Genomic DNA, 144,179 nt, shown 5'->3' with positions numbered 1-144,179 from the left:
ATGTTGGCAATTCTGGTGGGATTGAAAGGTATCTCACTATTTGTTTGATTTGAAATTCCCTTATGAACAATAATGTCAAGCACATTTTCATATGGATTTTTGTGAAATATCTACTAATATATATATATATATATATTTTTTTTTACCACATGTCATTGGAACATTTACCTTCTTATTATTGAGTGATAATAAATTATATAGTCAAGAGTGGTTCTTTGTCATCTATATGCTTTGCAAATATTTTCCAGTTTGTAGCTCCTGATTCATTTTCTTAAAGGAATGATTTAATGGGCAGAAATTTTTGACTTTGATGTTAAAATTATTCTAATTTGTTATATTTTCTCTTATGTTTATTGTCTTCTATTTCCAGTAAAAACTAAAATAAAACAAAAAATCCTTGGTCTATCACCAAGCCACATAGATACGCTGGAATGACTATACTAATATTAGACAAATAAACTTTAAGACGCAATGATGCTAGACAAAATAAGGGCATTTATAATGGTAAAAGGGTGAACTACTAGGAAGATAAAACAATTATAAACATATGTGCAGCTAATGATAGAACCCAAATATATGAAGCAAAAACTGAGGATTCAAGGGAGAAATAAGCAATTTAACAATAATAATTGGAAACTATGATAGTTAGAGTCAGGTGTCAACTTGGCCAGATGAAGGTGCCTAGTTTTATTGCTGTGGACATGAGCTAATGGCATGTGAAGCTCATCTGTTGCTAAGTACATCTACATTTGGCTAGGAGACATGCCTGCTACAATGAATGAATGATGCTTGATTTAATTGGCTGGTGCTTAAGTGAGAGAGCTCAACGTAGCACAGCCCAAGCAGCTCAGCATACCTCATCTCAGCACTCGCAGCTCAGCCCAGGCCTTTGGAGATGCAGAAAGGAATCACCCCAGGGAAAGTTGTTGGAACCCAGAGGCCTGGAGAGAAGGCCAGCAGAGATCGCCTTGTGCCTTCCCACATAAGAAAGAACCTCAGTTGAAAGTTAACTGCCTCTCCTCTGAAGAACTTATATGTCAACTAAATAAATCCCCTTTTATTGAAAGCCAGTCTGTCTCTGGTGTGTTGGATTCTGGCAGCTAGCAAACTAGAACACCCTCTTTCAACCATAGGTATAACTATTAGAGACGCAGGTGAAAACACAGACAGCTTGAATACTACTATAAATCAGTATAAATCAACCATACCTAGCAGATTTCTATAATGTACTCCCCACCATCAGCACAAGAACATTATTCTTAGGAGCATTCTTCAGGATAGACTACATATAAGCCCATAAACCAAGCCTCATTACATTTAAATGATTGACACCATTCAAAGTTTGTTTTTGGGTTGTAATAGAATAAAATTAGATATGAATAATGAAGGAAATTGGAGAAATAAAAAAATGGAAATTAAATAACATACTCCTAAATAACAAAAGGGTCAAAGAAGAAATGAAAATGGAAATTAGAAAATAAATTGAGATAAATAAAAAGAAAAACACAACAATCTAAAACCTATGGCATGTAGCTAAAAAAGTGCTAAGAGGTATATTTACATCTATAAAGGGCTGTGTGCTGGCTTGAAAATATTATGTACCCCAGAAAAGCCATGTTTTAATCCTGATTCAATCTTGTGGGGGGTAGCCATTTCTTTTAATTCTGATTCAATATTGTAGGTTGGAATATTTTGATTAGATTATCCTCATGGAAATGTAGCATGCCCCGTTTAGGGTGTGAACTTTGATTAGATGGACATGTGACTCCGCCCATTCCAGGTGGCTCTTGATTAGTTTACTGGAATCCTTTGGAATAGGAAACATTTTGGAGAGAGCTATGCATGACAGAAGCCTCAGAACCAACAGAAACTTCACAGCAGAGCTGACACAGATGTAGATACTTGGAAAACAGAAACACGAATATTTTGAGATGTTTGAACCTCAGCAGACATTGCATGAGATGTTAAGCAAGCCAGAATCTGGAGAGAGCCAAGGGAAACCAAGAGATGAAAGTTAATCCTAGAGAAGCAAAATGAGGAATCCCCACAGGAACAGAGGTTGAAAGCAGTGGAGCCCAGGAACAAGGACCAGCAGATGCCAGCCACGTGACTACCCAGCTGACAGGTGTTCCTGATCCATCACCTTTCTTGAGTGAAAGTCACCTCTTATTGGTGATTTAATTTGGACACTTTCACTTCCTTAGAGCTGTAAATTTGCAATTTATTAAATTCTTCTTTTAAAAGCAGTTCCATTTCTGGCATATCTTGTTCTAGCAACTTACTAACCAAAACAGGCTGCTAAAAAAGAAGAAAGATCTCAAATGAATACTCTAGCTTTCCACCTTAAAAAATTAGTAAAAGTAGAGGAAAGTAAATCCAAAATTCTGTAGAAGGAAGGACATAATAAAGTTTGAACTGAGAATTACTTAAACAAAGAATAGACATACAGTAGAGAAAGTTAAAAAAAAATGAAAGCTTTATTTTTAAAAACATCAACATAATTGACAAAATTTTTAATTTGTTTTTGACAAAGAAAAGAGAGAATCTCAAAGTACTAAGCTCAGGAATGAAACAGGGGGGATCACTACTAAACATGTAAGAATGAAAAGTATAATAAGGGAATTCCATGACCAATTTTGTGCCAATATACTAGGCAGTCTATAAAAACTGAATAAATTCCCAAAAAGACACAAAACAACCAAAAAGAAAAAAAAGTTGAATATCTGAATGGAAGTAAAAAAAGAAAAAAAAAAGTTTGAATTTTTACGCAAAAAACTACCCACAAAGAAAGTCATGGGGCCAGATGTCTACATTGGTGAATTCTACAAAGTCTTTAAAGAAGAATTTATACCAATATTTTACAAACCTTCCACAAATAGAAGGCAAGGATACACTTCCCAGTTCATTCCATGAGGCCAGTATTACCTTAATACCAAAACCAGACAAAGATATCAAAAAACAAGAAAATTACTGTTTCAATTTCCTAGGCTGTTCAAGCAAATGCCATACAATACTTTGGCTTAAGCACTGAGGGTGTGTTTACTCACAGTTTGGAAGCTATACTTCAAACCACCACAACTGCATACCAATATCTGTTGTAAATATAAACACACACAAACACACACAAACCAAAAAAAACTAGAAAATTGAATTCAGCAACATATATAATGGATTGTACACTATGACTAAATAAAATTTATCCCTGAATGTTAGTTTTGTTTAATGTGTGGAAATCATTCCATGCAATATATCATTTAACAGAATAAAAGATAAAGTGTATGATCACCTCAATAGATTCAGAAAAATAATTTGACAAAATACAACACCCTTCCATAGTAAAATCCATCTCAAGCTAGGGTTGAAAAGTAATATCCACCAACTGAAGACCTACCAAAAAACAAAAACACACACAGAAAAGTTACGGTCAAATTAATGGTGAAAAACTGAGCACACACACTCAAAGAGCTGGAACAAAACAAAGATACTTGCTCTCACTACTTCCATTTAACCTTGTTTTGGAGGTGATAACCAGAGAAATTACAAAAGAAAAAGAAAGAAAATGTATACAAGTTGGAAGGAAAGTAAAACTGTCTCTATTGGCAGATGACATGGTATTGGATATAGACAATTATAAAGAATCTAATAATCTAACATTATTAAAACTAATAAAAGAATTCAGCAATGTTGCCAACTACATACCAATTCGAAAGTAACAAAATCAGTTGTATTTCCATACGATAGCAATGGACAATCCAAAAACGAATATTTAAAAATAGTTTCATTTACAATAGCACGAAAATTATTTAGACATAAACTTAACAAAAGACTGCAGTCGTTCTGCACTGAAAATGACAAAACATCATTGAAAGAAATTAAGGGCCAAAATAAATGGAAAGCTCATGAATTGAAAACATTATTATTAAGATGGCAATTCTCCCTAAAATGATCCATAGATTCAGTGTAAATTCTATCACAAACCCAGCTATTTTTTATTTCAGAACTGACAAGTTTATCCAAATATTCGTATGGAAACAGAGGAATCTAGAATAACCAAAACAACCTTGAAAAAGAGCAAAGTTGGAAGACTCACATTTCCTGTTTCCAAAAATACTCAGAAGTGACAGTTACTAGGACTGTGTGTTATCAGCTCAAAGATACTCATGTAGATCAAGAGAATGGAAATGAAAACCCAGAAATAAATGCTTTCATTACCTTTTGTATGGGTGCCAAGGTAATTCAATTGTGAAGGAACAGACTTTTCAGCAAATGATGCTAAAATGACTGGGTATTGACACGCAAAATAATGAAGTTAAACCCCTAACCAACACAACATAAAAAATTCACTTAAAAGAGACATTAACTTAATTGTAAGAATAACACCTGTAGGATTCTTAGAAAAGAAGAAGTGAGAGTAAATCTTAATGACCTTGAATTAGGTAATGGTTCCTCAGATACTGCAAAAAAGCACAAAAAATGAAAGAGAAAAATAGCTAAATAGGGTTTCATCAAAAATAACACTTTTGTGTTTGAAAGGAAGCCATCAAGAAAGTGAAAAGACAACCCAGGCAAAGGACAAAATATTTCCGAGTCATATATCTTATAAGGTATTTGCATACAGAATAGATTATGACCTCTTATAATTCGACAATGAAAAGATGGATAAACTAAATAAAAATTGGGCAAATATCTGAACAGACAGTTCTCTAAAGAAGATAAACAAATGGGCAAAATATTCAGGAAAAGGTGCTCAACATCATTATCATTAGGAAACTACAAATTAAAACCACAAAATGCACTACTTTGCACCCAAAAAGATGGCTCTAATAAAAAAGATAGATAGTAACAAGCGTTGGCCAGAACGTGCAATGATAGAAACCTCATACATTGCTGGTAGAAATTTAAAATAGTCCCTTTGTGCTTTGCAAGAAAGTTTGGAATGAACTCAAGATGCTAACTATATAGACACCACATCATCTAGAAATTCCTCCTTAGGGATTGATGACATATGAAGAGAATGAAAACATATGTCCATGCAAAAATCTGTATATCGGGTGGGCCATGGTGGCTCAGCAGGCAGGAATGCTTGCCTGCGATGCCAGAGGACCCGAGTTGGATTCCCCGTGCCTGCCCATGTTAAAAAAAAAAAAAAGTTTGTATATCAATGTTTGTAAGTGCATTATTCATATTAATCAAAAAGTGAAAGTAACAGAAATGTTCATTAACTGATAAAGAAATAAATAAATTGTGGTATATTCATAAAATAGAATATTGAGTCATAAAAACGAATGCTACTGCTACCAGGCTACAACGTAGATTCACTTTCCCTTATGCTAAGTGAAAGAGAGCCAGATACAAAGTACCACATATTCCACGATTCCATTTATGTGAAATATCTGCAACAGGACATCTATAGAAAAAGAGAAATTAGTGGTTTCTAGGGACTGATAGTAGGGGAAAGATGGGGAGGGCCTGCTGTTGGGTGTGGGATTTCTTTTTGTGGGGATGAAAATATTCTAAAATAGAGAAAGATGATAGTTGCGGGTTTTGGTGATATACTAAAGCCCACTGAATTGCACACTTTGAAAGGATGAATTTCATGGTGTGTGAATTACATCTCAATAAACTTGGTATTAAAAAGTTAAATACAGACTTCCGGAGAAGATGGCGGCTTAGTAAGACGTGCGGGTCTTAGTTCCTCCTCCAGAAAAGCAACTAAAGAAACAGAAACAATACGAAACAGCTCCCGGAGTCACGACAGAGACCAAAAAGACAGCATACCCCATTCTGGAACAGCTGAACGGGCAGGGAGAATCTGCTGCGGTGAGATACCCGAGGGGCGCGCGTTTTCCCGGCCGGGGCGGCTGGCGACTGGGGTCCCCTCCACGCACGTGGCTCCCCGGTCTGACTGGGAACGTTGGATAGCGGGGCCCTCCCGTCACGCTTGGCGTTTTGGGCCAGCTGGGCAATTAGGACTGGCACTCTCCCAAGCCGCGGCAGCCAGCGACCCCCGCCTCCACGCGGTTTCCCGGGCCGACTGCCGTGCAGACAGACGAGCGCCACGAGCGCCACCTACTGGGCAGGAAAAGAAAAACAGAGCCCAGAGATTTCACAGAAAAACCTTTCAACCAGCTTGGTCCCACACCCAGGGAAATCTGATCAAACGCCCAGACACCAGCAGAAAATAATGGATGACGCTGGGAAAATTGAAGATATGGCCCAGTCAAAGGAACAAACCAATAGTTCAAATGAGATACAGGAGCTGAGACAACTAATGCTGAATACACGAACAGAAATGGAAAAACTCTTCAAAAACCAAATCAATAAATTGAGGGAGGACATGAAGAAGACATGGGCTGAACAAAAAGAAGAAATAGAAAATCTGAAAAAACAAATCACAGAACTTATGGGAGTGAAGGACAAAGAAGAAAAAATGGAAAAAACAATGGATACCTACAATGGTAGATCTAAAGAGACAGAAGCTACAATTAGTGAACTGGAGGATGGAACATCTGAATTCCAAAAACAAACAGAAACTATAGGGAAAAGAATGGAAAAACTTGAGCAGGGGATCAGGGAACTGAATGACAATATGAAGCACACAAATATACGTGTTGTGGGTGTCCCAGAAGGAGAAGAGAAGGGAAAAGGAGGAGAAAAACTAATGGAAGAAATTATCACTGAAAATTTCCCAACTCTTATGAAAGACCTAAATTTGCAGATCCAAGAAGTGCAGCGCACCCCAAAGAGAATAGACCCAAATAGGCGTTCTCCAAGACACTTACTAGTTAGAATGTCAGAGGTCAAAGAGAAAGAGAGGATCTTGAAAGCAGCAAGAGAAAAACAATCTGTCACATACAAGGGAAACCCAATAAGACTATGTGTAGATTTCTCAGCAGAAACCATGGAAGCTAGAAGACAGTGGGATGATATATTTAAATTACTAAAAGAGAAAAACTGCCAACCAAGACTCCTATATCCAGCAAAATTGTCCTTCAAAAATGAAGGAGAAATTAAAACATTTATAGACAAAAAGTCACTGAGAGAATTTGTGACCAAGAGACCAGCTCTGCAAGAAATACTAAAGGGAGCACTAGAGTCAGATACGAAAAGACAGAAGAGAGAGGTATGGAGTAAAGTGTAGAAAGAAGGAAAATCAGATATGATATATATAATACAAAAGCCAAAATGGTAGAGGAAAATATTATCCAAACAGTAATAATACTAAAAGTTAATGGACTGAATTTCCCAATCAAAAGACATAGAATGGCAGAATGGATTACGACCCAGCAATACCACTGCTAGGTATCTACTCAAAGGACTTAAGGGCAAAGACACAGACGGACATTTGCACACCAGTGTTTATAGCAGCATTATCTACAATTGCAAAGAGATGGAAACAGCCAAAATGTTCATCAACAGACGAGTGGCTAAACAAACTGTGGCGTATACCTACGATGGAATATTATGCAGCTTTAAGACAGACTAAACTTATGAAGCATGTAGTAACATGGATGGACTTAGAGAACATTATGCTGAGTGAGTCTAGCCCAAAACTAAAGGACAAATACTGTAAGGTCCCACTGATGTGAACCGACATTCGAGAATCAGCTTGGAATATATCATTGGTAACAGAGACCAGCAGGAGTTAGAAACAGGGTAAGATAATGGGTAATTGGAGCTGAAGGGATACAGACTGTGCAACAGGACTAGATACAAAAACTCAAAAATGGACAGCACAATAATACCTAAGTGTAATGTAACTAGGTTGGAACACTGAATGAAGCTGCACCTGAAATATGTTTTTTTGTTTGTTTGTTTGTGTGTGTGTTTGTACCTTTTGTTTTTGTTTTTTTTCTTTTTCCTTTATATATATATATATTTTATTATTATTATTATTTTAATTCTCTTCTCTATATTAACATTCTATATCTTTTTCTGCTGTTTTGCTAGTTCTTTTCCTAAATCGATGCAAATGTACTAAGAAATGATGATCATACATCTATGTGATGATACTAAGAATTACTGAGTGCATTTGTAGAATGGAATGATTTCTAAATGTTGTGTTAATTTCTTTTCTTTTTTTTGATTAATAAAAAAATTAAAAAAAAAAAAAGTTAAATACAGACATAAAGACATAAATGTCAAAATGGCTGAAGTAAGTCCTGCCATTGATTTGAATGTCAGGTTAATGCTAATGGTTAAGTTCTCCAAACGTCAGTCACAGACTGGCTGAATAACCAAAAAATGTTCCAACTATATGATATCTATCGGAGGTTCATCTTAGACCCTGAGACACAAAGAAGTGGAAATTGGAAGGATAGAACTAATATTCCATACAACAGTAACTGTGAGAGAGATGGATAACTATACTAATATCAGAAAAAAGTAGTAAATCAATAACTTTTATAAAAAGCAATGAAGGAAAAATGATCTAATAGTGATGGATCCATCAAGAATACATGACAGTTAAAAATATATATGCACCTAATAAAAGAACCTCAAAATACATGGAGCAAACATTGACATAATGGAAAGAGGAAATAGACAGCTCTACAATAATAGATACTTTAATGCATTAGTTTCATTAATGGATAGAACAGCTAGACAGAAGATCAGCAAGGGAACAGAGAACTTGAATAATAGTAGATCTAATAGGCATATATAGAACACACACAACGTCACAGTACACATCCTTCCCAAGTGCACACGGATCATTCTCCAGGAGACGCCATATGTTAGGTCACGAAAAGAATCTCAATACATTTGAAAGGATTACAGTCATACAAAACACCTTCTCTGAGCACAATGGAATGAAGCTAGAAATCCATAACAAAGGGAAACTTGAATTATTCACAAATATGTGGAAATTAAACCACATATTCTTAAACAACAAATTGGTTAAAGAAGAATCCACAAGGGGAATGAGAAAATTCTAAGACACATGAAAATGAAGACAAAATATAGAAAAACTGATACGATGCAGCAAAGGCAGTCTTTGGAGGGAAATTTCTAGCTGCAAATGTCTACATTAAAAAAGAAGAAAGATCTCAAAAAAAAAAAAAAGACCTTAGTCATACATGGGGATGAGTAGGGTGTAAGTGCTGTTTTTACTAGAGATGGTTGATGGAATTAGCAACATAAAAGAATGAGGTCTTCAAGAGCTGGAGCCTTCTAGAAGCAGTAAGTTTGTGGATATTCTTTTGTCTCTCTAATACAGGATGGAAGAATAATATAACTTCTGATTCCGCAGAGCTATCCAGGTTTTGTGGAGTGATAGGTCCTTATAAAATTTGAAGATCACTCTTTAACAAAAAGAAATATTAAATTTTAATAAAATAACAGAATATATTTATTAAATTATCTCCAGACACACTTGTATAGTTTGTTCTCCTCCATTTTGGGGTGCATTTTACAATGTTTTCTTCATATAACAACAGTGTTGTAATATTATCTTCTGGACAGAAAATTGAGAAATAATTCATGCTTTTAAAAGAAATTTGGATAAACAGTTGTTTGTTTCATAGTTTGGAGAATTTTGTTTCAATTCACATGTTGTTCTTGATTATGTCATGTAAATTTTTAGGATTGCTGTTGAAACGGAAAAAAAATTCATCAGGTTTATTTTCTGTATGCCTACTCACAGATGTCCTCCAGGTCTACGTCCTAGAAATACAGGAATTCCGGTAAATTTGAATTTGTAGAAATTGCATTCGAAAAAGGGAAAATAATGTATACTGTACTTACAATAATTACACACTGTATCATCAACTATACAACTGACAAGAGAGAACATATATATTGACTCTGGATTAAAAAAAAGTCCTCTGTTTACAATTTATGTGTTTACTGATTGGAAGAAAATTTCATCGACTGGTTTTTGGCTTTGTAAGTTTCAAATCTCCTGCGTCTTCTCTGTCAGTATATTTTAGGTGCTCTAGGATCAATTTATATCAAGAAAGAACCTCTAAACTGTTCTTTGCATCTCAAAGCTTGGTATGTTGATACAGAAGTCTAGAAATACTCTTGGAAGGCATTTCTAAACCAGAACACCGATACATGGAGACACAGTGAATGCAAACTACATAAATGTATCACCCTAGACCCACACTAAGTGAATCTCTGACTCAACTTCCCCTTAGCCAGATCCTTAAAATGCCCAAAGGCACTCAAACTTTCAACAGCCATGAGAAAGTTTAATGTAGGGGAAGATATACTGGAGAGAATTGAATGCAGTTCAAAATCTTTTGCAAATTTTACAAAAACAGATGACCATGTGAATGTCTTCCTAAGACCTGTTTCCAAGCTTGGAAAACCATACTCAGGTGACCTGAAGAAAACGTTTATTTAACCCCATGGTAAATACATTTCTGCTTTTTAAAATTTATGTCTTTTTGTGCCAATGAATTTGTAATTTTCTTAGGGAAACCAAGAGGGTAGCCAGTATAAGCTCATTAAAGTCTCTTTAATGAATAATAAAGTTAATGAATGAACGAATGAAGCTTAGTTTTCCAATCATGTTAGAGTTGTAGAAATGTTATAATTTTTATTAACATTTCACAATGAATATGAGATTTATTTATTATGATTTTACATTCAGTAAAGGTTATATTTTTTCTAAGTACTCTCAAGGATGGGTTAAGAAAAAACGTTTTACCCATATTCTCTGAAAATAATCTTTTAAAGTTATTAGAATCACAAATGAATGTGCGAGTATCCAATCATAAGGTTCTCGATGTCAAAATGTTTCTGCTTTTTTACTAAGAACACTGAGAAAAGACAAGAAAGAGAGCTTAGTTTCATTTTCTCTGTCTTTATCTATCACTTATCTCACTCATCATTCTGTACTCATGTCTGTTTATAAGCTCTCCCCCAAATAGGGATGCAGCAAAGAAAAAGAATACTGATGGCACAGCAGATGTGATTTAATCTAAACCCTGACCACAGTTCTGCAATTCCGTGTGTACCCACATCACATCACGTGCAGAGCTTTGCCTGTTAGGTTGGAATCAGCTCTGTGTGGTTTACCTATTTCTTCAACTTAACTCCATGTTGAGTACATAAGCCTCCCTCCTTGGATGTTTGATCAAAGCTCCTATTTACGATGAAACTGAATGACTCCCACTGGGGTAGACTAGCCTCAGAAATTGCTGCTAAATTACCACCGTTTTCACCACATCAACTTCCAGACACCATCTTTCCAGTTTGCTCCCCACAGAAGATACTACGCAAGGAAGCAAAATGAGTCAATGTACCTCGCTGGGGGCCAGGTCACCAGGCCTGATACAATGAACTGAATCCATCTTCTGTCAAATCTGGAGACCTTCTTTCTGGAAGGCATTGCTTTGAACAGAGCCAATACTGTATATCCATGCTTCTTGAGTATAAAAATGTTTTCCCCTAGAGTGAATGTGAAGGGTTCTGTAAGATGTGACTACTTCTTAGAAATTTCTCAAATAGCACTTACACATTTTGATGCTTTTTTTAAAAAGTACAATGAATTATACTTTAAAAATTTTAAAAATTCATATTTCTAGTTAAAATTTATTTTGTAGAGTTATCTATACTCAATGTTTTTAGAACTGACTCTAAAGTCAATTCATAAATTTAAATGCTTATGAAAATATTCAGAATGTAAATGCCTATTTTATCACATATTGGAGGGCTAAGTGAAAATTAGGAGACAATCGCAAAACAAAATATTTAAAGTAAAATGAATTTTGGAGACCAGCATTGTAGCTCACACAAGAAAACTTGGTTTTAGCAATCCAGAGTACTAAAATACTTACAGATTACCTCCCTTGTTCTGTATTGGCAGATGAATGGCTATTTTCTTTGAATGCACAAATGCAATATGCTAAACATGTGTCCATCTGAATGTGTTATTCAGTATATAAGTATGTCATGTGTGGTAGTTAAAGGACTATAATACATAGGAATGTGACCCTCTGTGAACATTCCATTCTTTAAATTACTTTGAGGCTACAAAATTCTTGAAAGAGGAAATGGAAAGAGACAGATTCTGGCATTAGATTAGATCTGGCTTCCAATAAAGACAATCTCCTTTTGCACTATCTTATTTGAACCTTTCTGAACCTCAGATCTTTCATCTTTAAAATGAGATGGTAATAATATTTCCCTGAGTAGATTGTAGGAAAATTAGGTGGGAATGGATGCCGTGTGTTGTACAGGATTTGGCAATAATGACTGCTCAACAATGTTGGCTTCCTTCTCTATAGCTTTGCAAAATTTCTTAAGAAGGTCTGCTTTCATATTTTATTTACTCAATACCTTTAAAAATTATATGTACGTTTGTGACTTTAAAGCTTAAATGACAGGTTAGATCCTTTTTTGGAATGATGGAAATGTTTTGGTAAAGAATGTTGGTGATGGTAGAGCACTGTGAGTACAATTAAAAGCACTGGAATATCTATCTGAATGTGGTTAAAAGGGGAGGTGTTAGGCTGCTAAGGAAATGTTAGCGAAATATATGGTAATAGAATAAAAAATTTTAAAGCTCATAGAACTTTACAATAAAAACTGAACCGTGAGTTAAACCATGGACTGTAGTTAATAGTACAAATGTAAAAATGTGTAACAAATACACCACACCAAAGCAAAGAGTTAATAATAGAGCGATATATGGAAATCCTGTATTTTATGCACGATTTCTTCTATAAACCCACAACTTCTTTAAAAACAAAAAGAGAGAAGAGTTTCCCAATTTTCATCTAAAATCTGCACAAACACACACACGCACACACACACAGACGCACATATCCAAACATGCAAAACTCTTCCTTCTCCTATTATTGATAAACATTCTTTGGTTTATCATTGGCTTAATTCATTCTTACTCCACATATCTGCTTCAGTCATTTAAAACGTATGTCCTTTGGCCTCCTAAATTTTATTTGAAATGACAGAAAAATACGTCTCTGAATTATATAAGCTTGAAGTGAATAACAAAATTGGGACTCAAGAATTATATATGGTTTAACAAATAAGAAATCTCCAGTCCCCTTCTAGAATATTTTCTTTAGAAACCTTGGTTTTTTAGCAAGAAATATATTCACAGCTTTCCCAACAGGAAAATACTGCACTGAGGTGATAACGTTTAGTCACATTTGCATCTCTCAGATTTTAAGCTTCTCTAAATTGAAGCTAAGACAATTAGTGGCATGGAAAATGGATAGTATTAAGCACATTACACAATCCAGATGCCTGATTCTCCCACTCCCTAGATCTTTGACCTTCTGAAAGTTTAATCAACTTCTCTGTGCCTCAGTTTGCTCTTTCCCTAAAGGGCATAATAATAGTACCTATCCTTCAGAGTTATTTGAAAATGAATGAGATGGTCTTGCAGAGAACTCAGAAGAGAGCTTGGCACATGGGCTAAATTAAAGTTAGCTGTTCTTTAAGTATCACTATACAATACCATGTATTGCAGTAGGATTAAAACATATTAATCCTATGTCTTAGACAACAGTTTGCAAACAACAAATAAAACAGCTTCAATCATTTGAAGTCTAAAATTTTGACTCTCCATGACTTTGATTTGTTACTTAGAATAAAAAGGTTATTTTACACTAAAGTTGTGATAAAGAAACAGAGCAAAACAAGAGATAAATTAAAACTCTCAAAATTTTAGGCGGGTAAATCCAACTCTGATTCACTGAAAGATATTAAAGGGCAACACTAACTTAGATTATTAAATAAAAGTATAACTATAGATTTAATCAAACAATTATGTACATTAATTATAATTGATCATTATTAAATGTGTAATTAGTGAGATTGAATAACAGAGGAAAAAATAAAAATCTATCTTTAATCTTTTGTTCACTCTCAATATGTAGGATTCTAATAATCATTGGCATATAATAAAATTATGAAGTTATAAATATAAATTTGTAAGATGGATTTGAGATCTTTATGCATTTCATATAATTGCTGCAAATTTGATTATGGATAAACAGCTAAATTATAATATGATTTTGAGTATTAAGCTTTTCTGGCTAAAATCTTGAATGCTAATTTCAAGCTATTCAGATTTTTAATGCTTGTGAAGCTTAAAGCAAAAATTAGCGAGTAAGACAAAATATAAATAGTAGATCCTGGCTAAGTTTGAGTTGATATGCACATAAGTAAAAAAAAAAAACAGAAAGCTAAAATTGTGGAAAGGTTAAATTATTAAGTTAAATTATTCTTTATTCTTATGAAAGCTGCCTTATGAATTACTCCTTTTGATATCAGCAACATGCTCATTATAATTAAACTGATGATATATGCCATCTCAGGGATGCCTATAAATAAGATGGCTTGACCCAGGATGCAGCCCACACCAGAGTAAATGTAGAAACCTTTTCAATGTCTCCCCATCATCAAAGGTCTCCAAAACTATCTGTGTCTGTCCCCTTTGTTACTGAAGCCCTCCACTTCTTAGCTCCAAAAGAGAACTATTCATAACTAAACAGAGAAACTTCACATTAATTAGACTTATTTTTTATTTCAAATATTGGCTTTACTTTTCATGCAGAGGAAGGAATTTACAATGTATGTTGGGTGAAGGATGTAACTCAGTGGAAACTGAGCCGCTCTCAAAGCTACTCTGAGTGGATAAATCCATTTCAGCTTGGACGAGGGGCTTCATCCAGCTTCACCCAGCAATGCAATGACCTTCAACTCCTGGCTGTATCCTCACGTGGGAGAAACTGAGGAATGCCACCAGCCCCTGCCATGATTCCTTAACTGGAGATAGAAAAGTAGCTAGCACATTTGTCACTGTGTCATTGTGAGAAGTAAATTACTCATGTCATTTAAGGACCTAGCACCAGTTATGGCCATTTACAGGTACCCATTTGAAAATATTGATAGTTACTATTGTGATTCCCTTTTCTCCAGCAGTCACATCTTGAGAAGATGTTTATTAAGAGGGATGAGGTGGGAGGAAAAGAGAAATCTACTTTTCTTACTCTTGTTCTACCAGGATCGATAAACTCTGATATCATTGGAAGTGTTGGAGGTACAAGCCATCATTGTATTCTGCATTATAGGTAAGTTTCAGTATCTCCTCTTGCCATAAGTCTATGTTTGGCAGGAAGAGATGATCATTTTGCAAGTTACTGTAATAGCAAATATTTAGGAAACATATGAGCAACAAGACATTTTCTTCTAATCTTAATATGAGAGGTTTTACTTTAATAGAAAATAGATGAATTTTGACTGTTTTCTGAACTTTATGTAATGGAATTATATAGTAAGTATTATTTTTTTGTCTTGCTTATTTCACTCAATATTTATCCTATTTCTTATATGATATCTTAATGCGTACAATTTTATAATGAGTCTTGTTATCAGGGAGAACATCATATTTTTCTTCTTCATGACAATCATGTCTACTTTAGATCTTTTATATTTTCAATATAAATACTTGAATTAGTTTGTGCCATCATACACACACACAATCACACAACAGAGTTCTATCAGGGTTTAATTGAATCAGTAGAACAATTTGGTAAAAGTGAGCTAATTATAACAATGCGTCTTCCAATCTAGGAACATGTTATATTACACATTCAGGTCATTTTGCTTTTGATACTGTTTTGCAGTTTTCTTTGTGGACGTCTTGTACATTTGTTGTTAGAATCATTTCTAGCAATTTAATAATTTGACACTATTATAAATAACAGTGGAATATGAAATCACATTCTATGTTTGTATATTGAACTTGCTTATAGAAAACTTGCTTATTAATGCTAATAATAATCTATTGCTTTAAAATAATAATGTAAGTATCTACATCAGTCTAATAATACAGGTAATTTTGGATTATTTACATGCACATTATATTATCTGCCGATAGTAATTTTTTTTTCCTTTACTATACTTTTTTTCTCTTTTCCAGTACTCATCTTGGTACTGGGTAAGATCTCCAGTGTGATGTTGCATATATATGTAGATATATATGCAAGTATCCTCACTTTTTTTGATGATTCCAGAGAGAAGCTTTTAATATTTTACTGTCAAGTATATTTGCTATATTTTTTGCGGATATCATTTATCAGACTTAGAAAGTGCCTAGATTGTTCATGGTTTTGACAACGATGAATCCTAAACTTTATCAAATGCTTTTTCGACATATTTCTTGATTTGTATCTTTTATTATCTTATACAGATCATTTATATTGAACAGTTTTTAAATGTTCAACCAGCTTTGCATTCCTGGAATAAACTCTAACTTGCTCTTGTAGACTTGTCTCTGATATGTTGTTGAATCCAATTTGATAATATTTTGTTTTGCACTTGTAAATCTATTTTTATGATGGTTGATGTGCTGGTTTGAAACCATTATGTAGCAATGTTCTAGCAATTCATTCTTGGTGCAGACATGTCAAGGGCAGGACTTTTTTATTAGGTTGCTTCCATGGAGATGTGACCCACCCAATTTAAGGTGAGTCTTAATCCTTTCCTGGAGTCCTTTATGAGGGAAAGCAAACAGGCATTTAGAGAGAGAAAAGAAATGCCCAGACACATTTTGGAGAGAATCGATACAGAGCCCAGAGAGAGAAATGCACCGGAGATGCTAAGAGCGAAACTGCTGGACACAGAGAGCTCAGAGAGTTGTCCCTAGAGGAGCACGCAAGGACCCACAGATGTTCAAAGAGAAAGTCACTGGGAACAGAAGCTGGAAGCAATGCAACCTGGGAGCGAAGGACCAGCAGATGCCAGCCACGTGCTGTCCCAGGTGACAGAGGAACCCTGGATGCCAGCAGCATTTCTTCAGAGTGAAGGTATCTTTCTCTGAATGTTTTAATTGGGACATTTTCACGGCCTTAGAATTGTAACTTGTAACTTAATAAATCCCCATTGTTAAAACCTAACTCATTTCTAGTACATTGCATTTTGGTAGCTTTAGCAAACCAAAGCAGTTGATGAGGAATTTCTCCATTTTGAAATATCTGTTAGTTTTTGGAGTCAAGGTTTTGCTAACTTCATTAAAGAATGTGGAGACTTTTTCCTCATTTTTCTTCTCAGGAGGAGTATATAAGATTGATATTTTGTCTTCTTAAGATTATTTCAAAAGTGGAATTTTTGCATCAAAAGAGTGTGTACTTTAAATTGTGATAAATATTACCAACTGATATCTAACCTATTGTAGTAATTTACCTCTTAATGCAGTCATTAGAATAAATATTTCCAATGAGATCTTAACAGTTGAGAAATAATATGTTAGCATTTTAATTTTCACTTAAAACTTATTAGCAATATTGATTTATTTGAAATTAATTAACCATTTGTTTATCTCATTTCTTATATTGTCTATATATTTCGTATAATTTTTTTCCTGTGGGAGAGTTTACAATTTATTGATTTATAAATAAGGTATATTTATAAATTACAACAAATAGTTCTAATGATGTCATACATGGTGTAAATTTATTTTTTTTACTTTATTTTAAATTTCAATACTAATTGTATACAAATTTAAACAGAATAACCTAAATGAAAAAAAAATCGTTATTTATTGGCTAATCTATATTTTTTCCAGCAAATTTATTATGCATTAGATTCCCATATGTGATTGATTGATTTCAAGACTATTTTTTCTTATTGAACAAACTGTCTTCTCCTGAACGAATTCCAAAGAGTGATAATTTCCATGGGTTTTTAGTGTGCTTTAAAATGTTAATATTAGTTTACCATCTTTGCCATTTTTCAATATATTGTATCTAATTATTCAGTAGTTATTCAGCTAAAAGAACTTTGTATTTAATTTGTCAAGGTCTCCAAAATTTTCAATTAAGATTTCAATTCTAATGATATTGAAATGATAAGGTTTATAGAGTGTTGTCTTTTTAATGAACAAACTTTTGCAAACACTATTCCATTTCAGTGAGTGGTTATTAATTTTGCTTTTATTCCCATAATTGAAATCTTCCTGTTATCCTTATGCTTCTTTTGAAGACACTTTCTCAATTCTTAGATGGATACTTAATTCATGTAACATATTAATTAATTAATAATATATCCAATGTCATAAATTACATTTTTTATAGTTTTCATTCTAAATTGGTTTGCTTATTTGCTTTTAATGTGTTCAGATGATTTTTCTTTTGTAATTTTTGGCATTATTTATTGATTAAGAGTTTGGCTACTAGGATAGAGAGACTTTAGTTTGAATATCAATGTAGCACTTATTAGTCTTCTCACCAGGGGAAAATAACTGACCACTTCAGTCTTGTTTTGTTTTGTTTTTTCATCTCTCAGATAAATATCATAGAAATAAAACTTCTGGATGGTTATGACCATTACATTGGCTAATCCGTGTAAATGCTCAAAGAGTATGTACTCAGCAATACTAACCATTATTTTGATATGGTAGTAAGAAAAATATTTTGCATTTTCTCAATCATGTTATATTTCTGAGATTTTCAAAATGCCTATTTTTCAGATATCTAAAAAAGCGTTTCAACATTTCCCATATAATTGTCTTGTTTCTTACAATGGACTTGGATTTCATTTCTGTGTTATTTGACATGTGAAAATGTGAAAAACATTTATTGCTTCATATTGCCATTGCAGATAGTACCTTAAATAAACAGGAAATGTCATTTTATTTCCTATTTGATAGCTCCTGACATAAAAGTAATCTCTGTAGTAAATAATACTGCTCCACCCTTAAATTTCCTTGAATTTTCTTATAAAACCTTTGTTCATTTTTTCCATTTTTCTTTTTAATTTTGTTTTCTGTGGTTTCCTGAAAATATAATTTAATTGTGATTTATTTGCTGTTTGTCGTTGGATGGTTTATCTGGACTTCTTTGCTGCACTATTATTTATTTTGTCTTCTTTAATTATCGCTTTAAATTCTATGTTTTCACAACGTTCCTTCCCCCACTATTGCTTATGTTCCCTTAAACTTTTTCTGTGAAGTACGCCTTTAGATCATTTGCTGTTACTCAATTTTCTTACATTTAATGACATCTTTGAAAACATAATCTCTAATGTAAGAATTCAATGTTAAAAGAAATTTATCATTGGTATCAAGAATTAATTTTATTTATAGAAAATCAGTGCCTACAAATGGGCCTGGTTATTGTGAATTTCAGATTGAATTCAGAATTATGATTATCGTTTGGTTGACTGGAATATCTTCTTCAGATATATATATATATATATTTCGCATTGGCAGGCACCGGGAATCGAATTCAGGTCTCTGGCATGGCAGGCGAGAACTCTGCCGGCTGAGCCAATGTGGGCTGCCCCAGATACAATTTTTTTTTAAAATGTTCATGAGTTAATATTTTCTCAGAACTTACAGGAGATACCTGGTGTACTATACTACCCTGTATCACAACTGTTTCTCAATATAAATTTATAGGCATGTTTTCAGTGTCTCCTTTCATTCAGTGTTGCAATCATTTGTGAGGAATATTAATTTGTGTCAATTTGCATATCAAAGGATGTTTCTTTAATCATATAACAATATTTTTTCCTTGAAAAATAAAAATGTGGTTGTCTTTCCCTTGTTATTTGGTAAAAACATGGTAAGTCACTTATGTTGCAACTTTAATTTGGGTAAAAGGGGGGCCTCTGAAGAAGATTTTCAGCACAGTAAATTTTAGATTTTCCTTTTTCCTGATTTTTCATCTCTATACTCTTTTCTAATTTAATTTTTTATTAACGATGTATATTTACAGAACAATAATACATAAAATATAGGATTCTCATACACCACCCTACCACCAACACCTTGCACTGGTGTGGAACACTTGTTAAAATTGATGATGGCACTTATTTATGATTGTATTATTGATTAAACTCCACGGTTTAACTTAGAGTTCACTGCTTGTGTAGGGTAGTTCCATGGAGTTCTTTCATAATTTTTTATTCTGTTACCATATATACAATCTAACATTTTCCCTTATCCAGATATATACTTCAGTGCTATTAATTACATTCACAGTGTTATGCTTTACCAAAACATTTCCATATTCCAAAAAGGAACGCCGAACATCGAAGCCTTAACTTTCCATTCCCTATCCCCACCTGTCCCCTGGCAACCTGTATTCTAGATTCTGACTCTATATGAGTTTGCTTAACTTAATCGTTTCAAAGCAGTGAGATCAGACAATATTTGTCCTTTTTGTCTGGCTTATTTCACCAAACATGATAAATGATGTCATCATCATCAAATAATTTAAATTTTTGTTTCTGCATCCCTTTTCTGAGTGATGCCTAAAATTTATCAGTGGGTTGGACTTCTGGGGAAGATGGTGGAATAGGGAGCTCCAAGACTCAGTGCTTCCATCAAAACAACCAATAAGCAAACAACCAATACCCTGAAACAAGTATTTTGAAGCTCCAGAAGCCAGAAGAATACTGTACAGCATCTAGGAAAAAGCAGGAGGAAGAAGCTGATAAGTTAAGGTAAAGAACTATAAATTCCTCTTTCTATGTTCTCCCAGTGCCCATACCCCAGTCTCATAGCAGTCACCGCCATTTCCAGGAGCTGTCAGAAAGAAATATAAGAAAACTTCTTTCCCAAAAACAAAGATGTGCACGCCAATCACTGATTATGGCTTTTGATAAGAGAATTAGATCCCTGTGTCCCAGCTCTGGGGGCAGCAATTGTTTTAACCTGTCCTAGAAAAAATCAGTGGAAGCCATTGTTTCATCTTTCCCGGAACAGGGACCTGCAGTGAAGATGTAAAGTTGCAGCATTTCTACAAGGCAGTGGGGGAGAGTTAACTGAATGGCTACATTTGCTGGGCAGGCCAAGAAAGTTTAGCTTTGGAGAGCTGTCAGAGAAGTTGTTGCTACCTATCTTGATCCTCTCCACAGGGCATATTGGAGCCAGTCTGTACCCATTTTGTGGGTCTCTGGCCCTGCTGTGTCTGGGAAATATCAAATTGGGAACTCCTCCCCACAATGACCCTCTGCCAAGAATTTTACTTCCAGCAAAATATCTTGAGACATAGAAAGGAGTATAAAATACTATAAAAGCTGACAGTCTGGAACAAAGGTCTGCCAACTTGAGACACCTGGAAGTGAGAGGTTTGTCCCTGGGAAACAGAAGGAACAACCAAATTCCTTAACAAGGAGTTAATACAATTAATAAGTAAACAATTAATAAGTAAAAGCTCAGGACAAGACATAGGCCCAGTAAAATAGAGAAACCACTGTGCAGTGTATTCTCCTTGGACAGAACTCCTTTTAGGAGATAATCTCTGTCTTGCACCAGCTGGTTACAAAACCAAGAAACAGGCATTTCAGGGAGCAAATCCCAGAGTTGACACTTTAAAATATTAAAATGTACAGAGTGCAGCAAAATAGTACAAGACAAAGAAAGAGGAAATGATGGCTCATCTATAAGAAAGGGACAAAGATACAGAAAACACCAATGAAGAATATAAGAATATGGGCGAACCAAACAAAGGCTTTACAAAATGATATTAAAAGTGCTTAAGGAGATGAAGGAAAGCTTAGAGAATGAGCTATAGAAGATCAAGAACACAATAAATGAACAATATGAGAGTCTAAATAAAGAGACAGAAATTTTAAAAAGTAACTAAATAGAAGTAATGGAGCTAAAGAACAAAATAACTGCAATGAAAAATGATCAGGAGAGTTTCAAGAGCAGACTGGAGCTGGCAGAAGATAGAATCAGTGAACTTCAAGACAAGACACTTGAAACGAGTCAGGCTGAGGAGCAGAGAGAAAAAAAGAAATCTCAAAAGTGAAAATAGTCCAAGACAGCTATGAGACACCATCAAATGCATCAATATACATGCTATGGTAGTTCCAGAAGGAAAAAAAAGAAAGAAACAGAAGGAATAGTCAAGGAAACAATGGCAGAGAATGTTCTATGCTTAGCAAAAGACATAAATACGCATATCCATGAAGCTCAGAGAACACCAAACAGGTTAAACATGAAGAAAAATATACCTGGTCATAAATTGATTACACAAACAAATGAAAGGGACAAGGAGAGAATTCTGAAAGCTGAAAGAGAAAAGCACCATGTTATGTACAATGGAGTCCCAATTAGACTCTGTACTGAGTTCTCAACAGAAATCACGGAGGCTAGAAGGCAATGGGTCAAAATACTTAAAGTACTGAAAGAAAACAACTGACAGCCAAGAATTTTATATACAGCAAGACTTTTTTTTCAGAAAATGAAGGAGAGATTGACATTTGCAGATAAACAAAACCTGAGAGAGTGAATCACCCCAGGCTTGTCCTAAAAATGCTATTAAAGGGAATTCTTCAGACTGAAATGAAAAGACACTAAACAGTGGTTCCAAGCAGTATAAAGAAATGAAGACTTGCAGTAAAGGTAATCATTTGTGTAGTTATAAATCCGGTTTTAATGTATTGTATTGTTTGATATGTAACTCCACTTCTTACTTCCTATAATAGCTAAAGTGCAAATGCATAAAGAGTAATGAAAAATCTAGGTTTATAGACATACAATGTACAAGGTGGGGGTACACAGAGGTATAGGATAAGAATATGTCAATGTTATTTAAGTTAAGTTAATAGCAAACCAAAGATCATTGTTAAATATTTAGATGTCAACTTTTAACCTGATGGCTATTACAAAGAAATGGATGAAAAATGTATCCAGATAGAAAAGAAAAGGCACTCAATATGGTACAACAGAAGAAAGCAAAAATATAAAAGTTGGCTTTAACAGAGGGGAGGGAAAAAATTATGAAGTTTTCAAAGGCTAACTATCAAAATGGCAGAAGAAAAACATGTATTATCAGTGCTGACTTTAAATGCAAATTGATTAGAGCAGTCAAAAAACAGAGATTGGCATAATGAATCAAAAATCATAGCCCAAGTTTATACGGTCTACAATAGTCACCTTAAATTCAGAGATACAAGTAGGTTAATGTTGAAAGGATGGAAAATATTTATATATATACCATACAAGTATTAACCAAAACAGAGGTGGGTTGCTTATACTAATATATAAAATATGGTTTAAATCAAAAGCTGTTGCAAGGGACAAAGATTCCAATTACATACTGATAAAAGGGTCAATTAAATAGGAAGATGAAACATTATAAATATTTGTGCATCTCACAGCAGAGTCGCAAAATATATAAAACAAATATTGAAAGATTTAAAGGGAGGAATTGCTAGTTCTTCATTAATAGTAAGAAACTTAAGCACACCACTTTCAATAATGGATAGACCATCTGGTCAGAACAATAAGGAAGTACAGGAATTGAATCATATTCTAAACCAACCAGACCTAACAGACATACATATAACACTGCAACCAACAAAAACAGAATACACATTCTTCTCGAGTTCACATGGATCATTCTCCAGGATAGACCATATTTTGGGTCGGAAAACAGGTCTCAATAATTTCAAAAATATTGAAAGCATGCCATGTATATTTACTAATCACAAAAGAATGAAGCTACGAATCAATAACAGAGGGAGAAAGGGAAAATTCACAAGTATGTGGAAATTGAACATACTCTTAAACAACCGATGGATTAAAGAGGAAATCAGAAACAAAATTAGGAAATATCTTGACAGAAATGAAAATAAAACTGCAACACTTCAAAACATATGGGATGCAGTAAAGGCAGTGCCATGAGGGAAATGTACTGCTTTAAATGCTTATATTAAAGAAGAAGAAAGACTTCAAAACTGGAATAACTAGGGAAAGAAGAAAAAAATATGCCCAAATCAAGTAGAAGGAAGGTGTGCCAGTTTGAAGCTTTTGTGTACCTGAGAAAAGTCATGTCCTTTAATCCTCATTCAGTATTGCTGGGTGGGATCTTTTTTATTATTTCCATGGATATGTGACCCACCCAGTATGGGTGGTAACTTCTGATTAGATGGCTTCCATGGAGATGTGTCTCAACCCATTCAAGGTGAGGTTGTTTATTGGAGCTCTTTAAGAGGAAACCATTTTGGAAAGCGCTTCAGAACCACTAGAACCAACAGAGCCCACACAGCCAGACACCATTGGAGATGAAGAACGAAAACATGCCTGGGAAGCCATTGAAGAAGCCTGGAGAAAAAGCTAACAGATGCTGCCATGTGCCTTTCCAGATGAGGAAGAAACCTGAACATCATCGGCCTTCTAAAACCAACGTATTTTTCCCTGGATGCCATAATTTAGGCATTTTCATAGCCTTGTCTTAATTTGGACATTTTCATGGCCTTAGAACTGTAAACTCACAATGTAATCAATTCCCTTTTTAAAAGCCATTCGATTTTTGGTATATTGCATCCCAGCAGCTTACAAACTAAAACAGAAGGAAATAACAAAGATTAGAGTGGAGAGAAATAAACTAGGAAACAAATAAATCGAAACAACAAAACCAAATGCTGGTTCTTTGAAAAGATCAACAAACTCAACAAACCTTTGGCTTGATTGTCAAGAAGAAAACAATGCAAATAACAAAAATCAGAAATGAAAAGGGGAACTCTGCTGAAATAAAAAGGACTATAAGTAGATACTGTGAACAACTGTGTGCCGATAAATTAGATAACCTAGATGAAATGGACAAATTCTTAGAAACACCCAAACTAATTACAAAGCCTCAAGAAGTAGTAGAAGACTTCAACAAACCAATAACTAGTAAAAAGGCTGAATCAGTAATAAAAGAGCTTCCCACAAAGAAAAGCCCAGGATAACATGGCTTCACAGGGGAATTATACCAACCATTACAATAAAAATTTACTCTAATTCTGCTCAAACATTTCCAAAAAATTGAAAAGGAAGAAACACTTTGCAATGCATTCTATGATGTCAACATCACCTTCATATCAAAGTCAGATAAAGATACCACAAGTAAAGATAACTAAAGATAGTCATCTCATGTATATAGATGCAAAAGTCCTCAACAAAATACTAGCAGACCAAATTCAAGAGCATATGACAAGGATTATACACTATGATCAAGAAGGATTTATTCCTGGCGTGCAAGGTTGGTTTGACATAAATTCAATTAATGTAATGTATAACATTATGTTAATTAAGGACAAAAACTCCCATGATCATCTCAATGGATGCAGAAAAGGCTTTTGACAAAATATAGCACCTAATCTTTTTTTTTTAACTTTTGAACTTTTTTTAAACATAATAACATACAAACATGAACATTCTTACCATATGATCATTCCATTCTTGGCTTATAATCAAAATCTCACAATATTATCACCATGATAATTTCTTAGAATGTTTGCATCAATTCAGAAATATAAATGAAAAGAAAAAGGGAAAAAAATTCATACATACCAGACCCCTTACCCCTCCCTCTCATTGACTGCTAATATTTCCATCTACCCAATATACTTTAGCCTTTGTTTCCCTTATTTTTTTCTATACCCCTTACCACTCCCTTTCATTGATCACTAGCATTTCAATCTACTAAACTTATTTTAACATTTGTTCCCCCATTATTTATTTATTTTTAATCCATAGGTTTCACTCATCTGTCCATACTGTAGATAAAAGGAGCATCAGACACAAGATTTTCACAATCATACAGTCACATTGTGAAAGCTATATCATTATCCAATCATTTTCAAGAAACATGGTTACTGGAACACAGCTCTACATTTTCAGACACTTCTCTCTGGCTTCTCCAATATGCCTTAACTTAAAAGGACAGCACCTAATGTTGTTAAAAACACTTAGAATGCTAGGAATAGAAGAAATTCTTCAACATGATAAAGGACATATATTGAAAATCTCAGCATAACATCCTACTTAATGGTGAAAAACTGAAAGCTTTCCCTCTAAGATCAGGAAGAAGGCAAGGCTGCCCACTGTCACCACTGTTATTCAGCATTTTACTGGAAGTTCTTGCCAGAGCAATTAGGCAAGAAAAATAAACAAAAAGGCATGCAGATTGCAAATTGAAAAGGAAGAAGTAAAACTTTACTTATTTTTATATATAATACTATATACCAAAAATCCAGAAAAATACACAAATGAATTGTGTATGTTGCAAAATGAATTCTGCGAAGTGGTGAGATACAAGAGCAACATCGTCAAATCAGTACTGTTTGTATACACAAACAATGAATAATCAGGAGAAAAAATCAAGAAAAAATTCCATTAAAGACAGAGGCTAAAAGAATCAAATATCTAGGAATAAAGGATGTAATGGACTTGTACAGAGAAAACTACAAAGAATTGCTAAATTTAAAAAGACATATATAAATGGAAGGATATTCCATATTCATGGATTAGAAGACTAAATGTCATTAAGATGTCAATATTACCCAAAGCAAATGTATGGCTTTATTGCAACCCCAATCAAAATTATAATAACCTTTTTTTGTACAAATGGAAAAGCTAATCATCCAATTTATATGAAAAACTAAGGGGCCTCAAATAGCTAAAATCATCTTGAAAAAGATCAAAGAAGTTGGAGGACTCACACTTCCAAACTGAAAACTTACTAGAAAGCCATGGTAATAAAAGTAGCATGCTACTAGCAGAAGACTAGTGGAACGGAATTGCAAGCTTAGAAATCAACCCTCATATTTTTAGCCAACTGATTTCTGACAAGATGGCAAAGACCACTCAATTGGAAAGAATAGTCTCTTCAACATATGGTGATGGGAAAACTGTATCTCCTTTTACAAACTAAAAAAGGAGGACCCCCACCTCATACCTCACAAAAATCAACTCAATATAGATCAAAGACCTAAAAATAAAAGCTAGAACTGTCAAACTCCTGAAGAAAATGTAGGGAAGCATTTTTAGGACCTCGTGTTGGGCAATGGATTTTTAGACATTACATCTAAAGTAAAAGCAATGAAAATAAAAATAGATAAATGGTACATCACCAAATATAAAAATATTCTGTTCCTCAAAGGACTTCATCATGAAAGTAAAATAACAACATACACAATGAGAGAAAATATCTGGAAGCCACATATCTGATAAAGGATTAATATCCAGTATATATAAAGAAATCCTTCAACTTAATAACAAAAAGGCAAACAACTCAACTTAATAAATGGGCAAAAGACTTGCATAGACATCTTTCCAAAGAAGGTATACAAATGGTCAGAAAGAACATGAGAAGATGCTCATCATCATTAGCCATCAGCAAAATGCAAATTAAACCCAAACTATGATGCCATTTCACACCCATTAGAATGGCTAGTATTTAAAAAATGGAAAACCAGTGTTTGTGAGGATGAAGATAAATAGGAACCCTCATTTATGACTAGGGACAATGGAAAATGATACATCCACAGTGGAAGACAGTTTGAATGTTCCTCAGAAACTTAGTAAAGAATTACCGTATGACTTAGAAAACCCAATAGTAGATATATTCTTAAAAGTATTGAAATCTGGGACTCAAACAGATATTTGCACACTGATGTTTATAGTGGCATTATTCACAATTGTCAAAAGATGAAAGAAACCCAAGTGTCCATCCACTGATGAATGGATAAATAAAATGTGGCATACACATATGATGGACTATTATTAAGCTGTAAAAAGAAATGAAATCCTGATACATGTGACAACTTGGATGAACCTTGAAGACATTGTGTTATGTGGAATAAGTCAGGTCAAAAGGACAAATATTGTATAAGTTCACTGATTTGAAACAATCAGAATAATCAAATTCATAGAATCAGAATACAGAATATAATTTACCAGGGGGTGGAATGGGAATAGGGAATTGGAAGTTAAGGCTTAAAACGTACAGAGTTCCTGTCTGGAACGATGGTATTGTTTTGATAATGGATGGTGGTGGTGGTAGCACAGCATTGTGAATGTCATTAACAGCACTGAAATGCATATCTAAATATGATTGAAAGAAGAAATGTCAGACTGTGTATTTGGTAATAGAATACAAACTTTTAAATCTTCGTGAAACTTCAGAACACATACCGCAAACCCAAAGTTAAACCATGGACTTTAATTAATAGTACAAATATAAAAATGTGCTATCAGTTCTAACAAATGCTCTATACTAGTGCAGTGTTGGTGGGGGTGGAGTGTGGGAAGTCTGTATTTACTTTAAAATGGTTAATTTTATGTTCTATGAATTTTACCTCCATACATTTTTTTTATTAATTAACGGAAAAAAAGAAATTAACCCAACATTTAGAAATCATACCATTCTACATATGCAATCAGTAATTCTTAACATCATCACATAGATGCATGATCATCGTTTCTTAGTACATTTGCATCAGTTTAGAAGAACTAGCAACACAACCGAAAAAGATACAGAATGTTAATATAGAGAAAAGAAATAAAAGTAATAATAATAGTAAAAAAAAAACAAAAAAACAAAACAAAACAAAACCTATAGCTCGGATGCAGCTTCATTCAGTGTTTTAACATGATTACTTTACAATTAGGTATTATTGTGCTGTCCATTTTTGAGTTTTTGTATCTAGTCCTGTTGCACAGTCTGTATCCCTTCAGCTCCAATTACCCATTAGGAAGTCTGTATTTAATGCATAATTATTCTATAAACCCAAAACCTCTGATGAAGAAATTAAAAAAAAAAACCTTAGTGGGGATTGAATGACAAGGACTTCTTGTTCACTCTTTGCCTGACATGTCTGCTCTTCCTTACTAAGAAAAATATGGTTATGACAGCCACTTTATATTTTATTCTATTTTCCACTTTCCTAAACTTAGTCTTGGTTTCCTTAAGCTATGGTCATTCCTAAAATTTGCAGTCTCATAAAAACAAGTCATTTACTCAGAAGAAGATGGACAATACACCTGATATTAAAAAGAAAAAGGAAAAAAAAGAAAATTTACCCATCTTTTCTCACTCAAATAGCCTTTGATGGGCATCTTTCATTTTTCCTCAAAAAAACACTTAAGGGCGGGCCACGGTGGCTCTGTGGCAGAGTTCTCGCCTGCCATGCCAGAGACCCAGGTTCGATTCCCAGTGCCTGCCCATGCAAAAAAAAAAACTTAAAAGAAAATCAGAAGGATTGTTATTTATAATATTGAACTTGTGACACACTATCAGAGTATAATCCCATAGTTCAAACTCTGAGCTGTCTTGTTCTCCTTAATCCTGAGGAAATAGTATAGAGTGTTCAGTGAAGTGAATAGACATCCCATTCAGTACCTTGGTACTATTCGTTAGATAAGAAAACTCTATCTCTGTATGTAATTTACAATTTTACCACTTTTATCATTCCATTTCTTAATCTTTTTCTTATTTTTATCATTAATATAAGTATTGTATATCTGGGTTTTTTCCCATGCTTTTTTTTTAAACTACTCGACTCTATATTTAAGTTGGGTTTCTTATAAACAGTGGATAGTTAATTTTGCTTTTTAATGGTTTGACATTCTCTGCATCTCAGTTGGAGTATTTAGACAATTTATATTTAATGTATTTTTCTATTTACTTGAGTTTAAGTCTCCAATCTTGTTTTTTATTTGTCCTATTTGTTCTTTCTTGCTTTGCCTTTCTTTCTTTTAGATTGAGTATTATTTTTTATTCCATTTTATCTTCCCTACTGGTTTATTAGCTTTACCTCTTGGTTTTATTATTATTTTTTTTCATGTTTGTTCCAGGTCAGAAGCTAGTCACCTTTTTTGGTAGAGGAATAGAAAGTAAATATTTTACTCTTTGCAGGCCAGACAGTCTCTGCCACATACAGTCAGCTTTGCTATTGAAGTATGAGAGTATCCATAAACAATACATAAATGGATGAGGACAGTGGTGTTACTAAAAAAAAAATTACAAAAGTGAGTAGTGGGTTGATTTGGCCTGAAAAATCACAGTTTGGTGGCCCTAGTCCTGGGGTTTAAAATATGCACCTTGAATTTGTAATAGTTTTCTATCAAATAATATTGTACCCTTTTATTTATAACATAAGAATTTTATGAGTATATTTCTATTTTTCCAAATTTCGTCTTTTGTCCTGATACTGTCATTTATTTCCATTTTACATAGGAAATAAACTCACAATCCATAACTGTTATTTCTGTTTTAAGAGAATATCTCTTAAAGAAATTTGAATAAAGGAAAAGTACTGCATCCTAATATATACACCATAATACCAGTTTTTTATTCTTTGATATATGTGGTGGCTTGGAGCTATGTACCATAGAAAAACATGCTCTTAAATGTAGTCCATTCCTGTGGGTGTGAACCCATTTTCGGTAGGGCTTTTTGATGAGGTTCCTTCAGTTAAGATGTAGCCCAACGCAATCAGAATGTGTTTTAATCCTCTTACTGGAGTACTTTATAAGCAGAATGAAATTCACACAGTTGGAGAGAAAGCCACAGGAAGCAAGAAGCTGAAGGTCAACAGAACCCAGAAGAGAAGGGAGAAGCCAGGAGAGGCTGCCAAGTGTATTGGCCTGGGACAAAGGACCCCTGGACTAAGAATCACTGCAAGTTACTCTCAGAACCAGTCTCTGGAAAGAAAGCCTCGCCCAGATGACTCCTTGATTTGGACATTTTCCAAGCCTTAAAAACATGAACTCACGAATTCCCATTGTTTAAGCAACCCATCACCATGGTATTTGCTTGCACAGCTGAGGAAACTAAAACAGTATGGATCCAAATTCCAGCTGGTAGTTTTTTTCAGTCTAAAAACACTTCCTTTACATGACTTCAAGTGCAACTATGCTAGTGGCAAATTATCTTACATTTGCTTTGTCTAAAAATATATGTTATCTTTTCTTAATTATTGAAGGATATTTTTATTGCACATAAAATTTTACATTGATAGATTTTTCCCTTTCCATCATAATAAAGTTGGCTTTTGCAATTTCACTTTTTTTGAGAAAAGTCAGTGAATATACTTATCATTTGCTTCCATAAATAATGTCATTTTTCTCCAGCTGTTGTTTTCTCTTAATCATTTGTTTCCTGCAGTTTGACTATCATATGCTTCATTGTACTATATTTTTCTTATTATCGCAATTGTAGGTTTACAGAAAAATATTCCAGAAAATAGTTTCCATATACCCTCTCCTTACACGCATAGTTTCCCTAATATTGACATTTTACATTAGTGTGTAAAATGAAACCACTGATGAAACAATACTATTATAATTGTCTCATTAACTATAGTCTATAGTTTATATTAGCATTTGCTTTTTTTGTTGTTTAGTTTCATGGGTTATTTTATTTTTACTCATTATATATATATATACAATCTAAAATTTCCAATTTTAACCACTTTCAAGTATGCAATTTAGTGGGGTTAATTACATTAACAATGTTGCCCTACTATCAGCACCATCAATTACCAAATCTGTTTCATCCCTCCAAACGGAAGCTCGCCTCTAATTTAACATAAACTCCCTTTTCCCTATTCTCAGCTGCCTCCTTGTAAACTATATTTTAATTTATGCATCTATGAATTTGCATACTCTGTTTTATATGTGGGTTCATACAGCATTTGAGTTTTTGTTTCTGGCTTCTTTCCCACAACATAACATGTTCAAGATTCATCTATATTGTAGCACATACCAGAAATGCATTCCTTTTTCTGTATAGTAATATTCCATTGTATGAATATACCAAAATTTTTTATCCATTAATCTGATGATGGACACTTGGATTTCTTCCACCTTTTGGTAATTCTGAATATATCCACCGTGAATAATATGGTGCAAACATCAATTCAGGCCCCTGCTTTCAACTCTTTGGGTGTATATTTATATATACCTGTAAGTGGGATTGCTGAGTCTTATGGTGATTCTATAGTTACTATTCTGAGAAACCATGAAACTCTTTCACAGTGGCTGCACCATTTTACATACCCACCAAAAATTTATGAGTGTCCCAACTTCTTTGCATCCTCACCAACTCTGATTGTTCCTTTTTTTTTTAAATAGTAGCCTTAAAGTAAGTGAGAAATTATATCTCATTGTAGCCTGACTTGAATTTCCCTAATGGCTAATGATGTGAAACATCTTTTCATGTGTTTATTGGATATGTATATCTTCATGGGAGAAATCTGTATTCCAATAATTTGCCCATATTTTAATTGGGTTGGTTGTCTTTCTGTTGTGGGGCCTTAGTGTGATTTTAGTTGTGCTTATCACACAGCTTTTTGAGATTTCTGAGTGTGTGGGCTTAATGAATTTCATCAAATTAGAAAAATTTTCAGATTTGTGTCTTCAAACATTTTTCCGTCCTCTCCTCAATTAGGACTCCAATTGTATAATATTACTATATAATAACAATAATATAATTTCATCTTGTGTCTCAGATCATCAGTGGTATGTTCATTTGTTCCCAGTGCTTTTCTCCTCTGCTTCAGTTTTAGTCATTTATACTACTGTAACTTCCAGTTGAATAATAATTTCTTTTGCATTTCCACTATAACTGATGATTTGAAGTAGTTTCCTTCGACTGAAAATGGTTTGTCTTCAGTTTTTGCTGGCTATAGACTATGTGGTTGACAAAGAGGGACAGAGGTCTTTTCTCTCTTTCAGCTCTTTATAAATACATTGTTCTCCTATCTTCTGCCCTCCATTGCTTCAGCACTTATTTGAATGATTATTACCGTACAGACAAGGTATCATTTTTCTCTGGTTTGTTTCATGATTTCCTTTTTATGATTTGTTTTCAATGATTAAATTGAAATATGCCTTGGTGTGTTTTTCTTTATATTTACGCTTGGGTTGTGCTGCACTACTTCATACACTAAATTGAGGAAATTGTTTTTCCTCATCCACTATTTCTGCAAATAACATTTTGGCTCCATTTTCTCCTTTCTCCTTATGGAATTCAACTACAAATATGTTAGAACTTTCATGTTGGTTTATTACCACAGCCGGTTTTTAATTCCCGTCTTGTTCAGTCTCATTTTAGATTAATTTCTATCGATTTAATTTGAAGTCCACTTGGTTTTCTATGCTTTCTATTTTGCTGTTAAGCACATTCTGTGATATTCTTACTTCAGATAACATGACTTTTAGTTTGAAAATTACTATTAGGTTTGTTTTCTTAGTTTCTATTTCTTTCCTGATTTTTCATAGTTTTTATTCATTGTATGTATGTTTTAACTAACTCACTTAGCCTAATTACAAAAACTGCTATAAAATTCTTATTTGCTGGCAGAACTTCCAGGTATGCGCAAATGAAAAGGTCCTCCAATCCTGTCCCCCAAAATAAAATATAATGGTGGACAAATTGACAAAAACAACCATTTTAGTTCTATAGATTTCAGCCAAAAGCATGTACAACCTAAGAAGCATTTGTGCTTGAGAAAGTGCTGATCTTCAGGTAAAAATAGTGTGATCCTCTGAGTTTCTTGCCTGGAGCTTCACTGGCCCTTCTTGTTTAATGCATATATTCTGTCCTAGTGGGTCAAACCTAGGTCTGGCAGGTTTTCTGCCATGACTGAAATGGGTTTCATTGTCACTTGTCAGTGTCAACAATGATCAAAGGGGTGAGTGAGATTAAAGGGCAAATGGCTCCCATTTGACATCTGGTTGTGGCCGTGGCAACCATCTTCCTGACTGATGTTATATGCCTATCTAGAGGAGATGAGAGAGGGCCAAAACCATCCACACAGTTGGCCAATTCTGAGGTTATGCACATGGACGGAAAATAAGTGAAAGGCCCAGCAGAAAATACAAGTTGAGATGCATATGAAAATGGCTAAATTTTTAACATACTCTCTTAACTACATGTAGATTAGCTATGTAGATTAGCTATGTAGATTACATGTAGATTGGCAGTGGTTAACCATGAAGCTGTAGAACGCAGGGGGGCAATTCCTAGATAGGAAAAATACACTGAGGTGTACAAAAACCCTCCAAGTTATGCCCAGAAGGAAATAGCTCATGAGAGTTTGGGATACAAGAAAAATATTGGGACTGGAAAAGTCAACTATATACCATTTCCATTAATTATAGATTAAGCATTGGTAGCAGACAACCTAGAAGTTGAAGCCAGGAAAAGTAGATTAGGTCTATGAGGGATTTGTATAAGAGCTCAAGAATGAAACAATAGAGAATACCAGAATTTTTTATATTCCTGGAAATAGCTGCAAATGGTAAGGAGATTTGATAGGGGCCAACTATACAATGATAGCTTCTTATAATTCCAGCTTGAGTTGATGTGGTAGAAAAGATGATGATGAAAATTAGAGCTAGTATGAAAGTAGAATTAGTGTGATGTGGAAAGTAGAATTATTTGCATATAGTTGGTACTTGGAAAGAAGATGCTCCCTGGACTTGATCTAGTGTAACTGGGATGTTAAGACACTTGACTGTAGTGGAGGGTTTATCCGTTTGGTATGGTGTGGGCTATGGGCCCTCTTCTTCCTTCCTCCCAACACCAATTCAAACACGTCAGCGAGGTGATCCCCAGAGCCAAGCCAGAGTCAACCACCAAAAGTTACTTTGGGATATATGTGCAGTGTGGTATAGAATAAAGAGTACTGCTCACTTACTATAAGCTGAGAAGGCTATATACAACCAAATGAAGAAAAGTGGGACAGAGCACAGCCCAAGAAAGAACAAAAATACTAAATGGCTGAAAAAAGAAAGCATTCATTATGAAACAGACATGAACCCAGTGCTTTATACACACGAATACTTAATTCTTATATCGTTAGCGATTTGCAGAAAAGGAAAGGAACATAGTGGGTGAGTCCCACAGACCTGCACAAAAATTGGAGGACAACTAAGTCCACGATAGCAATTAGAAATTGGCAGGGGTACTATAAACTATTAACTGAAAAGTTAAACAGAAAGAAAGTTATAGACATTCAGACTGAGTACACGTGAGAAAACTACTTAGGCAGATTATAATCAATGGTGTTGGAATGGAGCTCAGTACAGAGCTGGCAGATATCCCTTCATTCAATAAATATGCACCAACTGCCAAGTGTGTGTCATATAATGTTCTAGGCACTGAATATACAAATATGAACAGTGCAGCCTCTAACTCTTGCCTTCATGAAGCTTGCATTCTGATGAATAAGATTGTCAATACATTGACAGTATCTGTCAGATGATGGTACTAGAAAAATAAAGACATAAAGTCATTTATACCCTTAATAGGTATAAGGTTAGACAAGGGGTGTCATGGAAAGGGTGGCCATTTTAAACAAGGTGATTTGGGTAACTTCTCATTAAACACAACTGAAAAAAATTGAATTTTCATTTAGAGATGTCAGATGACAAGGCTTCATCAGTTCAAATATGTTGAATTTAGTTTCATGGTGGAATGAAGAAGAATCTTTTCCATTTAATTATTAAGCACAGATTTCTCATTGTTTTAGCTATATTAACTCATTTTGTAGGCTATAGTCAATTTAATGTTTCCAGTAAATGATTATAATGTGTGTGAGCTCTTCTGAGAAAGCAGGCTAAGAATAAAAACTTTGGCAAAAGGAGAACCTGAGTTTTCTCTTTAGCTATGAGTTTTTGGGCAAGCGCTGAGCTCAGTCCAACTATCAGATTTTAAACCACATTTATTGAAGAATTTTCCCTCATTTGACTTTTGGTCTTTTTATCAGAAGATAGATTTGAGAAAGGAGAAAATAAGCTCAACTCTGCCCTAAATCCAGAGAGTGGACTTGTCATTTATACCCTTAATAGGCAAGTAGATGTACAAGTTGTTCATTGCACAGTTACAAGACGGTGCTAATTACATGGTGGTTTGATTTTCTCAGTTCAAGTTTATTAAAATTTTAACTTCTGTAGACAGGATGCATGAGAAGGAAAGGGCCAAGCCCTCCTTCCTTATAGATTATGAAAACTAAAGTCATACCTGTTTTTATTGTGCCTCACCTTATTGTGCTTCACACTTATTACAAATTGAAGGTTTGTGACAACCCTGCATCCAACAAGTCTATCGGCACCATTTTCCCAACAGCACGTGTTCACTTCATGTCTCTGTGTCACATTTTAATTAAGGTATGGACATTTTTTTAGGCGTAATGCTATTGCTCACTTAATAGGCTGCAGTATATTATGAATGTAACTCTCATATAGACTGGGAAACCAAAAACTTCGTGTAACTCCCTTTATTGTGATTTTTGCTTTATTGCAATGGCTGGAATTAAGCACACAATATCTCTCTGGTCTAGCTATATATTCAATCCTCTTAGAAAGTCCTTAGCTTTATCTTGCTGGTTAATAATTTAAACAGTATTGCTAAATACCTATTTTGTTCATGTAATTTTCAATGTTTTGGAGAAAATAATAATAATGGCTAAGGAAATAATAATAATGTTAAGTAATTTTGATGGCCACAAAAAGCATTCATTATGATCTGGACCCATGAGTACTTAAGCCTTACAGGTTGAGCATTTTACAGGAGGAAACTGAGAAAGAGAGAGGTGAACTGTGACACAGAATTTCAAACTCAAGACCAATGACTTTGGAGACGTCACCACACATTCTTGGGCAATAACTTAATCCCTCAGCTCAGGATGCCATCCCTGGAGGAGTAACATCTAAAAAACAAGAATAACAATTCAGTTGGGATAGGGTGTTGACAATGGCAGTGACATTGGGGGAGTTCAGAGCAAGGTTTCTAACAACCTGGAAGAGTCATTGCAGTAGTAATATTCAAGCTGAGTCTTGAAGGCTGCAAAGGAGTAAACCAAGTGTGGTTTAGGAGCTAGGCATTCTACAACGATTTAAAAAGGTTATAGAAAGTGGAGAGGGCAAGACATATTTGGAGAATGCACATTGATTGCAATCCTCAGCCTGGAAAGTAGAGTTAACATTTTTATAATGGGGTGAGGAAGAATATTTCATTAATTCAAAATTACTTGCTGACCATTTTTCATGTGTCAGATTCTGTACTGGGTTTTTCAGGGTGGTTAAATAAATACAACCCACGCCACCACCCCCCCCCCCCAGATAACCTTATCTAACAACTCTGCCTACCATTAACAGATGAAATGCTGCACCTGTTTATGCATAAAAATAATTAGCTAAGCTTTGTCGAGTGTTAAGTATGTACCATGATCTGGGTTCAGGATATTATATGGATTGACATATTTAATTCTGGTATTCCTGGATAAGCTGGGTATTGATATTACTGACATATTGCAAAGGAGGAAAATAAGGCCTGGAAAAGTAAGTTACTTGTCTATGGTCACTCAGTGGTAAATATTGGAGGAGGAGCTCACACATACCATTCTCTGTTGTCAGGACCCATTTCTTAGGCACCAGAGTGTGCCCAGGGACCAATTAGTAAGTGTCTGCATCTGTTTTACTGCAGATAGGGTATCAAAAGTGTCTGCAGGCAGTGCGATGGTGGCTTAGTAGCAGAATTCTCACCTGCCATGCCAGAGACCTTGGTTCGTTTCCTGGTGCCTGCCCATGAGAAAAGAAAAAGAAAAACAACGTCTGAGACTTCCAATAATAGCTCCTGATACCAACTACAAATACTGCAATAACTCAATCCAGTTCAATTCTGATGCTAAGTACCTGGAGTTAGGACAGGCTCCACAGGTTAAGGAAATCCTTTACAAGATTTCCCTTCAGACAGCAGTTGCAAATTCGGGAGCCCCGGCCATTCACATTTCTGGCCAACTAGCTGTAATTTTGAAGTTCTCACTACCCCCTAATACTGAACTCACTGAAAGCACTATGGTTAGCATTACTTTTTATTGTAGTCAAAGGATGCAAATAAGAAGCCAAAAGAAGAGATGCACAGGGTTGAGTCTAGGAGTCTCTCAAACATAAGCTTCCATGTCCTCCATGCACAGAATCAGAACACATCACCCTCCTGACACAGAGTAACATTTTCTCAATCATGGGAGTTGTCTTGAGTTTCATGAGTCCCAAGTTTAAATGGGGTCTCATTATGAAGGCATTATTGATAAAATCAATGTCCACATGGTTGAACCCAATCTTCACTTCCCTTCTTTTTTGGGTTTGCTAATGCTACCAGAAGACAATATACCAGAAATTGATTGGCTTTTTTTTTTTTTATGCATGGTCTGGGGATCGAATCCAGGTCTCCCACATGCAAGGTGAACATTCTATCACTGAACCACCTGTGCACCCTGATTGGCTTTTACACAGGATTTATTACAGTACAAATTACAATTCTAAGACCTTGAAATGTCCAAATTAAGGCATGAAAAAAGGGATAGCTTCTTAAAGGAAAGGCCGTATATGGGTTCCTATATCACATGGGAAGGCACATGGTGACATCTGTTGGCCCATGATGACATCTGCTGGTGCTTTGCTCCTGGGTTTCATTGCTTTCAGCTCCTGATTCCAGTGGCCTCCTCTATGAGCTTCTGCTTGTCTCCAAGCATCTGAAGTCTCCGCTCTCTGTGTCAGCTCTTTTAAGGACTCCAGTAAACTAAATAAGATTCACCTTGAATGGATGGAGTCACATCTCCACAGAAAAAAATTAATCAAAAGGCCACACCCACAATTGGGTGTATGACATCTCCACGGAAACAATTTAATCAAAAGGGCCCATCCTAAACAAAAGGTCTACCCACGAGATTGAATTAGGATTTTAAAAAAACATGGCTTTTCTGGGATACAGAACCATTTCAAACCAGCACATCCCTCCTCTCTCAGAGTTCAAGGAAGTGGACTGATATGACACAGTTCAAAGCTCCATTTCCCTAAACACATGGTTGGTCTTTCTGCTGGGGCACTTTTTCACAGAAAATTCCACAGATACAGAAGTTACCTCTCCAGGAATTAGAGACACAACCAGCAAGTTTTTCATGTGTTAGAGCTGCAATATTCAGTATAGTCACCACTAGCCACAAGTGACTATTGAGTATTGATATGTGACTAGACCAAATTGAAATGTACAGTCAGTGTAAAACACACAAAAATTTGAAGACCTAGAATACAAAATGGAACATAAAATATTTCAATAACAAGCTTTTTATATAGCTAGTTCACCGATTGAAATTATATTTTGGATACATGGGATTAAATAATATATTATTAAAGTTAATGTCACCTATTTTCTCTATTAATTTGTACTAGAAAATTAAAAATGGCATACACAGTTGCTTTTTACATTCTTGAAGAATATTGGAAATCATGTATCATATAGGGATAATATGCAGAATATATAAAGAATACCTACAACTCAACAGCAAAGACAAAAAACAAAACAAAACAACCCAAAAAATGGACAAAGGGCTTGAGTAAACATTTCTCCAATGAAGATATGCAAATGCCCAATGAGCTCATAAAAAGCTAATGAACATCATTAGTCATTAAGGAAATGCAAATAAAAACTACAAATAAAAACACCCATTAGAATGGTTTTTATTTAAAAATAAATGATTTTGCTGATATGAACATGGAAGCACAAGAAGAAGCAGCATTTTTCTCTCAGCTTGTGTGATTGGCCTCATCTCCATCAGAGCCCTTGAAACAAGGCCAAAACCAAGAAAGTTCTCTAGGAAGGGGCTAAAATTTCTCTAGGAAGGCCCTAACATTTCCATTCTGCCTCTTCCACTAACTAGCAGCTCACCAACATACACTATATGTGTGAGTATGAGTAAGATGGCAGAGCTGAGCTAAATCATCTATAAAATACTCTTCATGGAAGACCATCTGATGCCTTAAGCAAGGGTAACAATGTGTCACAGAAATTGGATGTGTCTGTCTTCACATGGTGTCCATCTATAGAGTGTCCATATAATTATCATTCAACCAGGACACTTTTGAAAGTGAAAAGGCATGCTATTAGTAATTATACTGAACAATAGACTTGGATCAAAACTGGCTCATGCAAACTAGGACATCTGGTCAACTTGCCCATCCAAGGCTATTACCAACCAAATGAAGTATGAGATCTGGGCTTGTTACACAACTACTAGAGAAGAAAAATAATAGCAATAACAATAATATCAGGAAAAATATCCTTAATGATAATAAAGAGGAGAGATATTTAGTAGAAGTTTGCTAAGATTTCCAGTTTTGATTGATGGGTTCATTTCCAAATTGGGTAATCATTTTCAAAGAACTTTTCCAATCATCTAGACGGAAACACACACATGATATGTAAGTATGTACACATTTGCATATATCTGTGTACAGGTGCTCAATCACTGTAGGTGTATGTGTTTCACGGATTCCACGAGGAATCTATTCTTTGCAGTACAGTACTGTATCCCAGGCCCACAGCTGCCTGCTTTCCCGTGGGTGGCCTACAGCCTCTTATCTGGGGAGTCTTTTTTGTCCAGCTGATCTTTTAAGCTTTGTCTTTCTGGAGATTAGTGCAAGAGCACACTTCGTTTCCTGAAATGGGATATGCCACTTGGCTCTTCATCCCCCATATAACTCTGAGGATTCACTGGATCAGCTTGTCAGGTAAAACATTATCTCTACACAGGCAGGCCTGTGACTTCTCCAAAGTACTTCAGTTTCTTCGTTTGAGAAACTATAATCTCCTGTATTATGTGGATGTCATGAGTTTTAGCTCACGCAAGCAATTATTAAAAAAAAAAAACAGAAAAAAATTTCTTGCAAATGTAAACTTTGAAAACCTATCTGTTCAAGGTTCCATGCAAGGGGCTAATCTTGAATCTGAGCAAGTGCAGGTCCAGCATCCTCCACAGGTGTGCTGGTAAGTTTGTGGATGCTTTTCTGACTTTAGAATTATTGAATCTAAATTCTGTGAAGATGTTTTTAAATGTCTTCCTTTAAGAATCATGTAAAAAACACACTTCCCAGCATGACAAAGATATGAATTTTGTAAAACTCATGGCCTGCAAGAGCTGGTCCCTCAATTCTTTTAGAGATGATTCTCCTAAACCTGGATATAAATAATAAGAAATAAATAACTAAATAATATTCATTTTATAAATCTGTTCGCATAAGAAGGAAGGGTGGGAGGGAAGAAGGAAGGGAGAGAGAGAAGGGAGGAAAGGATGGCGGGAGGGAGGAAAGAAACTAAGGAGAGATAGAGAGACCTTACCTGATAATCAATTACATTTTTTTTAAAGGAGAAAGCAATGTTTAAAAAGTGAAACTGAAAGAACCAGACTGAATCTTTTGCTATCTTTAAACTGTCCGCTGGATTGCCACAGAGGCCATTTGTAGGGAAATTTGCAAGGAGAACATTTGATACGGGGGACTCAGCAAATGCCTGATTTCTAGTTAGAAGTCAGCGACCAGGGCAGGATCACTCATAGACGTATCATTTTAAAAGAAAGGAAATGAGGGTGGGCCATGGGGGCTCAGCAGGCAGAGTTCTCGCCTGCCGTACTACAGACCTGGGTTTCATTCCCAGTGCCTGCCCGTGCAAAAAAAAATGAGATGGTCTCCCACAAACTGTCTCACCTCCAGGAATCCCCTCTCAGATTCATGTTTGAAAAGATTGTGCCTAACCAGCAGTATTTCTCAATTTTATCTGCTTGAAATGAAACGTTGTGCCCCTTCACACCAACAAAAAGTTCCTCCCAGCCTTTAGGAATGAGAAATAATGAAAGCAGTGTGTTCCAAAGGCAGCTGCGGATTAAATTCCTATCTTGTTGCAGAAAGATATTTTCCTAATCTGGAGACATCTAAAAAGGTCCTTGAAATATGTGTTTATGTATTATTTTGAAAGAAAATATGTATCTGTTTATGTGTATGTCTCATAATATAAGCTTCTGGAGAATAAAAATTGTCTGTTTAATTTGCATCCTAGGGTACATTATCTATTTTAGGCTGTTCTTAGAGAAAATCATAATTTTCTATAGGTTACCTTGCCCCAGAAAGATCAGTAATCCTTCATAGCCATATTGGTCTCTCACATCAGTAAAAGGCACAAATAGTTTAAAACATAGCCTACTTCTGCTTCAAGTCATCATTTAATTATTACCCTTTTATCAATTTAGCAGCCCACTGCTAGTTGACACCCTAAAACCTGGCCTGAAGTCTGGAAATGCTGCTACTATTATCTTTTTGAAAATAATTTCCCATAGATCGAGTCCAAGAAAAAACTGAGTTTTCTGGACGTGAGTCATTTTCACCAACACAAATTTCCCTGCATGGGAACCCAGTACTAATATAGCAGTCTGAAAGTCCACGTGATGAAAGCATGTGTCACCACGTGCAAACTGTGAAATGTAATTGAAAGTAAAATGTTTAATTAAAATGGACGTTTCTGAGCCTACTTCTGGCAGCAGCCATCTTGCTGAAAAATTGTATTTGTTACACTGGCAACCTGGGAGAACAGTTCAAGTAATGGTGAGTGCCAGATTCCATCCCAAAGTGAGTGGGGTGAAAATTGGAAAGGGCGCTTGGATCTGAGGCTTCAGTTGTCCCGCTTGCCTTCAACACATGTGTCCTGGCACCCATCAGTTTCCACACGGGGGTGTGCCACATGGAGCTGTTCTGAAGTCAATCTTAATTATAACAAAGAACCCTCCACCCCCCCCACCCCCACCTCCTGATAATTGTCCCTTTGACTCAGATTTACTTAACAATTGTGCTTTCAGATGCTATGCTCTTTTCATACAGTCTGAAATGTGAGGATACTCATCGTCTCCAAAGTTATTTCTCCTTTGAGTTCTTGGGGATCTTTCTCTCCCCTCATAAAAGCCACTGATCTCAGAAAATCCTCGGATTTGAGCAGGGATGAGCTTCACTGACTTTTTCAGTTCGAATGTGAGAACAGGATTTGAAAATGAAATTCTGTCTGGCAATCAAAGGACAGCTTCTCCTCCCCGAAGTGCTGATGTGAGCAGGGGTTATTCTGGTCTCCCACTGCTGTCCAGCACCGGGCCAAGCAGGGTAAATTTGTCACCCAGTCATGTCATGTCTCTGAAAGTTTCCTCCTTGGAGAAAAATACCTTTGGCATTTTAAAAAGGGCACTTGGAATAAAGTTCCTTTTCGGTGGCATCTCCACTCTATTCTCTAAAAATCTCACCCGCCAACAGTGGATCCAAAGTTACAGGAAAATGTGAATGTGTCTTCATAAAGACAAAAAGTCTAACACAGCCTTCTTTTTTCGCCCCCAATGTTTGTACTTTTTCTATGTCTACCTGCTCTGGAATCTGATTACCATCCCTAAAAGTGAAAGAACAACAAACAAATGAATAAACACAGAAATAAACGAGCTGCAAATGTAAAACTTATTTCAAAGGTCAGTAACAAACATTGGGGAAAAATTCAGAAGATGTAATCATCGATCTATAAGTTTGTGATTTGTGTGTTAAAACAACTCCTATTGCCTGGATCCGGCAAGCATGTGATTTGATCAGTTTTTCCTGCCTGACCTTGCTTAGTGAGCGCTTTCTCCATAATATGTTCTTTATTGCCCAAGGAATTTTCTTTGAATTTACTTTCTTTCTGGTATGATTATAAATCTTCATGACATCCCTAATGATTCATCTCTTTTAGTGCTGGGCAGAAGGATAACCATTTCTACGACGTCCACATTTCATTTAAGGTGAAACCAGGAGGAAATTTATCAATCACTCCAGAGTTCTCAGGCACAAGTTGAACTCTGTCGCTGTAGCCATTTCTCCTTCTCCCTAACACATTTAACGTTGTGCACTTCCTGCTCTAAATGTCCCTTAATCCTTTTAAATAAGTGCTTGTTTTTAATTTGTATACAATCTAAACCACTGCACTGTTCTTCCACTAAGGGATAGATATAAATTCTAACCGTCGTCATACTGCAGAAATATATTTAATTACTATCGAAACAGCCACTGGATGATTTCACGCATCTTAAAATAGACTACTCAAATTGAACTCAGATTAGTGACTGTTTTCCGGGTTTTGCTGCCTATCATTAAAAAAGGAACAAGATAAATAATCTTAGGGTCTAAAATGAGAGACATCTTCTTTATTAGGGGGTTCACCTCAATGAGATTCATGCCTCATTTTAATGGCTATTTACCATGCCTTTCAGATTTCGGTCCTAGATTTCAATGGCTTTTACCAAGGTGCTTCTCGGGAGTGGAAAAAAAAAAATCTCTGAATCCCATGGGGTAAATCTCTCCCCTGAAATGTGTCTGGGATTGGACTCTTTCCTCCCATGGTGTACGCTTTTGGTGCAACAACGGTGTTTGCTTCAATCGAATGTTCCAACTCCACAGGCTAGTAGAAGCAGAAACCTACCTGAACATACAACAAACCCATATAAGAGAAGCCAACAACAGGGGGGAAAAGGCTTCTGCAAAAATACTTTTGAACTTCAGAGGGGAGACTCAAGCTTTGTCCACAGACCTGGAGAAAATGGAAGATTTTTTTTTTAACAGCCATATGTAGAACATTTGTTTCCGTTTTATTTCTGCTGTCATATTATGATGGTTTTATTCAGTTTTTAAACATGCTTCAGCTGGAAACGCTACATCTTTAAATTAGGCAACCCTGGCGTCTGTGTGAATTCCCTCGCTGCGCTCCCTCACCTTACCCAGGTGCATGTTAAATCAGTATTAATGACAATATCATTCTTGTGCAGTCATCTCCTGCCTGCAATTTGGTTTTAATTACCCGCCACGTTGTCTTTCCCCCTCACTGACAGCCATTAAATAGGGAATGACACTGAAGCCATGGTTATGTGGGATATTCACTTCCCCGGATTGCATTCCTCCTCCATAAAGCAGGCTGCAGTGCCTCCTAGTGGCGGGCTTCAGAAAGGGTCATAATTGAACTTGGACTTCACGAACACTTTGCAGGCTAATTTGGAGACCCGGGCAGAATTGGGGCTGCATGGACTATTTTTAAAGAGGAAAGGAAAATTAAAAATGACTTACAGATTAAGGAACAATTATGATGGTAACGTGCCATTTCATTGAAATATAACAGTAACTGCATGCACTATTTAAGCCTTGCCTGGCTGTCTGAAATGGTGGTTCAGCAGTAGCAAACTTGTCACATCAAGTATAACCTTACCAAAGTTCTTCAGGCGAAGTGTTCAACAAAGGTGAGCTGCAAATGCCCATAGAATTGGAACTTCAGCTCCTTTGCCTTCGGTGTGCTATTTTCTTCTATGTCACAGTTAGGGTTTCCTTCTTCTCCCTCTCTCCCTCCTTTCTTCCCTTTTCATTTTCCTTCTCACCTGTTTCTTTCTTTCATTTCCCTTCTTTCCTGCTTTCTTTCCTTCTAACTTTCCTTCCTTCCCTCCCTCCTCCTCTCTTTTGCTTCTGCCTTTCATATTCCCTTCCCTTTTCCTTTAGGGAAATTGCTTTTATTTTTAATAAAAAGCACTATTTAACAAAAGTATCCTGGTGAGCTACACGTGCAGAGATGCATTAAGCAGTATCTTTTTGTGCAATTTTGCGGTTCTCCCTTAAACAGGAGTTTGAAGTTGAAGTTGTTTGCCCAAATGTTAAAGTTAGACACTGCACAGGTGCTTTGGATTGAAGACGTTCATATAATGGCTATCTTGCATTTAAAAAAAATGGTTACAATAAATCAGCAGGAATATGCATTTCACAGGAAGAACATTAGACCTCTTGTACTATAAATTACAAACATTGCTTATAAACAATAGATCGCTGTGCACTTGGAGAGCGAGCACTGGTGAGGAATTGGATTCAATTTCTACTTTCTGATTTCTCTCCCCGCAAACTTCTCCTTGGTTTAAAGGTTGCAGCTGCACAGATTGCTCTTTCATAGTTGTGAACGCTGTATTTCTTAGCTTCTTTTAACAAGCATAATTACTCATTTTCGTGCTGCTAAATGCGAGTCATAGCTAACTGCTTTAATTAGAATTTTAAGCATACACAGTAGATGCAATAATTTTACATGCCTTTATTGTGTGTTTCTGCTTGTGTGTTCATGTTTATAAAAACCCAAACATAAAATAGATACAGAAAATTGCAATGCACCTCAGTCATCCCCTGCTCCCTAATCCAGCAGTCACGTTGACCATAAATTCATTTATTGTTACTGCTGCTACCTTTTAATAGTAACTCCTTTTATGTGTTGAAATTAATATGAAGCTATAAAAGTATTTTGTTGAAAAAATGGAAGTCATGAATAGTAAGTAGAAGTAACTTTAAGAAAAAGCATATTTGTTAGAAGTGGATTTTCAACTGTAAAAAATATATGTATGATATTGGAATACGAACTTTTTCACTAAAGGAGAAACTTTAAATTGCCTCTTAAACATTCTTTAAGCTTCAGATAGCACTACTTGAAGAATGAAAAAAAAAATACTACTGCCTTTAAGACTGAGGCAATTAACATATTTTAGAAGGAAAATCTCCCCATTTGGTTTGTACTTTTCTTTCAAAGAGAACAGTATTTCAGCTTTGAAAATGTTGCCTGAGTTGATCTTGTTTATTATTTTAAGGAATATTTTGCATCATTAAATAACAGGTAGGAAAATTGTTATTCCTTCCAGACTGAAATGGGAAGCTTATAATAAAAAAAAAAAAATGAACACTTAATCTCTGATAGGACTTGCATCTACTGGTTTACAGTTCTATTGAGTCAAGTTAGACTGAATTTTTTTTTTTTTTCCTAATATGAAACTCGATGCTGGGAAATCTGATAAAATGAGTTTCATTTCCCTGGAAAATTATTGCTTTATATCCAAGTGCAAAGAAATAACACAAGTGAAAAACAATGAGGAATCTGTAATGAGGCATTAATGAGGATAACTCTAGTTTCACAAAGATTCTGCATTGGCCAAAACGAAACAAAAGCTGCATTTGAGTCATTAAAAGACAAGAGCTGTGCTTCCTATTAGGATCGGCCATACTTCCCTTTGCCTGGCTGCTCTAATATCAAATCAGCATTTTCTTCAGGCATTTTTAGATGAAGAAGAAGCAATATCATGAAAGACAAGAGGGCGTTTGTGTCCCATTTCTCGCGCTGCTTGGGCCGAGAAGCTCCTGAGGCCCCTGTGGACCGTGGCAGGTGCTCCTGGCCACCAACCTTGGCAGGCCACCCGCCCCCCTCCTGCCCGTCTCCACCTACAGCTCCTGCTTCAGGGCGTTCCTCAACCCTCATCCTTGCAACATGCTCTGCACATTTTTATCTCCACTCCACTGCATATGCCTATTGCTTGCTACATTACAGATGGGATAACAGAAGCTGAAGAACTTTTCAGAGAGCAGACAGTATCATTACATTAATTAAACCAGTGCCTACAGTTGTTCAGTGACTATGAAAGATCCTGTGATGGGCATTATGGAAGCAAGACAACATCAGTGATATTGATTGAGTGTCCTCTGCATGCCAGAGAAACTGCACGGGAAAAGGAGCTTACTATACATAGACAGTGGACGGTACGGAATGTTCTGGAGCATGCTGAGGCTGGTCCAAGGCTGGAAAACCTCATCCCATCTACTTGACCAGAAAGGCATTCCTTCTTTTTTAATTTCACTACCTGGTGATTGCTGATTTCAAGGAACTGAAATTCTCAACTCACATTATGCAAAAGATGATCAATGATGTGATACCAGATGCAAATGGCAGGAAATACATATAACCAAAGGCTGAAGCCCATCTCCGACAAGGAGAAATTCATTGTCTGCTAGACATGATGGCCAGAGAAAGGTGTGGGGAATGGCTTGGAGAGGAGATGGGACGGTTGCAATTTTGCTCTTTCAAACTGGGGGAGGAAGAGCACTCCTGGGAGAGAGGGTCAGCTTGAACGAGCACAGGTGCACAGGTGCACCCACCCACATGCATCAACACCCACTCGCGCACATACAAAATGGGGTGGGGGAGGGTAAAGTTATTATTCGGTCTCCTTGGATACATTTTTCTTTCATGACCCAGTCTCTCTGATTTTGCATCACTCTTCCTTCAAAAGTTTTTTGTTTAATTTGGAGGGGACGTTGGATAAGTTTGAGTTAAGTAAAATCAAGCAATTTTCTTTAATGCAGGAATTCTCAGAACCTTTACTATGTCAAAGTACAATATGAGTAACTTAGAGAAACTTAGAGTCTTTATTTCCCAAACTGATTTGTCCTCAGCATTTCTATCAAGTTTCACAGATCCTCTGCCAGGAAAAGGGTTATTGTTAACACAGTGTAGAAAATGCTGCTGCAAGGACGGAGGTAAATTAGAGCTAATGGATAGGAATCTTTGAATGTTAAATTAAGACATTCTCCTGTAGGCAATGCAAAGCCCCTAAAGCTCTTTGCAAGGGGAGATGATTTGTACTATTACGTTAATGATGGCTCCAATCTCCAAGGTTGAGACAGCAAGAGTAGCATATTCTCAAACACTGTGGGGCCAAACTTGTCAAAACAAATACTACACACTTCCTTTTTGGTTTACATCGTAAGCAAGCATGTGCTTCGCTGTGCTGATTTGCTGGAATTCATCCAAACGCAGTGGTTGGAAATAACCCACGCTTTACAGGTTTTAGGGAGTGCAGGGTTGATATTTTAATCTTGCTGAGTATGAAGGGTAGCAAAGAAAGGAAACTGGTGTAGATCTCTAAGCAAAGCCTTGGAAAGATTTTTGAACACGCCGGCGGCATCTCACAAGAAGAAGAGAGGAAGAAAGCTGGAAATGTGAGTTTGGGTGAAAACTGCTGCCTCGGGGAATGCTCATGTATTGTTGTCCTTGATGAGTAATTCCAGTTCTGGATTGTGAAGAATTCAGACTTCTTCCAAAGAGATAATTTTCTAAACATTGTTCTTTTCCATGCAGATTCCCAAGAGCCTCCAAGAGTATATAAATGCAGTGCAGGTTTTTATCCTGATGATGCTATCAGATGTTGCATCATAGTAAAGCCTCTTGATGTCCAGTGATTAATAAAGGCCAGTGTTTATAGACCGTGTCCGTGTTCTAAACACTGTTTCAAGTACTTTAAACATATTTACGCATCTAATTCTCAGTACAACCTCAGAGCAAACACTGTTATTACCCTTGTTCGACTAATTAGGAGAGTTAAGTCATAGAGAAGATACATAGTTTGCCAAGATCTTATAACCAGTTGAGTTACAGTTAGTTGTAGTTAGTGTCAGGGTTAGTTAGGGTTGGATCTGGGTGGTTAGTCTTGAATTTAGGCACTCTGATCTAAGCTCACTCTCTTTACTAGGTTGCTCGGCTATATCCTGGTTAAGAGGATGTTCTGAAAAAGACATCTCTCAGGTGGTGTGATGCGTGGTTCAGTGGCAGAGATCTTGCCTGCCGTGCCAGAGACCCGGGTTTGATTTCTATTGCTGCCGATGCAAAAAAAAAAGACATCTCTCTCCTTCCTGGTTCAGTAATATTACATCAATGACAACTAACAGATTCACCATGCACTAGGCTCTATATTAACTATTTACACCATTTAGTTAATTTAATTTTCACAACTCTGATATGAGACAGACGGACTTACTGTTCTCATTAGATATATGAGAAAATGGAGGCACAGAAGTGTTAAGTCATATATTCAAGCTCACACAGCGAGTAAGAGGTGATTCTGGAATATGAATCCGGGTTCCACTCCAGAGACAGTTGTTGTTAACCCTTGTTCTATCTAATCATATCCTCTGGAAATACATTATGGTAAGTCAGTTGCAGATAAAAAACTCAGATCAGATCTTGTATTGTATTTTTCTCCTGTCCAGTTGAAAAAAGATGTGGAAAATATTAATTACTCTGGGATCCCAGTGCTTTGGTGAGTTGTGTTTATCTTGCATAGGCTGGTGTATCTATTCTGCATCCACAAAGCTCGTTATAATCTTTTTAAATTGATCTTTTTCATTATCTTCTTTCAAAAAAAATTCTAAACAAATAAAAATCGTTCATGAGTGTTTTTCCTGAAAGTCAAACACTAATGAAACTCAACTACCCAACTTAACAACATTTTTTTTTTCTGCATCAATCAAGACAATTGGAAGAAAATGGTTGCTTAAGATTGACAGGTTTTATATGACAGTATACTAGCCACTCTTTTAAAAAACAGTTTTGGAAACACCACAATCAAAATTAAAGATTCTTATACCCAAATGATTTTCAACAGTTATATATTTTAAAGAAATCAATTGGATATTCCTTTATGTACTCTTGCCACAAAAAGAAATAGCTAATAAATAAATAGCCAAAAAAGTTAATAAAGAAAAGTGATAGTTAATAGATAAGTACCATGTGCAATTAAAAATTGAAACAATTTACAATGAGTTCTCTAATGCTCTTTATGTCATTGACAATGTTTTCCCTAAATATTGGAAATATTGGTAGAGGGCTCTCAGATTATGGGTTTTCTGCCTGCAATTTAGGGTACCTTCATAAATTAATGTTTCCCAATAATACACTATCAAAAACTGAACATGCATAGGTTTTCAACTCTGCAAACTTTTGTTTTCAAGTATGTTTGGAAAGAATTTTCTTTGCTTCAGAATTCCTCAGAGACCTTTGTTAGTGTGACTTGTCATACTATAAGGGAATGGGAGGATATAGTTGCTGCATTTTGAAATTTATCTCTGGATCATTTTTAATATGAAACATCTATTAACATTTTATAAAATACTTGTGTTTTAGAACAGCATTTTGGAAACGTCCATGCAGCAGATGGATTATCTACCATAATTGGTTGTAGATATTTGAAGGTAATAGAAATAAATATGATGAGTGCTCAAGGTTGGCTAGTACTACAAAGTGTGGTTTCAGGAAAGGAAAATATGCTCAACATATACAACTGACAATGGTTACAATCTGTTATCTACACCAAGGCTTCGTAGTAACTCAATGGGAATTTGCATTGTCCAAACTTGCAAATGATAGCACTCATTTGGTCATTAAAAAAGTATTAATATATTAAATTTCCATGTAGGAAATAGAAACTCTGAGTGTTTTGAGCAGAAAGGAATTTAAGACAGGGGGGTAGAGAACTCACAGCCCTCCCCACGACGTGGGACATGACTCCCAGGGCTGTAAATCTCCCTGGCAATGTGGGACAGAAGTCCTGGGATGAGCCAAGGCCTGGCATCATGGGATTGAGAAAGACTTCTTGACCAAAAGGGAGAAGGGATAAATGAGAAAAAATAAAGTTTCAGTGGCTGGGAGATTTCACACAAAGTCCAGAGGTTATCCTTGAGGTTATTCTTACACATTATATAGATATCCTATTTAAGTTAATAGTGCATTGGAGTGGCTGGAGGGCAGTACCTGAAACTGTTGAGTTTTGTTCCAGTAGCATTGATTCTTGAATATGAATTGTATAATGATATAACTTTTACAACGTGATTGTGTGATTGTGAAAACCTGTGTCAGATGCTTCTTTCAGCTAGGGGATAGACAGATGAGTAAAAAAAATAAGGGTAAAAATAAATAATTAATTGGTGGCAGGATAAGGGGTAAAACAAATTGAGTAGATGGAAATACTAGTGGTCAATGAGACCACTTTTTCTGGAGTGATACAAATGTTCTAAGAATGATTATGGTGATGAATACACAACTATGTGATGATATTGTGAGCCTTTGATTGTACACCCTGTATGGTCTGTATGTGTGTGAAGATTTGTCAATAAAAATATTAAGAAAAGATAAGGGTTAGGTGTTTTAAAAACTGTTGAAAGGGCTGAAGGAATAAGCTCTCAGCTGGGCATTTAGGAATGTGTCCCAGCACACTGGAAGATTTAATATGCCAAAGGGGCTCCAAATCTCTGCAAAAATTGGGAAAACAGGGATTCTGGAGGTTACCATTGGAATGACAGTGGCCGTGACTGCATAATAACGATCATTTAGGAATCAGGAAGCTGCCCCTATTGCCACAGTCACCATCACTGCTGCAGCTGCCATTTGTCACCTCGGAAGCTGCAATGTTATGGCAGGAATAATCACTTTTCTGTAATCTTGCCTCAGTGGAAAGAGCCAAAAGCATTGGGATTTGGCCTCCCCCTGACCAGTTTCTTAGATTTTTCCAAACATTCCTTTAATTGGTGGGATCAAATTTATATTCAGCAAAGTAAGATATGTGGCTTTTAGCTTTCCAGCCTTTATATTTCAGGAAGACACACTGGGAGTTGGGAAGGACGCTGAACATTCTACCACATGCAACTCATTTTGAAAATCAGCATGGTAGGTATGCAGAGTTGGGTAGTATTCATCAGCTCCAGAGCTCACCTGTCCCCACACGCTGCTTCCTGGGCTGGGAATGGAACCCAGAGCTTTCTACTTAAGTGGAGAAGAAAGCACTAAATGGATGGGTGGTAAAAGAGGATTTTAGGGCAGCAATAGGACAATGACCTTCCTTGTCTTAGCAGAATTCCACATTATTGGAGAACAGATATGGCAATATCTGGTAAAGTCCTTATGGTGCCCAGAAATTCAATGACATTATGTTGGTAATCAAAAAAAGAGCATTGACTGGGAAGGGAACGTTCAAAAGGAATATTGCTGCTGAAGAAGAAAATGCGATTTGAGATTTTCTTGGCAGCAGTGATGCCAGTTAGAGATGATATGAAGGAAGCCCACATCTGTGGTCAGGACTGGTAGATGTTTGGATAATGTGGTGAAGCATGAACCTGTACATATGCACCCCAAAATTCCTACTTTGACTTAAAACACATAAATGTTGTTTTCACTCATCTTTGGACGTATAATCATTTTCTTTTTAGTAGCATTATCTGATTTTGATTGCCTAATCTATTTCTTTCCTTCTTTCTTTCTTTCTTTCTTTTTCTTTCTTTCTTTCTTTCTTTCTTTCTTTCTTTCTTTCTTTCTTTCTTTCTTTCTTTCTTTCTTTCTTTCTTTCTTTCTTTCTTTCTCTCTCTCTCTCTCTCTCTCTCTCTCTCTCTCTCTCTCTCTCTCTCTCTCTCTCTCCCTCCCTCCCTCCCTCCCTCCCTCCCTCCCTCCCTTCCTTCCTTTCTTTCTTTCTCTCCCTCTCTCTCTCTCTCTCTCTCTTTCTTTCTTTCTTTCCTTCATTCCTTCCTTTCTTCTTCCTTTCTTTGCCTTTCTACATTTTCCCTATGTCTTCTAAGATATAAGGATAACTCTTAAATTATCCAGATTCTTTCTCTTTAGACACAAACACACACATACACACATACACTCACATTTATATGTATTATATTTTTTCTTTTTTCTTTAAGCTAAACTAGAAGATAGTTATTTACTTTATGTTACAATATATATATATTTTAAACTTACATTAGAAATAAAATTTGCTTTATAAATGGATTTAAAAATAGATTCCCTAAATAGAAACATGAGAAATATACATTTCCTTAGAGAAAGTCATTTTATATTCTGCTTTTGATATTGTGGCTTGAGCATAAAATGTGTTATTCTTTTAAATAGGAGTATGCTCATCTTAATATATAAAATTTAGTGAAAGCAACCAAAATTCCAGTATTTGAGGGGCACCACTTAAGTTCACACTAAATATTCTTTGACTACAAATCTAGTTTAATACTTCTATGATTATATTTAAATGACACCTCAAGAAATAGACACACAAGCAAATATAAATGAGTAAAAAATTATCCAGCTCATTATCTTTTGCACCCTCAATTTTGTCTTCTTTAAAATGGATGGAAAGTAAAAAGTGATTTTCAATGCCAAAATTTAAGCTTTACATGTAAATCTGATTTGAAAGAATGATAGGCAAGAGTAGTGGAAGTCTAGTGGCCTGAAAAATCTAGTGGCTTAGCATTGATGCGCCAGGAAAATGCCAAGAATATTACTACTGGAGAGGGTATTTGTGGAAGAGACATCACCCACATGAAAATAATTATAGGTTGCAACATGTAGATGAGAGTCAATTCCATGAAGATGCAAAGAATGAAAGCAAATTTCTTTATGATAGAATGGGGAGTTCAGTGTCACCAGAGTTGTACAATCTCAGTGGGCACTAGTTACACAGAATGTAATGGGACTGGTGCTCTTTGCATTCACACAGTGATGGTTCTTCAGGAGTTCCCTAAACATACTAGCTAGGATTTAGAAGAGGGATTGTAAGTGGGAGGCTAGCTGGGAATCCTGCATGGCTGAGATGAATAATGATAAGAACACAAGCCTGAAAGAGGTCTAACATCTTGAGTGGCAACATAAAGATCAAAGGTCATTTGAATTGGGAGCAGAGGGATAGAGGAAACTGAACAATATGGGGCTTTAATGCAAATTTGCTTTATTAACTGGAGCTTTGATTGCATCACAAATCTGGATCCAACTGTAGGTCCTGATAAGAAAATTCTGGGGATGTAGGTTGTTACCAAATGTGTGATGGTCTTTATCCTGTAGAAAATGGAAGTCAGCAATGATTTGGGGGCAGAGAACTGTTGTCCTCATACAATTATTTTATTTTATTTATTTATTTTGCATGGGCAGGCACCGGGAATCAAACCCTTGTTTCAGGCTTGGCAGGTGAGATCTCTGCCTGAAGAGCCACCATGGCCCACCCCATACAATTATTTTAGGAAAAAACTACTCTATAAAATTAGGATGGATTTTAATGGGGCAATCCTTTATCACAGTTTAGATGTTATTTAAGAAGTCAGGAAATGAGATACTTAGGACCTCATAGCAGTTGATGAAAAGAATGGAACTGAGCAACCGAAGATACTGAAATGAGAATCAGTAGAACTTGATGACTCTTGAAGTTCTTAAGGACAGCTCCTTTGCATGGGTAGTCAAGGTATGCGTAGTTGGGTACAAAAGAATGCCTTTAAGATTGATTTTACTTGTAAACACTTTGCGCTGCAAATTTTCATTTATCTAGTATCTCTGTAATCTGCAAAAGTGTTTTCAAGATCATCCTGAGCAAAATAATGCTGTAAGCATTTGTATTTACCTAAAGCCACAATAATGCTGTGTAACAAAGCACCCCCAAAACTTCGCAGTTTAGAACAAAAACCATTTATAATTCCTCATGAGTTTACAGGTTAGCTGGATGGTTCGATTAATCTGGGTTGAGTTCTATCACTCTCTGCTTGGCTTGCTCATGTACTCCCAGTCAGCTGGCAGGTCATCTGTTGACTGGCTAATCTATGTCCTCAGTATAGCCACTTACATCATCTCCACTTATCTCTCATAACCTTTCATCAGGAGAGCTTGGGCATGTCCTCATAGGAGCTGCAAAGGACCTAGAGAGGAGGTGTAAATGCAGAAGTGTTCTTCAAGTCTCTGTTCATGTGAAGTTTGCCACTATTCCACTGAACAAAGCAAGATGCCTGGCCATGCCCAGAGCAGGCATGGGAAGGCATTACAATAGAATGTGGATACAGGAAGGCATTGTGGAGAACACTATTAATACAGAGGGATCCCTGAGGACACTCAGTAGTGTTGTTAAAGAAGATAGGGCATCAGATGGCTGTCATTATTTCAGCATAGCCTGGAGGACCCTGGAGTCTGCTCCCTGACTTCTTTAGTCACTTGTCCAAGACTCATCCCTAAGATATGAAAAAAGTCCTAGTTCTCATATGTTTCTTTCACTGGTACCCACATGTCAATCCCAAGTCAAACTGAAATAGGTAGGAGGATAATTTCTTAGTAAGTGTTCTCCAGTCATTTTCACTAGCTCAAGTCATTTAAATGATCATCTGTACAGAGGAGAGTTCATGTTCCCATTAAATAATACCATTAGAAGTGTTGATTATGAGTATTTAAGATTTCTTTTATTTATTTCAAGTGATTATGTTACTTTTCCTCTGGAAATCTTTCTCCTTCTAGCACTTCATAGATAACGCATTATTTCAAAAGTGTTAACATTATCCTCATTTTCATTTTAATTATGAATTTCTTCAGTATGTCATTTTTCATACTGACCATTGGCTTAAAAAACACTTCCACAACTACTTTCAATTGTGAGGCACCAAATGACCAAGCTGTAAAAGCATGCTCTGTACTTCCGGTTCATGTCCTTTCAGGGCTTCCTCCTCGCTGCTCCATCAAGGTATAGGAGACACATTGATTTTCTAGGTTAGCAGTTTCTTCTCGAGAGTGCGTACTTTTATATTCACTCTCTACTCCTCCTCTTTTTGAGGTTAAGGGCTTGTATTGCTTTAAATTTTATGTTTTAAATACTAGGCTAAATGACTTATTTCCTGAATGACAATTTTTAAGCAGACCATCCATGTTCCTTGACTAGGCAGGTCTTTCTTATCTTCTTTTTATAATTTGTCATTTTTCTTTAGTTTTATTGTTTATCTTACCAGTATGTAAGCACCAGTGTTGATGACAAAATGAAATAGATGGATTTAATAAGAATAGTACTAATAATAGTTTTATTAATAATCATCAAAATATTTATCAAAATCCTGAAAGGTTGGTAGAAATGAGCTAATGGAGGAAAAAGGACCATTAACATCCCAACAGCCAATTCTATTTATTCCTTCTGTAACCATGTAGCTTGCATCTGTTGCTTGTAAATAATTCCACCAAAGTTCGGCTCACAGTAGGTCCAGCTTAGCTCTTTGGAAGGGCCTAAACCTCAATTGAGCGTTAGGGTGTAAGGTGTAAGTCTTGGATCTTATTATCTCTCCAAGCCTGGCCAGGTCCAGGAAATTAGAACCTGATCAGCTGTGTTCCTCAGGCTGTAGGTTGAAGACTGTCCTTGGTTCTCGCTCAGCCCAGCCTGTTGCCCTTTACTTGCAAGTACACACAGATGTATCAGCGAAACAGGTTTTTCCCCTCGAAATCAATCATGATTTGTCCATACCAAGAACCATCTACATTTTTATTTATGTAACATGTTGCATTTGTGGGTATGATATTGAACCATTTAAAAATTTCAGATATGTTTTAAATAAAATCAGTGTGTCTAGTGTAAATGGAAAATTACTAGCATTACCTTAACTGAAAAGTAGGTAGCTATGAAGAATACAGTGAAATCTGAGCAAAATCTCTAAATCTGAGCTCTGTATTTTGACCGTGGCTCTGAGACTGAAGTCTCCATTTCTTAAAAATGGAAACTAGCAAGTCTTTAAAAGACTAGCATCTAACTGAACCATCTCTTTTGAGATAATCAGAAAGATCTTTGATAATCAGAAATATGTTTGAAGGGAGAATTACTTTTTCCTGAGTGATCTGCCATGTATTTAATCTCTGTCTGGGTGCTAATTCTAATCACCTTCCAGAGCTCCAGTGTTTGCATACTATATTTTGGGAAACACTATGTTAATCCCTTTTCAACCAAGAAGGCAATATTGGCTTTGGCTGTTTGGCTGGTGGTTTAGCTATTCCTAGGCACCTGCGTTGATAGGGGACATTCTGAAATGAAAATTCTGTGCTTCCACAAACTTCCTCTCCACCCTAGGTTCCCAGTGGTGAATCTTCCTTCTCCTTTTCTTTCAGTGTTTTTTTTTTTTTTAATTTAGCCCCCCCCTCCATGACCTTGTTTCAAGTCAAATGATATTCCTTTCTTTATGCACTAGCTCAGGATATTGGTTCTTCATAAGTTCTCTAAGGTGAACCTATTACCAAGTACATCCAATTCCTCAGTGACTAATTTGACTCTCAGGGTTAGGAACTGGTGAGGCTGGAGCAATTGTACATGGTATCTGGCAATGAGTAAAGTGTAGATTAATTTGTGAGATGGAATGTTTCTAACTTTTTCATTCTTGCTTTAAGGTCTATTTAGAATTCATGAAGCTGTTTCTGTACTAAAATGCTTTGAACCATTAAAGAGAATTATTTAGCGAAAATTTCTAAAAATGCCGGCACAAATTGGTTTGTCTTGAAATTCTGGGGCTTTGTTATTTTGCCACCAAGAAAAAGGCTTAAGAAAAAGCTTGAGGGAAAATATGAATGTAATAAATATTTCATTTTTTTTTTGTAGCACATTGTGCATTGTTCTTCAGTTTCAGACCTTGCCAGCAGTCAACATAGTAGTAAATTTCAGCACCTGTGGACCTGTTTTCAGTAATTTATGTTTTCCATTAGATTTCCATTAGAGATGGGCTGAGAAGGTTCAGGCAAGTTCATACACCCCAACCATGAGCATGGTCGCCTGAGGGATTGTTTGCATGTGGGTACTTGGCAGCACGGGTGGACTTTGTTGCCCTTTTGCTAATTTCTGATATCATTTGGGAGCTGTTCAGAACACAGCCCCCAAACGTGAGAGCACAGCAAGGTGTTAGAGGCATCCGCTTGTTAGGATTCCTCTTCCACCACAAACTGTGCTTGTTGTCTTCATTCGTTTGACAAATATTTGGTGAGCACTTATTAAGCTCGTGGGTCTGTAGCACCGGACTTAAGCAGATGAAAAAACAATGGCCCCTGATTTCACGGAGTTTAGAATCTACTAAGGAGAGAGGAACTACTCAACCTTGCACGTAGCTAAGTATGCTATCGTAGTACTAAGCATCCATGAACAAGTAGAATAAATGGCTAGCCAAACAGACCCCCTGAAAAGAACTCTTAGAAGTAATACCCAGTGGATAGGAGGAGGGAAAGGAACTCTGGGCAGGAGGACTTGTTTAAGCAGAGACCCAAGGGTGAGAAGCCCTGCTTATCTGCAGAAGATGCATGGGGCATCTGGGACATGGAGGGGCTAGATAAGCCAGGATCCTAGGGAGCAGTGAACATTACAAGAGAGCAGTTGAGGGGAAGACTATAATATTTTCAAACCTTACAATGAGATTTCCTCTGTGCAATTTTCCTGTGCTTTGCCTTTTCCCTAATCAATACAAGCTATCTGTCAGCCTGGTAGTGCAAGAGAATTAGAGCTGTTACAGCAAGGCTGAGAAGAGAAAGAAAGAGTTCGTGTCTATTCTTTGATATTCAAAGTGAGATTTTTGTTTCAATAGCGAGTCCAGATGCTTGAAAGCTTGGCTTTGTCTGGGGGAAGAAAACATGTTCCATTTTTTCCACCTTTAACAAGGCTGTCCCAGTGGACTTGGTCATAGAGTTTTACTATGTGCTCAGAGTAGAAGAAAAGAGGCCATAGCAGAGGAAATGAAAGTCCTCAGCCCATTCCGTTTTGAACCAGAGTATTTTGGGTAACAGAAAGGAATATAATAGAAAATCAGGAAATTCAAAGATTGGTTCTTATTTCCTTCCCAAACTTAGAATGCAGGTGTCATTATAATTCAACATAAACGTATGGGACAAATTTTATGCCACTTCCTACCTGATGCAGAAGTAATGGCTGGAGGTGGGGAAAGAGAACAGGTTGACAGCTGAGCTTAGGAGCATGCTCCTGTTTCCCCAAGGTCCGCGCTTGGTACTCATGGCACCCAGAGGTGTCTTTACACTCTAATGAGGTCATGAAAAAATGGTTCCTCGCAGGTGGCCCAGCAGGAACCAGGCTCTGTGAAAGAGGCCACAAGCTATAGGGCCTTGAGACCAAAGCCAAATGACTGAGTCTGAGGATGTCAACATGGGGTGGAGGCATGCGGTGATAAAATGCCATGAGAGACAAATCTCCTCATGGTGCCCAGTGTAAGCAGAGGGCCAGACCAGCCATTTGGGAGCCCAGTGAGAATCACCGGAATAGCCTGACACTCAGATCCTCCTTGCCCCCAACTACCTGTCACTAGGAAGTAACGTAAACTGGGATTGCACTAAATGCAATTTTAGAGAGAGCAGAAGAAAAGGGAAAAAATCTAATAAAGGAACATTTTATCTAAACGATTAGGTAAAATGAGCATGTGCCTAACAGATTACTAATAAATTTTTACATAGTACTGCGTTTGCCAGATTGAACTAAAATTTCTTATTTTTCAATTCCATATTGGATTGAGACTCATTACGAATGGCAGTTCAATGATAAAACAGACAAACACACCACATTTTTCATGTACATCAACCTTGATATAAAACTTTTAATGGACATACATGCTCCAATTCACTAAAATGCTTAGCATAATCTGATTTAATCTCTTCTTCATCGATAGTCCTACAGACTCTAGGAATCTGGCAAAAAGATCAACGATCCAAAATGAAAACCACCTTGTGGCAATATGATGTTCATCAAAACTCAATGCATAATGGCAAAAAATGAAAACAATTCTATCTCTAAATTTAGAAAGTTAATGTAAACCAAAGGACAAACATAAAGCAGAACATTTTGTAGTTGTTACAAGGTTTATAAGGACTTTTCAAAACATTACAAAATGTGTATTTACATGATTGATTCAAAAGTAAAATACATAAGATGCATTTGGACACATTATCATTCATTTAAAGAAAATTGTAGAATGTTAGTAGGAAATACATAAAAATAGCAGCAGAATTTATTTCTGAGTATAGGTATATGTTTGATTGTTTTACTTCTTCAATTTTAAAGCCTCCTTTATATTATATAGTGCCCACATCCTATTTTTATAATTAGAAAATCTAAAAAGGTTTTACCCTTTATAAACAAAGTGAAGGGACAAAGAGGAAAAATGACTGTGAAAAATGACTTCACAGATTAGAGGAGTAGATCTTTTATACACATCCTTTGGCAGATGTTGGTAAACGTGAATTTAGGAGGTATAAATATTTATCCCTGATAATATTAGAAAGCTAGCTCTATAAGCTGTAAACTGAGAACTTTCACCAAATGAACGAATTGAGAAGAATTTAGTAAATGAAACCTTTAACTTCAAACTTGAGTTTGCCTTTCAGATTTCCTCTGTCTAGTCTTCTAAAAGTTTCATTTAGCATAAATCTGCACCACATGTCAAACATTTTCTAATATAGCTCTCCATTTCGTTCTGATAACAGATAACATTTCCCATCTATTCCTCTCAGTGAATTACTTTCAAACCTCCATGAGTAAATGGTAAAGGCACAAGGGTTGTTGATTTTAATAGGTATTGTGGACCCGAGGAGCTTTCAGGCACATTGGACATCAGTTCTCCAGGCTTTTCAAGGTGTGCTCTTGGCAGCTTAGTAAAAATTTCCTTGAAGAAATGATTCTGTGGTCAAGCAACTTTGGGAACTCTGGGTGAAACAAAATTACACAGGTTACTTTACAGATGGATTTCTCAGGGCTTGATTCATGCTGATATATACGTCTCTGAGAGGGAATTCAGTCCCTAGTATTGCCCTAATTCATTTTACCGGAAACCTTTCCTATTTTTCAGCAAAGCATTCTAAATTTTAAGCCACCTTTCTCTAGGACCTCCAAACATGGAAGAGATGGGTGCTTGCATAAGAAAACTCGTGTACCAGAAGCCATGGTCTATTCCCTCCAGTTTGGGTCTATTCCCAACAAGGTGAGGAGTGAACTGAAAAATAAAGAGAGAAGAGAGACGCCTGAGCAAGTAAGTAAGGCTCATACATGAAGCCAGGCTGGAGGATAGGGACTGTTTTAATCTGCCGAAGCTGCCAGAATGCAAGACACCAGAGATGGATTGGCTTTTAATAAAATGGGATTTATCGGGTTAAAAATGTGTAGTTATTCAGAGGAAAGGCAGCTAACTTTCAACTGAGGTTCTTTCTTACACAGGAAGGCACAGGGCGATCTCTGCTTGGCCTTCTCTCCAGACCTCTGGGTTAAACAATTTTCCCTGGGGTGATCTCTTTCTGGATCTCTAAAGGCCTGGGCTGAGCCGTGAATGCTGAGATGGGGTATGCTGAGCTGCTTGGGCTGTGCTACATCGAGTCTCTCATTTAAGCATCCAGCCAATTAAATCAAACAACATTCATTGTAGCAGGCATGCCTCCTAGTCCACTGCAGATGTAATCAGCAACAGACTAGCTTCACATGCCATTGGCTCATGTCCACAGCAACAGAACTAGGCATCTTCACCTGGCCGAGTTGACACCTGAACATAACTACCACAGAGACCAATGGGGAAGGCTGGAGGGCACCGTGCTCCATGGCTCACTGACCAAGAAAAAGGAGCAGATGTGGGTACATAATTTTCTACAATTCCAAGGTTTCCCCCACATCACCAGGTCTCCTTTCACTCTTCCGAGTGTTATCTGAGGAAGGGCAATGATGTTGTTTGGTAAAATTTAGTAATCTTGGGACTTCAGGGTTGTCAAGTGGCAGGAGACCAGTACTCCAAATACCAACAGCTTTTAGTCTCTTCACAGCTAACAGCCACTATATATTATACCCATTTTCCAGATTGCCTAAACTGAGTCAATGGCAAATTCTTCTCTGGCACAGATTTTATGACTGAGTCCCAATTCCAACAATGACTAGTTCTTTGGGAAAGTCACTTGCCACCTTTAAATGTAAATTTGCTCATCCTTAATTGTATCTGTATTCATCCCTATCTTTATCTTTATCTAATATTTCTGTGTAGATATATATGACTATCTCTATCTACCCCTATATATGTATAACTATAATCTATCTACATATCCTCATCCCTATCCCTATCCGCATCCATATTTATATATAATCTACATCTAATCCATCTACATCTTCTATAGAGTTATTGTGAGGATTAAATGAAATAATGTTTGCAAAGTGCTCAGAGAAGGGTCTATCACTTTACAAGTGCTTAATACATTAATTGCTGTCATTATAGTACTTAAAACACAATAGTTATTAGCATTGTGGTTGTTACTCATTTCATTTGTTTATAGTACATTAAACCTGGGAGGGTCACAAGAAATTGACTGAGAATAGATATGATCATTTAAATAGCACACCACAGAGTCTCCTCTATAGCTTTTGACATGAGTACTCATTTCATCTTATTTTCCTTTTGCCTATTAATTCATTAAAAATGTAATACAATTTTGCACCGTTATAGGCAGTAGAGTAAGGCGTTTAAGGGTAATTAAATTCCCATTGCCTACAGGATACCTAGATTACTTCAGTACCTCCGCTGGGTCCTTTATTTTTTGGACATTTACAATAGCCATTTATCATTTTCAGTTTCCACATACTCACATTTCAGAATATGGCAAACTCATTTCAATGACAACAACAACAAAAATGTTTTGTGTTTGTACAATTCACTCTCTGCTAGCTGTCAGGATGGAAACATACAAAAAAGTTGCACAACACTGGCAAAATACCTCCCTCATGAAGCTTTTATTTAACTGTGATATAATTTAAGCCTATATTTACGAAAGTGAAGAGAACAGGTTATCTGCCAATCCTACTCTGTTAAAGCTAAAGCATATTTGTTCATGACCAACTTCCCTGAATTTGGAGCAGATATACTAAAATGCTATTTTACCTATAATCTATCTATAGCTCCTCATCCCTATCCCTATCTGCATCCATATTTATAGATAATCTATATCTAATCCATCTATATCTGCCATAGAGGTATTGTGAGGATTAAATGAAATGTTTGCAAACTGCTCACCCATCCTGGAAGACAAGGCACTTCTTCACACTTTCCACCTCTAAATTCAAACTCTCCTGCCTATTTATTTATTTTTTGCATACTGTATACATTTCATTCTGCTTCCGCGTGAGTATCCCCTTATTGCAGCACCATTTATTGAATTTTTGTGTTTTTTGTTTGTTTGCTTGTTTGTTTTGGAAGTGCATTCCAATCAAATCTGTGTCTTCCGTAAGCCGGGCAAGAATTCTACCACTGAACTATCCTCACAGCCGCTCCTTCCTATTCTTTTTGACCATTGAAACACTATTCTACTATCCACTCCGGCTCTCTGCTTCTTTAAACTCTCTAATGCACTAGCAGAGTTTCTGTCCTCAGAAAAGGCTCTGACCGGGCCATTCTAAAACTTTTGAAATGTCAGAGTGTTTTTGGCAATAAATACCATCCCAGCTCCTTAACCCATGTTTGGGATTCCGAGCCCCATGCCCCCCGGCCCCCTCCATGGCCCCCTGCCCCCTCCATGGCCCCTGCTCCAGCCAAATTGAATTCCTCCTGTTTCCTGTAAATGTCCTGAGCGTTCCCTCTATGTTCATGCTCTTTCCGTCATCTCCACATGAGCAAAGCCCACCTGTCTTTCAAGGATCAGGTTAAAAGTCTTCCCTGACCCCTCCCCTACCAACATTGATTTACGTCCCCTCTGTCTCCCCTTAGCTAGTCAGAGGTAAATGACACTCACCACTCAGGGGCTACAGCCACGTGAACAAGCATATATTCAGCTGTGCTTTGAGGAATTTTAGTACCAAATCCATAGCTTTCTTATTATTGCATCCCACACAATACTTTGAATTCACACATGCATACGCATGCACAATATTTTAGTGTTTATTGTAATTAGTGAGTAGCGTATACATTCCTTATCCTCAATATAAGAAATCGATTGACATGATAGGATGTTTGTGTCTTCCCGTACTACAGAACAAGCACTCAAATAAGATCAACTATTTTTATTTAACTTATGTGACTCATTTGACTCTTGTTTTTCTATTTTGAATCAATTGTGGTTTTTCATCCATAAAAGTATTTACGATGCTTTTTCTTGCCCTGTACACTCTCAGTAGTTCTACTTTATAAATTTCTACTTTTGCATACAGGATGTGCTTAAGAAACAGAAATATGCTTGTTTCACTGTATCTTGTAGAAATGTTCAGCAATAATGAGCGATTTTCTTTGTTCCAAACACTTCCAACACTTTCTATGCATACAAACCTGAGTACTCTGGGAATAATGCAGCCCATTTTATCATGCTTGCAAGAACAAAATCTCCTAATATACTAGGCAGTGAGTTGGGGTATCTAAGTGCAAATGTTCTACTCACACTCAGTCCACGCGAAATTCTTTCCAGAATCTATCATTAGGCAGTGGTCACGCCAGGCCATGTGCCTTGCTTTCCTGATATCTTACTCCGAGTACATTGTGCAGTGATTTTCACAATGTGAAGAGTGACATTATCACTGTGGGATTTCTGATCTTTAACTTCCAGGGGAGAACATTATTTAAAGCAGTGTTTTAGCCACAGAGGCTTCAAATTCAGGGAACTACACAGTAAAAATCACCGTCTTCTGAAGATATTATACACATCAAATAAAAAGTTAGGTATTGTAGTATGTGTGTGTGTGTTGGGAGTGTGTGTTTGCACACCAGTGTGTATGTATAATTTCCAGTATGTTCTAAAGAATATGTTGATGTTTCTTTGACATGCTTCTTGCGATGAAAAATTGATAAATAAACCACATAATTGAGTTTGATTGCCAGTGCCTACCCATGCAAAAAAAAATTAAAAACCACATAATTGAGTAAATAAAAGAAAAAGGTGAAAAACAAATAAGTAGGTAGATAAGTAGAATAAGTAGGTAGATATACAGATTATTTATAGGTTAATTAATCATTAATAGATTGATGACAGATGATAGGAAGATGGATGATCACTGAACAGATGACAGAGAGGAGAGAGAGAAAGAAATTGAAACCAATTTTGGTGACTGTTTTAAATATATATAATTTACTATGAGATATTGTACTTGGTAATAGCAGCATATCCATGAAGTATGTATATGCATTAATGTATCCTTAGCCAGAGAAATATTAATCAGTTAATTCTACACACATTTACGTGTCCTAAATATTAATCAGTTAATTCTACACACATTTACGTGTCCTCTGTCATGAGCAAAACATTCCCAGTTCCATGCACAGTGAGTATAAAGTGACCACAGCTCATCTTTTAGGAACTTGGGTCTGAGGTTTGTTGTAAGTGTTTCCAACTCTCATTCTTTTGTCTTGGACAGAGTTTTAAACCAGGGCCAGAGCAAGCACCCTCACGTTCCAATTTACAACTCTGAGGCTGCTTATTTCCATTCCCAGCTTTCAGGTTGCTTCACCCCACCCCAGCCCCTGTCACTTTGTTGACTCTCTTATATTATTTAGATATTTGTTTACTTTCCTCCCCTGAAATGTAAACTCCTATGAAGGCTGGCAAACAAGCTCTTACCTTGTGGTATACTCTCCATCTCCCATCCAGGAGCAAGTCCCAGTACTTGACACTTATTTATTTAACCAAATACCAAATTTCCCAAGAGCATCCTTTCAGATTTAAATAGCTTTATATCAAGGACTTTTGAGGATCATAAAGAAGTTTGAAGTTTTTCTGCCTTCAAGTCATTTGAACGTCTTATAGGACAGAAGATTTGCAGAGAACAACATTGAAAGGACAAGACAGTTATCATGACTAATGTTTAACATAAGTTAATGCTTAATAGAAGCACTGCATTAAACAGGCCAATTTGTACTAAAGGAGGCTCAGAGGAATCTTAAACTTAATATGTTCAAAATTAAACCTCTGGTCATCTTTCCACCGATCTCTTTCTGGGGCTGATTCTCTTCTCCGTTCCCCATCTGGTTGCAGAAGCCATAAAACTTGGAGTCATCATCGATACCACTGCCTCCCTGCCTTCCCACTCCTGATTCATTGCCGAGACTGCACTCCAAACCCAACCTCTTTCCTCCCTTGTCCACAGAGGCTGTAGTCTATCTGCACTCGTCTAGTTCATACTAACACCTCCTCATTGTTCTACCTAAATGTGCTTTTGCCTCCTGCCTGTCCATTTTCCATGATGCAAACAGGGTGATATTTACAAGATACAAAATGATCTCTTAGAACTCTTAAAGAACTTTTCTTGGATAAAGATTACATTTCTTAACCTGACTTCCCCCATTGACACTGGCTTTGTTCAGTCCTTCTCGCTAAGCCTGCTCTCCCTTGCCCGGAGACCGTTGTACATGGTCGACTGTGTAGATCACTCAGTGCTCCTTCTTTTGGGTAGGAAGTTGCTTCCAAGGCCTCCGATCTCAGATTAAGCCCCACTTTCTCAAAGCAGCCTTTGTGGACCTCCCAGATTCATCGAAACTATTATTGGCTCTGATTGTGCCATCTTCCTCCCCTTCAGAGCTCTTAATACAGTTGCAATTTTATATTTATTTTTGCTTTATTTAATACCGTTCTTCCACACAAGTAGCTGCATGTTGTACAGATTATTACGCATCTTGCTTTTATTCACTTAATAACATGCCTGGAAATTATTCCTATACCTTAACAACTTATTTGAGTTGTTCTTTTTAACTAAATAGAATTATGTTTTATGATATTTCCTGATTCATGTTATGTGTTTCTGATTGAGGCACATGCAGGTTAACTGCAGTTGTTGATGTTTTGTTACTGGAAACACTGCCATGATATTATTGCAGAACAAGAGACATTGTGGATTAGCAGTTAAGAGGATGGCTCTGAAGCCAGACTGCCTGAATTTCAAACCTGCTCAACTACTTCCAAACCTAATAACCGTGGGAAAGTTACTTAAACTTTGCATACTTCAGCATCCTTAAAATTGGCAAAACAATAGTTCCTATCTCCTGAAGTTGTAAATTAAATGAGCTAATAGACTTAACACAATGACCACATAGAAAACCCTCATAAATGGTAACTATAACAGTGAGTATATTTTAAACTTTTTATTTCAGAATAATTTTAGATTCACATTGAAGTTCTAAAAGTAGTGTGGAGAATAACCATGTCACCTTCATCCAGCTTTCCTCAGTGACAACGTTTTACACAGCAATAGTACAATTGTCAAAACCATGAAATTGACTAAAACACTTATTTAGATTTCATCATTTTAATGCCCTGTCTTGGTGTATGCTCCTATGAAATGTTATCACATGTATAGATTGATATAACCATCGCTACGAACAAGATACAGAATTTTCACCTCAATCCCCCCAAAATTCTGACATGCTAATGCTATACAGTCCTCACCTCACACAACCCTAATCCCTGGCAACAAACAATTGATGTGTTTTATATCACTATAATTTTGCCATGTACAGAAGGTTAAAGAAATGGAATCAGGTTATATGTAAGCTCTTGAGCCTGGCTTCTTTCATTCACTAAAATGCTGGTGAGGTCTAACCAATTTGCTGCACTGGTCAATTCTTTCTTCCTTTTTCCTGCTGAGTAATATTCCTTTGAAAGGATGTACCACAGTTTGTTTATTCACTTACCTTGCATATTAGTTTCCTATGGCTGCTGTAACAAATTACCACAAACTTAGTGGCTTAAAACATTAGTAATTTACTACCTCACACCTCTGGAGACTAGAATTCCAAAATCTGTCTCATTAACTGAAATCAAGCTATTGACAGGGCTGTGTTCCTGATGAGAATTCATTCCTTGCCTCTCCCATTTCTGGTGGCTGCTGGCATTCCTTGGCTTGAGGTTGCCTCACTCTACTCTCTGCTTTTGTCTTCACATGGACTTCTCCTCTTCTGTCTGTGTCAAATCTGCCTCTGCCTCCCTCTTATAAGGAGACATATCACTGCTTTTAGGTCTCACTTGGATAATTCAAGATAGTCCCCCCATCTCAAGACCTTGAACTTAATAACCTCTACACAGACACTTTTCCAGTGAGGTAAAGTTTATAGGTTCCAGGGATTAGAGCCTACTATCTTCCAGGGTCATTATTCTGCCTATTACAGGCAGTGAAAGACCTTCGGGTTCTTTCCACCTTGGGGCTACTATAAATAAAGATGCTATGAGCATTCATGTGCAGACTTTCGCGTAAATACAAATTTTCATTTCTCCAAAGAAAATACCCAAAAGATGCCGGACTATATAGTAAATATATGTTTAACTTTATAAGAAATTACTGAGTGGTTTTCCAATATTTGTGGTTAAACTATTTTATCTTCCCATGTATGAAAGATCCATTTGCTCTGCATCCTTACCAATGCCTGGTAGTGTCCAATAGCATCTTTATTTATAATAGCTAAAAATTTATTTTAGCCTTCTAGTAAATCTGTATGGTATCTCATTCTGGTTTTAATTTACAATTTTTTGGATGATTAATGGCATTGGTAACTTTTTTCATAGTATAATATAACATATCTACAAAAGCAAAGAAAGAAAAAAGTAATAGTTTTCAAAGCACTCTTCAACAAATAGTTACAGGACAGATCCCAGAGTTTGCCATGGGCTACCGTACGATCCTCTCAGATTTCTCCTTCTAACTGCTCTAGAATATAGGAAGCTAGAAGGAATAAATATTTTTTTTATCATCACCATAGATTTCTTTTTCTTTTGTGTGAAAAGTAACATATATATATGTTTCTGTATATATATATATATATATATATATATATATATATATATATATATATATATATATATACAGAAAAAAAACACAATAAATTTCAAAGCATAGCACGTCAATTAGTTGTAGAACAGATTTAAGACTTTGGTATGGGTTTTAGGCTTGTACTCCTAGCTGCTCTAAGATACTGGAGACTAAAAGAAATATTAATTTAATGGTTCAGCAATCATATTCGTTTGTTAAAGCCTACCTTCTCTGTATAACTCCACCATCATCTATAATCTCTCTTTTCCACCCTTTAGGGGTATTTGGGCTATGGCCATTCTAACTTTTTCATGTTGGAAGGGGCTGTCAAGAATATGGGGTAAGGAGATGGAACTAGCTGATGTTCTGGAGAAGCTGGGCCCTCTAGGTTTCAGGATTTATTTGGTCAAGGGACCTATCTGGAGGTTGTAGGTTTCTGGAAAGTTACCCTAGTGTATGGAACCTTTGTAGAATCTTATATGTTGCCCTCAGTGTCTTTAGAATTGTCTGGAATGGTTTTGATTGGGATTTGTCAAGTTATAATAGGTAGCAATATATAGGTAGAAATGTCTAACTGAAGTTTGCATAAGAGTGACCTCCAGAGTAGCCTCTCAACTCTATTTGAACTGTGTTACCCACTGATACTTTATTGGTTACACTTCTTTTTCCCCTTTATTTCAGGATGGAATTGTTGATCCCGTGGTACCAGGGCTGGACTCATCCCTGGGAGTCCTTTCCCACGCTGCCAGGGAGACTTTCACCCCCTGAATGCCATGTCCCACATAGGGAGAAGGCAATCATTTCACTTACAGAGTTGGGCTTAGACAGAGTGAGGCCACATCTGAGCAACAAAAGAGATACTCCAGAAGTAACTTTTAGGCATATCTATAGGTAGGCAAAGTGTCTCTGCTACCTACATAAGCTTCACAAGAGTAAGCCTCAAGATCAAGGGCTTGGTCTATTGATTTAGGTGTCCCTAATGTTTGACACAGTATCAGGGGATTCCCTGATGGTAAAGTTTAATAGTTCCATATTTTTTCTCCCATCCCTCAAGGGACTTTGTCAATACTTTGTTATTTCTGCTTAATATATTCTAGGATGTATCCAGGTATCACATTAAGCTATACAGGATTAAAGGCCCTCATTCTTATTCTGGGCTCCCTGTGTTTCAATTGTTCATATGAGCTATCCAGACAGGTTGCGTTAGATTATGTGCTACAGAAAATTTAGGTTCCATACAAAATAAACCTTTCTTCCTTTGGTCTCAAAGATTATGTGCAGTTCTAAAATATAGACAATGTCTTCCTTACCCCTGAGTTAACTGAATCCTGGCCTGATCTGCTTCATTCTTATCACTAAATGCTAGATTATAGATATATAAAATATCCTCTCAAAATCCAGAAATAATAATTACCACTCCAGAATAAATGTGTCTGCTATAAGAGCTTACAATCTAAGTCCCTATTTTCTGATAAGCATTTTCTAAAGGAGACCACACAACTAATTGCTCTTTTGTTTCTGGCTTATTTTGCCTCACCAAATGTCCCACAGGTTCATTCACATCATTGCATGCCTCACAACTTCGTTCCTTTTTGTAGCAACACAATATTTGATCATATGTACACACCATCGTTCACCAATCTACTTCTCAGTTTATGCATCTGTCAGCCATCTGCATTCATTAACCATCATGCATAAAGTCCAAAGTCTACAATTCATCAACACTCTCAATTTTAGATAATTTCATTGCTCCCAAGAGAAAGATAACCAATAATCACACCCTCACCAAACAGGAAATTTCAACCTCCCCTAACTCTTGTCCCTCCCCCCATTATTTACCCCTGTTGTGGCTGTGCTACTACTGATGATTTTTTGTTAAACATAGCCCATAGCATGTAATACCAGTTTTCCCCCTGTACTCTGGACTTAAGCACTCTTTGTACATGAATCATACCTTTGAAGTAGTTCTTGCAAGAACTTGTTTATATTTCGAGTGTTAGTCAGTGGAACACAAAGGTCTATACAACCCCTTTCAATCATGTTCACCTTCAATATGGTAATATTACTTGTAGACCCACTAAAGAGCTTCCTTTACTTCTATCTATTTCCTTACGTTTGAGTTCAACCTCATTAGCTAACTGTTCATCCATTTCTAGCTTCTACATATCTCTATGACCTATGTATTCTGTATTATAAGCCTCTGATTTTACCCTTACCCTGATCATAAAAGTGGAATCATACAGTATCTATCCTTTTGTGTCTGGCTTATTTCACTCAGCATTATGTCCTCAAGGCTCATCCATATTGTCATATGCTTTAGGATGTCATTTCTTCTTACTGCTGCATAATATTCCATCATATGTATATGCCACATTTTGTTAATCCACTCATCTGTTGATGGGCATTTGGATTGCTTCCATCTTTTTGTGATTGTGAACAATTCTGTTATGAACATCGGTGTACAAATGTCTGTTTATTTCACTGCTCTTTCAGCTCTTTTGGGTATATACCAAGTAGTGCTATTGCTGGGTCATAGGGCAATTTGATATTTAGTTTCCTAAGGAACCACTAAACTGTGTCCCATACTGGCTGTACCATTATACTTTCCCACCAGCAGTGCATCAGTGTTCCATTTTCTCCACATCCTTTCCAACATTTGTAGTTTCCTGTTTGTTTAATAACAGCCATTCTTAGAGGTGGAGATGGTATCTCTTTGTAGTTTACATCTGCATTTCCCTTATCGCTAATGATAATAGCATCTCTTCATGTGCTTTCGAGCCATCTGTATTTGTTCTTCAAAAATGCCACTCATATCTTTATAATTGGGTTGTTTGTACTTTTGTTGTTGATTTGTATGATTTCTTTAGGTATACAAGACATCAATCCTTTGTCCAATGTGTGATTCCCAAATATTTTCTCCCGTTGAGTTGGCTGCCTCTTCAACTTTTTCACAAAGTCTTTTGACAAACAGAAGCATTTGAATTTGAAGAGTTCTCATTTATCTAGTTTTTTTTGTTGTTGCTTGTGCTTTGGGTGTGAAGTTTAGGAAGCTACCTCCTATTACCAGGTCTTGAAGATGTTTCCTTACATTTTCTTCTAGAAGTTTTATGGTGCTACTTCTTATATTTAGGTGTTTGATCCACTTCTAGTTAGTTTTTATATAGGGTGTAAGGTAAGGGTCCTCTTTCATTCTTTTGACTTTTGATATGCAGTTCTCCCATGCCCATTTATTGAAAAGATTGTTTTGTGCCTGTTCGGTGGGTTTGGGGACCTTGACAAAAATCAGTTGACCATAGATTTGGTGGTCTATTGCTGCACTCTTGATTTGATTCCATAGATCAATACTTCTATCTTCGTGTCATTACCATACTGTTTTGACCACTGTGGCCTTATAATAATTTCTAAAGTTAGGAAGTCATAACCCTCTCACTTCATTCTTCTTAAAGATGCTTTTAGCTATTCAGGGTCTCTTTCCCTTCCAAAGATGAATTTGGTAAATAGCTGTTCCAAGCCTTCAAAGTAGGTTGTTGAAATTTTGATTGGTACTGCATTCAATCTGTAGATCATTTGGGTAGAACTGACATCTTTTTTTTTTTTTTTTTTTTTTTTAAAGACAGAAGGAAGGAAGGATAGAAGGAAGGAAGGGAGGAAGAAAGGGAAACATCTTTTAAACATTTTCTTGTTTTATTGTATTTTGTTTGTTTGTTTGTTTTACATGGGCTGGGGCCGGGAATCGAACCGAGGTCCTCCGGCATGGCAGGCAAGCACTTTGCCCGCTGAGCCACCGCGGCCCGCCAGAACTGACATCTTAATTGTATTTATCCTTCCTATCCACGAGCAGGGAATATTTCCCCATGTATTTAGATTTTCTTTGATTTCTTTTATCAATGTTATGTATTTTTCTGTGTGACAAGTCATCTAAGTTACTAGTTAAGTTCATTCCTAAGTACTTGATTCTTTTAGTTGCTATTTTGAATGGATTTTTTTCCTTAACTGATTCTTCAGTTAGGTCATTGCTTGAGTAGAGAAACATTACTGATTTTTGCACATTAATTTTACATCCTGCCAATTTGCTCATTTTTTTTATTATCTCAAGTAACTTTGTTGTAGATTTCTTAGGATTTCCCAAGTATAACAACAGGCCATCTGCAAATAATGAAAGTTTTACTTCTTCCTTTCCAATTTGAATGCATTTTATTTCTTTGTCCTTCCTGATAGCTCTAGCTAGAATTTCTAGTCAATGTGGAATAATAGTGGTGACAGAGGGCATCCTTGTCTTGCTCCTGATCTTAGGGAAAAAGATTTTGTTCTCTCTCCATTGAGAACAATGCTGGCTATCAGTTTTTCCTACATGCTCTTTATCATACTTAGGAAGTTACCTTTGATTCCTATCTTTTGACATGTTTTCATCACAAGAGAATGTCAAACTTTGTCGAACGCTTTTTCAATATCAATCGACATGATCATGTAATTCTTCCCTTTCGGTTTATTAATGTGCTGTATTACGTTAATTGATTTTCTTATGTTGAATGATTCTTGCATTCTTGGTATAAAACCCCACTTGGTCATGTTGTATAATTCTTTTAGTGTGTTGTTGATATGATTTGCTAGTATTTTGTTAAGAATTTTTGCATCTATGTTCCTTAGGGAGATTGGCTTGTAGTTTTCTTTCTTATAGCGTCTTTAAGCAGTTTTGGTATTAGTATCATATTAGCTTCATAAAAGGAGTTAGGTAGTCTTCCTTTATCCTCAACTTTTTGGAAAAGGTTGAGCAGGATAGGTGTCAGTTCTTTTTGGAATGTTTGATAAAATTCCCCATCTGGCCCTGAGCTTTTCTTTGTTAGGAGGATTTTTGATGACTGATTGAATCTCTTTACTTGTGATTTGTTTGCTGAGATCTTCTATTTCTTTCTGAGTCATTGTAGCTTGTTTGTGTGTTTCCACCAATTTGTCCATTTCAACTAATTTGTCTAATTTGTTGGGATACAGTTGTTCATAATATTCTCTAATGATGTTTTTTTATTTCTTCAGGGTCTGTGGTAATGTACCTGTTCTCATTTCTGATTTTGTTTATTTGCATGCTCTCTTTTTTTTTTTGTCAGTCTTGCTAGTGGCCCATCGATTTTTTTGATTTTCTCAAAGAACCAACTTTTGGTTTTATTGATTCTTTCTATTATTCATTTGTTTTCCTATTCATTTAACTCTGCTTTGATCTTTTTTATTTCTCTTTTTCTATTTGCTTTGGATTTGTTTGCTGTTTTTCTCAAGTTCCTCCAGTTGAGCAGTTACGATCTTGATTTTTGCTCTTTCTTTTTTTTAAAAAAATGTAGGCATTTAGGGCAATGGATTTCCCTACCAGCACAGCCCTTGCCACATCCCATAAATTCTGATATGTTGTATTCTCATTTTTATTCGTCTACAGATGACTACTGATTTCTCTAGAAATTTCTTCCTTGACTTACCAGTTGTCGAAGAGTATGTTATTTAATTTCCATACATTGTGAAAGTACTTGTTCTTTGGTGGTGGCTATTGATACCCAGCTTCATTCCATTGCAATCAGAGTATGTGCTTTGAATAATTTCAAGGTTTCTAAATTTATAAAGATCTATTTTATGCCCCCCAGCATGTGATCTATCCTGGAGAATGTTCCATGAACACCAGAGAAGAATGTATATTCTGGTGTTTTGGGGTATAATGACCTATATATGTTTATTAGGTCTAATTCATTTATCAAGTTGCTTAACTTCTCAATTTCCTTGTTGAACCTCTGTCTGGTTATTTTATTGACAGAAGAGAGTGGTGTATTGAAGTTTCATACTATTATTGTTGTGACATCTTATCACTCCCTTCAGTTTTGTGAATGTCTGTCTTATGTACTTTGGAGCTCCTTGATTGGGAGCATAAATATTTATGATTGTTATTTCTTCTTGGTGAATTGTTCTTTTATTAATATATGGTGTTCTTCTTTGTCTCTTATGACGTCTTTGCATTAGGAGTCTATTTTGTCTGTATTAGTATAGCTACTTCCACTTTCTTTTGATTACAGCTTGCGTGGAACATCTTTTCCCATCCTTTCACTTTCAATCTATTTGTATCCCTGTATCTAAGATGAGTCTCTTATAAGCACATTTCTTAATTCATTCTGCCAATCTGTATCGTTTAATGGTAAATTTGGTCTGTCAACATTCAAAGTTATTATTCAAAAGGTGTTTCTTGAATCCACCATCACATCTTTTGGATTTTTTTTTTTTGTCATATCTATATGTTCTTTTCCCTCTTTCTCTTTTTATCCCCTAAGTTACCCTCAGTGGTACTCTTCAATTCTGTGACCTCCTCCAGACCTCCCTCTCCTGTCTTTCTTTTTAACTGGCAGATCTCCCTTTTGTAATTCTTGTAGGACCAGTCTGCTGTTGACAAATTCTTTCAGGATTTGCTTGTCTGTGAAAATTTTAATCTCTTCCACAGTTTTGAAGGACAAATTGTCTGGGTACAGAATTCTTGGCTGAAAGTCTTTGTCTTTCAGGATCTTAAATATATCATACCACTGCCTTCTCACCTCCATAGTGCCAGTTGAGTAGTCTGAACTCTGCCATATGTGGTTACCCTTGTATGTAGTAAATTATTTTTCTCTTGTTGCTTTCAGGATTTTCTGCTTCTGCTCAACATTTGACAGACTGATAAGTATGTGTCTTGGGGAAGGCCTATTTGGAATTCTTCTATTTGGAGTTCATTGAGCTTCTTTGACTTGCATATTTATGTCCTTTATAAGGATTGGGAAGTTTTCCCTCAGTATATCCTCAAGCAATCTTCCTAGCCCTTTATTCTTCTCTTCTCCTTCTGGGACACCAGTGTTTATTATAGTTGTGTGCTTTGTTTTGTCCATCATTTCCCTGAGATTCAATTCAAAATTTTCCATCTTTTTTTGCCATTTGCTGTTTTGAGTGTTTGAAATCAGTTGTCCTATCCTCTAGTTCACTTATTCTTTTTTCTGCTTCTTCAAATCTGCTGTTGTGTATCTCTAGTATGTTTTTTATTTGGTCTACAGTATCTTTAATCTCTGTGATATCTGCTATTTTTCTATTTTTTCTTTCAAATTCCTCTCTATGTTCTTCTAGTGTCTTCTTGATCTCCTCTATGTCATTAGCTATCCCATTAATTTTGTTTAGTAGAGTTATATGAACATCTTTCATTAGTTGTTCCAAAGTCGATATCGCCTGTGGTTTGTATTTGGTCATTATGCTTGGCTGTATCTGTCTGCATCATGATATGCTTAATAATCTGCTGCCTTTGCTGCTTGTCAATATGTTATTTTTTGGTGTGGGGAACTTTATATGTGCTTATTTGCCATTCATATATTCTCTTTGATAGCGTATTTGCTTAAACCTTTTGTCCATTTTCCAGTTGGGGTATTTCTTTTTTTCACAATTGAGTGTAAAGAATTTGTTTATTCTGGAAACAAGTCATGTTTCAAATATTGTAAATATTGTTTTCCAGTATGTAGCTTGTTTTTTCATTCTCTGAAGACTGTCTTTTCACAATAAAATTTTTTAATTTGATAAAAGTCTCATATATCAATATTTTTTTCTGTTTCACGTATCATGCCTAAGGACCCATTGCTTAAAGTCACAAAGGTTTTCTCTCATGTTTTCTTAGAAAAGTTTTCTAATTTTATATTGTCCATTTGGATATATGATCCATTTTTAATTAATTTTTCTATATGATGTTAGGCTTAGAATGAGGTTAATTTTTTGGCTTCTGGATTTCCATTGAATTCTTTTTCCATTGTTGTAAAATCTCAGAAGTCTGCAATTATATCAGTCTATTTCTGGCTCTCTGTACTATTTTCTGGTTCTGTGCATCTCTCCTTCCACCTATATCATACTTTCTTGATTACTGTAGCAATATAGAAAGTCTTAATACAACTGTCCTTCTCTTTACAAAATTACTTTATCTATTCTGATTTATTTGTCTTTGATATAAATTTTAAAATGTGTGTCACAATATCAACAAAAATAATGCTGGCTTTAGATAGGAATTGCATTAAACTGATAGATACATTTAGAGAAAATTGTCATCTTTCTATAAGGACTCCTTCCAAACCATGAACACAGTTGTCTCAATTTGTTTAGATTGTCTCTTAGTTCTTTCATTAGTGTTTGTAATGTTCAGCATAGACATTCTGGTTACACTTTGTCAGATTTATATTTAAGGATTTCGTTCTTTTTGGAGCTATTGCATATGGTATAGTGTTTTAGAATTTCTTTCTAAATATTCATCATCAGTGTATAGAAATAAAATTGATTTTTATATGTTGTTCTTATATCCTATGGCGTTGTTGAACTTACTTATTCTAGGTACATTTTTAGTAAATTTCTTGGGATTGTCTACCTAGAAAATCATGTCTTGTGCAAGAAGGGGCCGTTTTATATCTTTCTTTCTAGTATAAATGTCTTTGATTCCTTTTTCTTGCTTTATTGCACTGGTTACAATGTTTAGTACTGCACTGAATAGGGAGGTTGAAAGTTACCATTTTTTGCCTTTTTCCAGATGTTCAAGAGAAAGCATTCAATCTTTCACAACTAAGTACAATATTAGATGTAGACTTCTAGAAATTCTTTATCAAATTGGAGACTTTCCTCTCTGGTAATTTGTGAGAATTTTTATCATGAGTGGATGTTGAATTTTTCTCCAGTATTTTCTCTGAAACTATTGAAATGATCATGTAATTTTCATTCTTAAAACTGACATTATCAATGATTACATGGAATGATTTTCAAATAACTCAGACTTATTTTCCTGGAATAAACACCACTTGATTGTTGTGCATTTTTTATTTTTAAATATTATTGGTTCAATTTGCTCTAATTTTTTTTTTTGCTGATTTTTTCATCTATTTTTGTGCAGGATATTGTTGTATGTATTTTTGTACTGTCTTTGTCAGATTTGGGTATCAAGGCAACATTGACCCCAAAAATGTGTTGAGAAGACTCTTCTCTTCTATTCACTGAAAGATAATTTGTAGACTTAGTGTCATTCGTTCTTTAAATATTTGTTTGGATTTGGAGGTGAAATTATTTAGACCAGAAGGTTTCCAACAACAAACTCAACTTATTTATTAGCCATAACAGTATTCAGCTTATTTATTTCAATTTGAGTGAATTATTGTAATTTGTGTTCAAGGAATCTATCCATTTAATCTAAACTGTTGAATTTGTGTGCATGGAATTGTTAATCATATTCTTCTATTATCCTAATAGGGTCCTGTAATGATATCCTAATTCTTTCTGATATTAGTGGTTTTCGTATCCTCTCATTCTGACATTCTTGATGTAAATTTATTAATATTATCAATATTGATTTTCAAAGTGCCAACTTTCAATTTAATTTATTTTTCTATTTTGTTTGTTTTCAATTCTATCGATTTATACTATTATTTTATTATTGCTTTATTTCTTCTTGCTTGGGATTATTTTGCTTTTCTTTTCTTAGTTTCTTGAGAAAGAAGCTTAGAGCCTTTTTTTTTTTTCTGAAAATCCGTTCTTTATTTTAGTACAAAAAAATAAACACTCGATCCATAAAGAGCATTTCATATTATTGTAGATCAAAGTTAGAGTATACGGAAATCAAAGATATCACCTGTATTTTAGGAAAAAAGTCATTGCTATTTTGATTCAAACAAACATCAATTTAGGAGGGAGTACTTAATTATCTCACTCTCCCGATTTTCCATAGTTTTACCAAATCATCACTGGGAAAACTTGTGGTTGGAATGTCACATTGTTATGCCAGATTCTGGTAAGGATGGTACAACCAGCCATCTGAATTCAGTTAAACTATGAAAAATGACATTTTGTTACACTTATTCTCTCCTGTTGCTGGAATAGAAGTCTTCTACTATATTCCTAATGGGCCAGTGGCAGGCTAAAACTTGCATTATAATACTTTGCTTCCTTTTATGGTGCAAAAGAAGCCATCAGATTCTTGGGTGTTTGTCATCTCTTGGAAAGAAGCAAGCTAAGTGGCACATGATGATCTGCATTTTCTTAGATGGAAGACATGTGCAATAGGAGTTCAGTTGATATGCTATCAAATTTAAAATGACCATGCTTGTGCTGATCAGCATATTCAGTCAGATGATCAGGTTTCTATGTCCAAATTGTTAAACAGCACGTCTGAATTTAGTTCCCACTGTAAGGTCTTGGTCTCAACTCCATTAGCTGTGGTTGTCTTCTCTTTGATTTTAATGCCTATCAGCCCTCACCAGCTGTACCAACCACTGCTTGATAAAACGTTGCTGCAAATTCTGGCTTACTGACTTCCAGTTGCAGACAAATTCACTGTACTCTCACTCAGCCCAACCTCAAAACCACTGATCCCAAAAACCTAGCTGGGAGTCAAAGATGCAAAGTGGTTGGTTTGCCCCAGACACACCAAGTTATTCCAGATCATCCAACAGTGGCTGTAATTTTCCAGGTACTGTTTTAGCTACCTGTAGGAAATATTCACGCTGGGGATATGATTAACTAGTAAATCACTGCAGAATGCACTTCATCTCCTGGGAAATGATGTAAGACATTGGCGGAAGGGAGATAATACTGTATGGTACTGAGGGTAAGGGAGGAGGGAAGATAGAATCAGTGAAACGAAAGATGTTTCCAGTTGCATCTTCTTCTCTCCTCTCAGAGCACACACGGAGACCATCACAAGAGTTCATAAACTCCAACTCTGGCAGCTGCTTCCATGTTTCCTGAGAAGCCTAAGCAGGGCTAGCTGGGCCAAGTTTAATTTTAATTGAAAACTTTCTTTTGTTCTAACATAAGCATATAAGGTTATGAATTTATGTCAAAATGCTGCTTTAGCTGCATTTTGTATTTTGTATTTTGTATTTTGATAGGTAGATTTTCATTTTCACGATATTTTTAACTTTTTTTATGAAGTGATTACAGACTACAGTATACAACAAAAATAGTACAAAGAGATCTCTGAACACTTTCCCCATTCTCCCTTAACAATGACGTCTTAAACACCATGCACTCCTGAAATCATATCAAACCACAAAATTGAAATTAGCACAATACTGTTGATTAGACTAGAGACCTTATGCTGTTAGCATATGTATTTACATGCATTCATCTCTGTGTGCATGTGTGTAGTTTTATGCAGTTTTATCCCATGAATGCATTATGTTTTAAATACACACACACACACACACACACACACACACACACACATACAAACATACACACACACATCCTTATTTGTAAAATTTCCCATGTGATTTCCTCCACGGCCCAGGGATTTTTAGAAGTGTGGTATTTGATTTCCCCTTTTTTGGAAATTTTACTTCCCATTCTTCTCTTTAAAATTGATTTCTAGTTTTTCAATATGTCATATGCAGTGCATCAACCTGCCTAGGTTAAGAATACGTGTCCTGGACCACTTTTGTGAACCTCGGTCAAATGCCAAATTAGTTTCAAAGCTTTCTAGTGCTTTTCTGTTTTTCTCTGTTAAAGGTTTCCTTCCACAGCCTAAGCATCTGTAAAGGTGGAAGGGAAAGTTGGCTACTTCTGCTCTCATTAGGGTAGGTTCAGAGTGTCTGCAGATTCGCCTGCACTGTCACTGCAGTGCTTGGTGGACAGGGGGCAGGGGACCACCTTGAGTAGCAGGGATGTTTGATAGGGCTTTCCCCCATGGTCTTCACATCCCACAGCAAACCCAGAGGGGAGGGAGAAAGCCTCTTCCTCTTTAGCATACGCTGAAAATGTTCCACAGTGTCGCAACCACATTCTCCATGCATATAGACTCAATGAAGAGGGGAGGCATGGCTTCTTTAGTGGGGTTCACCTGGATTATGGCAGATATAGTCAAAAGGTTACAACCTGCTGGACTACCCTTTTCTCAGTCCTTTGGCTAGAGAGATGACACTAATACTTACAGACTTTTTCTCTGTACCCAATGGTATTTCTGGGTTCTGTGCAGTCCAGACTAAGATATTTAGAAAGCAAATTGGTATGAGGACTAACTGAATGTCCCAAATACTTCATGGACTCTCATACCATATTAAAAAAGACTAAGGAACAATTTTAAGGAAAATGTGCTGGGAAATAGATTGGAGTGCATAGGAAACAAGGGTGTTGTTAACACTCCTGATGCAGAGAAAACTGAATTTGTGGGACAAGGGAATGACCTGTTGAATACTTAGATACAGCTCTAGCTGAGAGATCAGATCACAGTGTGCAATCCCCACGCAACACTGTTCCTCCCATAGATAGGTGTGGTACCTGCAATCATAAAGCATGCCTCTGTAATAGTTGTATCTGAGTTTCACTTGTTTAAAAGCTTTAGTATACACAGGATGTCTTATGTAACAAAGTATGTCTCACTGAGTTGATGATGAACCATGATCATGTGGACCTGCAATCATAACAGTAAGCACAGATGTAAAAATGTGAAGCATTTAATGTTATGGGTTTACTGAACCTGCTATTATACCAAGAAGAATAGGATGGAACCTGCAGTTTTCCAAGGGCACTTCCTTGTACCCTGAGGTCCAAATGTAAGGTTAACCAAGGTCTAGTACAGGATTTTAACAGCAAGGACCCCATAGGATGCAGATAGTTCAAGAATTTAGCCTTGTGTCGTCTTGTTTGTTGCTGTGCAAAAACCAAGAAGAGCATGGAACGCTGTTGGCAGAGAGAAGCAAAAATTACAAGCCATTGCAGAAACTACCAAACTAACTGTAGAAACTGAGATGGTAGCTTCTACTATTTGCTATGTCACATACCTTACCTTAACACCTCTCTTCTCTTTGGTGTTCCTTTACTTTGCAGTGCAGAGTTGTTGGTTGTACTGTGTGAGTTGGTGCTTTGAAATTGCCATTTAACTTCTAGATGTAGTTTACTGACATACAATCATAGTGGAACTCGTAAAAGAATGATTTATTTATTCAAATCAACATTTCTATAATACTTACAATATGCCAAGGACTAAGTGTTCTACAAATACTGATTCAGCTAATTGTTTTAAGTTCTTAGTAAAATTATATTCATTTTACTAAGAAAATAGAGGCATAAAGAGGTTGAAGAACTTGCCCAAGGACACTGGGTGAAGTGTCAGAGCTGGGACGCAGCTCCGTTGTCCTAGCTGTCACTCACAGATTCTGGACATGAAGCTCCACATACTGACCTGACATTGTCCCTTCCTGGAAAGGAAGAAGATGGTCTAGTGTAGATCGCATAATGCTTGGGGCGGGGGGAGTGGGGAAACTTTCAAGAACTGAGAGGTTGCAAAGAAGGATGGTCAATAGAGTTGTCCACAAATATTTCTAGTTCTCCTTCAGGTTTATTGTAGGATTGTACTTCCAGTATACTTTCAAAATGTTCCTTTTTTGGCTTGTTTGTTTTAGTCTTCTTGAGGTAAACATCGCTAGTAACTTTTTCCTATTTTTAAATATTTTTAATGATATATCTTCACACACATACATTCCATACATAGTGTACTATCAGTGGCTCACAATATCATCACATCACCATGATCATTTTAAAAAACACTTGTATCACTCCAGGAATAGAAATAAAAAGGAAAAAGAAAAAACTCATTTATACCATACCCTTTCTGATCACCACTAGTGTTTCAATCTGCTCAATTTATTTTAATTTTTGTTCCCTTATTGTTATTTTTTTCCATATGTTTTTTTTTTACATTTCTTTTTTTTATTATTATTAATTAAAAAAAGAATTAACAAAACAATTAGAAATCATTCCAATCTACATGTACAATCAGTAATTCTTAATAACATCACATAGTTGCATATTCATCATTTCTTAGTACATTTGCATCGATTTAGAAAAAGAAATAAAAAGACAACAGAATAAGAATTAAAACAATAATAGAAAGAAAAAAAACAAAAAAAAACAAAAACAAAAAACCTATACCTCACATGCAGCTTCATTCAGTGTTTTAACATAATTGCATTACAATTGGGTAGTATTGTGCTGTCCATTTCTGAGTTTTTATATCCAGTCCCGTTGTACAGTCTGTATCCCTTCATCTCCAATTATCCCTTCTCTTTTTTTTTTTTTTTTAATTAACGGAAAAAAAGAAATTAACCCAACATTTAGAGATCATACCATTCTACACATGCAATCATTAATTCTTAACATCATCACATAGATGCATGATCATCATTTCTTAGTACATTTGCATTGGTTTAGAAGAACTAGCAACATAACCGAAAAAGATATAGAATGTTAATATAGAGAAAAAAATAAAAGTAATAATAGTAAAATCAAAACAAAACAAAACAAAACAAAACAAAAACCTATAGCTCAGATGCAGCTTCATTCAGTGTTTTAACATGATTACTTTACAATTAGGTATTATTGTGCTGTCCATTTTTGAGTTTTTGTATCTAGACCTTTTGCACAGTCTGTATCCCTTCAGCTTCAATTACCCATTGTCTTACCCTGTTTCTAACTCCTGCTGAACTCTGTTACCAATGACATATTTCAAGTTTATTCTCGAATGTCCGTTCACATCAGTGGGACCATACAGTATTTGTCCTTTAGTTTTTGGCTGGATTCACTCAGCATAATATTCTCTAGGTCCATCCATGTTATTACATGGTTCATAAGTTTATCTTGTCTTAAAGCTGCATAATATTCCATCGTATGTATATACCACAGTTTGTTTAGCCACTCTTCTGTTGATGGAGATTTTGGCTGTTTCCATCTCTTTGCAATTGTAAATAATGCTGCTATAAACATTGGTGTGCAAATGTCCGTTTGTGTCTTTGCCCTTAAGTCCTTTGAGTAGATACCTGGCAATGGTATTGCTGGGTCGTATGGCAATTCTATATTCAGCTTTTTGAGGAACCGCCAACTGCCTTCCACAGTGGTTGCACCCTTTGACATTCCCACCAACAGTGGATAAGTGTGCCTCTTTCTCCGCATCCTCTCCAGCACTTGTCATTTTCTGTTTTGTTGATAATGGCCATTCTGGTGGGTGTGAGATGATATCTCATTGTGGTTTTGATTTGCATTTCTCTAATGGCCAGGGACATTGAGCATCTCTTCATGTGCCTCTTGGCCATCCGTATTTCCTCTTCTGAGAGGTGTCTCTTCAAGTCTTTTTCCCATTTTGTAATTGGGTTGGCTGTCTTTTTGTTGTTGAGATGAACAATCTCTTTATAAATTCTGGATACTAGACCTTTATCTGATATATCATTTCCAAATATTGTCTCCCATTGTGAAGGCTGTCTTTCTACTTTCTTGATGAAGTTCTTTGATGCACAAAAGTGTTTAATTTTGAGGAGTTCCCATTTATTTATTTCCTTCTTCAGTGCTCTTGCTTTAGGTTTAAGGTCCATAAAACCGCCTCCAGTTGTAAGATCCATAAGATATCTCCCAACATTTTCCTCTAACTGTTTTATGGTCTTAGACCTAATGTTTAGATCTTTGATCCATTTTGAGTTAACTTTTGTATAGGGTGTGAGAGATGGGTCTTCTTTCATTCTTTTGCATATGGATATCCAGTTCTCTAGGCACCATTTATTGAAGAGACTGCTCTGTCCCAGGTGAGTTGGCTTGACTGCCTTATCAAAGATCAAATGTCCATAGATGAGAGGGTCTATATCTGAGCACTCTATTCGATTCCATTGGTCGATATATCTATCTTTATGCCAATACCATGCTGTTTTGACCACTGTGGCTTCATAATATGCCTTAAAGTCAGGTAGCGCGAGACCTCCAGCTTCGTTTTTTTTCCTCAAGATGTTTTTAGCAATTCGGGGCACCCTGCCCTTCCAGATAAATTTGCTTATTGGTTTTTCTATTTCTGAAAAATAAGTTGTTGGGATTTTGACTGGTATTGCATTGAATCTGTAAATCAATTTAGGTAGGATTGACATCTTAACTATATTTAGTCTTCCAATCCATGAACACAGTATGCCCTTCCATCTATTTAGGTCTTCTGTGATTTCTTTTAGCAGTTTTTTGTAGTTTTCTTTATATAGGTTTTTTGTCTCTTTAGTTAAATTTATTCCTAGGTATTTTATTCTTTTAGTTGCAATTGTAAATGGGATTCGTTTCTTGATTTCCCCCTCAGCTTGTTCATTACTAGTGTATAGAAATGCTACAGATTTTTGAATGTTGATCTTGTAACCTGCTACTTTGCTGTACTCGTTTATTAGCTCTAGTAGTTTTGTTGTGGATTTTTCCGGGTTTTTGACGTATAGTATCATATCGTCTGCAAACAGTGATAGTTTTACTTCTTCCTTTCCAATTTTGATGCCTTGTATTTCTTTTTCTTGTCTAATTGCTCTGGCTAGAACCTCCAACACAATGTTGAATAATAGTGGTGATAGTGGACATCCTTGTCTTGTTCCTGATCTTAGGGGGAAAGTTTTCAATTTTTCCCCATTGAGGATGATATTAGCTGTGGGTTTTTCATATATTCCCTCTATCATTTTAAGGAAGTTCCCTTGTATTCCTATCTTTTGAAGTGTTTTCAACAGGAAAGGATGTTGAATCTTGTCAAATGCCTTCTCTGCATCAATTGAGATGATCATGTGATTTTTCTGCTTTGATTTGTTGATATGGTGTATTACATTAATTGATTTTCTTATGTTGAACCATCCTTGCATACCTGGGATGAATCCTACTTGGTCATGATGTATAATTCTTTTAATGTGTTGTTGGATACGATTTGCTAGAATTTTATTGAGGATTTTTGCATCTGTATTCATTAGAGAGATTGGTCTGTAGTTTTCTTTTTTTGTAATATCTTTGCCTGGTTTTGGTATGAGGGTGATGTTGGCTTCATAGAATGAATTAGGTAGTTTTCCCTCCACTTCGATTTTTTTGAAGAGTTTGAAGAGAATTGGTACTAATTCTTTCTGGAACGTTTGGTAGAATTCACATGTGAAGCCATCTGGTCCTGGACTTTTCTTTTTAGGAAGCTTTTGAATGACTAATTCAATTTCTTTGCTTGTGATTGGTTTGTTGAGGTCATCTATGTCTTCTTGAATCAAAGTTGGTTGTTCATGTCTTTCCAGGAACCCGTCCATTTCCTCTAAATTGTTGTATTTATTAGCGTAAAGTTGTTCATAGTATCCTGTTATTACCTCCTTTATTTCTGTGAGGTCAGTAGTTATGTCTCCTCTTCCATTTCTGATCTTATTTATTTGCATCCTCTCTCTTCTTCTTTTTGTCAATCTTGCTAAGGGCCCATCAATCTTATTGATTTTCTCATAGAACCAACTTCTGGCCTTACTGATTTTCTCTATTGTTTTCATGTTTTCAATTTCATTTATTTGTGCTCTAATCTTTGTTATTTCTTTCCTTTTGCTTGCTTTGGGGTTAGCTTGCTGTTCTTTCTCCAGTTCTTCCAAATGGACAGTTAATTCCTGAATTTTTGCCTTTTCTTCTTTTCTGATATAGGCATTTAGAGCAATAAATTTCCCTCTTAGCACTGCCTTTGCTGCATCCCATAAGTTTTGATATGTTGTGTTTTCATTTTCATTCGCCTCGAGGTATTTGCTAATTTCTCTTGCAATTTCTTCTTTGACCCAGTCGTTGTTTAGGAGTGTGTTGTTGAGCCTCCACGTATTTGTGAATTTTCTGGCACTCTGCCTATTATTGATTTCCAACATCATTCCTTTATGGTCTGAGAAAGTGTTGTGTAAGATTTCAATCTTTTTAAATTTGTTAAGACTTGCTTTGTGACCCAGCATATGATCTATCTTTGAGAATGATCCATGAGCACTTGAGAAAAAGGTGTATCCTGCTGTTGTGGGATGTAATGTCCTATAAATGTCTATTAAGTCTAGTTCATTTATAGTAATATTCAGATTCTCTATTTCTTTGTTGATCCTCTGTCTAGATGTTCTGTCCCTTGATGAGAGTGGTGAGTTGAAGTCTCCAACTATTATGGTATATGAGTCTATTTCCCTTTTCAGTGTTTGCAGTGTATTCCTCACGTATTTTGGGGCATTCTGATTCAGTGCGTATATATTTATGATTGTTATGTCTTCTTGTTTAATTGTTCCTTTTATTAGTATATAGTGTCCTTCTTTGTCTCTTTTAACTGTTTTACATTTGAAGTCTAATTTGTTGGATATTAGTATAGCCACTCCTGCTCTTTTCTGGTTGTTATTTGCATGAAATATCTTTTCCCAACCTTTCACTTTCAACCTATGTTTATCTTTGGGTCTAAGATGTGTTTCCTGTAGACAGCATATAGAAGGATCCTGTTTTTTAATCCATTCTGCCAATCTGTGTCTTTTGATTGGGGAATTCAGTCCATTGACATTTAGTGTTATTACTGTTTGGATAATATTTTCCTCTACCATTTTGCCTTTTGTATTATATATATCATATCTGATTTTCCTTCTTTCTACACTCTTTTCCATATCTCTCTCTTCTGTCTTTTTGTATCTGACTCTAGTGCTCCCTTTAGTATTTCTTGCAGAGCTGGTCTCTTGGTCACAAATTCTTTCAGTGACTTTTTGTCTGAGAATGTTTTAATTTCTCCCTCATTTCTGAAGGATAATTTTGCTGGATATAGGAGTCTTGGTTGGCAGTTTTTCTCTTTTAGTATTTTAAATATATCATCCCACTGTCTTCTAGCTTCCATGGTTTCTGCTGAGAAATCTACACAAAGTCTTATTGGGTTTCCCTTGTATGTAATGGATTGTTTTTCTCTTGCTGCTTTCAAGATCTTCTCTTTCTCTTTGACCTCTGACATTCTAACTAGTAAGTGTCTTGGAGAACGCCTATTTGGGTCTAATCTCTTTGTGGTGCGCTGCACTTCTTGGATCTGTAATTTTAGGTCTTTCATAAGAGTTGGGAAATTTTCAGTGATAATTTCTTCCATTAGTTTTTCTCCTCCTTTTCCCTTCTCTTCTCCTTCTGGGACACCCACAACACGTATATTTGTGCGGTTCATATTGTCCTTGAGTTCCCTGATACCCTGTTCAAATTTTTCCATTCTTTTCCCTATAGTTTCTGTTTCTTTTTGGAATTCAGATGTTCCATCCTCCAAATCACTAATTCTATCTTCTGTCTCTTTAAATCTATCATTGTAGCTATCCATTATTTTTTCTATGTTTGCTACTTTATCCTTCACTTCCATAAGTTCTGCGATTTGTTTTTTCAGTTTTTCTATTTCTTCTTTATGTTCAGCCCATGTCCTCTTCATGTCCTCCCTCAATTTATCGATTTCATTTTTGAAGAGGTTTTCCATTTCTGTTCATATATTCAGCATTAGTTGTCTCAGCTCTTGTGTCTCATTTGAGCTATTGGTTTGTTCCTTTGACTGAGCCATATTCTCAATCTTTTGAGCGTGGACAGTTATCTTCTGCTGCTGGCGTCTGGGCATTTATTCAGATTTCTCTTGGTGTTGGACCCAGCAAGGTTGTAATATTTTTCTGTGAAATCTCTGGGTTCTGTTTTTCTTATCCTGCCCAGTAGGTGGCGCTCGTGGCACACGTTTGTCTGCGGGTCCCACCAGGAAAAGGTGCTGTGGGACCTTAAACTTTGGAAAACTCTCGCCGTCCTGGGGGTTCGCTAGCCGAAGCGGCTTGAGCCGGCCCGGGGTCCGAACGCAGGGAGGGTTGCTGGTCGCCGCAGCCAGGGAAAGAGCCCGTCCGAATTTCCTAGTCGGCCCTGGGCAACAAGCGTGGCGGGAGGGCGCCAGCGGCAGCGGCCCGCCCGAGGGAGTGCACGTTCCCCGGGAGTCACGGGGTCACCGTTCTCCGCGGCCTGGGGGTTTCCGATCCAATTCTCTCAGTTGGTCCGGGGGCTGCGCGTGGTGTGGGCGCCAGTCGCCTTGGTTTCAGGGGACCACCTCTCCAATTCTCCCAGCTGGCCCGGGAAGGGGGAAGGGAGTAACTCCGGCCGCTTGCCACCCCGCCCAGTAAGGCCCGCGCGCCTCGGCGATCTCACCCGAGCTGCTTCTCTCAGCCAGCCAGCCGTTCCAGGATGGGGTACGCTGTCTTTTTTATCTCTGTTGTGGCTTTGGGCGCTTTCTGTATCGTTTCTACTCCCCTAGTAGGTGTCCTGGAGAAGAAACTAAGATCCGCGCGTCTTACTAAGCCACCATCTTCCAGGAAGTTCTCCATATGTTTTTAACTCATCTGCCCATACCCTGGATAAAAGGAGCATCAGACATAAGGTTTTCACAATCACACAATCACATTGTAAACGTTATATCTTTATATAATCATCTTCAAGAATCAAGGCTACTGGAACACAGCTCTACAGTTTGGGATACTTCGCTCCAGCTTTTCCAATACACCATAAACTAAAAAGGGATATCTATATAATGCATAAGAATAACCTCCAGGATAACCTCTCAACTTTGTCTGAAATCTCTCAGCCACTGAAACTTTGTTTTCTCAAGAAGGCTTTCTCAATCCCTTTTTGTTGGGTTCTGGCTCATCCCAGGATTTCTGTTCCACACTGCCAGGGAGATTTACACTCCTGAGAGTCATTTCTCATGTAGGAAGGAGGGCAGCGAGCTCACCTGCTGAGTTGGCTTAGAGAGAGAGGCCACATCTGAGCAACAAAAGAGGTTATCTGGGGGAGGGACACTCTTAGACCTAATTTTAAGTAGGCTTAGCCTATTTTTTTTTCAGGAATAAGTTTCACAGGAGCAAATCCCAAGATCGAGGGCTTGGCCTATTGATTTGGTTGTCTCCAATGCTTGTGAGAATATGAGAAACTCTCTAAATGGAGGATTTGAATATTTCCTCCTTTCTCCACAATCTCCCAAAGAGACTTTGCAAATACTTCTTTATTCACTGCCCAAATTACCCTGGGACATTTTGGGATATCACAATAACCTGGACAAGCCAACAAATCTTATGCCTATTCAAGATTCCATGTACTTATGGCATTCATCGAAGCTGATCATACGAGTTAATTTAGAAAATGCACTACTCAAAATATAAATTTTGCACCAAACAAATCTTTTTCCCTTTGGTCTCACACAGAAGTTAAAATTTTAAACTATAGACAACATCATCTTTTACCCTGCATTCTGATTTACCTTGGTTCTACCCAGATCAGCTTCCTTCATATCTCCATCTGAAGTCTGATCACTTTTTCAACTTTTTAAACAGTTCCTGTATGGGGTACTGCTAACTTTCATAGCTTCAGAGCTCTAACTCTGAATCTCAGGTGTCACATAAGGTTTCTGGGAATGAAACAAACAGCTTCAGTATTTCGGAATTTAGAAATAATAGTTACACCTCCTGAATATATGTGACTGCTATAAGATCTTAAAATCTAGGACCCTTTGCAATAGGCCCTGATCTAATAACCCATGTTCTCATCTTTTCCTTACCTTTAAACGACCATATGTTCCATGGGTTAGGAAATTATTTTGTTTCATTGATTTGTTTAAAGATAAGTCCTTGGATTTATTCACATCTTCAAATTAATTTCTGTATTTGTTGATAATGAAACCCATAACATTAAATGCTTCACATTTTTACATCTGTGCTTACTGTTATGATTGCAGGTCCATATGATCATGGTTCATCATCAACTCAGTGAGACATACTTTGTTACATAAGACATCCTGTGTATACTAAAGCTTTTAAACAAGTGAAACTCAGATACAACTATTACAGAGGCACGCTTTATGATTGCAGGTACCACACCAATCTGTGGGAGGGACAGTGTTGCGTGGGGATTGCACGCTGTGATCTGATCTCTCAGCTAGAGCTGTATCTAAGTATTCACAGGTCATTCCCTTGTCCCACAAATTCAGTTTTCTCTGCATCAGATTTCCTTGGGTTTGTTTTCATTACTTTTTCTTAGCTTGTTTACTTTGCCTCCTTGTTTAGCAATGCATATTTTAAAGGCTATGAAATTTTCTTTGAGCACTTTTTTGGCACTATTGTAGTGTTGTAAATTTTGGTATTTTTATTATCATTGTTTTCTGGATATTCTGCACTTTTGAATTCTTATTTCTCCTTTAACAAAATGTTAAGAATTTTATTTTAATTTAGTCAATGTTTGCTTTATTTTCCAATTTTGTTATTAATTTTTGATTTCTTGTGATCTGCAAATTGATTTTTACAATTTGTATGTTTTAGAAATTTTTGAAATTTTTTTTGCAGCAAAATAAAAAAATCAGGTGGGGTTCAGCATTCCATGGAAATAAAAAATATATACATATTTGTGGTTTTGGAATATGGACACCATATATATTTCATCTATCTCATGAATCATTATTTTAATTCCCTAGACATTTTTATTTGCTTGTGTAATGGATCCAACATGACCCGGGCACATGAGTTATTCTTCTAATAATCCTGTTATTTATTATTCTATAATTTTGCTTTATAAACAAGTGTTGATGTATTTTTTAAAATGCAGAAGGATACCTGGCTTATTTTCAATGTAAATTGAGCGTTGTTATTCTAAAGTTATCTTGTATCTCTTGGTTTATAAATGTGATTCCATTCTATAAAAGTAAGGCTGCTCAGTGACAAATGACACTAAGAAATTTCAGGCCAGTTCTCTTAGTCAGGTATTAAATTGGAAAAAACTTGGAAATGAGACCATTACCAGTGGGAGGTAAAAGTAGAATTTCCACACCTTACTCCTTGTACCAACATAAATTCCAGATAAGCTGACTTAAATATAAGAAAGCAATTTATAAAATATTACATAATTTTAGCATGACAAAATCCTTTCGAATTGTGATGAAAAATACAGATGCTATAAAGGAGAATATTGTCAGGTTTGACCATACAAAAACAAAAATGATTTTTAATGATTAAAAACTGTAAATAAAATTTAATTACATAGAACATTTAAGAATATTTATGACATGAAAAGGATAATAACGATAATCTATAAATGTCTCATCAATATATACAGAAGGACATATAATTCAATAGGGAAATGAACAAAGTGCCTGAACAGATAGTTTATGAAAGAAAAAAATGACAAAGAGCCAATGAACGAGTAAAAAGAATATACATCATTAATAATCATATAAATGCTAATAAAATAATATAGTTACTGTGATAATTCCTGTAATAATTTAACAAGATACTGGGTGAAGTGTGAGTAATTGATATTTTCCTTCCCTGATGGTGGTCGGGAAATTGGTACAACTCTCCTTCCAAACAGCAAACACTTAAAATATGTACACTCTTCAACCTCCAGGAGTTTATCTTAATAAATAAATGATTGCAAAGATTCCCTTCAACAGGTTTGAAACAGAAAATAATGTGGAAGCAATCTTAGGGCTTATCAATAGGAGATCTGGTAAGATATACCCATGCAAACAGCTGCATGGGTAAATGGTTTAAAAGTGACATCGATGTATGTAATTACAGCATAAAAAATGTCCAAGATGTGCCATTCATAGAAAAAACCAGGTAGAGAATACTACGTCGATTGTATACATAATCTATATATGTATACATGTAGATTATGTATACATATAGTACATAAAAATAATTGAAAGTAATTACTCTTAAAATAATAAAAGTATATATATATAATTATATATATATATATATATATATATATATATCCAGGTTAGGAACACATTTCAAAAGTTGATTTGAAAAACGTTAAGACTAATTCTTTCTGGGACAAGCCTTCTTATCATCTTGGGATACAATGGCAAAGAGAACATTTGGGACAATGACACTGTAGAATGATTTTAGAAATTATTTCGGTATCATGACACCAATGCCAAATTTGCTTGCCTAGCATTTAAACCATACCACACATAATCTTGTTTTCTTACCCTCTCTATCCAAACTAGTTCCTCAGTAAACCCTGAATGCTCATATTGTCTTACAGGATGTGCCAGTTTGAAATGATGTACGGACCCTAGAAAAGCCATGTTTTAATCCTAATCCCATTTTGTAAAGGCAGCCACTTCTTCTAATCCCTATTCAGTATTGTATGTTTGAAACTGTAAACAGATTACCTCCCTGGGGATGTGATTTAATCAAGAGTGGTTGTTAGGCTAGATTAGGTGATGACATGTCTTCACCCATTTGGGTGGGTCTTGAGAAGTTTACTGGAGTCCTATAAAAGAGGAAACATTTTAGAGAAGGAGAGATTCAGAAAGAGTAGAGAAGAATGACATAGCCATGAGAAGCAGAGAGAACCAGCCAGTGACCTTTGGAGATGAAGAAGGATAACGCTTCCTGGGGAGCTTCATGAGACCGGAAGCCAGGAGAGAAAGCTAGCAGATGACACCATGCTCACCATGTTCCCTTCCAGCTGAGAGAGAAACCCTGACTACCTTCACCATGTGCCTTCTCACTTGAGAGAGAAACCCTGAATGTCATCAGCCTTCTTGAACCAAGGTATCTTTCTCTGGATGCCTTTGATTGGATATTTCTGTAGACTTATTTTAATTGGGACATTTTCTCAGCCTTAGAACTAAAAACTAGCAACTTATTAAATTCCCCTTTTGAAAAGCCATTCCATTTCCGGTATATTGCATTCTGGTAGCTAGCAAACTAGAATACAGGAGTTCCCAACTATGGTCATTTACTGATTCCACTTGATGAAGAAGGCTCTATCCCCATTTCCCATCTTTCATGCAAATCCTACCCACACATCAAAGTGTAGCTCAAGTTCCTTCTCTTTCATGAAGTTATCCAAAGCAATGATACACATATTTTTGGATGTTTGCAGCTGTCACCATGAAAACAACTAATTAATTGAAGGACTGTATGGTTGATGTTCATCTGGAGATATGTAATCCAGGCTAAAAGTATTTTGGTTTTCCTCTATTATTAAGTATCACCAGTTGGCAGGAGATACAGATGTTTAACCAAATAAAACACTAAAAACATTGGTTTCAATCCATTATTTTTAATAGTGTGTATTTAATAAACATTGAAAAATACTCTAGGCTCAAAAATAAGCAAAAATAAGACTCACATCAGAGGCATTTTGTGCTGTGATGAACAATATTTACCATGTGAGAGGATGAGAATGTGGGTTGGTCAACCAATTCTGTGGAAAATGCACAAAATAAGCTTCATAAGATTTTGCAGTGTGTATTTAGTCATTTGAGAAAATTGCCCAGGGCTTATGAAGGACACTTATCTTTATCTCCTTCAACATCCTGTTTCCCAACTAATTAATCAATAAGAAATAAAACGGACAGAATCTACAGTGTTACCCATTTTGGGATGTGAGCATTTTATTTTTAAAGGTCGGTTATATTCAGAACCTTGAAGTCTGTGCTGGGTGACTATGAGCTATTGGTCTCCCTATTGTAGACTCTGTCTTGGTTGAAGGCTAGGCAGTGATCCTCACAATAGTGTTTCTACAGGCAAGTTGTCATCCTCTGCTCTTGAGGAAACTGTTTAATTCATAAAGCTATCTGATGTTTAAACTGCTTCCAACCTGTGAGCACCCCAAGGCAGAAAATTAGCTGCCTGGAAAAATATAATGATCTGCAACCAACAATTTGGGACACACATGTTATAGTCTGTTTCATGAATGTTAACTATTTATATTGTCTCTTTTTGGAATGGGTTGTCTTGGAGGTCTGTAATTGGAGAAGGGTGCTAATTTGAAGAGTTTGGAAATGACTGGGTATGGAACTTCATTTAAGTGCCATTCTTATTAAGGTCTCAGCCCAGAGGCAAGATCTAAGAAGCTGGGTTTAAAAGGTTGTTTCTGTGATTTGGTCTCTATTATTTGCACTGTGAAGAGTAAAATGACACTAATGATTATGTACATAAAGCGGCAGACATACATTTTTAAGTCAAGTGAATTTCCATAGATGTTCTTACTTTCAGTATCATGTTAAATTGAGAAATTGTGCTCAATAATTCTAATTTATGAAGTTGATTTTAAATAGCCTTCTTCTTCCATATTAATAACTGCATATTTTCATGATAAAGGCCAAATTCAGATTAATGAAAAGTTACCAGTTGCAATAATTAAGGTGCTGTTTACAAAGAGCTCTGGGATAGAAACCAAAAGAATTCTTACTGTGAAAAAGAATTAAGAGGAGAATGTGGTCTGCAAGAAATGCATTGCATGTAGTTGGGCAAAATTGAGTACCTACTATTCAGGGCAATGATGTCATGCATGTGATCACCTAGAATGACAAAGAGTCATAAAAATTGTTGAACAGTCAGCATGACCATACCTTTCAGTGTACCCAGGACAGTCCCAGTCTCACCTACTTTCCCAGGGTAATTAATACCATTCTTATCTGATTTCTATTTGAACTTTTATGGTCACTCTATGTGGGTCACTCTAAACCATGTACCCATAAAAAGCATGTTCAGGGTCCCATACCCTGGTCCTGTAGATATGAACCTATTTGTACATAGGACCTTTGAGGATATGATCAATTAAGGTGTCCCCAAATAGAGTGCTGGAGAGCCTCAATCCAATCTGGCTAAAGTCCTTATAAACAAAGGAAATTAGACACAGAGGAGGAAAGCATGAGAAACTAAAAACCAGAAGTTAATGGAACCCAGAGGAGAAAAGAGAGGACATTGCCCTATGACTGAAGAGCCAAGTATTCTAGTTTCTTAGCTGCTGGAATGCAATATAGAAGAAATGGGATGGCTTTTAAAAAGGGGAATTTAATAAATTGCTAGTTTACAGCTCTAAGGCCAAGAAAATGTCCCAATTAAAACAAGTCTATAAAAATGTCCAAACTAAGGCACCCAGCGTTACCATTATTCAAGAAAGGCTGATGAAATTTAGGGTTTCTCTCTCAATTAGAAAGGCACGTGGTGAACATGGCAATATTTAACTTCCTTTCTAGGCCTCTTGCTTCATGAAGCAACCTAGGAGTGAGCAGCTTCTACACTCCAAAGGTCACTAGCTGGGGGATTCTGTGGTTGTCTTGTCATTCTCTTGTGGTTCTGTTCAAATATTTTCTCTTTTAAAGGATTCCTGTAAACTAATGAAGACCCAAGTGGAATGGGTGGACCTTCCTTCAAAAGTCAATACCCACAATTGGGCGAGTCACATCTCTGTGGAGATAATCTAATTGAACTTTCAATATACAGCACTTAATAGGCTTTAAGAGAAATGGTTACTCCCATAAGATTGGATTAGGTTTAAGCTTGGCTTTTCTGGGGTACACAAATCCTTTCAAACCATCACAGCATGGAACTTCAAGGATCACTGGCAGTCAGCCCCAGAATACCACAGTCTTTGTGGAGAAAGCATAGCTTTGTTGACACTCAATTTTGGACATCTCCTTGCCTGGAAACTATGATCCAATAAATTCCTATAGCTTAAGCCAACCCAATGTGTAGCATTTGTTTTAGCAACCAGGAAACTATGACACCCTGTTAAAAGTTGACCTCTACAGGAAAAAGAAGTCAATCTTTAGCATCATACAACTGGTTTTTTTGAGAGAACGTGAAAGAAAATAGTTGTTACTATTTTATGAAACCATTGATTCTTCTGGCTAAAGGAGGATATGTTGGGGTGATTGCAATCTTTTCTGTTTACTGCCAGTGATGAACAGATCTATATCATCCATCACTACTGAACTATAGACCCAATTTTTCCTACTTGCTTCCTGGACATTTCCACAATGATGTTCCATAGCATCACTAGCTCACTCTCTCCAAACAAATAGTTTCTTCCCCAAACTTGCCTTCATTAATTACTGTGAGTGCCATAATCATTCATCTACTCATTAGCCATTATCCTGAGACTCCTGAACTTTCCCCTGTGCCTCATCCATTAGCGCAAAGGGATTACCGTGTCTTATTTATTATACTCTAAAAGGTCTCAATTTTTGTTTAAACTTCCTTTTACTTTTTCCCAAAATGTGTTTCATTTCTGCTCTCTCTACCTCCCTCATCCAATCCATATGTTAGTTAAATTTCTAAAATAGATCATTCTCCTTCCCAGAATCTTGGATGTTTTCCTTTGACTTCAGACTATTAGTACATTCACCCGAGAATGGTATAGAAGATCTTTCCCAATATGGTCTCAACCCAATTTTCTCCTGTATTTCCTCCAACTCCCCACAGCTCCTGTAACACAGAACTGTGCCCCTTCTCAGGAAAATGACATTGTTGACTTCATGTCTGTGCTTCCAGCCAGATCTTCCCCCAAACCTCCTTTTCCTGAACTGCCAAATGTTACTTAATACTCCAAATATACTCTTCTCAATGAGGTCTAGCCCAACCACTGCAGGCTGATTTAGTCACCTCTTCATGTGTGTCCTGCTAATACAATATTCACAAGTCTTCCATGGCTGTTAGTTCACTGTACTGTATGCATTCATTCACTCATCTTTCTCTCACATGAGGAAGTCAGCTAAGTGCCGTGACGTTCATTTTTGTCTTCAGAAATTGACATAGTGTCTGACTATGAGCAAGCTCTCAATTTTATTTTAATTATACATCATGGTTATTTATTGTTTATCCCAAAAATGTATAATTGAAAGGCCACAGCAGTCACAAGAATTGAAAATGCTTAATGATCTTTAAAGAGGTTCGTGATGTTCCCCCTTTATAGGGAAAGAACTGGGAGAAAGCTCTAGATTGGTGATAAGAAGCAGATTATCAAGACTCTTACTATTCTCTGGATGGGAGGGTAGGTTCCAGAAGGTTTATGTAACACAATAATATCTATTCCATAGAAGGTACTGTGGTAGTTAGATTCAGTTGTCAACTTGGCCAGGTGATGGCACCTAGTTCTGTTGCTGTGGACATGAGCCAATGGTAAATGAACCTCATCTGTTGCTCATTACATCTGCAGTCAGCTAAGAGGCGTGCCTGCTGTAATGAATGATGTTTGATTTAAGTGTCTGGTGCTTAAATGAGAGAGCTCAATGTAGCACAGCCCAAGCAGCTCAGCATACCTCATCTCAACCCTGACAGCTCAGCCCAGGCCTTTGGTGATGCAGAAAAAAATCACCCTGGGGAAATTTGCTGGAACCCAGAGGCCTGGAGAGAAGGCCAGCAGAGATCACCCTGTGCCTTCCCACATAAGAAAGAACCTCAGCTGAAAGTTGGCTGCCTTTCCTCTGAAGAACTGATGAAATAAATCCCCGTTTATTGAAAGCCAATCTGTCTCTGGTGTGTTGCATTCTGGCAGCTAGCAAACTAGAACAGGTACTCATCAGATGGCTGTTAAGAAAAAAATCTTTAAAAAAATTAGAACACAAGTGAAAGTCTGGAGTATTGGCAGATACAGTTTTTTTTTTTAACTCTCCTTTTAGATAACAGATGCAAATTATCCAAATTTTAATACAGCAGTGAAAAGAGGCTGAAAATGAATCAAATACAAAATGCTTTGGGGTATAATTTCAGGCTTGTGTATATTTAGCTCACACTGCTTTTTCTTACTTCCTAATCTTTAATATTTGTACAGTTCCATATGCCAACCAAAGTATATGTATGCTCATTTTCAAATATGAACCTCTTGATGACTCTGGAAGATAGGTAGGACAAATTTTCCTCTCTGAGATGTAGAGAAGAGGGAACTGAGTCAGAGGTTCAAGATTGCAGAACAAGTTAGTTACAGAGTTGGGAAAAGGGCTTACTTTATATTCCAATTTCCTTCTGTGTACATAATGCTCTTTCATTCAGAATAAATATTTAAGTGCTTACAGAATAATTAGTAATTCTCTGTCATGTATATTCTAGTAAAGTGGATTAATACATAAAAGTTGGGGCTAAACCACAGATGTTGAGAAAAGAAGACATTTTGGATGACTTGGTTAAACTGAAAATTCCATTAAACTAACCTATTCTAGCTAATTGGTTTTTTACAGTAATAACAACTATAATAAAACCTGATCTTGAATTTACACAGTGCCCCTCCTTCACAGAACTCAAAATGCCATCACAAAGTCGACCTCTCATGCTTCTGATAGTCCGATAGAATTTATCATAAAGAACACCTGTTCCCAGAGTGTCAGGCCTGTGTTCAAGTCTGAACATTAAAATAATCAAAGAACCAGTATTGAAATCCATGGCATACATGCTCAGCAGCAACCCTTATTTTAATGCATTTAATACCTTATTTCTTTAAACACATTATATCCTGTAGAGGTTATTTTACAAAAGGAATGCAATCAACCCTACAGTAAGCCTCATTTCCCCACCAATATGATACAACTATCAAGAATATCCTCATTAATTGTCATACAAAAGTGCTTCTCCATACTCTATTCACAAAGTAGTATTTAGAGACCAAAATGCTTAATCTCTGGGATACCAAGCATAGATAAGCTTTTATTTTCCTCCTCAACTAATTCTTACTGTCCCCCATTCTAACCACGGGAGTATATTAAACTCTCATTCATTGTAAGATTAGGCCAATGAATAAATGAATAGACCAATGAATAAATAATAAATCTACTTTTATCCAGAAAATGTAACTTTTCTTTCAAGTATTTCCCAGAAGAAGGAAACACTTAGGTTCACATCCTTTTCTTGGATAAAAAACACAAACCCATTGACTTGGATGTGAGATCCTCATGCCACAAGCACATTGAGTTCATTGATTCTTTCAAACAACTGGACAATCCTTTGCATTCATCAAGCAGTGAGGGACTCACCCCAAAGTTGGCCCATTGAAGGACAGGAACACCAGCAAACCTGGCCTCTGTGGGGGCTTCTAAGGGAATTTCAGATGGTTGGCGCTTTGCTTCAATTTAATCTCACTTCTCTAATTTGGAGGTCGAGTCCTGAATTAATTAAATTACTTTTGCAAAGTCACAGAAACTATCAGAATTCTTTTCCCAAGATTCAAGAGCCTGTTGAACATACTGTAGCCAAATAGAAAATTAGTTTTTAACAATAAAAAAAGTTGAGATTTTTGATGTGACAGATGAAAGAGGTGGGCAAAGGAATAATCAGGCACTGAAGCAGCAATTAAAAAAATAAAGTATTATGGGCATTTTTCATTCTCCTATCATTCTATTTTATTGGTATCATTAAATATATTCTTTTCACAATGAGATACAAGCCCCATGGAAAGCATATATACACACTTAAACATTGGGTACGTTTGAAATAAAATTGAATGAGGTTCCAGAAGATATTTTATGATATGGGATTCTGAGGCTTTGGAAATGTATTCCCAATAGAAAAGGAGGATGTATAACACTTTTTGCATAAACTGCTAGAATTCCATAATTCCTTGATGAAATGACTGCTAAAACTTTGAATACAGCTCAAATTTCTTGGCAGAATTTTCAAAATGGAACATGCCTTGGAAGTTTCCTTGAGGATGAAAGTTGTGAGTGATTTGTGTCTGAGATGCTGGAGATCTAAATATATATTTGCTGAAAATTATTGTATCTACTGACAATATCAGGGCATGGTAAGCTTACAACTTAGTTAACGACTAGAAATAGGAAGACCTGTAAATCTTCAAATATCCCTGTCCATGATCAATTTAAAGATGAACTTTAAAAAAGGAAATCCCCTCCTGATTTAATCATTAAAAAAAGAAGAAAGAATGAGAGAAAAAGGAAGCAATGAGCAAGGGAGAAAGAGAGAAGGGAGGCTCATGGTTTTGAGGCAAAATAACATCTACAATCAAGGCATTCACCAGGTGATGTTATCTCCCCAACATCTGTAAGATTCTGGCGCTTGTTGCTTGTACTCTTGGCTCCTTGACTTGCATCTGTGCCTCCTGTGACATGGCGATGTCCTCTTCTTTCTCACGGATGTGATTTCCAGGGTCTTCATGTAGGGGCTCTAATAATCTGGATTAAGACCCACCCTCAACCAGTTAACTAAAAATAACATCTTCAGAGGTCCTAACTTTAATGGATTCACACCTACAGGGGATGTGGATTAAGATTAAGAACGTGTTTGTCGGGGTCAAGAATTCAACCTACTACACATATATGTAGGTAAAACTCAGCAGGTACAAAAGGGTATTCAGTGGAAAATCTCTGTCTACCTTAATCTACCAGGTCTCCAGTTTTTCTCAGTTGTCCAACTTTACAAGTTACTTGGATAACTTTTGAGAGACTTTCAATGTATTCCCAAGCATCATTGTGTTTGGATTACCTGTGAATGTGTATTTTACTAAAAACAAACACTACACGATTTTCAGTACTTTATATATACCTATGTATTTTTTAAATTAAAATATATCTCAGAAATGATTCCACATAAGAATCTATAGATCTGCCTCATTTTGTTTCTTTGTTTGCATGGGCAGTCACTGGGACTCAAACCCAGGTCTCCGGCATGGCAGGTGAGAATTTTGCCTGCTCATCCACTGTGGCCCACCTAAATCTGCCTCATTTTGATTAAAGTTGGCAGATTATCCCATTATAAGATTACCTCATTATTTTAACGTTCTCTTATTTTTTCCAGCTGAATGCTTTCTGCGCTAAATTCAAACTTTCTTATGATTATAATTATTTTGTTTGAGTTGCCTTTATAAAACCGTCTCCCCAGATTTTTAAATAGCATAGTAATCATATTTTATTCTTACGTTAAAGAATAAGTGTGCATGATTTTGAATATTGATTGCCTACTCAATGGGACCTTCTGTCTCCTTATTTCCTATGTCTCACAATAGAGGCTGAAATTGCAGATATTAAATATATTCCCTCTCACCTTCTTTGGGGCTAGGCTTGGCTATGTGAGCTAGTTCTTATAAATGAATGTCTGCTGGGGGAGTTCTGAGAAGAGTATCCTTCCAGTTGGGTATTTTGTTGCTAGTAGCCAAAGACATTTGAACTGGCAGAGGCTCTAACACACTGCTAGGCACTGAGTGTACAGGAGTCTGCAGATTCTCTCCCCACTGTTAAAGATACCCACTTTTTCTTTCTAAATAAATGTTCGGGTTCTTTACTTTTTGACTAGTTCACATATTCTCTGAATCTGTGCTAGAGATTATTTTGTAGTTATTCTAGATTGTAACCGTTGTTGAATTGTATTTATTTTTAGACTGTGATAAAATTGACATAATAGTCATAAGCAATACTACAAATGACTTAAAAATAAATAACCGGGCAGGCCACAGTGGTTCAGTGGCAGAGTTCTTGACTGCCATGCCAGAGTCCCAAGTTCACTTCCCAGTGCCTGCCTATGTAAATAATAAATAAATAAATAAGTAAATAAATAGATAAATAAAAATTCCAAAATTTAGTTTTGGTTCAGGACAAAATATATGATGCAAAATTTCATTTTTACATAATCCTCATTTCTTGGCAAAAATACCAATTTCATTTATGAAATAAAAATGACTAATAAATGAAAGAGCCCATGACAAGATTTTGTACATTGTGTTTTGTGATACCAATGCATTAGTAAATGCAACATGAGGTTGAATCGTGGGTTGTCTTTTGTGTTTTCGGAGAATCGTGCCTCTTTAAAAGCCAGTAACATCACTTTGTCTGTTAGACAAAGAACAGAACATACTTTATGAGAGAGTTTTCCTCAAGGAAGGATTTGATGGTAATAAAAAATGTGATTTCAGTAAAGGGATATCTGAGTGCCATCTCCTAAACATTCAGAGAGGAATACAAAATAGACTGAGAAGCAGGTTGACCAGAAGTTTTGGTTAGGTGCTCTCCAGCATAATGATATGAAGCAAGAAGTACTATAAATGCAACTGCCACCAGGTCTTTAGGAGAGATAGGGATTTAAGTATGACCAACAAGAATCAGCACTGTTCTGGGATCTCTGTTTTCTCTGATGAAGTGGTGGCCAATCTCACATAAGTCTGGAAGCACAGTAGATAAGACACCAGAAAGGAAGGGCCTGGATGTTTGCTGTGAATAATATTTTCTGCAGGTGAGTAGATGGCAAATGAACATGTCAGACCACAGTAAAGCACAGAATTGAGGAAATCCGCATTCGGAAATTGACTTAAAGAAATATGCCTTACTTATAGTACTTCAGAATCTGACTTCTTACTATTCTCTCTAATAGTGCAGTAATTTAAATAATGAAACATAGCAAATCACAAGAAACTTTATACCAAATCATATGATAAAATCTAGTGAATCAGTGATCCTCAAGATTCATTGCACAAGGAAACAGGTGGTGGCCTCTTTATCTTCAGAAGAGGTCAGAGAAAAAATTAAATGAGCTCTGATTAATGTGCCATTGAAAAATTCTGAAGGAAAAAAATAGAAGGAAGTAGTGCAATCACTTCATAGTTATTTGATAGTCATGAGGTCATAAAGTCCATTGAGAAAAATATGCAGACATTCTATTGCCGTTAATTATATGGCAATGCTATTAAAATAACGATTACATTTTAGAATCACGAATATTTTTTATGGCCACAATCAGACAGTGAAAAGAATTGTTACTTTTCACTGGCGTTTTTCAAAGTTAATCTGCATGATCCCACTCTATAATACATTTATAACAGCCTAATCTCATCTCTACTGTGTACATTGAGTTGGAGCTTCTTTCCTTCTTTCATTTGCAGCCAATTTTGCTGGTTGTGGCTGGATCAATGTTTAGGTGAAGGATAATTTGGTTGCCCTTCAGCACTTGAATAGCTAGTATTGCACAATCAGGGAATCGGTTTCACATGAAAACGCTTCTTATAATATAATCAAAGTTCTCATGCTGTATCTCCTTTAGATGAAACAAACTAATGAAATGTATTGACCCCCACCTCATGCCCTTCTGAACCAAAATAACTATGCAATATAGAGATGACATGAAATACATTGACATTGATTGTGCAGTTGTTGTTTCCCTGTCACATTGGTGGCTGATTAAAGTGTCACATTGACCATATATCCCTTTTGGAACAGGAAATTAACACCAACTTGGTGGCAAAGAGAATATTCTTCCACAAGGAAACTAGCATCATCTTTAATCCTTTGTAGAGAAAAAAAGGTTATATCTTTTGCACTAACACTGCTTTGAGGTTTTTATTGTTGTTGTTACTAATGAATAATCAAAAGTGTCATCAATGTAATTGTTTCAAAAAATAGGACTTCAATGGTGTTTCAGGTTTCTTTTGGTTATGAATAACACTCAAAAATAGAGATAATGAAAAAAAAGAGTAAGAAATTTGTGAACCTTTCAGGAAATCTTTTGAATGATCATTTAGTCCAAACACTAAAACTTTTCGATATTTCTAATACTAAGTAACTATGTAGCTTCATTTATTGACTATATATTAAGCTGGAAAATAAAATATTTAATTCTGAAATTCTAGCTATTGAATGTTATCCTCAAAACTTAAATTGTATTGACAGTAAATGCGTCTTTGTAGAAGCTACGTGTGCCAGTCTTATAGGATTCAAATTGTAAAAGAGGGGCGGGCAACGGTGGCTCAGTGGCAGAATTCTCGCCTGCCATGCCAGAGACCCAGGTTCGATTCCCGGATCATACCCATGCCAAAAAATAAAAAACAAAAAAAAAATGAAAGAACCCAAAAGATAAAGGATCAAAGGAAAGACACACCTGATTTACCAGTCCCTGCTTCCCCTTGTCATAGATGAAGGACCTTATTGCTCTAAGTTTCAAGTTTTCTATTGCTTCATTAATTCCTCTTCTAAACTTGCTTAATAATTCACTAAATGGATAATGCAATGTTGCCATTCCTTACCTTCATGCATAAGTAACTGCTTCCTGTTTAGTGAATGGCATCTTTCTAGGTTTTCATCTGCAGAAGAGGTATGTAATGAAAGAGATGGATAAGGAAGGTGGGGAAGGGGTAAATGTATGTCTAGAGGCATCTTTGGAAAGTTCAGTCAAGCTACAGTAAAGGGCTAGACACGCAGCCAGGGTTCCTCTTGCCAGATGTTGGACTCAATTTCAGCACGCTGCCCTTCCTGTTTTCCAATTCCATCTTACTGGCCTTCACTTCCTTGATTTCCCTTCACTGTCACCCCACAAAATTTTCCAACTGTAGCTGTTCTCTTCTTTTGCCCTTTCCAGAAAAATTCTGGTAATGATTTTTGACAGTTTTTAGTCACACTCAAAAAAAGTAAATGTTTAGGGGTCATGATTTCAGTTACCTTGAGTTACAATAATAGCTTGTGTTTGGGCCTGCCTATTCCTCATCTTAATTATTTGCTTGAAAAGCTCACTATCCAGTTAATAATAGTTCTTACTCTTTATTCTTAAATGCACATAATAATAGTAATAAATAAATAGTATTTATTACTATTTATTTAATACTTAAATACATATATAAATACTATTTATATAATACAATTATATATTCATTTCTATGAGCACCAAGAGCTGTTTCTTTTACCTCCTAATCTGTAACATTGGTAAGAAAATGCAAAAAGAATCTAAAACTTAGGAGATCACATTTCCGATTCTAGATATTCCTTTGGTAACACTGACCTTCAGAATTGAGAATATATGCCAACGCATCAATTCAGGCTCCCTAATATGAATTGAGTGAAAAAAATATATAAATGATTCAGCTGATGTGAGGCATGATATTCAAATATTCTGATATTCATTTAAATTATTTAACATTTAAAGCATTTCAATAATTTAGATTTTGATGAATGGAAGAGCAGGAAAAGGCTCAGATACCTGGTTAATTAATCGATCACTTAATTCGTTCCACAGATACTTATTTTACTGAATGCTAGGAATTCGAATAATTTAAGTAATAAACAAAAATTTCTGTCCTCTAGGATCTTCCAATCTGAAGAAGAACTGTGAAATGAGTTACTACACCTAATGCTGAAAATTAGAGTATGCACACGTGTGTGGGGAATGGTGAAATGAGGGATTGGAAAATAATAGGACTACTACTTTTATGTATTTATTTCTTTACTTTATTTATAATGAAACTTCTTTATTGGGATATAAATCTTACATAATACAATTCACCCTTTTATGGTGTGCAATTCAATCTTTTTTTGTATGTTCACAGAGTTGTGCCACCATTATCACAATCAATTTTAGAACATTTCCATGACCTTTTATACACTCTACCCTTCTTTATCACTCCCCGTTTTCCTCCACCATGACCCTCTCTCCATCAGTCCAAGACAACCATTAATCTACTCCTAAACTACAGATTTGCCTATTCTGTACATTTCATATACATGGAATAGCAGAATGTTTTCAAGGTTCATCCCTCTTGTAGCCTATGTCCATTTTTTTTATTGTTGAATAATATTCCATTGTATGGACATACCACAATTAATTTATCCACTCCTTAGATGATAGGCATTTGGGTTGTTTCTACTTTTTGGCTACTACAGATAATATTGTTATGAACATTCACATGCAAAATTTTGTGTGGACGGATGTTTCTATTTATCTCGGATACGTACTTAGGATTTGGATTTCGGCGTCCTATAGTAATTCTACATTCAACCTTTTGAAGAGCTACAAGATCATTTCCCAAACAACTTCATCATTTTACATTTCTACCAGAGTGTATGAGAGTTCCAATTTGTCTACTTCCTCTCTAACATTTGTAATTATCTATTGTTGTTTTTAAAAATATATAACCATACTATGGGGTTTGAAGTGGTATCTACTTGTGGTTTTGATTTCCATCTGCTTGATAGCTACTTCTATTTATTTTTATGCAATCCTATTAACATTCATATTTTTGTGGACTTTCAGAATGAAACATAATATTTTGGCATAGTAAATATATACATTCATGAGTATGTGGGTATGTAGACAATACATTATCAAGATTATTTATCGTTAGGGTGTGTGATCATAAAACTTGGAGAATGAAAAACTAAGCAATAAATGCTCAATTATAGGTGTGAAAAAGTGCAATCAAAGTATAAGTAAAGCAGTTGCTACAGGAAGGGATGCTGGACTAGAATCCTGAGACATGGGTTGGAGTTTACTTGGCTGGCTGGTTAGGAAAGACAGGAAAGCATTACAGGGCAAGAGAATAACTGTTTATATCAGCAACAGATGTGTCAGAGAATTTGTCAACCTTGGTGAATGTCAAATATTCTGAAATTTTTTGAAAGTGCAATGTCCTTGGGGGAGCAATAAAATATGATTCTGCAAAGCAAGGCAGGGACCAACATATGAAGGTTTTTATGTTCTACTTATCTCATGTGCAAAACGGAGCCACAGAAGCATTTAAGGCTGGGAAAGACAGCATTTGATTTTCTAAAAAAGTTATGCATACAGCTGTTTCAAAAATGATGTGTGATGATTAGTCTGAAGTCAGATCAGATGACAAATGATTAGGGACCAAGTCTTATTACTAATTTATTAGTGTGTAGAGTTTAAGTTCATATCTATTTAAAATTCTCATCCATAGCTATATTAACTTCTAAGTTATTTTGCATTTATTATTTTTCTAATATCTTAGAGGCTTTTTTCCATTAGAGAGGGGAAAATAAGGAAAGTTCTAATAGCTAAATCTTCCGTAGTATTAAAATTATGACATAAACATCCAGGGCCATCCTTTTTTAGAATGTGTTATGGAAAGAAGGAGTAGACCTCTAGTTTCTTAGAGAAAAAATTTCAATGGCATTCAGGTTTGGTTTGTTTTATTTATTTTTCTAAGACAGTAATTGTCTTTCATTGTGGAAGAAGATAGTTCGGTGGTCAAAAGCAATATTCCCGAAATATTTTAGTATGCAGTGCCAAACTTTGGGAGAAGCATTTGCTCATCAATCCATAAGGCTATTTGGTAGCTATAATGTTGACAAACAGTGTCTATTTCATCCAAGTGAGCCTTCGCCTATTGTAGTGCCTGAGTTACATGGAAAGACCCTGCTGGCATTCCCTGATAGCTCCGGTAAGCCATGCCCAAAATCAACAGATCTTTTGTAGCTCTCTTTAATGGAGTCTGGATGATGAATTTACATGTATATATCAGAAACAATGTCTTCTGCCCTATGTAACTAATGTCGGAAAATTGCCTCTATATAATTCATCAAAGTATTTCTATAGACTGACTCCTTTATTATTTTTTCTCTCACCAACTGTATAATTCCCCTTCATTCCACTTCAGGAAAGACCTTGAATCTTGCTGCTGCATTCAGTAGAGCTTTCCACATGAAAAGGCCTGAGGAGGTGCCACTGCTGGCAACAAGCATGGAAGCAAACAGTAATGGAAAGTATTACCATGCAGTGACTTAAAGAAAAATGGCTGGATAAAAAGCATTCTCTAGTATTATAACCTAAAATGGTCTTAACTGCTTGTTTGAAAAAATATAAATATCACTCATATTTATACATCTCTCTTTTCCCTTCAGAATTCTCACCCTATACTATTGACTTGTCCTTAAAGAATATTTCCTTCTGGCTTCACCCCCAACAAGCATACTTTTAATTATTTATCCTCTTTAATAACAGAGACTAAAAGGAGTAAGGACTGAAAATACAGTCAGTCATTTCTATTCCAGTGTTATAATGGGATCCTTGGAAAATGACAGGCAACCATATATGATTCACAATCCCATGCCTTTGATATCTGAATGTTTGTTCTATTCTTCACTTAGGGTTTTCTTCAATGATGTGTGGTGGGTTCACAGAACTGAAGTAGAAGCTTTCTCTTAGAGCAGGCACACCATTTTCAAATGTTTTGGGCTAATAACTTGTTGATAAAATCAATGTGGTTCTTTTTTAGGTGAAAGGAAACCACCTAGATTTTAAAATATGGTTTTCTAACTTTCCAAAAGCATGGATTGGATAGTGTGATAGTTAAATTCATGTGTCAATTTGGTTAAGTTATGGTATCCAGTTGCTTGGTCAAGCAATGGCTGGCCTGATTGTTATAGTGAGGGCATTTTGTAGACAATATTGCATCTATAATCAGTTGATTGTAACTATGGTTGCTTTCATCTACAATCAACAAAGAATAGAGCTCTCCTAATGGGGAGTTCATCTTTTCCTTTATTGTAGTTTCTGTAATTCAGACTTTCAAGTCCCTAGAGTTGTATGAGCTAAGTCCTATAATAAATCATATATAGCTATACACACAAATACACTTCCAGCTGGTCCTGCATCTCTGGAGAATAGGTATATGCTATGGAAAGTTTTGCTCCCTCGTCTGGCAGACTGTAACATCACGAGAAGGAAAAATCATGATTTACGTCCTTAAACCATGAGGATCAGACTCAACAAGAACAAAGATTTAATGCAATGGTAAAGCAGATATGCTTTTAGCTTTGAAGAGTAATGGAGTAAATTGTTCAAAGAATAATGGAGAAAAAGACAGAAACTATAAAAGAGAGAATTTTATTCATCTTTGTCTCCCCAGTATTCCACAAAGCCCTTTGGGGGCTTGTACAAATTATTAAGCTTCTCTGAGTTTTAATTTGCATGTCTATAAACTGAACCTAAAGTGACAACTATGAATTTAGGCTCTGGAGTCAAACATCAGAAGGTACTAAACTTAATTACTCCCCCAGACCACACCACACACAATTCTCTACAAAACAGAGGAATAGTGGGGAGGGATTTTCCCAAAGTTTTCTTCTTGGTGTGGGTCTGAGTGAGAGATTTCTGCTTGAGACTTGGAGAGCAGGAGGGAAGGAGCAGCCAGCACATTTGGGAGGTCAACAAAGGGTCCCAGAAGTAACTACTGGACCTTGCATTGACCCTCATCTGCTATTCTCCCCAATGGTTTTGGGTAGAAACCAGGAACCTGCAGCTCCCACCAGATCAACTCCAACTTCCCCAGGCCCTGGAAAGATATGTGTCCAGCTCCGTGGTAAAAGGAAATAGCACATCCTGCACATCATCTGCTTTGTCATATTTAGTGCAGTGAGAAAGGGAAGTGGAATTCAATTGGCCATCATGGTTCTATGCTGTCCTTGTAGGTTCCGGTTTGTTCCTGCATTGTATCAGCTTTTTCTCCAATCTTTTTCTCTGATGACATGCAGCAACTTTAAGACCATCACAATATCCAGAGGCAAAAGAGTTCCCTAGACTTCTACCAACCCCCTTCATGGTTCCTGATTAGTGACTTTTCTGCAATACTTCATAATTTCCTTTCATAATTTTACTTCCCAAGATGCCCCCACAATTGTATAATTTTTTTGTCCCTATCCTAAATCCCATTTTCCAAAGAACTCAATGAGGTTCAGCAACCTTGGCACAAGCTAACTTATACCATTGAATTAATACCAGAAGTGGTTGCAGTATATGTCCTCCAAATTGCTTCTGGTATATCTGGAATTGGTTCTCTGATTTGATTGGCTCTAAAGGAATTAATAAACCTGTTTCCAGTGGTTAAAGAAATACTAATTTTCTCTGTCTAACAGTAGAAAATTTCTTAAACTATCACTTGTGTTATACCTAAGATCAAGCGGCTATAAAAAGTACAATTATCAAGTAATTACAGCCATTGTACATTTACTGTAAGAAATACAAAGGATTGGTTGACTGCTTCCAATTGCAGTTGAGAACTTGGTGATCCACAGAGCCAAAACTGATTAAATAAACCCAAAGTTTACCTCCATAGGTAGCTCCATTGCATTCAAAATAGATTTGATTGTTATGCAAGTTTCTTATGGTAACGCTAGGGCACTGATTGAATGAGAAGGAAGAGACCCTGACAATTGGGTTGGAGTCTTATGGGCAGACCAATGAACCAGAGTTTCTTGAACACTTAAAATCTGCCAAGTGTCTTTCGCCAGTAGAAGCAATCGTTCCTCCTCCCATTGCTTGAAGAATTTGTAGGAGCTGTGATAGCTGGTTTGCAGGGACTTACCACAGCTCGGGTTCTATCCCCATATTTCTCATTGCTTCTGGACCTATAGTCAGATATTTTCTTAGATCTTCGGGGAACAAAAGAAGTGCATGATTTGGATAATTATATCAAAATACCCCAGGGTTCACATTTAGAGATGGGCCTAATGGTGCTGAATAAGAAGAAAATAATATTAGATTGAGTCAAAATTATAGTTATGGTGTGCAGGTTTGAAAGGATGTATGCACCTTCGAAAAGCCATGTTTTAATCAAGATTCCATTTCATAAAGGTAGAATAATCCCTATTCAATACTGTATGCTTGAAACTGTAATCAGATCATCTCTCTGGAGATGTAACTCAATCAAGAGTGGCTGTTAAACTGGATTAGGTGACAACTTGTCTCCACCCATTTGGGTGGGTTTTGATAAGTTTCTGCAGTCCTATAAAAGAGGAAACATTTTGGAAAATGAAGGAGATTCAGAGAGCAGAGAATGCTCCAGCACCATGAAGCAGAGAGTCCATCAGCCAACTCTTTGGAGATGAAGGAGGAAGACACCTCCCGGGGAGCTTTATGAAACAGAAAGCCAGGAGAGAAAGCTAGCAGATGATGCTGTGCTCACCATGTGCTCTTCCAGCTGAGAGAGAAACCGTGACTGTGTTCATCATGTGCCTTCTCGGATGAGAGAGAGACATTGAACTTCATTGGCCTTCTTGAACCAAGGTATCTTTCCCTGGATACCTTAGATTGGACATTTCTATAGACTAGTGTTAATTGGGACATTATCTTAGTCTTAGAACTATAAACTAGCAACTTATTAAATTCCCCTTTTTAAAAGCCATTCCATTTCTGGTATATTGCATTGAGACATCTAGCAAACTAGAACATATGGTTACACTAAACAGTGTCTGAGAGTGACTTTAATATCTTGTTGGCTTGGTTAACCATGATGGCACTGAATATAGCTGAAATGTCAATAGTTTTAACATAAAAGAACTTCTCAGCCACCCACTGGTTAATTCCTCTGGGAAAAGCCAGAGAACATTTCTTTTGCCAGAGCTTTGAGGAATATATCTGTAAGGAGAGCAGCAACCTCCATAAGAGCTGGGTGCTGACTCTTCCCTGTTGGCCAGAAATAAGAATAATAAATGCTACCATCAAGCAGCATTCCTTAATTCTATGAAGATGATGGAAACTTGGTGTTGTAGGGTCCACTGTGAGCACTTAATCAGAAGAGAGTAAAGATAGACATGGCAACAGAAAGGGTGTGTGTGTGCAGAACTGTTGCCCCAAAAGTGTTGACCCAAAGAGAAATTTGGCATTAGATAACTGTTCATAGTGTCTTGTAAATCAAACAGATGGGGATCCTACTAACTTCTTACTTAATATTTAAGAGCATAATTGGAAAATATCTATGCCTTATAGAAAGAAGTATAAATGAATCACCAAACTAAAAAGACATGACTCCACAACAAATTCCCTATATTCATAGACCCAAAGTAAACTGTAATAATGGTATAGAAAGGCCAGATCAGATTACTTTCAAAAGGACCCAGCAACATAGCCAGAGGTTTATACTGTAATTCTTTCTCCTAACTTTAACCAGAGAGACCTAGGCAACTATTTGTCCAGGTGTCATGCACCAGGACAGGAGAATTAACAGAATTTTTCAGGAACTGCTGATCACTGGCTTTGAACTCACACTAGGTTCTGAGGCTCAAAATACCACTGTGGTCTACCAATCAGAATAGGGGCTTATGGTGGTTGGGTGATCAACGGAATTTTGAGTTGTGTGCATCTCATAGTGGGTTAAGTAGGTCCCTTGATCCTTTCTGTGGTTATTTCCCTGGTTTTAGAATGCATATTTGAAATCAACATCTTAGCAACTGGAAGAATACCTACATTGGATCCCTGACCTCTGAAGTAAATGTTATCAGGCTAGAAGTGGCCCAGTGTAAGGCATTAGAGCAGTTTTACCTACCAAAATAGTAAAATACATTCCTGGATTGATTACACAGATTAGCAACATAATCCAGGATTTGGAGTATGAAAGGTAGTGATTCCATCCTCAACTCTTGACTTCCTTATTTGGCCTTGTGCTAAAGACAATACGCTGTCCCACTTAAAGGTTACATTAGCTCTCTAAACCTTTGTCTCAATCTAATCATGAAGGAACTTGATCACCCTGGCATGCTACAGGTTATGATTTGGTCCATTACATTGATGACACCATACCAATTAAATGATGTATGGGATATTACAACTATCTAGATGGCTATATGTTAAAAGGTAGGTAACAAATTCCACAAGAAATTAAGGACCTGACAGATCAGTGAATGTTTTCTCATTGCATATCAATGCAATGAGACTGTTGAGATATCCCTTTTAAGGTGGAGAACAAGTGCTACATCTGGCTACCACCTAAAAGAGACATGCTGTCTAGAGGGCTTCTTTGGATATTGAAACATTATATATGTTGTTTGAGTGATTTATGCAAACCCGCTTACCAGGTAACTCAAAAGATTTGAGTAGAGCCAGGCAAAGAGAAGGTCTGCAACAGATCCGTGCTACCACACAAGTTGTTCTGAAACTAGAATTGCGTGAGCCAGCAGATCTCCTAGAGGCTAATGTGTAAATAGTAGTAAGGAAAGATAGAAAGAGACTTTGCATGAATGTGTAGATGAATCACAATGCAGACATATCATAACTATAAAACCTTCTGTACATAAATATTATTTTGAGAAATGGCATCTAGCGTTCTACTGACTCTTTGTAGACTGAACATATGACAATGAGCCACCAAGTTACCATGAAACATGAACTTATCATCATGAAGAGATACTGTCTGGCCCATGAGTCATAAAGTTGTGTATCTAAAGTAGCATCCAATCAAGTTGAAGCAGTTGACTTGAGGTAGACTTGAGCAGATATATATGACCCCTCTTTGTATAACATTGTTTTCTCTCTCTCAACCCATACTTGTTATGTCATGTATATGTAGAGTTACTTATGCACAGCTGACCATGAAAAGGAAAAAAGGAAAGGTCATGGTTTATTGCTGGCTCTTTCACAATATGTAAGCACCACCCAAAGGTTAACAGACTGTACAATAGTTTACTTTCAGTCCAAGGTGGCCCTGAAGAAATATCCTTCCCGTGAAAAGAACTTTGGGCAGTACTCCATATTGTCTATTTATCTGGAAGGAGAAAGAGTCCTGGGCAGTGGCTAAGAGTTTGTCTAAGTCAAGTCCAGGGCAAAACAAAACTGGATAATTAGTATTAAGAAAGTCTTGGAAAACATGTGGATAGACAGGTCTCTCTATCCAATAGAGTGAACATTTTTGTGTTGAATGAGAATACTCACTTAAGAGTGACCTCAGCCAAAAAGGATCTTCAAAGTCAGATAAGTAATATTAGCATGTTTGTGGATGCCAGTTAACCTCTTAAGATGTACAGATGTAAGGCATCGTCTACGATAGCCATGCCCTCTGTTAAAGCATAACTCCACTGTATTGCCTTAGTATATATAAGGAAATGCTATATCATTTTCTTGCCTGTAAAAAATAAGATTTTTCTTCTTGTAATGAATTGTACAAATTTTTTTTACCTCCTCTCATTCCATCCCTTACTTCTGGCTTGATGTTCTGATATTTTTGAACCACAAAGCAAGTACACTACTTTACAAAACCCCAATTAATAGGAATGCACATGCACAAAATGTAGGGCTACTTGAAAGGAAAAAAAATTAAAATGGATAAGAGCTTTTCAATCAACTTGATAAAAAATTTAAGTTAATTAAAAGAATACTCTATTTTTCCCTAGAAGGCGACACTGATCTTTATTATTAATGCATACCAGCGTTCCATAGCTGTGCATAATGATGGCCTGTAACATCAGGCATGGTTTCATCTGGAGCCTAATTTGTTATAAAATCTTTTCTAGTGTTCTTAAAGGGTGTGCTCTGCTATTGCCTGCCTCATGCTCCTGGGCTAATTCTGAACTTTGAGAGAATGACTTACTTTCTACCTTCACCTGAGATTTAATTTGCCAGATTGTTTTTAGCTTTAAAGTACTTTTCCAACCTTCCAAAAAAAAAATCACTTATAGGATTTTCACTTTGCTCTCATTTTGTAATGTTTTATTAATAGAAATATTGTCAAAACATCATACTCATGCAATCTTAATAGCGCCTGTAAGAACCGATTTAGCAGAGAGATTCGAGAAAGGAGATTAAAGCGTGCCATATTTTAATTCAAATATTGCAGCTTGAGATTAAATTATTTCCTCAAATCATAATATCAAGTTTAATAGAGTGATTCATTTTTACATTTATTCATAAGAGCTTTCTGTATGCCAGGCGCTATATTGTACACCAGGAAGATAAAGATGGGTAAGGCAGTTCCTGCAACCAAGGTGATTTCTATATTTTATATCTTGCACTTGTCATCCTGGGTACCTCAAGGAGAAAGAGGAAATTAGGATATGGTCCCCTACTTTCAAGGAGATTATCATTTCATACGAACATATAAAACAGAGTCCAATACAGAACATTTCAGCTCATGTGCATAAAAGGTGTCATGCATAAAAATCCATGTGAGCCAACTGCTTAGAGAAGAATTTTTGAAGGAAACTGTTCTTAAGTTGGATCAAGCACTATAGATTTTGGACAGATGCTGAGAAGGGGAGAACATGGCAGATAGCAAAAGATTCAAAAGGCATATAATAGTCAGGGACAGAAAAATGATTGGGCAGTATACACAGTGTAACCACTGTAGGAGAGATAAAGGACAATGGGTAAAGGATTACACTATATGCTACAATCTGCAAGCCAAGAGTCAAATTAATAGCCAAGTCTTCTCTTAAGTGTGATGTAGCCAGGTAGGCTCTAGCAGGGGTGTAGGGCAGACTGGGAGTGCCAAGGATCTAGAAGTCTACCTGTCTCGTTTGTAAAGAAAATTCTGGAAAAAAATAGGCAGCTACAGGGAAAATGGTCAATCCATGAAACAGAGGGTTATATCTGTGGTGACAGATAACAGGAAGATTTCCCAATGAGTAGTCAGCTGGGGACTTGACATTAAACAGGAGGAATTCCCCAAAACATACATAAATAATTGAAATTTCTGGACAAGGACTAATATCCCAGGTAGCAGTTTCCAGCTATAGCACTATGTATAAAGTTTTAACTCGCTATCCCCACAGAGTACTGCAAGAAGTGACAGGAAGGTCCGCACTCTTGAGTTCAAGTATATGACTGGGCCCAGGAAGTAGAGCAAAAGTTCATTTCTTAGATTTAAAGTGCAAAGTTAACATCAGACTAGCAGAAGTAGGCTGTGCCCCCCACTCCGAATGACAGATCAGTTTTCACTAATCTTTTAATCACCCTCTGCCTTGGCACAGTATCTGTCCAAGGGTCTGGAGCAAGGCTGAGCCTGCAAGAAAGGCTCAATCACGGGGGCTGTGAGAAATAAATTTGGAGAGGGGAAGCTGCCTTTTAAAATATTTTCTCTCTATTTGGTAAATATCTTACTTCTAACTCCAAAGTTTTCCCTGAGAGCTAGTCTCTTATTTCTGCATAACTACCTGTAATAAGTTACTTGCTATTTATTTATTTATTTTTACCTTCAAATTAAGAATGAGTGAAGCACCATTCATCAGTTAAAGCACAAAGACAGTTAATTTCTTCTCCATTCTTAGTAGTACTTTTTACTTTGACCAGAGGACCCAAGAGTTTCTGAATATTGACCATTGCCAGCCATTCCTTCCCACAAAATGTATCTGGTGGAGAATACATTAAGGCAAAAGGTCTATTTTTAATGACCCTTGTTTAGGCTTTGATCCAGAACCCAAAGTAGAACTTTAATGAGAGCGTTTAGATGGATTGTAAGATATGAAACAATACCAAAAAAAAAAAAAGGTGCTCTGTCAACTTACTCCCCCAAAACAAAACTTAGATCTCCCTATTCCAAAATAAGAAGAAAGGCCACATTGCCCATTTAAAAAAAAGAAAAGGAAAAACAAAAAGAAAAGGGAGAAAAAAGATTATAAAATTTGATTTAATGTCCTGTCACATACAGGAATGGGAACAAGAGAAAAAAAAAGGAATAAACTAAATTATCATCAGTCTAAACAAGTGGAAGAAAGAGATGGATCTAAAGTGGAGACCAAATAAGAGTAAGAGAAGATATGTCTATGCTATTTTTCCAGGAGAATGGGTTCTTCTCAAAGCTCCTGGAAGGGAGAAGAGGTGTGGGAACAAAGCATACCGTCCCAGCTCTCTCATCCATTCATTCATGTGTAAGGAAGCCCTAGTGCTGGCTTCTTGGTAATAGGATGCAATATCTTAAAACTTGGTCAGTCCTCAGGATTTTTCCTCTTAAAAGGGGGGATAAGGGGAGTGGAAAGAGATAGACTGTAAGCATTTCTTTTCACCTGTGGGTTAGTTTCTAAAGTCAGTGCCAAAAGTAAAAACTTCATGGAATCAAAATGTAATCAAAATGACTATTTGTATGCCTTAAAATGTAGACTGAGCTGTTGAACAAAAAAGACCATAAAACACAATGGTTCTCTCAAATAACAGTCTAAGTGTAGGTGGCAGGCAGGCCATCTACAAGAGATCATTCCACCTGAAGAGAATGAGGAAACGTATTCGATTCTTGGAGTTGTAGCTTTCTATGCAAGAGACGAGATAAGGGTTCTTTAGGGATCAAAAAATGACAGGCATTTGTAAACTCAGCTTAAGGTAACTTTGGCAGTTCAACTCCCTTGTAGGTTTCCAGGCTATTTGATTCTTGTCAATTCCATGAACAGGTAACTAGACTCAGAACTTGGATCAGAAATTGCTCTTCACCTGTGGATTAGTTTGAACTAATCCTAATGTAAACTGTGAACCATAATGTAAACTGCAGACTTGGGTTACTAAGAGGGAATCGATATCGGTTCATCAATGTAATAAATGTGCTACACTAATGCAAGGCATTAATAGTAACTATATGTGTATGTCTGTGGGAGGGGATGGCATATGTAGGAACTCTGTACTTCATGTGCAATTTTTATGTGAATCTAAAACTGCTCCAAATAAAGTTTGTTATTTAAAAATATAGTATGATTCCATGGTTTCCTAAATTATTTTACGAATTATTTTAGTTTTTAAAACAAGAATTTATTCTTCCTAGAGTTGTGCTTTTTAAGTTCTGAAAACAAAATCTTTCTTCTAGACATAAATTTTTAAGCCTCTGTATTTGATTTTACTTTCTGGATTCTGTGCTTGGCCTGTCTCTTGCCCTTTGGTTTTCATGGTGATTCCTTGAGGTCCCTCAAGTACCAAGTTTGGGGGGAAAAGACACCTCCATTCAAACTTTATTTTGGGCTGACTCTTATTTTCTGTTCACAAATCATAAAATGAGAAATACTCTCAAAAGTTCTGGAGTCTTACCACTTGCTATTTTGGCTATAGAACCAGTGATCTGATCCATTTTAAAGGCTTTCGAAATATGGATTCCCATTCAATTTAAATTTCAGGCCTCTCTTAACCCCTGAAGCTCAATTTAATTATATTTTTGCCTGTATATAGGGTTATTCTTGCTTGTATTCTTTCTCTTTGGGACTTTGGTAAAACAAACAAACAAAAAAAAGGAGCATCCCTCACCAAACATCATTCTGAGTTTTGCTAACTAGTTACTTTGGAGATATTTATATCTGAAACAGTCCTGACAAACTCATGGTCTGCCCTAAAAGTGATAACTAAATGATTTTCCATTAGCTTCCCAGGCTATAATTTCTTATCATCCAATTCCAAGCCATTAAGGGAATGCCAAAGGTATTAGATTTATAGTAATATATTACCCACTTCCTGATTTATATTTCTTTATTAGTTAGTTTATGGGTAGACTCCAATAAGGCAAACTTTATTTTTTTTCTCAATAAAGACCTACATGTTTTATGTGTATATATATATATGTATATATATATATATATATATATATATAATACTTTTATAGTAATATATATATATACAACTCTTTATAGTAAGTACTATGTATATTATGCATAGGTATCTTACATAGTAGTATTCAGTACACAATAAAGAGTACATATCCCATTGTATTCTTTATTTATTTTGTCAAAGAGAAATAGAATGAGAGAGAGAGGAGAGAGATGAATACGAATGCATGTGTATGTAGAATTTGTATTATATATTGTATTATATTATAGTAAAGTTAAATGGAATCATGCATCTTAGTTTTCCAGGCCCCTGTGATAAATACCAAGCAATGGGTTGGTGTAAACAACAGGAATGTATTGTCTCAAGGTTTTGGAGGTATTTGGTTACATTTATCATAACAGGGTGACTGAGTTTGTTGAATGTGTAATTTTGAGAATTTTAAATGATTTCTTCAAATAATTTCTGCTCAATTTTGTTTCTCTTTTCCTCTGGGACTCCAAATATATGTATGTTAGACTTTTTGTACATTGTCCCACAAGTCTCTGAAGCTCTATTCATTTATTTTTCCAATCTTCTTCCTGTCTAGCCTCCAGATTGGAACATTCTAGGGAACTGTCCTCACTTTTACTGATTCACTTGCCATCTCCATCATTCTATTAATTATATTCTGAGACAATATATTTTTTAATATTTCAGATATTTATTTTTCATTTTTAGAATTTCTATTTGGTGCTTACTGATTTTAGTTCTCTACTAGACTTACTTTCTTTGTATTCATTGTCAGAATATCTTCCTTTACTTCATTGAGTATAGTTATAAATCCTGCTTTAAAATCCTTGTATAATAATCTCAATGTCTGGGTCATCTCAGGTTTGGTCTTTCATTTCTATTCTTTCCTTTTTAATAATGGTTTTTCATTTTTCCAATACTTCATATATGAGGTAATTATGGCTCTTCTCATGGATATCTTGATTGATATGTTATAGAGATGCTGGATCTTATGTTCTTTCAAAGAATATTGATTTATGTAACTGGCAGTTGACTTGGCTGAACTCCAGTCATAAACTCAGCTTCCTTTATAGTTGTTGCCATCTCAGTTCTCAGATCTGATCCTTCGCACTGCTTGAAGTCCACTTCTATATTCAGTCGTTCTGAGGTTGGGCAGAGTTGATTTACAGAATTTTGGATTTCTCCTTTCCTTCTTCTTTCCAGAATTTGTCCCCCACTTTCCAGTGGCTGTGCCTGCCCTGAACTCAGTGCTCTGTTTGTTCAGACCAGCTGTGTAAGTGGAATATTGAGCCAGAACTGTTTGCTTTTTCCAGTGTCAATTCCTGTCAACTCTCTGCCTTTTTTATTCACTGCCTTGTGCCTTGTGTTAATTGTTTTTTATGCTTTTCCAAGAATTTATAGTTGTTTTCTATTAGAGATATGGTCCAATACACTATTTGTGCTATTCACCATTACTGGAATCAAATCCTATCTCCCCACCTCATTATTTGCCTACAAGGTAAAGTCTGCTTTATTTAATCTTGCATTCAGGACTCTCAACAGTCTGGTCCTAGCTTCAGCTTTAACCTTTATTTTCAACTTCACTCCCATCTTAAACATTGTTGCCTGTTAACTGTCACTGATTCATTGGCCAGGTGAGTTTTGAGCACTTCTTATGTATCAGGCAACTGTGACTAGAGCTAGTTTGTCCAAACACTCTTGGAGCTGATATAAAAGATTTCCAAATATGCCTGATCATTACAGCATCTGACTCTGTCTTCATGTTTTTCTGCCTCATCTCCCTTCAAATTCCTTCAAATATTCTCTCCTATCCCTTATACCTGAAAATATTTTACTTATGTCCAAATCCATTTTAACTCCATTCTTTATTAACTGTATTTATCATATATTTACTCTTATGAGGGAATCTAAAGAAAGAAGGCAAGGAATTCTCTGCACTCTCTTTGTGCCACAGTGGATTTCTACAGTTGAATAGAAAGACTTAGTGAGTGAATTAATGATATTTACTAGTTTATTACTTGATTTCTAATTTCTCATCTTGTTTAGTAAATTTAAAGGTAACTTGTGGATGGAGATAGGGGTTATATCAAAGACAATCCACAAATGAAAACTAGACTTCACAATAACTTTCAAAGTATTTTGTCCTTTTTCATGCATTAACAATAGTCTACTTGCATTCTTTCTGTACTGATCTTAATCATCAGCATATAAAAAGCACAGATTCTATATTTTTGCTTCACTGTTAGTTAGTTTGTTAATTGGATATTCAATAACTTGGTGATGTTCAAAATGCTTTTACAGTGATTTTATGTTCTTTCAACACAAATGCATATCAAGATAATCTGAAACCTCTACCAAGCACATCTTCTTTATGTTGCTTATTTGTGTTCACCAGTTTATGCATGCAAAAAAGGCAAAACACTTCCTTCTGGAGTAGTGTGATGGGAGCTAGTCATGTCAACTCGACTAACTCAACTCCAGAGAACAGTTTTTGGTTCTCGAAATCATAAGCCTTACTTAGAATTTAGTGGTTAGCACTAGGACCTTCCTTAAAACATACACACAGACACACCGACTCATATGCATTTCCATACAGAAGCTGGATCACTGTTTCCCAGCCTATGGGAATCTATCTCCTGAGCCACAAATCAGAATCCTGTGCCATCACTTAGAGTAAAAAGATATCTGTGAAGTACAGGTTACACAACAAAATACCAGAATTTCAGAAAGTTTGTCGAATAATCAAGCGGAGGAATACCTAGAATGAGAACTGTCCTGAAAAAAAAAATTATGCAAAAGGTGATTCATTTAAATTTAGAAATAGTGGCTAATATTAAGCAGTTTTTGAATTTCTTGATGGCAACTCTGTATCTTATTTTGGATTCTTCATTGTAACTTGTGCAGTGCTGGGAACATATAAGCAAGGCTGACATTTATATATATATCACTCACTATATAAAATATTGGAAAAGTGGTTTGAGTGGTTATCCTAAAATATAGGGTCTTACCTCACTTTTGCCATGTGTTCTCCTCCTCTCAAGGAAAATAATCTCGCTAAAATAAAACACCTACCTTTATTATGTACACCAATATAAAAATAAAAATAAGAGAAGCCCATCACACTTGGAGATGTAATTCCAGAGAACTTAAATTCCCTGGGACAACTTCACACATGTGCCTTAACTCAGCATCATTTGTCCAGGATGGTGGATTGTGTACCGACATACGGGTGGGGCAGAAAGTGGTGAGTTAATGAGACAGGAAATGGGACTTCAAGCAAAACAGCATCAGTTTCAAGTGTCAACATAGAAGCCATCTGATATCGGAGGAAGGTTGGAGAACAAACAACATTAATTTCAGAATCAGCAGAGCGGAAGTTGAATCTCAGTTGACCAATTTATAAGCTCTGTGGCCTCTGTACTGAGTTCACAGCCTCACATTTTACTACCCTGTTTTTCTAGCAAACAAATTTCCCTGCTCTTAACTAAAACTAAACAATATCAGATGTTTCCCTTTTGGTCAAGCCTCCAACTCCCTCATCTTCAACTCATTCTAGAATTTATTGACCAAATAGAAGATATCAGATTAAACCTTCTTCAATAACTGCAAGTATTCTCTACCCATTCTCTTTTCCTTTCTCTTCTGGTAATGCAAAATAAGTGCCTTTTCCTATTGGGGCTGGTTTCTCCTAATGGGCTCCAGACCCTGGTCCCACCCATTTCCAGAAGAACCTTCTCTGGAAATATTGGTATGATTCTCTTTTATCAGTTAATACTTACCATAGCTCCAAATACTGTTAATATGCTGGTGAACCCATATTTTTATTGCCCATCATGTTTTCAGGTTCCTGGCACATATACCAAATATTTAACTCAATATTATCTCAGCTTGGATGCTTGGTAGATGTCTCAAACATAGCATTATCAGCTCATTTATCCTCTTGATTTCTGTTCTTCCCTCTGGCTTTCTCAACTCAGTAAATTGCAGAGTTCTTGCTCAAGCAAAGACTTAGGGTCATTTGTAATGTTACTTTAGCTTAGAGCCACATCCAACTCTAAAATCCACTCAGTTCTACTTTAAAAAGATATTTCAAATTAGACCACATTTCATCACTTCCAGAGCCAAGAAACCATCATCCATCACCTAAACTATACAAACAGCCTTAAACTGAGTCTTGTTGCTTCCTTTCTTGCCACTGCGATAGTCCTTTCCTTCTAGCACCAGTGCAATCTTTAAATCACCAATAGGATCATGTCTCAGATCAATAGAAACAAAGCAAGTTTCCAAAGAGTTCATATGCACCCAGTATCTTCTCATAACTCTTAGTATAACTTCCAGGACTTGGGTTAGATGCATGCAGCTCACAGATGCCTAGGTTTGAACACTAAAAGTTTTATTGATGATGGCCTGTCACTGAGACTAGTTGAAAGGAAATGGGCTCTGTGGAATCATGGAGAACAAATCTCTGAAAGATAGGTTGGAGACCACAAGCCTTTTATCAATATTCCTGGATTATTAATCACTTAAATCTTTATAAAGAAATGTAGATACTCTCTCCCAGAAAATGCAGGTTGTTTTATTTGCTACATTGGCAATGTGACTTTCACAAAAGTATTCTGAAACAATTCCCAATATTATCAATTATACAAAGTATGTAGAAATATATAAAAACAAAAGCAAAATTATAAATGTCTGTCTATTCGCTATGTAGCATAATAATAAAATATTAGAAGAGCACACTAGCTATAGCTTTCCATTCAAAATCAAATGTTTTCTTCTCCCCATCAGAACTAACTTCATCCTGAATTTGTTTTTTATCACTCCAGTTCATGCCTCTATACTTTCACTATGCATGAATATATTTATAAATTATATAGAGAGAAGGGTTCACATGTTTTAAAAGATTTTATAAATGATACAGTATTGTATGAACTCTTGGGAAATTTGCTTTGTTTGTATATTTCAATATTTTGTTTCTGAAATGCAACCATATCACTTCTTATGACTTTAGTTCATTTTCATGGGATAAAATATCCTATTCTGTGAGTAACCACAACTCTTTTTCATTCTTCAGCTGATAGATTGTTTTCAGTTTTGTGATTTTACAAGCAACGTTGCTGTGAATATTCTTTTGCAAGTCTCCTGGTAAGTATGTATACGAGTCTTTCTAAGATAGGTACTGAGGAAAAATTTTATTAGATATTTGATACAAGAGTCTTCAACTTTACTGAACATTGACAAATTCTTCTTCAAGTGTCTTGAATCAATTTATCCACAAACAATATGTAAGCATTCCTTTGCTCCACATCCTTGCCAATACTTGGTGTTGTCAGACTTTGTAATTCTTCCCAATATGATGAGTGTTACAAACATGTTTCATTAAATTTTTATTTTATTACCTGATTATTAATATAGTTGAGACTATTTTCCTATAGCTATTGTCCATTTGAGCTTTCTCTTCTCCACAGGGCTTGCTCATACCATCTGCCCATTTTTCTATTAGGGTTTTGTCTTCCCTCTTATATTGTTATTTTTTCCATAGATCATTGCAAAGGAAAAACAGTTAAAACTTTGTCTCTTCCATAAGTAGAACTGAGATTATGTAATGTAAAGTTCAGCTTGGCCACCAGCTAGTTCTGTTTTTTGAATAGATAAAAAACAAAAAAGACTAAGGTAAAGTTTATGGGTGAATAACAACGGAACCTGGAATCTCATTAAATCACAAACTCTGCATAGAGAAACACTTGTCTCCTTCCAGTAGTTGGTTTAGAGGGGTTGTCTTGATAGTGGTGGTATTGTGGTATAAAGGGAAATATAATACAGCTAGGCAAGAGTGTATTGAGGGAATTCACTGCAAAGGGTATGAGTCTAACCCTTTCTCACTTTGACTTCTCTCACTGATTACAGAGCAAGTCTGCTGCTGGGACCCCACCAGCGCTTCCAACCAGATGTGCACAGGTGGCCTGCAATCTCAAGTGCTCCTCTATAAATAATATTTATTAGGGGATTAAGTGATCACTTGTCAGTCGTGAAAGGAGTGGATAGGACCCCTGAGCCTGACTGCTTGAAGATCTGAGGGGAGCCCCGGCATCTTGTTGTCCAAAGGAGCCTTCTCTTCTGGCTCTGCCCATCTCTCTGTGCCTCTAGAGATTTCTGAGTAGATTTTAGATAAAATACACCAGAAGCAATGTAACATTTTAGATTATGTAGAGCACAATAAAGCATTCATGTTTTCCTCCCTCAACATATAGAAAACAGATGTGTTTCCGAAGCTGGTCAGAAAGTGAAGGCTTAAGGAAGGAAAAGTCATATTTTCCAGTCAAGAAAATGAAAGAATGATATTTTCAGAGGAGGGTCATGCTCTGTGCATGGGCTCACCTCCACACCTGGGCACGGCCATTTGTCAATGGAGAAGTGCAAAGGAACGAGTGATCCATTTGAGCATAAGCTCTCCAAGCCAGATATTTGTGGTCACATCGAGATGTCCATAAAAATAAAAAATAATAATAATGAGGTGAAAAATCCTTTAATATATTGGAGTTTTGCCTAATTTAATGCAGTTGAGAAGGCCAAATCCCTTTCTGTGGATTTTATATATCACATTACAGTGGGAAATTGAACTAATCTATTTGAGTCTCAATTTCCTGATGTGTAACATAGGGTTGCTGCTATATTGTTTGAGCCCAAGTGCTAGTTTTATAACTGAAGTTAAGAAAAAGTATAATTTTACACCATCATTTTAGCAATGAAAGGTTACTAAGACCCAGGGAGTTTTCCTGTTTTTCCTTGCTAAACATAGTTGAAAAGTGACGTAATACTCAACTTAAACTTAAATCTGGGGTTATTTCTGCTAATATATCCTGCTTTTCATTTGATGCAGTGAAGTATGATCATCCAATAAAATAATGGGTATGAAAGTATATTATGTGAAATGATACATTTGGCTTTAATTCTCTCATTTAGTTTGAATTGTACGTTGTTGATTTTTCTGCACTTGCTTTTTCATGAATTGTCTATCTTTTGGTATTTGATTTAATTAGTTTTGTTTGAGTATGCATAGTTTTCTACCTTTCTTTTTCTTTCTCTTTTAATAAATACAATTATGACTACACTAGTTTATCTCTGTCTGCCTTCTATCTCCATTTTAATCACTTTTCTCTCTTTTCCTTATATATATATATATACATATATATACATAAGCTATATATGTATATATATATACATATATATAGCTTATGCTTCTATTTCCATATATATATATATATATATATATGCATCTTTGAACCCTGCCTCCCATGCCAATGGCTGTATTTGCAGCAGTACCTATTCTACTTGTTGCCTTGAATATGCTTTTCATTTCTGTAACAATTTTTATCCTTTGCATTTTTTGAGACAATATAGAACAAGTTGAAGGAGGACATGATATAAATTGATAAGAAATTCTCAAAAAGGAGGAAGAAGAATCAAAAACTTTGAGGATGAGGACTGAAAAGCCATCTAATCTGTGAAAACATTAGCAGAAATGGGAAATGGAGAAGGAACACATGAAAATGCCATTTATGGTGCTCACACTGAATTTAAGCTACCACCACAGTTCCTAAATGGAACTGCTTGGTGCAGTTAAATGGAGTAGAGCACAGGTTAAAACTGTGCTATGAAGCCAGTACAAGGTGAGGAAAAGGAAAGGGTTGGCAGAGTATGGACTGGCGGGGCCACTAAGTCACAGACCTAGCAGAAGGACCCCTCCCCACAGCACCGCTGTGCTCCTCAGTGTGTGCCCCTGTTCAGTGAATGCTCCAAACATTGTGGCTGAAGTCTGGCACAGGCATTCATATATGCCCTGTATTTCCAAAATCCAGCGTCCACGTGTGATGTGCAAGAGAATGACCAGCTTTCCTATACCTTACATTGAAGGAGGGGAAAAGTAAAGGACCTCAGCTCTAACCATTAATATCATGAGGCTAGAAGGAAGCACTACAAATAATCTAAGGCAAAAGAAACCATGCAATTTTGGTGAATGGTAAAATTTGTGCTGTGAGGAAAGACGCACGATGTACATGGCAAGGAAGGATTAGAACACTCTCTAACTTTAGTGTTCTGTATATATTTCTACATGGCCAGTGTAGTCAATCCCCCAAACCCAAAGTTGTAGCCACATTGAGGCCTCCACTCTAAATAGTTCATCCTCAATAAGCTAGGAGTCTCTGGGTAACTAATAATAGTGACAAATATATTATCGGGTGAGTTACACATGTACATGTTCAGCGAACACATCATGAGTTTCAGAATAGTCAAGGAAATCCTTCTTTATTGATTGAGAAACTACTGCACTTAAATGCTAAAATAAATCACAAAAATAAATTTAAACTGTTTAAATTATTCCATTCTCTAGGTTTTTAAATGGGAAGCAGTAAGAACACAGAGCCCAATTTAATTACGTAACCAATGAAACCCAAGCATATTATATTTTAATGAGTTCCAATCATAGTTAAGTAAATTGTCTTAATCTTATTTCCCACAAGAGCTGAGAGCATAGATGCTCAAGGTAGGGCTGACTATGGGCTCCATGGTGGGTCTCTGCATGGGGTAGGCAGAGTCATAGTAAGAAACCACTAGTAATATGGGGTCCTAGGAAGGGTCAAGAAGTAACAATAGCTGCACCTCATGAACTCTTTGAATGCTTACTATTTGCCATTACTCTACATGTATTGGCACATTTGCATAATATGTACAATGTCACAACACCTCTAGAGTTAGGCCCATGGTTAACTCTCACCCTCTTGCAGATGAGGAGATTACAGCACAGAGCATTAAGTACTAAACCCAAGGTATGCAGCTAAGAAGTTAAAGATCTGGGGTTCAGCCTGTGCTCTGAATGCACTGTCTTCATCATTTTGCCATTCAGCCTCCAAAGGAAAGGGTGGGAATTCTGCTGAATAATTAATGCCTTGATCCAAAAGGATGGAAAACTGGTACTGTTATCACACACTGGCAGAATTATCTTTGGCTTAAAACTCTCAGGAATCCTCAACACAACATTCCCATACTAGAATTTTGGCTAAGTGGAAGGAGATGACAATTAAGAGTCAGAAAAGGAGGCATCAGAGAAATAAGTCAAGAGACAGGAAGAAATGGTTGTCCAAAAATCATGGGGTATTCAATCTCTGTGAATATGTCTGCAGCAATTACAGCTTCTCAGATGCTGTGGTTCATGATTCATAAGTATATTCTCACTAAGCATTTACTGCAGCCTAATGACATCAGTCTTCTGGCCAATGATGAGGACATGGGGAGTATAGCTAGTTCAGAGACATGTTTGAAGGACCAAAGTAAGCCAAATGAACCAGCCCAAACCAAAGTACCCTCTGAATACAAGATCATGCATTTTTCCTACATGAGGAGGAGAAAGTTTGGGTCAGACAAGTCAACATCACAGAGAGATAAGAAAAAATGAACTGCAAATTTAGCCAAATACCTCATAACAGATGAATGATGTCATCAAGATAGCAATGTAAGACAAATTCTCTCCTCAGAAATAACTAATAAAAGGAACTCTAGAGGATGATAGAGACTAGAGGACTCCACGAATGCTGAATTGAAGAAAAAGTTTAAAAACATGGGAAAAAAAAAGTTTAAAATGTAGGAGAGCTGTTACTCAGAACTGCCAATTCAGAGCTCTCTCCTCCCTCCATCCTGCAGCAGCTTGGAGTCACATGGTGGCACCAGGTCTGGGTAACTCCTTCCGTGGGTGCAGACCACAGAGCCACTCACAGCAGCAAGTTAGAATCATCCACATATGCAGGCACAGGGACTGAAGGCCACATAGACCCAGGGCAGAACCCAAGCAGCTGGCAAGCACGTGCATACAAAAGTGTCCCCAGGAAACAAACTTGGGCAGCAAAGGACTTCATCATGGGAACATTTTGAAACCACATATCTGATAAGGGTTCAACTTCAAGAATCTATAAAGAAATCCTACAACTCAACAGCAGAAAGTAAAAAAACCAATTTAAAGATGGTCAAAAGACTTGGATAGATATTTCTCCAAAGAAGATACACAAATGGCCAAAAAGCACAGGAAAAGATGTTCAACATCATTAGCCAACAGTGAATGCAAATCCAAAGCATGAGATACCACTTCATTCACCACTAGAATGGTTACCATTAACAAAACAAAAAATTACCAGTGTTGGAGTGGAAGTGGAGAAACAGAAACACTAATACTTTTTTGTAGGAATGTAAAGTAGTGCAATCTCTTTGGAAAACAGTTTGGTGATTCCTCAGAAAGTTAGGTATAGAATTATTGTATGACAAACCCACATCTAAGTATATACACAAAACAATTGAAAGTGCAGAATCAATCTGATATTTGCTAACCAAAGTTCATAGTGACATTTCCACAATTGTCAAAAGATGGATGTGTAAGAAATATATGGCATATACATACAAGATAATATTATGTAGCCATGAAAAGAAATGAGGTACTAATACATGTGACCACATGGATGAAACCTGAAGACACCATGTTGCATGAAATAAATCAGACACACAAAGTCAGATATAATATAATCTCACTCATATGAAATAATTAGAACAAGCATACTCATAGAGTCAGCGACAATAATATAGGTTACCAGGGACTGGTGAGGGCTAGCAATGGGGGTGTTACAGCTTAATTGGTACAGAATTTCTGTTGGAGATGATGGGAAAGTTGTGGGAATGGGTAATGGTGATGGTTACAAAACATTGTGAATGAAATTGACACCATTGTATTCGATATCTGAATGTGGTTAAAGCAGGAAATTTTAGGTGGTATATGTTACTAAAATAAAATTTTAAAAAATTATAACAATATCAGGTACTATGAAAGGTCACTCAGATTGGATATCTGGGAATGAAAACTCTGCTTGGTATCTTCATGTCCTACCATATATACAAATACATGGTCCATCCATGAGTCCCCTTAGTGGACACTGGGCATTCCAGGACAGGCCTGCAACCTCTCTGGTGATGGGTTTAAATGAGAGAAAAATTTTCTGGATTAATGGAACTATTGACCATTATCTGAACACTGGATCCTCTCTCTGGAAAGAGCTCTGGGTTCTGCAGTATTCAGACCAGGAGTTAAGTGGCCCCTTCGATTTTCTTGTGCTGAACCACCCTTGCATACCTGGGACAGAAATCCACTGGATTGTGGTGAATGACTATTTTAATGTCTTGTTGGATTCAGTTTTCAAATACTTTTTGAGGATTTTTGCATCTATGTTCATTGGGGTAATTGGTTTGTAATTTCCTTTTCTTATGGCATCTTTATCTGGCTTTAGTATTAGGGTGATGTTCACTTCATAGAATGAATAAGGTAATGTCTTCTCTTACTCAATTTTTTGGAAGATTTGATCAGGATTGAAATTAATTATTCATGGAATGATTGGTAGAATTCACTGGTGAAGCTAACTGGTCCAGGGCTTTTCTTTGTAGGGAGATTTTGATGACTGAGTCAATCTCTTTACATGTAATTGGTCTGTTGAGGTCTTCTACTTTTTTTCCAGAGTTCATTTGCTTTTGGGAATTTGTCCGTTTCATCCAGGTGGTCTAATTGTATCCTCTTGTAGTCCTTTTATTTCTGTGGTGTAAGTAATAATATCCATCTTATTTCTAATTTTATCTGTCTGCATCTTCCCTTTTTTTTGTTAGTCTAGCAAAGTGTTTTTATTGATTGTCTGAAAGAACCAGCTTTTCATTTTGTTAATTCCTCTACCAATTTTTTAATATCAATTTCATTTGTATCTATTTTTATCTTTGCTATTTCTTTTCTTCTCCTTGCTTTGGGATTACTTTACTGTTATTTTTTTCTATTTCCTCTAGGTGTGCAATTATGTTTTGGATTTTAGTTCTTTATTATTTTTTTAATGGAGGTGTTTAGGGCTATGAATTTTCCTCAGCACTGCCTTCAATGCATCACATCAGTTTTGATATAGTGCATTCTCAGCTTCATTTGCCTTGAGATATTTACTGATTTCTCTGGCCATTTCTTCTTCGTCCAACTGATTCTTTAAAAGCATGTGTGCTACCATCTACATATTGTGAATTTTCCAATTCTCTCCCTGTTATTTATTTCCACCTTCATTCCATTGTAACTGTTTTTCATCTAAAGTCTAGTTTATCCAGTATCATTATAGCTGCCATCTTTCTTTCTTTTGGTTACTGTTTGTGTGGAATATCTTATTCTTACCTTTCCTTTTACTTTCAACCCTATTTGAGTCTTTGGGTGAAAGGTGAGTCTCATTTTAACATGATCATAATGTTTTATCCATTTTTGCCAAGCTTTGGCCTTGATTGGTGAGTTTAATCCATTAACATTTAGTGTTATTACTGTAAAGAAAGCACTTACTTCAAACATTTTATCCTTTGGTTTTTATATGTCACATTTTACTTTTGCCTCTTTTTTTTATTCTTTTAGTTACCCTTACTGATAATACTCATTTCTACACTTTACTCCAAACCTCTCTCCTATGTATTTTCCTTTCAGCTTACAGAAATCCCTTTAATATTTCTTGTAGGGCAGATCTCTTCTTGAGAATATCTGTAAGTTTCTGTTTATCTGTGAGTATTTTAAACTTCCCCTCATTTTTCAAGGGCAGTTTTGCTGGATAAAGAATTCTTGGCTGGCAGTTTTTCTCTTTCAGTAACTCTAATATATCATATCATTGTTTCTCACCTCCATGGTCTCCGATGAGAAATCAACACTTAGTTTTATTGTGGTTGCCTTGTATGTAACAAGTCAATTTTCTCTTGCTGCTTTCAGGATTCTCCTCTCACCTTAGGAATTGGATTTTCTGATTAGTATGTGTCATAATAGGTCTATTAGGATTTATTCTGTTTGGATTTTGTTGAGCTTTTTGGACATGTATCTTTTTTAAGAGTTGGGGAATTATCTGCTATAATTTCCTCAAATATTCTTTCTGCCCCTTTTCACTTCTCTTCTCTTTCTGGGACACCCATGCTATGTATGCTTGTGTGTTTCATACTGCCATTCAAATCCCTGGGACCCTGCTCAATACTTTCCATTCTTTTCTCTATCTGTTCTTCTTTCTATAAGATTTCAATTTTCCTATCTTCTAGTTTTCTGATTCTTTCTTCTGCTTGCTCAAATCTGCTGGTATATGTCTTTACTATACTTTTAATATCTTTAATTGTGCCTTTCATTCTCATAAGTCCCGTTAATTTATTTTTATCCTTTCAAATTCTTCCTTGTGTTCAGCCAGTGTCTTCTTAACATCTTTTCCCTCTTTAGCCGTATTTTCCTTTATCTCCTTGAGTTGATTTAGGAGATTAGTTTAAGTATCTTTGCTTAGTTGTTCCAAATTCTGTGTCTCTTCTGAAGTTTTAACATGACAGGGTCATATTTTTTTGTTTCTTAGTATGGCTTGTATTTTTTTGCTAAGGTCTAGGCATCTGATTACCTTGGTGAATTTATCCTGCAGGTCAGTGTCTCTCTCACACCTATGGTTTTATTGCTGATTGGCTTTGTGTTATGGCTTTTCTTTTACATTTGGTTCAACCTATTCTAAACATTGAGAATATCCCTTGTTCAACTGATTACATATTTTTTTCCAGCTCTTCTTCATTTGATTATTGCCCTGGATGTGCAGCACAATTTCTAAGGCTGCACTATTTGTGCAACTGTTTCACTCTCCAGGAGAGAAAGCTTCCTTTCCTCTGTTCCTTCTCCAGGAACCTTGATCTGTTCTGTTTTTTGTGTACAGACTCTGTAGGCCTTTTGCACTCTTTTCATTGTCTCATGCTGCTTTTGCCTGGAGGACAAATTCTGGAAGGAAAGTAACCCCAGCAAGAACTTCCCCAATTCAGTATTTCTCAGCTAAAAGAAGGCCAAGAAAAGGGCAGAATCAGGATCCAAAGTGCCCTGGGGAGAAGGTCAGGAGAGACACCAAAAAGTTTTTGACAGCTCCCTGAAGCTGTGCTTTCCTGCACTGCTCGGGAGATGGTGCCTTTCGGCAAACTGTTTTCTGCAGTTTCGGTAGGCACCATGTCTTTAAATCTCCAAAACCTCAGCCCCTGTTATGAACAGGTTTGAAATGATGATGGCAGCTATCCAGCTTTGGTATGGAATGGGTTGAAACAATAGCTAAGAACTAGGACCCAGCAATCTAAATCTGCCAATCAAGAGCTGTGATTGGTGTTTGGCCACATCCTCCTGTCCTTGGAGAAGAGAATTTTTATGTCTCTTCTTTTAGCAGCAGTTAAACAGGGACTGATTCTCAAGGCAACCTGCCGTGAGAGTGGGGGATGGGCACCAGAAGCCACAACGTGGATAGATCTACTTTCTCTATACATAAACCATTGTTTACCAGCTTCTTCCTCCTGTTCTTTACCGGGTACTGTACAATGTCCTACTGCTTCTAGAGTCCCAGAGCAGATGTTTTAGAGAATTTTTGCTGTTTACTAGCTGTTTGGGAGTAAGGGTTCAGTCCTCAAGCTCCCTACTCCACCCTCTACCCCAGAAGAAACCGAAACATGCTTATTTTTAAACACATGATTTTTAAAAAATTTATCCCTTCCCATTCCCTGAAAAAATGTTTAGTATTGTGATGTGTAACATAACCCAAGAAAAGAAATTGAGAGGAGAGTCAAGTGGTCACTTAAAATCAGCTTTGGACCCATCCAACTCCCCATTCACTTCCTTTTAACACCCAAGAAACTGAGGCACAGGAACAGGAAAAAAGTTGCTTCAAATCACACACCTGATTAATAACACAGGCTTCTGAACTAGGTTTTGTGGAGGTACAGTGGGGAGATACAGTCTTATCATAGGAAACTCCCTTCTTGGGTAATTTAGCATTTTGTCAAACACTGAAGACATGGTTGGATCACAAATCAAATCGATTTATGTAACAGGATTATGTTTTGTTTGCCTCAGTTGGCAAAGTTTCCCTCTGAAGACTGGAAATCTCTGCAGTTTCAGCATGAGGCCTGTTGTCACAGGAAGAGTGGCCAGCAGAGCCGCTGGTTGTCAGCCTGTGAGCATGCTTTCAGGTGGCCATGGCATTCTAAACACAGCCCTGGGAGAGCTGACATCTTTCTGAAGGGTTGCCAACATATTCCCACACAAATCCTGGAATTTGAGCCTTTATTAAATCGCTTACAGTTTCTGCTTCATCAAATGCAGCCCCACTGCTGCGAAGACACCCACCGTGTCTTGAGAGAGATCAGCCAAGGAAGGGAATGTTTTGGGGAATCCTCACATTAGTGGCGGAGTCACCTATCCCCCATACCAACTGGGAAACTGAGCTGAGAAAAGCAGGCAGTTGCCTTTGTTGCATGTGCCGGCATGTGTGGTTTAATCTACATTGAAATACAATGATACTTTTTAAGAAATAATGATCTCCTTGATTTAGGAAGGAAATTTTAAGTGGAATTAGCTTGTCCACATGAAACCATTACTGGTTATGATTTATTTTGGAATGTTGAAAATTTCAAGGGTAGCGAAGGCACCCTTGGTCAATAATTTGTAATGTTTGTACCAAGTTAATGACCTTTTACATATGGACTTGAGCAGATTCTGTGGGTAGAATACACCTCCAGTGTCCCAGCAGGTCAGGCCTAATTGATATCATTAGAGCCCCAGTCCTTTTGCATGTGACCTTGGAGACGTTGGTGTTACCAAGAAAGCTGCTTTTGATTTATTTTGCTTTTCTTCTTCATTCTTTACCTTTTATTCTTTCTTCCTTTCTCAAGTTCTGCTCAAAGGCCAAACTTGTGAAGGCTAAAAACTACAATCCAACTGCAGGGTTGGAACATTCTGGCTTGCAAATCTGTTTCTAAAGACAGGACATTTAACGAGATGCCCTTGGCATGTCTAATGGGCAGTGAGTGAGTCTTCTTTTCAAAAAGGGGGCAGTCAGTGTGTAAGACACACTAAAACATTTCAGTGACTTCTCAGATGTTTCTTGTTCCCTTTGGAAGAAAAGTATCTTCTTGCTCCAGCTGCAGCAGAAAACTCTAGGTCTTCAAATGATCTTATAAAACATATGTCTGTTCAGGTTCAAGTTCTGTATCCCCTTAGCTCAGATAAAAGTTTTCATGCTCAGCCTTAAATACATAATGGAACTTTTATAGTGACTTTTGTAAACTGCCTCTAAGTTTGACTTCTTTTCATTTAAGTTAAAACAACCTAATAAATAGGTTCAATTGATTGTGAAAAGTAAATTTGTGTTTTAGATTATTTTCAAACTTCTTCTCTGTCAAGGAAGATAATCTGAAAGCCTTCAACAAGAGATCATGAATTTGAGTTGATTCTAGCAGTAACCAATGCTCAAGGGGGCAATTCATGTGTACCAATTTAATTATTTAGTGTATTCATTTGTTTCAACTTGATTTCATCCAAAACGATTAAATATTTGATATTTTGTTAAATGAAAATAGGAAAGGAATGCTGTTGATGAAATTATAGCCTTGAGATTTTTTCTTCTTCTTTTTTTTTTTTTGAAAGCCTCTTAGTTTACAGAACACTTCGGCAAATTTTTATTTGATTGATGTTCACAATCAGGTAAGGAACACAGAGAATTCCTGTTTAACAGATGTGAAGACTGTTGCTTATAGAGGGGAAATGGTTTGCCTAAATCAATACAGGTGGAGCAGATCAGTCTAGTACCTAGATATCATACTGTTTAGATCAGCCCCAGGTACATTACAAAGAACAGCCTGGTTTTGGAGGTGGAGCAAATTCATTAACTAACATGGTTTGCAAAAGCTCTGCAAAGCCATGTATCTTCTTTCTCCTCTGATAGGGCTATATACTGCTGTAAGTGTTCTGGCTAATGCAAGTTTACTATGTCAAGTGTTTTTGTTTGGTTTTTCCTCCTTTGGGTCTCTTCTGACATTAGTCCCTCTGCTTGGAAATTTCTCTTCAGCATCTCAATATTTGTTATGGGGAAAAATAAAGCTACATTTTTCAGATTTGTAAACAGTATTATTTATTGCAGGACTTTTCAGGGCCTTTAATAAGCTAATATGTGTTTCAAAACGCCGAGAGGCACAGTATGCAGAGTTTGCCAAACTTAAATAATCATGGGAGGTAAGTGACTTGTGCAAGCACATAGAGTTAAATGCTGGCTATCCCAGGACCACTGTCCGGGCTTCTGGGTTCTTAGCCTACAGGGCCCAGGCCACCATTGCACGCTATCTCTCTGCTTTCTGAAGCATGCATTGGTCTTTGAACTTTGGTCAAAACACCAAGATGCCATATATTTCCTTGGGAGTAAGGAAGCCATACAAGGTGGCTGACATTGTAAAGGAATCAGGATTATTAAAAGAAACATAATTTCTCCCCAGCATCTTAATCCAGTTGGCAATTGAAACTGAAAGCTTTCTGAATCAGAGAAAGCTTAAGCAAAGTATCTTCAATTTGGTAGCAACCTTCTCAAGGCAGGGGCTTCAGTTTGAGTGTTCACCAAATCAGTAGCAAAGACCCACTCAGTCTTTGCAAATGGAGTATTCCATATAAAATATTATAGCCTGTAAGGTTAAAATAGAAACATACACACATACTACTTGAGCAACTGTTAGAGATTATTTTTCTCTCTTTGGATATATCCAAACTTTGAACATTACATTTTTCCTTCAAGCACACAGCTTAAAGAGCACTAGTACCTCTAGTTCTTATAAAGTGACAGAGTATGACCACTGGATGGACTCTAGGGAGAGTAAATAAAGGGCACAAACAACTCAAATGGGGATAAGAGAGGAGGGAATCAGATGCAGTGAAAGATCACAGAGAAAAGAAACCTTGTATTCAAACACTATTTCCCTGGCACTTTGGACACCTCGGGCCAGAGACACAAGGAACCCTAGCTGACACTACACTTTCATGCAAATTAGAAAAAGCTGTACCTTCGGTGCAGAAACAATCCTAGAGCTTAAGTGGCCCCCATACCCTGAGGGAGCCCAGACCCTTTCAGCTGGCACCTTGTAGAGAAGAGCTTGGGCTGTATCCTAGCCTTCACATGCCCCTTTAGCTGGGTGTCCTAATGCAATGACCATGCTGCACAACTGTCCAGGGACAACTGGCTGCACAGAACACACTTCTCCCCTTCCCTCTCCTGCCTCCATCAAAATATGATGTGTTCTGCTTCATCGGAGAACATAGAACTATCAGGGACCCTAACCACCCAAAACATCCTCATGAACAAAGTGCTTTCTGGTATACTCTGTCCCTGAGGTGCACTCCATATAACTCTGAATCCTCCAAGAGCTCTTAGTTCCTTTGTTACTATGCTACATCCCCCTCTCCACTCCATGGATTCTGCTGTCTGGAATTGTCTTCCTTATTCTTCAGACTCCCCCCCACCCCCAACATCTACTCTTCTCTTGACATATGCACCGTGACCCTCACAACCCCACACATATGCAAGGTACAAAAATTTCCCCAGGCATGAGACACAGAAAATAAATCCCAGAGGCAGCATCGAGTTACAGTTTTATTTCCACCATCATTTCTCCAGCCTTTATCCTCCCTCTCAAAGTGAAAAGAATCTCGATGCTGTCCCTGGGAAACAGCGAATGGGTTCGAATAGCAGATGGAACACTAGTGCAACCTGAGGGCTAAAGTGTAAGCTATTCTCCCTGCTAGGTCAGGGAGGGGCACATTAGTTGTTTGCTTTAAAAGGTATTGTTGAGAATTTGTCAAAATGAAATGCAGGTTTTCCAGACTCTTGGTGAAAGGATAGAGCTGGAAGTCAAGCAGACCTCAGGCTAAATCTTGGTTTGTTTACATCCAAACTGCGGGACACTGGGCATGTTCATTAACTCTGAGACTCAGTTTCCTTTTCTGCAAAATGGAACTGGTAATGCCTCCTCCCCAGCCTTGCTGGGAGAAGAAATGGCTATTAAATCATTGCTCTGCCTTGAGTCTCTTGCATTTCTTCTTGATATCCCCCTCTTTGTCTTGCCATCTTTCTCCATAATGACGCTTCCTTGCTTTTCTCCTCCTTTACTTCTTTCTCTATGTCTTCCTCCACCTTTCTAAAAGAAAGTGATATATATTTTTTCCTCCTTTTTCCTCTCCACCTTATTCTTTAGATGCTTCTCCTTTGCTGGCTGATGTCACAGCCCTTCCCCTCCTGTGAAGAGAACCATTTTAATCAAGATAAAACCACCATGGGATCTCTGTAAGGGTCACCAGGAGTCGCGGTTTGTGTGCCAGTCCCACAAAGACGCTGTTCTTCATGAACAACTTTTGAATTGAAAAGAATGTTTCTATTCACAACTGTCTTTCCAACTTAACAAGGGGAAGTTAAAAGACCTGTTCCTGAACTCACAGACCATCAAACTTTACATATTTTGCTTCACCATAACCCTAGAAGAGTGAACTATTCTTGGAAAAAGGCTTTCATGGCCATTTCAAGAGAAACATCCTGCAACTGATTAAGAACCTGACCTAGCCATAAAGCAAAGGATGAACTTTTTTATCCCCATGAGGTTATCATTCCTGGCTCAGTAAGAAGGCATATATGTCTAATAGCATCACACTGATTAAAACAAAATAGGCTTCAACCAGTCCACCCAGCCCCCAGACAAAACCTTCCAGGGGAACATGGCCAACTCAAACCTCCCAGGTGAAAAATTCCAGCATATTTTTTAAAATATTCATTTGCTTACAATTATATTTTTATTTTAAAAAAAGTCCCGATTGAGTTTCAGAATATTACTACATAGATCTTTAAGAGAAACGAGGTTGTGTCAGGGTTGAGTCATTACAGATTATTTTTCATTTCCACTCTACTGCACTTGTTGTGGGCCTTTTCCTTTTTGTGCCTGATGCTTCCTTCTTTCTGGCCCACAGCAGTTACCCTGACAAAACTATAACAAAACACAAAACTGCCTTTCAAGGAGCCAGCCCCTTCCTATGAATTCATACATCAATCCGGTTAAACTGTTAAATTTCAACCACTTTACTCAAGTGCTGTTTATTCAAATGTATTTATAAAAGCAAACACCAAAACCACCCACTCTCAGATGCTTCCACATATGCATACTTAGAGACCTCAACAGCCCATGCAGGTCTACCAGTACACACGGCTGCTATATTTTACATTATTTGAAATGCCATAATTAGTGCCTGTTAGACAAGGGGAAAAAAAGGCATCACTACTTTGTGACAAATTACCGGAATCAGCATGTCCAAATTTTTAAGACTCAGTGCTGAAAGGAGGATCCCACTTATAAGTTAATATGACGTGTATGTCACTATTACACTTGCCAGCACTGTCATATCAACAAGTGGTTTTTCATCTTTCTAAAAGGAAGAGTGTCTCCATTCGAATTCTTGAAGAGAGGTGAGAGAGAAAGTGTCTGTCTCAGAATTTAACCTTTTATTTCTTAGGTTTGGAGGTTTGTATTTCTTTTACAAGTTCAATTTAGGTGTTTGTGTCTGTTTTTGAATTCAGGGTAAAATGCATTCATCAGCCAGGATTCGGCTTCCATCATTTTCCTTCTGCATCGACGTTCATTTCGGGAATCTTGTGGACTCTGGGAACCTTAACCCACTAACACGTCGCTGTGAAATTGGTGTCATTCTCTTATTTTTCACTAGAAGGAAACTGTATTCAGCGTGGCTGACATTTCCAAATGCAGAAAATGATTTAACAGAGGCACAAAGCTTGATTCCTTAAGCTCTACTGAAATTCCCTCTCTGAGTTCACAATGTGTACTTTATAAAAATTAAAATGTATTAAAATAAAACTGTCTTGGCAGACAGTGAACTAATCCATGTCCTAACTGCACAATTTAAATGGACAGGAGTGAGAAGTCTTTATACACAAGAGTCAGCTAAAATTATGAAACTGGGCCTGGAATACGTTCACGGGCAAAAAACATTCAGAAAAACGCTTTATTTGCAAAAAGAATTGACCCAGACACTACTTTCAGGATACCTCTGTAAGTTCATCATTTAAACTTACCCTTCTTTGCCCCTGATTTCAAAATAAGGAGCTCCATGCCTCAGCTTCACCTGGCAGGTTGATTAACTAGCTAATGGACCATCTTTCTGTGTTTTCAGTTTGCTCATATTTCACTTTAATGCACAGACTTTGTAGTGCCAGTCACTCAGCAGAGAACATGAGCTTCTGAGTTTTTAACTCAAGAATGCGAAAGTGTTTCTGTCTCTTCTCTGTTTTCCAGAAAAGGCACACCTGCGTTAGCTTTCGGTCACTGACAGATGTCCAGCCGTCAGGATAGGTGACGCCCATCACTGCCAGTTCCTTCCAAGTCCTCAGCTGGAGCTCAGCTTTCGAGTCAGGGACAAGTAGGAGAGTTTCCAAGAAGCCCCAGGTCTTCCTGATTTCTAGAGACTTAGTGTCTTCTCAGAGCCAAAGCAGAGGGGCTTCATTTCACTGTCTGAGCACAGAACTTCCACCTTTGTTTTCTCAGGGGCTCTTCAGAGTGTCCCCATCCCTTTTATAGAAGACATTGTGCAATATCATGGCATGTGTACTTGAAGGCAAGGAGTGAGGGTGGGTCTTTTTCCTTTTTAATAATCCTTGAACCCAACTGAGCTCATCATTATGAGTTTGCACACAAGGATCTGGAATATTTTTGAGAAGTTGTCAAGAAATCCATAATAAATGAACATGCCAAGCAAAATTCAGTCTGTGCATGTGTGTGTGTGTGTGTGCTATTCTTCCTTAGATGTTTATTGAGTATTTATGATTTTTGGCCAGGCATATGCGTAAACTTTATATATAGATCTTTAAAACATGGTTCTTGAATTCCAGGTTTAGGAATTAAACCTGGTTTAGAATTAGTTTGTAATTAGAAATGCCACACACAGCAGGCTATTTTCTTGGTTGCAAAACAATGAGTAATATATTATCTAAATGCAGAAAAATAAACTTAATTTCATCAGAGATTAAAAAAAAAAAGACTTATCACTCCATTCCTTGCAACATGACTAAGTGTCTCTCCAGCAGGTAGCAAAAAGGACAAAATTGTCAAAAGAAAAAAAAAAAAGATGGGGGGTCAACAAGAGTAGAGGCTTCTCAAAGGCACTCAAGTAGTGTATAAGGCCATTAAATCAGGTAGGCACGGGTCCTGATCCTCAACTTCCATTGGCAAGCCACATGTACTCCCAACAGCAATAGAAGTACGTCACCTCCTCTCTCTCTCTCCCAGTCTCTCTCTCTTTTTATATATGCATACATATATATTAAATCGGTATATAATATGTTATAAAATAATGCCTATTATTAGAAAATTTGAAAGGTAGAATACAACTAAACTCTCAATTATCTGATTTGTTCACTAAATATTGATAAACCAACCCAAACCAACCACCAAACCAAAGGGCCCTGAAAATGGCAGCTAATAGTTAGGCTTTATCTAGCAGATAAACAATTTCACAAAATGTCATCAATAAGGCACTGTGTAAACATGCCTGCATGTGAAGAAAAGGCAAAATTGCCATGAAAACAAGCAAACATCCTCCCTTGTTGGAATATCATGGGTGAATGGTACATCTTCATTCTTCTATCCCTGCTTCATTTCTTCTGTCTCCAAAATAAACACCATTAGTATACTGAATCCCCAATGGCTCTGTTTTATGAGAGCACGCAATAAAGACCAACCTCTTATTGCCTAATTTTTCTCAAAACCAACCAGCAGAAGCTCAGCACAATACTCTCTTATTGAGATGCCCTTTGTTACAGCAATAAACCTAATCTTGACTACAAGTGTTTTATTGGTAGCCTTTGGCTGGCACATTAAAAACAATATACAGTACATAGAAATGTGTTAACAAAATAGGATAAAGCTGAAGTTCTAGTCTTAGCAATTTAAAAGTACTCATTTTATTTAGTGTTTAAAAGATGACTTCCAATATCTGCTTAGTATTCTCTTATATGGATGTTATTTTTATTTTAATTTATATAAAACATAGGAATTAAAGAAACATTTTATGTACTTGACAATTCACAAAGTATGCCACAAAATTATTTTATGATTTTTATTATACAACTCCACGAAAGAAGTTAGATCGTACTGTCCTCATTTTAATGATTTGAGGACTAAAATTAAGGAAAAAATTGCAACACAGCAATAATTGACAAGGACTCCACTCCATTTAATCTAGTACCTTTTTTTCTATACATGCTGATACATTTAAAATTCTTCAGGATCTTTCATGTCTTTTCATGTATTTTATGTATTAGATTTGAATTTTTATATTACTATCATCTTTCTGATGGTAGTAATCTATATCTACATCGCATGAAGCTGATATAAAATTTAAACTTCCTTGGCAATGGATTATGTTATCGATTTAGTTACATATTCATTGGACCATGTGAACAGGATAGAAGAAACAAAGATAATAAATTTGGGTTTCAAAAGGTTGGGATAGAATCATGACTCAAGCACTTAATTGGCTGGGTGATCGTAAATATGCTAATTTAACCTATTTGTGCATCAGTTTCATATTTGTAAAAATGGGAATGGTGGTGATTTTCATAAGGCTTTTGTTATATTCATTAATGCAATATATGTAAAATGCTAAGAATGGTGCCTAGTGCTCAGAGATCGATGTGCCACTCTAGTTATCATTATTTTTATCTTTTCCCACAGTTATTATTATTTTTATCTTTTTCCCCATTTCAAGGAAGGTAACTAGGATTTGTGTTCACTTGATGCTGTCTAGAGGGATGAGGTCATTGTAGTCTCCTAATCTTTTTAAAAAATGTCTGCCCACTTGAAGATATTTGGCTATAAGTTTTACAACAGAAAGGGGAGAAAGAGGACATTCTTGGAAGACTATAGAAGGAGAAAGGAGAGCTGGGCAAATCTTCCCTGGCTTGGGAAGAGAGTTCTCATACTTTGGGCACCATGTTGGTAAAATATGTGGAAGGAAGGATGAAGTGGTGTCAGAAAATGATTTACCCTAAGACCCTGGAAATTTTGCAGCATTCTAGAACATTGGAAGGAACTAGGCACTACTAAGACTGACTTCCCTCCTGGCTGGTTGTGAAGAGAATCTGAATTTGATTTAAAGAAAAAAATTTAAAGCATAGAGATTATGCTTAAAATATTATGAGATTGTGAGACTTATGAGTTTATGTTAAAAAATTCTTAAGTTCTATGCAAACCAAGAATCTTTCCATTATTGGCAAAAAAATTCCAGTTTTTCAAGACATTGCAAATTGCCTCATACCTTATGAACAATCCAGTCTAGTGGTTCAAGCATTGAAAATAGAATTATAAATCCCAGATGTGGTGCGAGTCCTTTCATGACCTTCAGCTAATGACTCACCTGCCTGTTAGGTTACTTTCTCCATCCACGGACTGAACAGAAATTTCCACTGGAAGTAAGGGAGAAATCAAGCTGTTTCTAAGACCTCAGGTAAGTAGTCTTATGCAAGTCCTGAATGAAATTGTCCATGTAAGGCACTCCAAGATGAATTCAGGGCCTTCGACTGAAGGTATAGTAGAGAAGGAAGCATTCACGAACTTGGATAAATAGAGGAAGATAAAAGACAGTGAATGATTCTTTGGGATTATGCAGCTTTATTGTGCTTGTGGAAGAAACACACTTGGTGCAAACATTAAACTGACTCCCTATTTCACCATTTGTTATTTTTTTTAATCGATGAATTTTAAACATCTAAGTACAGTTACTACATGTCTCCCCCTGCAGTGACCTACTTTCAATGTCACATTAAAAGAAATATATGAGGAATGTGAGCCTTAGGGAATACTAATAAAATAAAACCCATGTATTTATCTAAAAGCTAGCCCTCCCAGAGGTATGCCCATTAAACACAGTTCAGAGTAATAAAAAATAATGTTATTTGTGCCATGCATAAGTGACCTCCATTTGAGTGAAGCAAGGGAGCCAGGACTCTTATATTTTTTACTACCTGTAAAATATTCTTTGTAGAAATTGAAAATCATCTATTAAAGAAAAAGGCAAGGAGAACATACAAAAATAGGTTCATCTAAATTGATAATGGCAAATTGTACCGTTGTAATAGTGCAATGGATTCATTTTGTTACCAATGAGAGTTGGACTCGGGCTTCAAAAGCTGATGGTACCGACCCCTGCCAATCTCCATATCCAAGGCTGAAACTCAGTGAATACCCACTAATGAAATGGTGTGACAGCACTAACAGGTTGGGGATTATAACATTGTAGTTGTTAAATATGATATTTGTTTTATCACCATTATGATATGTGTTTGTGTGTTTGTGCATATGTGTAATCTTTCTGTTTTGTATTTCTTTAACCCTTTTAGAGAGTTCCCTGACTTAACTCAAAAGAACTTATTTCAGTGAGAAAAAAAATATCTCAGTGAATCTTTGCCTATCTGAAGACTATTTCCCTTTTTCAGGTCTATAGATTCTGACAAAAATCCGGTTCCGTAAAAGTAAATATTTTTACAACTTCCAATCCCAAGAATTGTTAAAAATTAAAGATTCTGATTAAATTGCATACTGCATGTGCTTCACTGGACATTAAACCTAATTTCAAAATCCAGTGGACTATACATTTTCATCTAGAAAAATGTGTTTGAATCTATATAATATTTGTTTATTCAATCTATTTTATGAACTAATTTGTGCTTTTAGACAAGTTACATTCCTGTTTTCTAAGTTTAGGTGTCTCTCAGTAATTTGGAAATTATTAAGAAACCAATTCAAGCATAGATTCATATATAAACTTTTATAAAACTATATTTTATAAAATTTGCCAATTTTTAAGGCCTTGGAATAGTCACTTCAAAAATAAAGACACATATCAAGGAATGTTTAGATTAGTGTAAGACATAAATATGTCAGCTTTTACCTATCGTCATATCCTTGTTTCCTGACAAAATGAAAAAGTCACAAGAATTGCCAATCTTCAGCTAGAAACTG

This window comes from Tamandua tetradactyla, chromosome 12 (genome assembly GCF_023851605.1).
Source record: "Tamandua tetradactyla isolate mTamTet1 chromosome 12, mTamTet1.pri, whole genome shotgun sequence".
Classification (NCBI taxonomy): domain Eukaryota; kingdom Metazoa; phylum Chordata; class Mammalia; order Pilosa; family Myrmecophagidae; genus Tamandua; species Tamandua tetradactyla.
The sequence above is the reverse complement of the archived record's forward strand: the minus strand, read 5'-3'. Positions refer to the sequence as shown.